Here is a 116,597-nt window from a genome sequence, read left to right on the forward strand (position 1 = left end):
GTAGCAGCTGGGTTTCTGGCATTTTTGTATCTTGTTTTTCATAATTTGCCCCAACTGTGCATGTACACAGTTATTTTTAGTCTCTTTTAGTTTGTATTTTGTCGCTTGAGGAGACATTTGTCCAGGTATAAGCACTGCAACAAAGGGTCTCAGGTCCCTGGTCCCAGCAGTGTGTGTCTGAGGTGTCTCTTCTTCCTCTGGACTTGGGGACTAGAATGGTGGTCTTTGTGAGAATTTCAGAAATACACAGAAGAACTACAAAAAAGATCTTCATGACCCAGATAATCACGATGGTGTGATCACTCACCTAGAGCCAGGCATCCTGAAATGTGAAGTCAAGTGGGCCTTAGGAAGCATCACTACGAACAAAGCTAGTGGAGGTGATGGAATTCCAGTTGAGCTATTCCAAATCCTAAAAGATGATGCTGTGGAAGTGCTGCACTCAATATGTCAGCAAATTTGGAAAACTCATCAGTGACCACAGAACTGGAAAAGGTCAGTTTTCATTTCAATCGCTAAGAAAGGCAATGCCAAAGAATGCTCAAAGTACCTCACAATTGCACTCATCTCACATGCTAGTAAAGTAATCCTCAAAATTCTCCAGCCAGGCCTCAACAATACGTGAACTGTGAGCTTCCAGATGCTCATGCATAAAAAAGGCAGAGGGCCAGAGATCAAATTGCCAACACCTGCTGGATCATTGAAAAAGCAAGAGAGTTCCAGAAAAACATCTGCTTTATTGACTATGCCAAAGCCTTTGACTGTGTGGATCACCACAAACTGTGGAAAATTCTTAAAGAGATGGGAATACCAGACCACCTGACCTGCCTCTTGAGAATTCTGTATGCAGGTCAGGAAGCAACAGTTAGAACTGGATGTGGAAAAACAGGCTGATTCCAAATAGGGAAAGGAGTACGTCAAGGCTGTATATTGTCGCTCTGCTTATTTAACATATGCAGAGTACATCATGAGAAACACTGGGCTGGATGAAGCACAAGCTGGAATCAAGATTGCTGGGAGAAATATCAATAACCTCAGATATGCAGATGACACCACCCTTATGGCAGAAAGTGAAGAAAAACTAAAGAGCCTCTTGATGAAAGTGAAAGAAGAGAGTGAAATAGTTGGCTCAAATCTCAACAGTCAGAAAACTAAGATCATGGCATCTGGTCCCATCACTTCATGGGAAATAGATGGGGAAACAGTGGAAACAGTGACAGACTTTATTTTTTTGGGCTCCAAAATCACTGCAGATGGTGACTGCAGCCATGAAATTATAAGACACTTACTCCTTGGAAGGAAAGTTATGACCAACCTAGACAGCTATTAAAAAGCAGAGACATTACTTTGCCAACAAGGGTCCTTCTAGTCAAAGCTATGGTTTTCCCAATAGTCATGTATGGATGTGAGAGTTGGACTGTAAGGAAAGCTGAGAGCCAAAGAATTGATGCTTTTGAACTGTGGTGTTGAAGAAGACTCTTGAGAGTCCCTTGAACTGCAAGGAGATCCAACCAGTCCACCCTAAAGGAAATCGGTCCTGAATAATCATTGGAAGGACTGATGCTGAAGCTGAAACTCCAATACTTTGGCCACCTGATGTGAAGAACTGACTCATTGGAAAAGACCCTGATGCTGGGAAAGATTGAAGGCACGAGGAGAAGGAGACGACAGAGGATGAGATGGTTGGATGGCATCACTGACTCAATGGACATGAGTTTGAGTAAACTCCAGGAGTTAGTGATGGACAGGTGTCAGGAAGCATTTAACAGGAGGCTTCCTGTGTGCTGTTTTGGATCTGTCAGGAATTCTCTGCTCCTTATTAATTCCTGAAGCCTCTCCCAGGACTGAAGAATCCAGGCATTTCCTTCATTAGCGTTTCTATATGGTGATAAGTACCCTCCTCCTTCTTGTGAACCATACAGTAAAAGTGATTGTTCACAAATCTCTCTCTTTAATATGGATTGCCTATGTTTTGTAAGTCTGGAATTTTAATCTTTATCTTTGACGGTATATATGCCCACACCATGTTGATTAAAAGACCTTTGCTCCATCAGAGCACTGGTCCCTGTGTGTGTGTGTGTGTGTGTGTGTGTGTGTGTGTGTGTCTCTCTCTCTTTCAGGCTGATCCCTGAGTTCACTTTCCTGCCCAGGCTTCTAAGACCCTCTCGAGAAGGCGCTCTATGCCTTCACCCCATCGAAAGGGCGCCTGAGGCCTTCATGAACAGAGCAAGCCCCGTGCCAGGGGCTTTATTGGCTTTCTGCATAAACCAAGGAATATCAGCCTCTTTCTCTCCTTTACTTTCCTATCGTCGACTCCGGACCACCAGGTTCCGGTCCATTAAAGGACCTCAACAGACAGGGAGCCTGGCATGTTGCAATCCATGGGGTCGCAAAAAGTCGGACACAACTGAGCAACGAAACTGCACTGAACTGAACAAGGAGGTAACCACCCCAGCCCAGACACAGGGAATAGCCTGTCTCCAGTTCCTCCCTACACCCCCCAGCCCAGACTCACCCCCCACCTCTGTCTCTGCAAAACTCCAGTGTCCCACAGCACCCCTCCTCCCACCCCTGCGGGAAGATAGGAAGGGCAATGGACCTTAGATCACCAGTCCCAGGGAGAGAGAAGCGGAAGCCATGCCGGCTGGGCTAACATTATGCACCATCATCTCCAGATGTGTCATCTCTGTTCTTCTCATCTCCCCAGCCTCAGAGATCAGGGAAGGGCCCGTCTCCCCACTTCCCAGGTTGCTCTGTACTTCTTGATCAGGGCTTCTTATGGAGAGAAACTGAAACAGGTGATCAGGAGTCCCTGTTTGGGGCCTGGCTTCATCCCCAACTCATTCTGGGACCCTGGTTGCCCTTCTGGAAACCTAAAAAAGTTGATGTTATAACCCTGAAATTCTCTTCAGCAGTTGCATCTTACCTGACTCTTGGGTTCTCATGGCCTGTGACGGCCACTCTCGGCTCTGCACAGTGGGACCCTGACCCCAGGCCAGCTCCAAATCCCTGCCCAGTCTGACCTAGATAGTCACTGACTCCTGGATCTGACAGCACCTGGTCCCCTTAGACCGGGAAAGTGTGGTCCTGAGAGGGAATATGGTGGCAGTGGCTTAGTTGCTAACTTGTGTCAGACTCTTGTGACCCTGTGGACTGTAGCCCATTAGGCTTCTCTGTCTATGGGATTTCCCAGGCAAGAATACTGGAGTGGGTTACCATTTCCTTCTCCAGGGCATCTTTCTGACCCAGGGATCGAACCCACGTCTCTTGCATGGCAGGTAGATTCTTTACCACTGGGCCATGAGGGAAGCCCCATGAGAAGAAATAAAACACACCAGTTTAGTTACAGAGCCCAGGATCAGGGTAAATCTTCCTGCCAGACCACCTCACCCCACCCCACCCTCTCCAAGCCTCTGATGCCACACCCACCATCCCTGCCTCTGAATTCCAAGCAGGATTCCATCTCTCTTGGGAAACCCAGCGCCAACAGCACCATCTCCAGCCCCACCCCCATCTTTCCTCCAGTCACGGAGGGTTTAAGGACATCACTGCATTCATCCATTGTACAGATGGGAAAAATGAGACTCAGAGAGGGGCAGTGGCTGCTCCAGATCACCACTGGGGGTACCAGGAGCCTCCTGATACCAAATCTTGTGGCTCCCCTTCATTTCTCCTCTCATCCTCTTACGTGGGACTCTAAACCCAGTTAAGCATCCAGAGACCCTGGAATCCAAATCCCTCCCTCCAGCACAGGAACTCCGGGGTGGGGGGGGGGGGGAGCAGGGAACACTCTATCTTTGGGAGTGGGGCTGGGACAGAAAGGTAACCCGGGATGGGCTCTGCCTCTTCTTTGCCAAAACTCCTTAGACACCCACCTCCCCACCACCATCCCCGCCCCCACCTCCAGGCTGCAGGAAGAACAGGCAGGAGTGGGGCAGCCAGCCCTGCCAGGCCCAGAGATCCAAGTGTCCACCCTGGCACTCTTTACATCAGCCTCACCAGCCTCCTGGACAACACAAGTACATACCAGGTCCCTTCCTGGCTTCCACCAGTTCAGGTCCCTTTTACTTGTTTCATCTCCTGGACTTCTACCTAAAAATGTGTTTGTGGTGTTCTCTGTTGTAAAATGGCTCTTAAACCACATTGCCTCCTCATGCTATTCAGATGGGGAGACCACTCCAGAAGGCAAGTGGTTTGTCCCAGGTCACAGAGCAGAGGGTGCCTTGTCTGGGACCCCATCTCCTGCCTTCCAGGGCATTCTTTCCTCCCAGGGCTGCCTTTCAGATTTTCCCCTAAGCAGAGTCTGGAAGCGTGTGTGTGTGTGTGTGTTTGGGGAAGCAGGGGTTGGGGGGTGCATAGAGGGCTTCATGACGGCCAAGGGTGGGTGCTGAGTCAACCAACGAACTCTGACAGCAGACCTGTTTTCTGTGGGGGACTATCGGTGCCCTGGAAGAGGACAGAGGGATCAGGGAGGCACAGCGCCTGCCCTCAGCAAGCTCTGCATCTGGGCCTGAATATGGGGAACAGGAGTCTCTCCAAAGCTAACTCTAGACACCTCCCCACTCACACTAAGCTTCTCAGCCCTGCCCAGGAGCCCTCAATCTTACCACTCTGCCTTTTTCCTGAAGTTCCTTTATCTTCCTCCGTCCCACTCCAATCTTTCTAGGCTCTTCTCCTCTCCCTCCCACATCAGCGTTTATCCCACCCTGTTTCACAGCCAGTAGCCTGGGAAAAGGAGCACAGGCCAAACAAGGGAGGAGGTAGGACAGGCAAGTGGCCCAGCAGGACCGGACTGCAACGCCCCCCCTTCCCAGGAGGGGGCGCACTGTCATGCACAGCCACCCATCCCTCCAGGAGCTAGCCCTGCAGGTGCAACCCAGATTCCAGAGCCAGGACCGACATCTTCACAGTCACGCGGCAGGAAGGCAGAGATAAGTGATCCCCAGCTTCCAAATGGAAAGACCCAGGTCCAGAGAAGGGTAAAGATGGCTGGAAACCTGGAGTGACAGAGCAGGTATGAGGCGGAGTCCATGAGCCCTGCTTCAAGTGCCCTGGACTCAAAACTACCTACCTCCTCCCGGTCCTGGCAGATCTACTCCTGCGAGTGGAACTCCATGCTGGGCTGCCTCTGGAGCTCCTGGGTCCAGGGGTACTTTTTCTTGAATTTCTTGAAGGGTACGTATTCTTGAATTCCTTCCAAGACTGACCTTTCTTTTCCCAGGACCCCCCTGTCCTGCTCCCAGCATCCTCTGCCTCAGCTAAACCATGGAGTTTAAAGTGGCTAAATAGTCCTGGGTGCCCCAGCTATACATCAGCCCCCAGGGGGATCTCAGCTCTGCCAGGGGACTCAGGCAGCACCTGTCCCCCAAACACTCGCTTCTCTCAGAAGCCAAAGACAGCCTTGGGGCCTCACTATGTACCAGGCTCTGCTCCAAGACAGTTAGCTCACTGAAACCTCAGGTGAGGCACAGAGAAGGCAAGTGACCTGCCCACATGGCCAGTGAGTGGCAAAGCAGGACTAAAAACTCAGGAAGTCTGATTTCAGAGAAAGACTGTTAACCACTGTGTCAGAGACCTCTGGCCCCCAGATACCCATTCTCTCCTGTTTCTAGACTAACAGGCAGTCCAGAATAACGACCACGTTTCTCAGTCTCGCTTGCACGTGGATGCGTGGCTAACATCTAACCCAGAGAGAGGAGATGGTGTAGCTGTCAGGTCGCACCGTTAATTAGGAGAGGTGTGTCCACTCTGCTTCTCCCCTTCTGTCTGTCTGCCAGCGTGGGTGAGCAGACTGATGGCTGCCACAGCCTCACATGAGTGCCGGAAAACTCCTCCCTTAAGATGAATCAGATCGTCGTGCTGCCCTGCTCCCAAACCTTCAATGGCTTCCCATTCCTTCAGAAGAAAAGCCACTTCCTCCATGATGGGCAAGGCCTTCTCCTGCCTAGCCCTAAGCTGTCCTCCCTTCCCAGATCAATCAGCAGGAAAATCTCACCCTTGTTTAACTCTCCCCATGTCCCCTGCTTTCCCAATTCCTCTCCCCACCCGGATGACTCTGCTGTATTCATCAAGACCCAGCCCAAAGGGTATCATGGGGTATCATCTATGTGAAGCCTCCCCTGGCCCTACTGGCAGAATGAGCGGCTCCCTGCTGTGGTCTCTCATGGTCTGTGTACAGCCCGCAGGAATAGTGACAGTCTTTCTGTATTGTCATAATCTGTAGATGCATCCACCTCTCCCATCTCTCAAGAATGAGAGTTACGTCTGGGATATCTGTTGGTTGTCAGTGACCTGCACAGGCCCAGGCATCATGCCAGTGGCAGTCAAGTTCAATGAGTGCAAGAGAGAAGGATACAGGGTGTGAGTGTGTGTGTGGTGTATGTGGGTGCCCTGAGCTGGCTGAAGGCCCAGGCCAAGGAGACAAAGAGGACGCCTAGAAATAGCCCTATCCTAAGCCCCAGGCCAGGCCTGGTGCCCAGATAGGCTGACCCTGAGTAAGGAGGCAGGGGCCCAGGAGAGGTGGGTGGAGAGGTGTGGCTCCAGTGGGCTGTGGCCCTGCTGTCCTCTAGAGTCTGCAAGCCGAGGCAGATGGGCCCTGCCTGCCTGTTCTCAGGTGTCCTGGCACTTGGATTTCAGTGACCGCCCCTTCAATGACCAGCGAGTATTTCAGGCTGGGGCTAAACATCACCTGCTCCCTTGGCCCCACAACTTGTAGGGCAAAGGGGAATCTACCAGTCCATCCACTAAGGAGGGGCAGAGTTGGGGCAAATGCTGGAAAAGTTTGTCCCTTCATCCCTCTAGCCCCACCTCACCCTCTTCCCCACTTGGAAGTTCCCTTCCTGAACTACTGACTGCCAAAGGTTGAAGGATTAAAGAGATCACCTGGCCCAAGTCCTGCCATGGAGTTGGGGACACTGAAGGGAAAAGCCTAGCCCAAGGCTGCAGAGCGAGACAGGGCAAAGATGGCCACAGGGAAAGGTGATGTGGAATAGCAGTTAAGTCATACAAACTCTGATGCTGAGGCTCCAATACTTTGGCCACCTGATGCGAAGAGCTGACTCACTGGAAAAGACCCTGATGCTGCAAAAGACTGAAGGCAGGAGGAGAAGGGAGCAACAGAGGATGAGATGGTTGGGTTGAATGGTATCAGCAAATCAATGGACATGAGTTTGAGCAAACTCCGAGAGATGGTGAAGGACGGGGAAGCCTGGCGTGCTGCAGTTGATGGGGTCGCAGAGTCGGACACTACCGAGTGACCAAACAACAATATACAAACTCCAAAGAAAGTATGCCTGGGTCCACATCCTCACTCTCAGGTGTAAACGGGTGATGGAGACAATGCACCTACATCCCTGAATCATCGTTAGAGTTGTAAGAGCTGAAAGATAGAAAGTTGTTAAGTCCAGTGCTCAGCACTTAGTAAGGCTGCACTGACTTTAGCGGTCATCTTCTGCACCACAGTTTACAGCATACAAAGCTTCTCAACACCCACAGTCTTATTTGCTCCTTTCGGCAACCCTGAAAGGTAGGTATTACGAGCCCCATCACACAGAGAAGGAATCAGGCACAGACACTGACTGACCAAGTTCACACAGCTGATATGTCTCAACTGCCCACCAGTGGTCTTTCCATACCCAGCCCCCTGCCTCTGGCAGTTCATACACTGGTTCATCAAATAGAGACGGTGACATGGAGAGCCGGCCCTTGGCTCCTGACGCCTCCCTGGGCTCGTCTTACCCCTGCACTGGATGTGCAGGGAAGACTAACGTGCTCATCTGACATCCCTCCTGCCTCTGATCCCAACTTTCTAATTCTTAGTCTTGCCACCACCCGCCCCAGAATGGGAAACCTCTCACTGCGGGCTCTGGTCCTGGTAGTCCCCCAGGCAACCCAGCCCTTCCGACAAAAGGCTCTCTCCTTTTCCTCTCTAGTGTCTCTGTTCACTACAGAGCCCAGGGGTGCTGCCCTTCACTGACCCCCAGCCAACCCCAGGATCCCAGGCCCCTAAAAAAAGGCCCAGCCAGGCTGACAGCCTTGGCTCTGTATCTGCTTCCTGTAACACGCCTGGCCCCAGACTCCCGAGGCCAACAGCAACTCCCTGCCAGGCCCCCTGCCATGGCCTGCCAGATCTCCTCACCTAAGGACGCAATACAGTGGTCACACGTCTGCACCACCCAGGTTCCCTGGGCCTCCTGGAGCTGCTGAAACTTCCCAGAATCTTGGGCAAGCTACTCCTAAATGAAGTGCACTCGAGGGAGTGACCATTGAACCACCTGTTTGGTGCCAGGTCACATGGCACTCGGACATGACCCAGAACTTAGGGTGGTGTGAGGTGCTGTTTTTAAGCACTAGGCTTACCTAATTGTACTTTACTTAATCCAATCTTAATCATCTGTAATTTTTCAGAGGCACATTTTTCATCTGATAGAGGAGTAATCTGGGGAAGGAGCCAGGAGCAGCCCCAAGTCCAGGATCTGGTTTATTTCCTGGGAGCCTCCCTGTCCCCAAAGAGACTCAGGCTACACCTATGTGTCCAAAAGGGCACTTCTCCCCTGAGAAGACTTGGGGCCCTACTCTCCACTGGAAATGGCCCTCAGGAATGGAATGAGAAAAGAAAGAGGAGAGGAGATGGGATACTTTGGCAGGAAGAAAGCTGAGAGCAGTATACGAGGTGGGGGTAGGAGGGGGGCTTTTCAAACAGAGAACACTGACAGGGACAAGTGGCTTTCTTTGCTGGAGAGAGATCGTTTGTCTACTCTATAAAGCCCTGCCCGTCCCTGCACCAGGCCCTGTGGGCACAGTGGGGAGCCTTCACAGGGTTTCTGGCTTAATAGGAAGACAGTGTGTGTGCGTGCTACGTTGCTTCAGTCCTGTCCGACTCGTTGTGACCGTATGAACTGTATCCCGTCAGACTTCTCTGTCCATGGGATTCTCTAGGCAAGAATACTGGAGTGGGTTGCCGTGCCCTCCTCCAAGGGATCTTCCTGATCCAGGGATCGAACCCGAGTCTCTCATGTCTCTGGCATTGGCAGGTGGGTTCTTTACCACTAGCGCCACCTGGAAAGCCCCAAGAGGAAGACAGGTTCTGAAGCAAAAGGATCCCATGAAAGTAGGTTAAGTGCTATGACAGGGAACTTTAGGGCTTTCTAGAGGCAAAGAGAATTAAGCTTAAAAGCGAACAGGAATTAACTAAAAAAGCAGAGCCTGGGACTCCCTTGGTGGCCCAGTGGCTGAGATTCCACACTCCCAATGCAGGGGCCTGGGTTCAATTCCTGGTCAGGGAACTAGATCCTACATGCCGCAACTAAAAAAAAAAAAAGATCCCACAGGCCACAATGAAGACTGAAGATTTTGTAATGCCGCAACTAAGACCGCTGCTAAGTCGCTTCAGTCGTGTCCAACTCTGTGCGACCCCATAGACGGCAGCCCACCAGGCTCCCCCATCCTTGGGATTCTCCAGGCAAGAACACTGGAGTGGGTTGCCATTTCCTTCTCCAATGCATGACTGGGTGCAGCCAAATAAATAAAACTTAGGAAATAAAATAAAAAAGTGCAGGGCCTGGATGGAAGAGTATTCTAGGCAGATAGCAAGAGAGAAACATGGCGCCCCTTCAAGGCACAAAAAGGGCAGACTGGCTGCTGTGTAGGGGCCACAGCATGGGCGCTGTGGGGCCTGCCTCTCCAAGCAGGCTGAGAAGAGAAATAATTAACCTTTGTAATTGCATTCCCAAATCTACCTTATCTTCCCAGAGTCCTTGGGAGGTCAGCTGGGTGGGGCTTGCTTTTTGCAGATGGGGAAAGAGACCCAGAGAGATGGTGATCTGAGGCCACGGTTAGTAGATAAATAACAAGGGCAGGAGAGGAATGCAAGCGAGTCTCACTCCTGAGACCCTAAAGCTGGGGAGGCAAACAGATTCACTCACTCACTCATGCATTCATACGCTCACTCCCTCAGTGTTCAGTAGTCATTCATTCACGCCTACTATTTGCCAGGCATCCCCCCTAGAGCAGCACTTAAGTAATAAATTAGACTTATGAGACAAATGAGATAAGGCTAAAAGAGTTTGGGCTGATTCTACCAGCAACAGGGAGGACGGCCAGTTTCTGAGAAGGAAGAGTGACTGCCCTCCACCAGGAGCTGCAGCCCATCCACCCCACCCCACCCAACCTCCCACAAGAAAACCCATTGTTCTCCTTCCAGGGAGCACTCTGCCACAGGCAGCAGTTTCTCAAAAGCAAAGCAGTGTTGAGTAAATCTCTGTCTTCTGCCATCATTTGTTCTCTCAGACCCACAGTATCTAGAACTCTAGGGGAACGAGGAAGCGATTTCCTAGTGACAGAAAGAACACTCCATTCCTCCCACTGTGGCAGCTGTCCCTCTCACACTGTAAGTTCAGGGAGTGCAGAGCTGTGGCTCTCCTGTTCCCCCTGGGTCCCCACTGAGCCCAGCACAGTGCTGGGCACAGGCAATGATCAATTTATTTAGAGAGAGACAGAAAGGGAGAGATGAGAAAACTCCTCTGCAGCATCTGAAGGCACCCAGTGACACCAGAGAAGAGAAATAGATATATTTGGATCCTCTCCTATGGGTCTCAAAGAGCCTTGGTTTATTCTTGAGCACTGCTGGGTCAACTGCCCTGGGGAGGAGACCCAGAAAGGAGAAGGGGTGAGGGGTCACCATTCATTGTGTGTGAGGCTTACCATCTGTTATTTCTTTCCATCCTCATGACAATTCAGAAAAGTAGATGGCCTCCCTCCATTTGGGAGGAAAGGAGACTCAAGAGGGGGAAGGCACTAGTTCTGGGTCTCTAGCTAGTAAGTGGCAGGCTTGGGATTTAGAAGCCAGGCCTCTTCCCAAAGATACTGCTTCTGAACAGACCATGCACCAAAGGAGGGGTATGAGGGTGTGGAGGGAAAGGTTGTCTAAGACTTGATTTCATGGCAGGCAGAGGCAGAGAACCCCACCACCATAACTAGCCAAAGAGGAAAATTCCCAGTTATTGGGGATGGGCTGAGGGTGGTCAGCATCCACAGACTTAGGCCCTGAAGGGGTAAAGGGAGGGTCTCCATATCCCTGGGTCACTGGAGCCTCCGAGCTCAGCTTCTTTGGCCTCTACCTCTCGCATCTCTCCTGTGCCAGCAGCACATCCCCTAGCGGAGGCGTCCAGATGGCAGGGAGGGCCAGGGAACAGCTGAAGATGCTGAGTAGGCCTCCGTCGCCCGCCTTCCCATGGCCCCACGGATCATCCGGTGCTGCCGGCCCATCTCATTGGCTCTCTCCTGGTTACTCATCTCTCCTCTTCTTCATCTTTCCAGCCTGTGGTTGCTGTGGAAACACAGAACAGTGACATCACTATAGGGCGAGGGCTGGGGTGACGCTGCTCTTGGCAGGGACTGGTTCCTGCTGCCTGCTGGATGTTAAATCCACATCTGGATTTACCAAGGGTGACAAAACGGGGGGACAGGAAGAGGGACAGAGCTCACACATTCCCTCCCCTTGTCCCGCTTTTCCCCGCTTTTCCTGTGTAGTGAGCACAAGAGGGCGGGGAGGATGCAGGTAATCTGAGGGATGAGGAGAAGGCTGCACATACCTAGGAGGGAGGATAAAAGTAAGGAGACAGGGTGTGGCTTGGGAGTCAATTCCAGTGAGCCAGGTCTGAGGGTGGGGCATGGGGCGGGTGAAGATGGGGGTAGAGCTGGAGAATAAACGGGTCTGGGGCTTGTCTAGTTTCTCAAAGCACCGTGCTGCTCAGCTTAGACAGGGCCCACGAAAGGATGCAAAAGACTTCTGAAGATCTCTAGAGCCCCCTCCTCACAGCTACAGCAGTTTTTAATCCTGTCTCATAAATAAGAAAACTGAGGATCAGAGAAGCAAAGCAATCTGCCTTGTGTGGCTCGGCAGGTCAGGAGCAGAGCTGAGAGCAGGTCTCAGAAGTCCAGTTCAGCACTAACCATGGAGATAATCATTATCCTATAATGATAATAACAGCAGCAGCATTGAACACTGATTCAGTCTACCCTGCTTAGCATTTAAGAGCCTCCAACACCTCTGTGTGGTAAACACTGTCATTTCTCCCATTTTTGAGAGGAAGCTGAGACTCAGTGTGGCTTAAGTGAATTGCCCACATCCACACACTTAGCACCCACTGAAATCAGAACTGGAACCCAGATGTATCTGCCAGGAGCTGCTCACCCACCCCAGATCTCCAGCACTGCTTCATAAGGACCATGTAGGGAGAGCGCTCTGGTCCCTGGCTCTCCAGCCACTCTGTTTCTGAGAGAGGAGGTGGCCCTGTGTCTAAAGGTTGTGACCTTTAGTTGGACACCAGCTCAATCCCCTCCTCCTCCTACACCTGCTCCGGCAGTGAGGTCACTGGGGCTCTGTGCCCAGGCCTGAGGCCTGTCCCTGCAGCTTTGGCAGAAATAGGCCTGCTCAGTTCTGGCAAGTGGACCTATCCAACAGAACCAAGAACTTGGGGGAGAAAGGGCTCTTCCTCCCTGGCCTGCTTCCCAGAACGTTAGGGGAAGGGAGGCAGATGTTCTCCACTTCCACATACAGAAGCAGAGGTCCAGGGAGGTGGCCCGCCACATTGTATGTGTGTGGCAGAGTTGGAGGGATCCCAGGGCTCCTGGGCCCCACCCTGCGGATCTCTGCTGGCTCAAGTGCAGTTGGGCACCATTCCCTTCTGTTTTGTGTTTTCCTTCATAAGTGTGTGTCATGTTCCCAGTTGTCTCTCCAGAGCCTAGCCCAGGGCCTGGCACAAAGTAGGTGCTTTAATAACTGTTGGATTTAAAAAAGGAAGGGTTCCTCTAAACCTCAAGTCTGCTCCTCTGTAAAAAGGATAATAATAACACCTACTTCAGGAACTTGGTTTTAAAAGTTCAATCAGACAATGCACTTAAAGCCCCCAGCATGCAATAAACAACAACACAAGGTGGATCTTATCATTACAAGTGCTTTGGAAACTGTAGTGTCGAACAAGGTAGATTAAGGCCAGTCTCTGAAAGTGCAGGCTGCCTGCCGGTGGAAGGTCAGAGAAAGGACGGCAGCTGGGGGCCAGTGGCAGTCAGGCAGAACGGACCTGTCCTTGAGTCTTGAAGAGCCGGCTGAAAGGACGGAATTTCGGAAGGAGAGTGAGGAGGCAACGGCCGACAGGAGCAGAGGCTCGGAGCTGTGCGCAGAGGTCAGAAAAGCCTGGCGCACGGGCAGGGTGGAGGGGGAGCTGGACAGCTGGGCGGAAAGGCGCGCGGTAGACATTCCGCAGGGAGGGGCGAGCACGTGTAGGGCAGACGCGGCGCGTCGGACAGGGTCACGCTTTTGCCGGGGGCGAGCAGAGGGGCACACGCTGCCCCCGGTGCCTCTCCCCGCATCGGGCAGAGTGGGGAGCGGTGGGAGAGCACGGGCTCTGGGACCAGCTAGACCAGGCTCGCCATCTGGACTCTCCACTCACCGTCTCCTTATTTCCTGCGAACTTGTCAGCCCTACGCTGAGTATCGGCTTCCCTCACCTGTAAAATGAAGATCGAGATGATGCTTGCGCGGCCAAGAGTCGGCCAGCGCTTTCCTGGCGTGCCCAAGGGGGAGTTTCCTTTCTCCTCTGGTCTCTCATCTCTGTTCTGACCCCAAGCTCCGGGAGGGACCAGGGTACGGATGTCGGTGGCCTGCGCCCCAGCTCTCGGGCACCGTGCCCCCAACTGCTTCCTTCTCAGATTCCGAAGAGCGCCTTGACGCCAGGGAAGGGAGCAGAGCTTACCAGCCCGGGGCAGGGACTCGGAGCCCGGGACCCGCGCTGACGTAGGCAAACTGGGTGCCACCGGGGCCCCTTCGCCCCTGGGAGCATTGGGGGATGGGCGACCAGCCCCGGGCGAGAAAGGGCCTGCTTGGGGCTTCCTATTTCGGGCGCGGGGGTGTGGGCCACGCCCCGTCACGTGACACAGGGGCCTTTTAAAGCGGCAGCGCGGGCTGGGAGCTGCTGGTCCCAGAGTCCTTGAACGCGTTCTCTGTCGTCTTTTCCAACCTAGCCCAGCTTCACCATGGTGGACGCCTTCGTGGGTACCTGGAAGTTAGTGGACAGCAAGAATTTCGATGACTACATGAAGTCACTCGGTGAGGACGGCTCGGGATGCTGGGCTTGGGATGGATGCTCTGCTGGGGAGGGCTGGCCGCGTGCCCGATCGGAGCAGTTCTCTAGCCCTGGCTAGATCCTGCATGCCTGCTGCATCCCTCCTGGTCAAGGTTGGGGAGCCAGGGGACGCGGAGAAGGTGGCAGCCTGGGCTAGGGCATGCGAGGCCTGCTGGGAGGGGGGCTTTTTTTTTTTTTGCCTCCCCGCGGCGCATGTGGGATCTTGGTTCCCCAACCCAGGATGAACGTTGCCCCGCTGCAGTGGAAGCGCGGAGTCCCAACCACTGGACCGCCAGGGAATGCTGGGAGGGGACTTTAACGATCTGAACTTGGTCAGAGAAATTCGCAGGCAAGGAGGCGCCAGGGGGCAGCTGTGTCGGTTGATGGGGGGGGGGGGGCAGGGAGGCACTTTCGAGGAAGTAGGGCTTATGATCTGGAGGTAGGGGTTGTGGGTAAAAGAGGAGCACTGATTGAAGGTGAGGAGGGAGGGAAAGAAGCATGGGCAGTTTAGGAACTGGAAACTGAACCGTGAAAGGGAATAGAATGGATGGGAAGTGTCCTAAGGTCTAAAGTAGCTAAGTCCCCAGGAGAAAGATGGAAGGGGGAACAGCTGTGAACAAGAGGAGGAGGTAAGATGGGCCTGCAGAATTAGCAAGAACCCCTGCTCCTCTTTGTTGGGTTAGTTAGGGTAAAGGATTGTTGCTGGAGGTTGCCCTTTCTCACCAACCAGCCTAGTGGTAGGGTAGGGCAAGAGGCCCCATCATGAGCAAGGATAACTGCTCATTGGAGAAGTATCTGGTTAGGGGGTGCAGCAAAGAGGCCTGAAACAAAGCCAAGACCTAGTAACAGCAGGGAGGGTCTTTGGCCTAGGAGGGTGTGGTGCCAGGATGGAGGAGAATGAAGATTCAAAGAATCTTGCAGAGTAGGACTCCAGAGATCCCCATGCCTTGGTTCAACAGATGGAGAAGCCAAGATCCAGAAAGAGTAGAAACTTGTCAAATCAGTTCCACAGCAGAGCTGATGTGAATATCTAGATTTCTAAATCCCAACAACTCAGAGCAGTTCCCACTACAGGCCCTGGGGGTGGGAGTAGTAAGAACTGCTTAATTCATCATTGACCTCAGCCCTTCCCCTTCTGCTATGGGCTAGAGGGAGAAGGTCATATCCCTTCTCTGGCATCTCCAACTATGAGATGATCCCAGTTCCCCAAGCTGGGATGGGGAAAACTGGATGGTTGAACTAGGCTCCATGCCTTCCTCCCAGGGGACGGCTGGATTACAGCAGTTAACCAAGGAGGGAGGAGCTGGGGGCTCGACCCCAGGCACTTCCCACCTGTTCCTGACCCCTGAAATAAGGACAAGTGTTGACTTTTGAGGCCAAAGTGCTCAACTGCCCCTCTATGCTAAGCACTATACCCAATGACTCCAGGAAGGCAGTAATTCTTTAGAGAAGTAGGAGGCCCAGGGCAGTTCTTAGGGAAGATGGGATGCCCAGAGCTAGCTCCACACCCCCAATCCCCAAAGTCTCTCCTAGCAGATATTAGAACTGAAGACCTAGGTCCCTGAAGTGAGTTGCACCATCCTTACCACCCTTGCTCCCTTATTTTGCCCCAACTTGGATTAAGTCTAAGAATCCACCCATCCTGTTTGTACAGATGGAAAAAAATGAGAGGCCGAAGGGAAGAAAAGACCCTCCTCAGCTCTCAGTAAATAGCTTCAGCTTCATTTCTAAGTGGAATCTGTCTCTTCCTGGGTCTCCTAATTCTGTAACTTGTTCTTAGCTCAGTCCCTCACTGACTCCACAGTGCCTTCCTTCCTCAAACACTCTACACCTCTGGGTAGGTCCTAAGTAAACAGAGCTCCTTGCACAGTGACAAGGTCCTGCTGTGTGCTGGGGAGTGGGATTAGCCTAACTTACTCTGATAACAGGTGTGTGATCAGTCGTGTCCAACTCTGCGACCCCATGGACTGTAGCCCACCAGACTCCTCTGTCGTTGGGATTTTCCAGGCAAGAATACTGGAGTGGATTGCCATTTCCTTTTCCAGGGGATCTTCCTGACCCGGGGATTGAACCTGCATGTCTTGCATCTTCTGCATTAGCAGGCAAATTGTTTACCATGCGCCACCTGGGAAGCCCCTGATAACAGGGGGCAAGGCCAAATCCCTCAGTGGCCAGGCAGGGTGGGCCAGCAGCAGCACAGCTGCAAAGGGTGCCTGAGCCTCTTTTATGTTAAACCAAAAGTTCTCAGAGGATGAAGAGGCCCAGCCTAGTTAGTGTGTGATCTCAGGCACACTTGGCAGCCTCAGACCTAGATGAAGTGCATGCTGGGAGACAGGATGGCCCAGGAGGAACAGTGAACAGTTTTGGAGCCTAAATTCAAATTTAGATAAACCACTCATCCTTTCACTTTGGACAATACGTCACTCTCAAAGCCTCATTTGTAAATTGGGGATAATAAAGCCAACTGTTCAGAGCTTTTATAAACATTAAGTAAAACCACCCATGTAGCCAGGCATATCCAGGGACTTTCCACCCACCACCTCACCAAAGCCTCTGCCCTTGGAGAACAGCTCAGCAGAGACTGTTCGAAGGGGAAGTTGGAGGCGAAAGGCCAGATATCAGGGAAACCATGACCTGCAGGGCTCTTTGTTCCACGCTCTCTTGCAGCATTGGGGAAGACTTGCTGAGGCCCAGAGGGGAGTCCCCACAGGAGACCTGGACTGGAGGTCTGACTGCCTACCACTTCAGGCCTCTCCTAAAACTGAACGCTGACACCAACACCCCCTCCTGCCTACCTCCTAGATTATGGATAAGAGGTTTTGAAAATGTCTTTGTTATCATTTATGGGGGATGAGCACCAGTGCATCTCAGAGCAAAAACTTTCAGGAGTGGAAAATCCTTGTCCATAGGTTCCAGAAGGCAAAGTCCACATTTCTTTTCTTTCTTCCTCAGCCTGTGCTCGGAAAGCTGCTCAGGTGGCCTGGACGAGAGCCTTGGGCTCCAGCCTTTTTTTAGCTGAGCAGTAAAGTGAGCTCTGCAGTCAAACATTCTGGATTTGAATCCCAGATTTGTGACCCTGGGCTTCACCTCACTCAGTTTTTGCATCTGTAGAGATACTAGCATCAATCCTGCAGGGAGACCGGAAGAACTGAGAGAGACTTAAACGTGTGGTTTTTACCACACAGGAGGCACTTAATAGTAGCTTATTCTACTCTCAGCTCTGCCACTAACTTACTGTGAGGCACACTTGTCCGTTAAGTTTCTCATGTCTCATGGAATCAGTAATGTCTCTTTACTGCACAGAGCTAATGGGAAAAACTGAATTACAAAAAGCCATGAAACGTCTCTGAAGGTTCTCACCCGCCTCTTCTCCCTCCCCCACATTCTGGTCTGAGTTGGTCACTGAGCCCCTTGTACTTCGCCTCTCGCTCCAGCTCATGCTCATACCCTTCCCTCTGCCCTCAGGTGTCGGTTTTGCTACCAGGCAGGTGGGCAATATGACCAAGCCTACCACAATCATCGAAGTGAATGGGGACACAGTCATCATAAAAACACAAAGCACCTTCAAGAACACAGAGATCAGCTTTAAGCTGGGAGTCGAGTTCGATGAGACCACAGCAGATGACAGGAAGGTCAAGGTGAGTTGAGGAAGGGGCCATGAGGGATGGAAGGCCCTGAAGGGGAATAGGGCGTCACCCTATTGTTGCACCTTGAGGGGTGGGCTGTTGTGGGGGATTGAAGCCAGCCTGTGGGGTGCTGGGATGTCCCAAGTGCTAAAGGCATGAGTCCTGTCCTCTTGTTCTCTTCCCTGTCTTCTTGGGAAGCATCTACCTGTTGCCTGTGGGACTGGACTGCACAGAGCCAGGATATTCTGACCTCAGTGTCTACACCAGCTCCAGTTGGGTGACCTTGCACATGGCATGCAACAGCTCTGGCATTCCTTCCCCTTCCATAGATGGCGGGGAAGTTATGTGGACATGGCTGTGACCTCGAGTACTTTAGGAACAATGCCCAGAAGTCAGGGTCCTCAACTGAACAGGTGATCCCGGCCGCCAGGAGCCGAGGAGACAGCTGAAGGACAAGAGGTGGAGACCTACTCAGATGCTTCTTCAGCCTCCACCTCCTGGGTTTGGTCAGTGACCCTGAGAAACCATTTCTAGTGCTGCCAGCCTACAGGGAAGAAAAGTTATCTTCTGGATGGAGCATTGTCTTTGGTGTGTTTGTAGTATCTTTTCGCCAAGCCTCCGCCCCTCTCCTTCCAGGGAGGAAGAGGACATCTGCGTCCAGTCTCAGGACTTCTTGGCAGCTTGTCTGCAGGTGGCTGTCTTGGCTGCTTGCCTCAGGCTTCCTGGCCCGAGCCAGGCATGGGAGAGAGAGAACAAAGGGGTTTTGCCCTCGACAAGGTGTTCCTCTAGCAGCACCTTTCCACTAGACCCTATCTCTTCTTCCTCACAGATGCCCCCGATGACAGGAGAGGGTCTAGTATCCTCCCTGTGGAGGAAGCTGGAGCCCAGCCCAGGATCACACGGGAAGCTGGCAGCATAGAGGGGATGGTACCCCCAAATCACAGCCCACCTTGGAAAGAAGTGCTTACCCTACCATAAACCTTCACCTCCTTGAGCTAGCCTATCTTCTTGAAGGGCAAGAACCCCAATTAAACACAATAGTAGCTCTCTGGGATGCCTCGGCTAAAAATAACTTGCTGAATGGACCAAAAACTAGAGGAATGGGAATGAGGAGGAAGGGGGTGGTAAGGGTGCACACCTACCACCCCGCTAGCCCCAAACACATACACACAACCTCTTTAGATCTGCTGGTCCATCAGGGTCCCCCAGGCTGGCTTAAAGCCCCCAGATTTCTAGAGAGACCTGGGAAGAGTTGCCAGATGAGAGCCAGCTGATGTAGGCTGGCAGCACCCAGAAAGACAAAGTGGACATTTGACCAGGGCTATGGAACACCCCAAGGACACCCAGTCCCAGTACCTGGCAGTTGATGCTCACTTATCAGCTGGAGGGGAGAGGCCATATGATATGGACCAGGGGGCACAGGAATACGGATGAGACAGTCTCATCTTCCAACACCTTGCATCCCCAAGGTTCTTTTAGACACTATATGTGATCACCACCAGGAGTCTCAGGATTATTCCTCCTCACCGGTCTTTCCCAGGGATTAGGCTGATATCCCGCTCCTATATCTTAGAGGGACTGGGGCTGTGGGCATCACCCAGGGTATGGGATAAGTGCCCATCTTGAAGGCTGGTGGCACTTCTCAGAGCCAGGCTGTCTGACTTCACTGTACTGCCTGCTTCTCCCTTCTTGCCCAACAGCTGAAGGCCCCTCTTCCAGCCAAGCAGCAGTGGTGAACTAGATGTCTCATGGGACTAGGTTGGAGGTGGGCTGGCTGAGCTCTGGTTCTCACACCATCAATAGTTTGGGTTAGAAACTAAGTCCTTTGTGGCCCCGGTGACCAGACCTCTTCTTGCCCCTCAATCCTAGCTCAGATCTCAGCTCAGGCCTCTACCCTCTTTCCACAGTCCATCGTTACGCTGGATGGCGGCAAACTTGTCCACGTGCAAAAGTGGAATGGACAAGAGACATCACTTGTGCGGGAGATGGTTGACGGGAAACTCATTCTGGTAAGATGGATTAACTTTGACACCTTACCCAATTGGTTTCTATTGTTCCTTCAGCCAAGCCTATTGTGCAAAGCCAAGGTCATGCCCTGTGACCAACGGAGGGCGGAGGCAGGCCTGGGTGGTATTAGGACTCGTAATACTGTGGCTTTGGGCTTTGTACATGCCTCTGCATAAATCTCAGCTTATAGGGTGCATGATTTTGGACAAGTCACCTTCTCCAACTGTAAAGTGGGTACTAATAATGACAACCTTGTAGGACTGCTGGGAAGTCTGAAGGAGAGAATGGTTGTAGAGCACAAAGCCTTGCTGGTGTGGGAGGACTACAGTAGGCACACTCTACAGCCTTTGTTTCATCCTCCGCATGGGCCCACTGCCTTGCCCAGGGAAAAGTAGAAAGCACAGCCAAATGTGATTCGTGCCCTGTAGGAAAGGCTCCCATCTCCTAACCCTTTGGGCAGGGACAGGCTGGTGATGGGTTGGGCCCTGACAGCACAGTCCTTTCTACTTCATTCCAGGCTCACTCACCTCCTCTCACTGCTTTCCATGCCTGGCCTATTGCAAGTACCTGACTAAGGCCTGGGTTGAAAGCAACAACCAGGCTGTCGGATCTGTCTAAGGACCTCACTCAAAGAATGTAGCCTTGACTGAATACCCCCCAGGGGTAGAGACAGCAGTCACTTGTGGTCTCTGCCTCCTTATTCTGTAGGGTCTTAGGTTTTCACCTCAGCATCTTCATTGCAGACCTTTTTGGGTCAGTGTAACCTGCTCACTGCATTCTTGCACTCACACAGGGCAGGGGTCCCTGCAGTTTAGAATGAGGTACCTGGCTCTGGTGGGAATGTGATATACAGGACTAAATACTTGCTGGGCAATCAGGCTATGGTGAAACCATGGGCCTGGCTGTATGATGCCTGGAAGGATGATGGGGGCTTTGCCCTCTGGCCCTGGCACCACCCTAAGTTAGGGAAAGAATGGAGAATTGGTGGCCTAAGATAGTCCTTTCCCAAGAGTCTCTGGACATTTTTATTCACCTTTTTATCTACTATGTGCCAGGCACCTTCTTAGGCACTAAGGATGGAAAGGAATGGTACAAGGGAAAGAGAAACACTCTGGGATCTTGACTAAGTTGCTTCCTCCCTGAAAGCTCATTTTCCAAAATCTCTGCAAGAGGAATTACAATCCCTAACTTAAAGACTTGGGTGGATTCCCTGGCAGTCCAGTGCTTAGGACTCAGCACTTTCACTGCCGTGGTCCAGGTTCAATCCCTGGTATGGAACTAAGATCCTGCAAGCCACATGGCACAGCCAAAAAAAAAAAAAAAAAAGACTTGGTATAAGCATTAGGAAAAAAAAATCTGTCAAGAACCTGGCACATAGTAGGTAGGCAGTAAATGAAAATTATTATCATGAAGTAGTAGAGGGCTCTCCCCATCAGAATAGAGCATTCCCAATACCTTCCATGCCCACGCCCTTGTCCTAATCTGACTGTCTTTTTTCCAGACACTCACCCATGGCACTGCAGTTTGCACTCGTACTTACGAGAAACAGGCATAACCTGCCCTCTCCTTCCACTGACTGCTCTTCTGCCAGTTGGCTACTCCTGGACTCGGCACCAGATTGCCTCATTTTTCTCCTCTGGCATTTTGTATAAATCCACCTTGACTGGGGAAGTTCTCCTGGAGTCAGGTGGCACCAGCCTGGATCCAGTTCCGTTCTCATTGTGTCTGTTTGTTTTTTTAACTGCATCCAAAGGGTGCTCTGAGGTCAATAAAGCAGAGCCAAGGCCACCCAGTTGCCTTTCTGCCTTTGGTGACATGATTCTGGGATTCTCAGTTTCTGTGTGTGTCAGAGAGTAGGCAGAAAAGACTGCTACTCAGGAAGCAGCACTGGATGAGATTGAAATGGACAGTCTCAGGGACAGTGACAGCTGATCACCTTACATGTACAAAAAATACAGTAGGTGTAGCTGTACCTACACCCTGCCTTCACAGTGCCCCCTCCCTAAGTCCAAATGAGCTAGGCCAACCTGGAATAATCACTCAGTGACAGGACTTCTGAACCATCACCCCTGGCCCACCCTGCACTGAATGCCAGGGGGTCTAGACAGCTGCTCTTCTCTGTGGAATGCTGTGGTCTCTCTTCAGGCTTGTGCCAGTGGTGGTGGGAGAAAATGCCCACTGGCCAAGATGACTGCTGAGCTTCTGCACATGTGCCAGGCCATTACTCATGGTTACAAATTCTTACTGGTTCTCCAGTCAGCCCTGGGGGAGAGGTCATCTGATCATTACAGAAGTGAGGGCTTATAAGTGATCTCCTAAGAAGGCTGTGACCTGCTAGTGCCTCTGGCTCTGTACCTTAGCTGGGCCGCTCTCCAAGGTCTAAAGTGACATATTAAATGTTTTCCTGTCACCTAATGCAGCCTCAATGACTTTTAAGTCTGTAAGTTTACAGGAAGAGCGATTATACTAATAAGGACTCTCAGTAAGTTTAAAACCAGACACACTTCCATTTAGTACCAGGAATTTAAGCAGAAACCTGAAATGGAACCAATTGACTCACACTGTAGTAAATACAAAGTAAAGCAATGATTTCGGCTTGAGCTGTCTGGTTCAGTGGTCTGCTGGGATGTCACAAGCAAGCTAAGTCACTGCAAACAATGTTTTTCTGGCTGTGACCACTGGCTGTCACTTCTAACATAGCAGAATCATGTCGGGGGGATGGAGAAAGTGAGCACCACTTCTTACTGTGTTCTCCCTCATGCTGCCAGTCTCCCTCTGCCTGTGTGCTGGATGTCACAGAGACCATCCACCAGTCAGGCCAGGGTAGGTAGGCCAATAGGCAGGGGCCAATCACTCTGTTCAACTACAGCCAGACTCCCCCGCACAGCAGTTCCTGTGGCTCTAGCCTGGACTCCTGTACAGGAATCTGGCTCTGGCAGTGGCAGCTGGAGAGGGTAATACGACCTCCCGCTGAATGAAGTTGGGTGAATGAATGGGAGAGCTGCAGGGGTCACTTGCAAAGGGCCCAAGAGTGATAAGGGAACAACTCATTCAGGCAGATGCTTTTGATACCTAACTTCCAGACTTGCCTGTGACACAAGGGGACGCCATCTCCCATGGGAGAGAAGAGGGTGGGAGGCCATATTCTTACTACTGAGTCTTTCTAGGAGCCAGGGCTTCAAAGCACAGGCTCCAGATTCCTTCTCTCAACCACCCTCTATGCTCCGTTCTCACTCCTTGTGCTTCTTCTTGTGCTTCTTCTTCTTTTTCTTCTTCTTTGCTGCCTTGCTGTCCTTTGACGTGTGTCTTGCCCTCTTGCCTGTATCACTCTCAGAGTCTGAGCTGTCGGAGTCAGATGACTTCCTGTCTCTATGTTTCTTTTTCTTCTTTTCCTGAAAAAAAAAAAAAAAAAAAAAATTAAGAACTCAACATTATATGTGTGTATTTGCTTTAAAAAAACATGGCATGTAATCATTAGGGGATAACAATAAATTAGAAAACATTCATAATAAAATAAACTACATCTTTAAGTACTAACAAGAAAAAGTGCTCAAAACAAATGGAAAAGGATCAAGTCATAATGCAGTAGGTATTCTAAGTTCCAAGGTATATAACATATATACATACCATATGTAATATACATTTACATATATAAGTTATAATATTTTGCACAGTAAATTATAATACACATATTTAACATACTTGAATATACTTAAAATCACAGAAAACAGTGAAAACGACACAAACAGGCAACAACTGTTAGCTCAGGAATGAACTGAATACAGGGAAGCTGGGGCCCTTCACTGTCCTTTTTCATTTTTTTAAAATAAGCATTTACTACTTTCATTTTTAAAAAGCACAAGATATTAATGCTGAAAGTCAAGTCCTTAGAGATCACCTGGTATCTCAAGAGACAGTACCTCACATGTCCGAGAATAAGAGAATAATAGATTGAGAACTCCTGACTCCCAGGCTGGTTTCTATCAGACCCAGCTGCCTGGGGAAATAACAGCCATCAATTAATAAGGCCCTACCTGCTGTCCTTGAATATTTATCATCTCTAACTTTCACAACCAACCTTACAAGAGTAAACTGATATAGAGCTTTCTCAACACTCCAGACCCACCCCACCGTGCTGCCAAATTAACAGCACAAATGCACACAAAGAATGAGACACAGACCCGTGGGCTTCTGTAGGGTACTCAGAGCAATTTTTAAGCACTGCATAAACCTTTTCCTTGGACTGCAAATGTGTATGTTGCCTTGGTAAGGTTTCTAAGAGATTATGGGAGGAAAAAAGAGAGTAGATGAGGACAAGGCTGCTGCTTCTCCCATAGGCTTCCAGTCAGCATTCTGAGAGCTGTTAAGTCTGCCTGACAGACCAGGTCTTGGGAGCTGGCTGTGAGAAAACAGTGGACCAAACACAGAACCAGGTGTTACACCGAGACTTGAATTCTGGCTTTGCCACTTATATTACTCTCATGTAACCTTGGGCAAGTCATTTTACCTCAGGGTGGCCTAGTCTCCTCAAACGTAAAACAGAGATAAGACCAGCACCTATGTCATACGGCCATAATGAAGATTTAAAGAGACAGCATCTGTGGCTGGAGAAGCTGATCACTTGCCCCTGATCACACAGGTAGGGTTGGGATATGCATATAGATCATTTGACTGGAAATCTGAATTTTTCTCTGTAGCACATGGCCCCTCTTCCTGAACAGTGATGGGAGGCCTCATGGTGAATGGTGGTCAGAACAAGAATTTTGGAACAAGACGGAATTAGGCTCAGATTTCAACTCTGCCACTTACTATGTGACTTAGAACAAGACTTAACTTTTTTGAACTTAAGTTTTCTTTTCAGTAAACTACAAATAATAAATACCCACTTCAAAAGATGCTATGAGGATTAAACATAGTAATAAGAACTGTCATTAACTATAGTGCTAAGTAAGTACTCAGTGATAGCCAGAAGTATCACACTATTAGAGAATTCCCAGGATGTTTGGACAGTCTGGCCAAGTATCTACAGCAGATAAGTCAAAGTTCTAAGAGAAAATTAAACCAAAATTCTTTCTTGGGAGTCTCCAGTGGAGCAGAAAGCGGGGAAGCTTGCCAAGCCCATGTTACCAAGCTGTAGGAACCATGGCGGGGAGAAGCTGAGAATCGACAGATCCATGATTTGGCTTATGGTGTTGCAATCTCCTGGATGGCAAGATCATGGACACCAATCACAGGCTATCTGGGCTTGGCAGCCTTGTCAGTTTTTGCCCCTCAGGTAGGACAGAGTCCTGGAAAAGTAAATAAGCAAGTGCAGAGTCTGGCACCAATTCCCCCAAGCCTGGCCCACCCTTGATAAATAAATGAGAAAGGAGAGTAACAATACTACTTTACAAATGAATAGCACTTTAGTTTTTCTAGCTTTCCACATCTCATATCTAGTAATAGTAATCTGGTAAGGTCAAAATTCAGGAATTATTATTGCCATTTTACAGAGGTGAAAACAACTGAAAGAAGTGCATGAAGCTACACCAAAGACAAGAACAGGGCTTCCCTGGTAACTCAGCTGGTAAAGAATCTGCCTGCAGTGCAGGAGACTCTGGTTCAATTCTGGGTCAGGAAGATCCCCTAGAGAAGGGATAGCCTACTCACTCCAGTATTCTTGGGCTTCCTTGGTGGCTCAGACAGTAAAGAATCTGCCTGCAATGCTGCAGACCTGGGTTTGATCCCTGGGTTGGAAAGATCCCCTAGAGTAGGGCATCGCAACTCACTCCAGTATTCTTGCCTGGAGAATACCCACGGATGGAGGAGTCTGGCAAGCTGCAGTCTATGGGGTCGCAAAGAGTCGGACATGACTGAGCGACTAAGCACAGCACACACAGCAAAGACAAGAACATTAAACTTTCTAATCCAGAGTTTGGCATTATTTGTACTTTGCTCTCTCTCAATGATGAATGCTCAAAAGGAGGACAGAGAAGAACAAATCACTCGAGAACCCTGGCATGATAGAATGTGGCCTCTAGCTAGCAAGCAGGACTCAGGAAAATGGTCTTCTAGACCTCAGTCTTGACATAGAAGCTCTTTTGCACCCTGAACAAAGAAAATCTAGTCCTCCAGTAGGTTGGCACCGTTTTCATTGTGTGTCTATAATCTTGAGCTGGAGAACAAAAATTACTTCATATGTTGTAGTTCAAGAGGAAAGTTGGGAGTTGGGGTAGAGGCGAAGATGGAAAGTCAGAGGTAAAACTAGCTTCTGGTTCCTCAACTGCATTCAATGGGAAAGAGGAGCATAAGGTAAAGGGTAGTGAACCAGGGGTATGAGCTCATGGCAGACAGGCCAGAAGGACAGGGGAAAGAAGCCACTCTTCAAAACCATTCTCTCGGAAAAGCACATATCCTGTGCTACAGCAGTTAGTCCATCCACAGTCTCTATAGTTCTGAAAAAGGATAGCAGTAAACTAGCGTGAGATAAAAACAAAAGCTGAGAAAGGGGAAATAACAGCAGTTAACACTTACTGAGTACCTAGTTTTCTAGATATTGGGCTGGGCACTTAGCGTACATACCTCATGACCTTCACAACAAACCTATTAAGTGGGTATAATCATCTCTATATTTTCAGGAAAGAAAATTATAACTTCAGAAAGGTTTATTGAGATACAGTGCCTTGCCCAAGTGGTAGAACCTGGATTCAACTCAGGCTGTGCCCCAAATCAGATGTTCTTCACATGGGCTTCCCAGATGACTCGGTGGTAAAGAATCTGCCTACCAACGCAGGAGATGTTGGAGACACGGGTTCGATCCCTGGATCGGGAGGATCCCCTGGAGGAGGAAATGGCAACCCACTCCAGTATTGTTACCTGGAGAATCCCATGGACAGAAGAGCCTAGGATGCTACAGACCATGGGGTTGCAGAGTCAGACACAACTGAGCAAATCAGATGTTTTTTATAGCTCCGTGTATATTAAAGGTGGAGAAGGCAATGGCACCCCACTCCAGTACTCTTGCCTGGAAAATCCCATGGATGGAGGAGCCTGGTGGGCTGCCGTCTTTGGGGTCGCACAGAGTCGGACACAACTGAAGTGACTTAGCAGTAGCAGTATATTAAAGGCAGCACCTAAATTAGCATTTTTTAACCCAAAGGCACTGATTGGCCAGAAATCAAGCAAGCAAACATATATTCTTTTTTATTCTTTTCTCTTTTTGGTTGCACTGGGTCTTTGTTTCTGCACCCAGACTTTCTCGAGTTGCAATCAACAGGATCTGCTCTTTGTTGCAGTGTGCATTGTGGTGGCTTCTCCTGTTGCCAGCACAGGCTTGAGTAGTTGCAGCACAGAGCCTTGTTAGTTGTGGTCTGTGGGCCCTAGAGTGTGTGGGCTCCAGTAGCTGCAGCTTGCAGCCTCTAGAGCGAAGGCTCGGTAGTTGTGGCACCTTGGCTTAGCTGCCCACAGCATGTGGAAACTTCTCAGACCAGGGATCAAACCCATGTCCCCTGCACTGGCAGGCAGATTCCTATCCACTGTGTCACCAGGGAAGTCTTTTTCTATTTATTCTTAAGAACCACTCTTGAGAAAGCACTGGTTATTTATTTTCTTATTCTTGAGAAATGATTGATTCTCAAGAGAAAATTTGATTCTCAAACTGATTCTCCAGGGTGAATTTCTGTACAGTAGGATGGAAGGTGATTCCTGGTTAGAATCTGCCTATAAGACCCACTTTATCAAAGCTTGGAAAGGGTAAGACTGGAAGGAAAAGGTTTATTAATCAACTCACAAATATTTACTGAACTTTACTACCTACAAAGCATTTTAGAAAGCCATAGTTACATGAAATGTTGCTTAGGAGATAAGAACACACAGATTTTTAATATAATTCAGACAAACAGAGTACCTACTAAAGCCATAGTAGCAGATGCAAAGTAAACACATTTAGTAGCTCAGTAGTAGTGACTGGCACCATTCCTCCAAACCTAAGCTAACCTCGTCAAACAAGGGAAAGAATGACTCCCTATAACCATACAGTACACTCATTCAACAAATATTTGTTGAGTACCTTCTATAAGCCAGGAATATCTACTAATTTGTCTCTTGTAATACTTGAATGACATTAGAAATAAGGGATCAGAAGCCTTCAAGGTACACACTAATCAAGGAGAAACACTAATTAAGATACTAGGCAGTCCATGGAAGTGATGTAAGAAAAGTACAAGCAACATACCACAGACACATAAGGGAAAGAAATCAATTATATCTGAGGAATTTGGAATGGTCTCATGAAGGATAGGTAATGTGTTGTACTTCTAAAAGATGAATATGGCTTTGGCAGGTGGAGTATGGTGGTAATGCTGATGGAAGAAGGGAAGTGAGGGTCTTCCAGACAGAGGGAAGACAGATAAGGTAAATGCTTGAAAGCTCCCGTGTGGCTTATTTACCGTGTACTGGGTCCCATCACTTCTTTCTTACTCAAAGACATCAGTCCAAGAATTGTCCCCTCTTTTCTGCATCAAATTTTCCTTCTTTAGTGGCTCATTCCCAACAGTAAACAAATGTGCTCTTATAGTTCCCATTAAAGAAAAAAACAAAACCCTCCTAAGCAATTTTAACCAGGTTAAAATTGTTAACCTGGTTAACACCACTATACTGAAACCGGTCTTGTCAAAGTTACCAATGATCTCCACACGGCCAAATTCATAGTTAATCCTTAGGCCTCATTTACTTGGTCGATCAGCTGCATTTGACCCAGTCTATTTTCCGTAAAATACACTCCTCACTTAACGTCCGCCACATTTTCTCACTCTCCACCAACTTCCCTAGCTGTTCTTTTTCAGACTCCCTTGCTCCATAACCTCTAAAAATTGAAACACTCTGGGGCTCAAGTCCTCAAACCTGTTCTCTTCCCTATATTTAGTCTTCAGGCAATCTCATATATGAACTCAAATACCATCTATCTATAGATGGCTCCCAAATTTATATCTCACCTGAGCCTTTCCTTTGACCTCCAAAACTACACATCTAACTGCTCTCTCTACACATCCATGTGTGTACCTGATAGGCTTCTATGCCTCACCCCCTCCCAAACCTACTCTCCTGCCCCTCCAGTTTTCTCTCCCATTTTCATTGATGACAACTCAAACTAAACCCAACTGCTCTCCATTCCCAAACCTACTTCTGCATTCCTTCTCTTAGCTCAGTTAACCCAAAACCTTGCAGTCATATTCAATTGTTCTCTTCCTTATCTTACATCTGATCACTCAACAAATTCTGTCAGCTCTGCCTTCAAAATATATCCACGCTTCAACTCCCTTCTCACCACCTCCACTACTATCATTCTAGTACAAGCCTCCATCATCTCTCATGTGGATTATTAATACTATTAACTAGCTTGCTACTTCCACCTTTGCCTTTTGACCATCTAATTTCCATACAGTAGCCAGAATAATTCACTTAAAAGAGAAGTCAGATCATGTCATGCTGCTGCTGCTAAGTCGCTTCAGTCATGTCCAACTCTGTGCGACCCCAGAGACGGCAGCCCACCAGGCTCCCCCATCCCTGGGATTCTCCAGGCAAGAACACTGGAGTGGGTTGCCATTTCCTTCTCCAATGCATGAAAGTGAAAGTGAAGTCGCTCAGTTGTGTCCAACTCTTAGCGACCCCATGGATTGCAGTGCACCAGGCTCCTCCGTCCATGGGATTTTCCAGGCCAGAGTACTGGAGTGGGGTGCCATTGCCTTCTCCGAGATCATGTCATCCCTCTACTCAAAACCCCTAATGACAACCATCTCATTCTAAGTGAAAGTTGAGGTCCTCATATTCTCATATAAGGCCCTGGTTTCCTTTAACTCATTCACTTCCTATACTGGCCTCCTTGCTGTTCCTTAAAAAGGCCAAGTTCATTCCCAATACCTAGCTAGCGTACCTGTTGAAGGGCTCACTCACCACTTCTCTGAGTAGCTTGCTTTCTCACTTCCTTCAAAGATCAACTCAAATGATGCTTTCTGAGAAAAGCCTGCCCTTACCATCCTGTCTAGAATGGGAAGTCACCTATTCCCTTACCCCATTCTACCATTCCCTACCTCTCATAACCAAATTAATTTTATCCATAGCACCTATCGGGCTTCCGTGGTGGCTCAGACAGCAAAGAACCTGCCTGCAGTGCAAGAGACTCAAGTTTGATCCCTGGGTTGGGAAGATGTCCTGGATAAAGGACTAGCTACCCACTCCAGTATTCTGCCTGGAGAATCCCATGGACAGAGGAGCCTGGCGGGATACAGTCCATGAGGTCGCAAAGAGTCAAACACAACTGAGCAGATTAATGCACAACACACAGGACTTATCAGTACTTGAAATGTTAGTATTTACTTACTAAGTTCATTGTCTGTAACCCTCATTAGAAAGAAAGTGCCATGAATTTTACCTGTTTGGTCACTATTGTGCCTGCAATGACTAGAACAGAGCTTGGCATATAATAGAAATTCTTTTAATGAATGAGGTTGGAGTAGAGTGTGTGACAGAAGGGACTGGTAAAGAGATGATATTGTGATGTTGGACAAATCATGAAAAGTCTTAAAGGAACTCAGACTTTTCCATAGAAAAAGGGGAATCATAGAGGGCTTTTGAGCGGACTACACTGGATGACCCTCTGTGCTCCAGCAGATCGGGCCCAGGACTGGCAACCTCTCTCGAAGGTAGGCACCAGAAATTCTCTGGATAACAGAACAGAGCCAGCACTGCAGCCAAGGGATGGCTTTCTAGTTCTGTTTTCTATATATAGTACAGCAGAGAGTAATTATAGTAGCCGAATCAAAAGATGAAAATTATATTCTGGATCAAATATAGCTAAACTTCACTATAATAAGCAGGCAGCCTAACCCCAAGGTAGATGCCTCCTCATAATACAGCCTGATTTAGAAAGACCCATGACGGCATATGATAAGTGAAAGAGGCTAGCAAAGCACAGACAACAGGTTCATGGAAAGAGTATCCAGGGGTTCACTATAAAAGCCTCTATACCTATTTTACTAGCCTCTTCATGGCCCATTTCTATTTGCAACACAGAGGTTCCTCTTGTTCTAATTACAGCCAAAAAAATGACTTGCAATTTTCAGACACTGGGATGAAAACTGTCATGTAATGAATAGGTATAGCACTGAATTAAACCAATGCATACTAGATTTTTGTACAAGGCTTCCCTGGTGGTCCAGTGGTTAAGACTCAGCACTTTCACTACAGAGGGCACAGGTTTGATTCCCGGTCGGTTAACTAAGATCCCACATGGCATGCAGAGTGCCCCCAGAAAGGAAAAGGAAAAAAAATTAAGATATTTTATAAATTGTAAATACTAAACAAATGTAAGGCATAAAAGATAATGAAGGGATTAACGACAAGGTGTGAAGACAATGGTGCTAGCTGCTTTCTTGGTAGAAACAATGGGCACCAAGGGGGGAGATTTTACCATGTCAATTCCCTTAGAGCACCTTTTAATCAAAGAGGACTCATGAGTCAGAAGTTCATATACACAAAGGTACTTTAAAAAGTAGTAGGTATGATGACTGTTACTGCCACTGTTCATCAGACTATTTCTCTACTAAGTGAAGAGCAACGGAAGGTTGGATAATGGGTTGACTAAGCAGGTCATAAAGAGCCTCATACCTAGCAGATCCTTAATAATTATCTTGGAGAACTAAAACACACATCTCAAAGCAGCTTTAGAAACAAAGCAATAACTAATTGTACCAGCTGTATTAAGCAACACAAAAACACCCAAAGACCCACAGCAGTGAGAAAACCACAGAACCATTTTAGGAATCTGACAAACACCATTCAAATTCTAAAAGGTTAAAAGAGAATGAAAAAAATCCCTGCAACATATAAATAGAATTCAGTTTAAAATCAAGCTCTACTAAAGAAGTAAAATTATCTGTCTATAGATATAATCTTTATGTAAAAAATCTTTAAAGAGTCCACAAAAAACTATTAGAACTAATCGATGAATTCAGAAAAGTTGCAGGATACAAAATCAACATACAAGAATAAGTTTCATTTCTATACACTAACAACTAGCAATCTGAAAAGGAATTAAGAAAACAATTCCATTTATAATAGGATCAAAAAGAATAAAATACTTAGGAATAAACTTAGCTAGGGAGGCAAAAATATTAATAATTCTACAATGAAAACTACAAAGCAATGCAGAAAGAAATTATTCCCTGGCAAATAGAAGGCGAAAAAGTAGCAGTGATAGATTTGATTTTCTTGGGCTCCAAAATCACTATGGACAGTGACTGCAGCCATGAAATTAAAAGATACTTGCTCCTTGGAAAGAAAGCTATGACAAACCTAGAGAGCAGAAATTAAAAAGCAGAGACATCACTTTGCCAACAAAGGTCTGTAGGTCTGCATAGTCAAAGCTATGGTTTTTCCAGTTGTCATGTATGGATGTGAGAGTTGGACCATAAAGAAGGCTGAGTACTGAAGAATTGATGTTTTCGAACTGTGGTGCGGGAGAAAACTCCTGAGAGTCCCTTGGACAGCAAAGAGATCAAACCATTCAATTCTAAAGGAAATCAACCCTGAATATTCGTTTTAAGGACTGACGCTGAAGCTGAAGCTCCAATACTTTGGCTACCTAATGCAAAGAGCCGACTCACTGGAAAAGATCTGGATGCTGGGGAAGACTGAAGGCAAAAGGAGAAGCGGATGATAGAGGATGAGATGAGACGGGGACGACAGAGGATGAGATGACAGATGAGATATAACATCACCAACTCAATGGACATGAATTTGAGCAAAGTCCAAGAGATAATGAAAGACAGGAAAGTCTGGCGTGCTGCAGTCCATGGGGTTGCAAAGAGTTGGACAAGATTTAGCCACTGAACAACAACAGTTACAGAAGAGAAGGGAGAAATACAACAGCCACAGCCTCAGAGCAGTCCACATTCAGAGTTAAAGCAGAGGGCAAAAGAGAGTCAAGCAGTGAGATAAGGGTTTGTTTGTTTGTTTGTTTGTTTCAAAAAAAAATCAGATGTCCAGATCCAGGCCCTGTGAACTTGGTACTCAAGAGGTAGAAGGGAAACATGTATTTTTTAAAAATCTCCATGGGCTGGGACTTCCCTGGTGGTACAGTGGACAAGAATCTTCCTGCCAATGCAGGGGACTCGGGTTCGATTCCTGGTCTGGGAAGATTCTACATGCCGTAGGCAACTAAGGCCCATGCGCCACAAATATTGAGCCTGTGCTCTAGGGCCCACGAGCCACAACTAATGAGCCCCTGTGCCACAACTACTGAAGCCCACACACCTAGAGCCTATGCTCAGCAACAGGAGAAGCCTGCACACTGCAAACCAAGAGTAGCCCCACTCACTGCAACTAGAGAAAACCTGCATGCAGCAAGGAAGACCCAGGGAAACCAAATATTAAAAAAAAAATTTTTTTTAAATCTCCTTGGGCTAGTTCAGTAGTCTGAATATAAGTGAGAGAGGTAAGGAGCAAAAATGCACAGTAGTAGTGGGAGGGGCAGGAAGGAAGAGAATTGAGATATTATAAGGCACCACAGATAGGACTTGGTGACTGACTATGTACAGGATAGAAAGGAGAAAAAAATTAATTGCACATTGTTTCTTTCTTGGAGACTGGAAGGTTACTGCTGTCATTAAAACTAGAAATACAAGAAACAAGGGTTTTGGTGGTTGTGTTTTTATGGGGCTTGGGGTAGAAGTGTGTGTATAGGTAGGAGTGCCAAAGAAGAGCTAATGATAGTCGTGACAGGTAACATTAATTAAAAACGTACTTGTCAGTGCTTTATATCTAATTTGAGGAGCTGGGCATCACTCTGCAAGGAGCACAATTATCAAAGATCCACAACAATCCTACTTTGCCAGTTACTGATGTTAGCAAATAGCACAGAAAGGTCTTATACTGTGTCTGACTGGCTCCAAGCCAGAGTTTGAGGTACCACTGGGATATTACTTAGTGACGTCAAAGTTGTCAGGGCAGCTGAAGTCTTAGAAGGGATGTGATCACCCAGGGAAAGAATATACAGATTGATAAATTATCACCCATATATTGGGCTAATTCTTAATAATGGTACAATGGGCCTTTTTCCTTGTCCAAAAAATGAAGAAAATACTTAAATTTTTAAATAATGCCCACTGAGGGCAAGGACTTTATCAGAGTTTTTATGTTCCTAGGTTTGCAATGCCTGGAACAAAATGACCACTTTAAAAGTTTGCTAAAGCTTTAAAACAAAACAAAACCAAAGAAAACTCCAAAACTTAATAACTGGCCACAACTAAAAAAAACACTACACTATATGAGAACAACTATTTCTGACCTAATTATAGCATAGTTGTTTTTTTTTTTTCCTTCCCATTTCCTCTCTGTGCTGTATGCTACAAATGCACTGGGTTTTTTCCTGCACTACAATAATGTCTGTTTTATGAATTGTATAGATGGAAGATACAACGCAGTGAGACAGGCACTCTTATCCACTGCTGGGTGCAAAATAAGTACTTTTTAGAAAGACAATTTGATAAGATGTATAAAGAGTCTTAAAGCCCTTATTCAGCAATCTTACTTAGGAATTTATCTAAAGAAAGGAATAAGAGACTTGGCCAAAGACTAGGTTGAAGTCTTCAAAAATATCCCACAAAAAATACGATTAAATAAACCATCATTTAGCCATAGGGTAGAGTATCGTATGGTGCTCTTTAATCAAGTTTTTAAGAATACTTAGGGCTTCCCTGGTGGCTCAGATGGTAAAGAACCTGCCTGCAATGCAGGAGACCTGGGTTCGATCCCTAGGTTGGGATGATCCCCTGGAGAAGGGAATGACTACCACTCCAGTATTCTTGCCTGGAGAATCCCATGGACAGAGGAGCCAGGCAGGCTACAGTCCATGGGGTTACAAAAAGTCGGACACAACTGAGCAACTAACACGCGCAAGAACACTTTAGGATACTAGAAAATGCTTTTGATAAATATGAAAAAAGTAGGATACAAACTATACCTAGCAAGATGATGATTGTGCGTTTATGTGTAAACACATATATATATATGTGAAAATCATATATATATACGTGATATGATATACAAATCATATCATATATATACAATTACATAGAACATTATATATTTATCTATGTATATATTTACCTAGAAAAACATAGGAATATTAAGAGTCTCACTGGGTGGAAAGATTACGAGAGATCCTAACATTCTTTACGTTTCTCAGTATTTCTAAAATTTCTGCAAAAAGTATATTTTTATTTTAAAACTCAAAAAAATATGATAAATAAAAGCAAGATAGCACTCACCTTCTTTCTTTTTCTAGAAGAATTTCTAGTGGTGTCAGGCTTTTCAAGCTCTGCTGACTTTGCCTCTTCTTTCTCCTCTTCCTCATCAGGTATCAGAGAATACTTGGTCCCACCTGGTTGCATGAAACAATCCTTTGCAAAGTGGCCTGCAGAAAAAAAGTAGAAAAAGTAGGGAGGGAAGAAGCGATCTCTCCCCTTAGCAGGTGGATCTTTTCTCCAGAAGCTCCTGAAGGGCTGGCTGGTTCAGGAGGTACTACTAAGTTCATTCACAGCAGCTGTTGCATTCAGAGCAGCTTGACGGCATTGCTCACTCAACCAGAGCTAGACAGGCAGCTGGTCCTAGAGCTGTGGGAAACGCTGGCACTGCTTTGGAAATGGCAAAGAATGTGAGGATATAGGCTTGTGCTGCCCTCATTTGCAACTGGGTTGAGTAATTTTTAAAGGTCTTGTTGTTGTTGTTTAGCTGCTAAGTCATGTCTGATTCTTTTGCAACCATAGCTATGGACTGTAGCCCGCCAGGCTCCTCTGTCTGTGGGATTTCCCATATAAGAATACTGGAATCGGTTGCCATTTCCTTCTCCAGGGGATCTTCCCAACCCAGGGATTGAACCCACGTATTCTGCATTGGTTTTAAAGGTCTATCTGGAACTTATTTCTGACAATGAAAGGCTGCTCCAGAGAGCAGAATATTTACCAGAGGGAGCTAAGTGGCAGGCAGAGAAGCCCTAAAGGAAGATAGCTCTTAGGCAGCAGGCAAGAACACAGCACTCAAATTCAAGCGAACACATAGAGAGACAGCAAAGTCACCTAGGGGAAGTCAACATTCACAGTCTGTCAGGTCCAGCAAGGCCTGAGAGAACATCAAATCCAACACTGCATTTGCAGAAGATATGAAGGCCCAGAGTAAAGAAGTACCTCAAGGTCACACAGACAGCAGAACTAAAACTTACCCTGGGTCTCATGTCTCCCTGCCCTGTTCTGTTGCACCCAAACCAACCACCTTTGGCCTGCCTGGGCCAAACTCCATCTTTCATTATTCTTTTCTGCCTCATGTAACACCTGGTGGAAACAAGTTGAAGGTAAGAGAACCTCACTCTCCCTGCGCCTACATTACTATTAAGGGGCCCTTTAACAGATGCTACACAACTGGTTTTATGTGAGCTTTTTGTAGGCCCTGCCTTAGGGGCACAAAGAATTTGATGAGATCATCAAAAAGCTATGTGTAAACTATAAGACTTTGCAACTCAAGAGTCCAGAACCTGAATAGTGCCTGGAAGGAGAATACAGCATAAAGTTTTCCAAATATCTGGAACAATCCCACAATATCTGCAAGGAAGTATTTGTTCTCTCAATTTCATTTTTCCCTTCCTCCCTCTACATTAATGATAAATCAGGACTTAAACCCCACAACCTCAACCAGGACACAAATCTGCTACCACTCGTAGAAAAGTCAAGAGAGCAAGGTAGATGAAAGGCTAGGGAGACCTGGTGACAAATTGAGGTCACTCTGAAAATGAGAAGATGGCAATCCCTCCTATTATAGCTCTAACAAGGGAAGTCAGGCTAAAAGAGCTCTTTAATATTTGAGTAGGACTGGAGGAAACTTGAGGAAACAAAGCTAAAAGGAAGTGACTAGACTATTCTTTACTATGAAAAAAATATTGTATTCAGAACTCAGAAGTTAGAGAAAGGTAAAATAAGCAAGAAAGGATTGACTTGGATCCTTAAGGAATATATTTCCAAGTCACTTAATTTTTGCAACAAAACAATAATGGTCCTTAGAGATGAAATTTATATTGTTAATAATCCAACACTCTTACCCCTCCTGTCATAGTACATGGGGGCCCTGCCCAGGGAGGCATCGCCTGTGAGGGAGGGGAGTAGTGGTGGTAGTGTAGTACCTGGCAGGGCCAGCATTCAGAAAAGGAAACAGAAAAAGCAACAAGTCATGAAGTCTGATGTGAGTCTAGTAGGAACAGCAGATAAGCAGGTGAGGCCAACACTTGGCTAAAACCCAGGGTGATCTAAAGGCACACTAGGTGGCCTCCCTCATCCTGTAAAGGGTTCATCCACAAGGAGAATAAAATTGAAAGGGCAGAGGCTTCACCTTACCTTTACAGCCACACTTCTTGCAGGTGGTGTTCAGGACAGCCTCGAGGGTGATCTTCTGCCCAGTGTAATCCTGGAAGGACCGCCTCCGCCTCTCTTCTTGCCTGTAATGAAATGATACTGACTGTTGGCCCTCTTAAGAGATGTGGCCAGAGATACTACTAGCTAATACTCTATGTTGGTTTTTTGTTTTGTTTTTGGCGGGTAGAAGGGAGAAAGGAAAAGCACTGGGCCTAAGGAGATAGGCAGTGAAAGCAACGACATGAACTAGACAATTTTTTCATTCAGGACAAGGCTCTGAATTAATTACTATGAATAAGACTAGATTTCATCTTACTTGTGCACAGGGGATAAAGATACAATTACTCACCTTGCTAGGTCCCCTACAACCCTTACAAGGTCACTCCTGGTGATCATCAAAGATTTCTTAAAAAATCAAGTCCAAATTTCTTATGCTGGTATTCAAGGCCTCTCATAGCCTGTCTCTAACCTACTTTTCTGGCCTCACCTTCACTTGTACAATATGCTCGAGCCAAACCACACTATTTTACCTTCCCCAGATGGTTCACTGCTTTTGCTTAGGCCCCTCCCTCTTCCTGAAATGCTTTGCTTCCCCTCTTTACTCCCACCTCACCGCCTAACTACACCCAAACATTTCAAGGCTCGGCTCAGTTATTGCTCCTCCTTCTATCAAACTCTCCTCCCTAAGTCCCTCAGCCAGAATTAATCTCTTTGTTCATAGTCCCATAACACTTTTAAAAAATTCTAAATATATGACCAAATAATAAAGTACACACAGAAAAGTACTCACAAGTATACAGCTTGACTGATTTTTCACAATTTGAAATATCCACATAATCATTCCTCAGAGAAACAGAACATCACCAACACCACAGAAGCCCCTCTAGCCACTGTGCCTCCTCCAAGAACAACCACTATTCTAGTTTCTAACAGAATAGATTAGTTTTACATATTTTTCTAAGTTATATCAAGAGAATCAGAGTATGGACCCTTCTGTATCTGGCTCCTTTCACTGCTTTGTGAGATCCATCTGTGTTGTGTGTGGCTGTGGATCATTCATTCTCATTGCTGTAAAGCATTTTTCTGTTGACGAATATTTGAGTAATTTCTACTATGAGAGTGCTTCTGTGAACTTTCTAGCACATGTCTTTTGGTGAACTTGTATACGTACATGTGTTTCTTTTGTGAAATGCTTAATTCCAGGTAGGATTGTAACTACTGAGTTACAGGGCATCTGTCTCAGTAGACACTGCCATACAGTGTGTTTACCAATGGCAGCTACCAGCAGAGCCGAAGTGCCCCAGCTGTCTCAGCTTTTACTACACCTTTACTATAATACACAGCACCTACACAGAGTATTCTTAGACAATGTTTAATTGAAGAGTATCACCCCTGATCACTCTTCCTTTCAGACTCAAACTGCATCCTATATACACTTCAATCCTAGCACATATCACACCACATAGTTATTTCTTTCTAGATCCGGGCCTGTTTAAAAATATCTTACTTGTCTTTGTTTCCCTGGCACCTCAGCCCAAGGCTTGGCAAGCAACACATCAATGGATGCTTGCTGAAATTTCTTTGTTCTTTATCCAAAATATTTTTCTTTACCTGAATGTCTTTAACTTTGAACTCTGACTTCACCTAGGCTTTTCCAACTGTTCACTAGCGGGTCTCTCCAGAGTCCAGCAAAAGTAGAGAAATATTGTGCTAAAAGAGCCACATTACCCAAAGCAATGCAGGTTAATCAAAGCAGAACAAAGCTACTCACTTCACAGATTCTAGTCAAGTTTTATGGGCTATGTGGGCTCAAGACAGGAAACAAAGAGGATCAAGATACTCCATATTCTGTCCCATTCATTCTTCAAAGTTCAGCTCAAATATTGCATCTTCTATAAAATGCTCCCTGTTACCACAGGCAAAGTTAATACTCACTTTATTTTACTAATTTGTTTATATTTTGCCTCACCCTTTATTCCACACCTGATGCAAAAAGCCAACTCATGGGAAAAGACCCTGATGCTGGGAAAGATGGAAGGCAAAAGAAGGGAGCTGCAGAGGATGAGATGGTTAGATAGCATCACCAACTCAATGGACATGAATTTGAGCAAACTCCGGGAGATAGCGAAGGACAGGGAAGCCTAGACTGCTGTAGCCCACGGGGTCACAAAGAGTTGGACACAACTTAGCACCTAAACAACAACTTTATCACAACCAGGACTTGAAAAGTAAAGTCTATGTTAAATTCTTTTCTATATCTGAGCAGACAGCACACCATCTAGCATACTGTTGTCAAAAAAAAAAAAGCAAAGATGTAAAGTTCTATAATATGTCTGTACTGCTGACTACGTCTGACTGTGTGTCTATGGCTAATGAGCACTTCAAATGTGGTTTGTGATTGAGGAATTAGATGGTAAACTTTATTTACTTTCAAATAATTCACATTTAAATCGCCTATGTGACTAGTGGCTTCCCAGCTGGGACAGACCACACAAGCATATGGTTTAAGTTCTAAAGTCTGTTAATATCCCTAGCTTGTGCCCTAGAAGAATCTTACTCAAATGATAGAAGGTCAGCTATCTGGTATGGGTCACAGGAGAGGGTCCATTCAAAGAGTGAAGCTTGAGGAACAAACACCAAGGTGAGGAGCGTGAAGAAGTAAATAGTGAGTTACTTACCTAGGGCATAAAGTTTCAACTAAGGAAGGTGAGTAAGTTCTAGCGATCTAATGCACAGCACTGTACCTATAGTCAACAATACTGTATTATACACTTCAATATTTGTTAAGAGGGTAGATCTCATGTTAAATGTTCTCGCTGCTATAAAATTAAATTTAAGAAAACAAGGCAGGTTCTTGGGGACATAACTTGAACAGTCACAAAAACTCCATTGCTTTCAGATGTCATTTGTAGAGCTCAGTTTCAAGTGGCTATGAGTTGCAGCCTAAGCAAACCCTCATTATAATCAATTCCAATCCTCTGTGGATTCAAACACACCATAAGCCAAATCATACCTCCCACCTAACACTCAAGTCAACAAATATGGCACTCACTCCCTTTCTGTCCTTATTGCCATCAAGCTAGTTTAGGCTTCAGTACATTTCACTTAAACAGTAATAATTCATTTACTGGTCTCCAGCACACACAGTTAGATTAATCTTTCATTTTTAAGTTTAACTAATAAGAAGCAAACACTAGTACTAATGATGTGAGGAGTATAGTAAAGTGATAGGACATGGTAGAAAGAGATATATAAATGGATAATTACAGCGTGGTCATACATAAACGCTCTTTCTAAAGACTATACTATGCTGGTTAAACCCAACTGGAAACTGTATTTAGCCCTTTTCCGTTTGCAGATTCACTTATTAGATGACCTTGTTAATATTCAATACTTTGGGGCCTGAGGGAATGAAATATAAGACCACTAGATTTTGATGGAGAATGAAAGGTAGTTGTCAAGCTGTGGGCAGCTGGAGACAACATGAAGATATTGAGCCTAACAGGGTGAAGCCAGAGAATGGGGTACCTGGAGAGTCTCTCCCACTCAAAGGCTTTAAAAACATTCATATTCTTTGACTGATATGCAAAGCTGCCCACAATCTGACTCCAAACTATCTTTCAAGCCCTACATTCTTGTACCTAAGCATACCCTCTTCTTTCCTTAAACAAGACTCTTGAATGTGCCACATGCTTTCCTGCCTCATGCCTTTCCTCAAACTGTTCCTTCTGCCCGGAATACTATTCTTTCCCCTACTGCCTGACAAAATCTTACCTATTCTTCAATACTTAGCTCAACTGTCCCCTCTTCTTTGACCATCAAGGCCTGATATCAACTCTTCCTCTTCAAGATATTTCCTAGAATCCTTCCTTTAAACCACTCTTTTAATATTTATTACATGTTGCCTTGTATCAAAGTTATTTGCATAATTACTTCATTACACTAGGCAGTAAGGTCCTTAGACAGAAACCTTGGTATTGCCATTGTACTTCAAATAGAATAGGAGCCCAATAAATATTTGTCAAATAATAAGTAAATGGATACACTAACTAAACAACTACTAAACATCAGGCATTATGTGAGATAAGAAAGATAAGATGTGGCCTCTGCCTCATGGCTTTTATATATTTTTCAAAAGAAAGAGTGTGGGGGACTTTCCAGGTAGTCCAGCGGTTAAGACTCCATGCTTTCACGGCACAAGGCATGAGTTCCATTCCTGGTCAGGGAACTAAGATCCCTGCATGGCATGCAGAATGGCCAAAAAATAAAAAACAAAAGAAAAGGTATGATAATCTCAGATACTAGAGGAAAAATTAAGAAATATTTTAAAACAACAACTACAAGTAGTTGTTATATGTTAAATTTCTACTATAGATTAGACAATAAGCTGAAAGTGAAAGTCTCTCACTCATATCCGACTCTTTGTGACCCCATGGACTATATAGTCCATGGAATTCTCCAGGCCAGAATATTAGAGTGGGCAGCCTTTCCGTTCCCTTCTAAGCTAAGGTTCTTTCTAAACAAGATTTAATTTAAACCATACCATCATTTCTATTACACCAAGATGTAGGTGCCAGTCACTTGGTACAGTGAAGATATACCTTCACTGAGGTTCAGAGAGGCTAGGTAATCTCTTCAGGGTCATACACTAGCTTGGGGCAGAACTAGGGCTCTTCCTGATTCGAGTCTAACTCTAAAACCTGTCATCATTCCACTACACCATGCTTCTTTCTTAGATGCAATCTATAAATAGTTTACAACAAAAGTTACTGTTCAGCCACTTGGTCATTACTAGAAATAGCCCATACATAGAAACATGTACAACATAAAACCAAGGGGTCCCTTCCTTCCGATTTTCTTCCCTCATTGTAAGAAACAGATGCAGCTCTTTTATCTTGTTTTGTATTTTTACCCTTATAAGAGTGGCTTTAGGAAATTTCACTGCTTTTTAACGTGTCTGTATAGACAGGATTCTTTGGAGCAGAAGTAATCTATTACAGTGCAATCACACATAACGTTTCTGGGCTCAGAATTATAAAAAATTTCAAATGTAAAGTATGTGTCAATAATTAGCCCTACCAAAAAATAAAAAATCAGCCCTACAAACCTGTCAACATTTAGAGACTAAACTACAATAATATGAAAAACTCTGTAAGTCACATGCAACACCTGGAAGCATCATGTGGGGGAAACAATATTAGTTTTAACATCAGAGAGACCTGGATTCAACCCACCGTAACTTGTTACACCATCACCGGCAAGTTATCACCAAGTATCAAGCTAGAAACTAAGAAAATAAAGTAAAATGGAAATAACACCCACTTTGCAGGTTGTTGTAAGAATTAGACACATTAATGTGTGTGAATCACCTTACGTAAGTCTGACATATAGTATGTATTCAATAAATATTACTTCCCTTCCTTCATATTCAAAATTATTTTTTTTCAGAAGGTCTTCCAAACACTGCATTGCCAAGACCCCACTCAAACAACACTTTTTTTTCTTATTTAAAAAAATTAAATAACATGATGGCCACTAAGAGCACCCAATTAGCATGAAATAAACAATGTGATATTTTATGTAAGAAGCAACAAAATAATGTCATGGTTAACCTGAGGATAAACATATGATTTTAGTTGGCTTTCTGAAACACTGAAAACAGTTCATAAACCCCTCAGCCTCCTTCAAGGGATATTAAGGATCTAGGAACCCCTAATTAGAAACCACTTGTGAAGTGAAAGTCCCTCAGTCGTGTCCAACTCTTTGCGACCCCATAGGCTATATAGTCCACGGAATTCTCCAGGCCAGAATACTGGAGTGGGTAGCCTTTCCCTTCTCCAAGGGATCTTCCCAATCCAGGGATCAAACCCAGGTCTCCCACACTGCAGGCGGACTCTTTTATTAGCTGAGCCACAAGGGAAGCCCAAGAATAGTGGAGTGGGTAGCTTATCCCTTTTCCAGCAGATCTTCCCGACCCAGGAATCGAACTGGGGTCTCCTGCATTGCAGGCGGACTCTTTACCAATTGAGCTATCAGGGAAGCCCTAGAAATCACTGCTGCTGCTGCTGCTAAATCACTTCAGTCGTGTCCGACTCTGTGCGACCCCATAGATGGCAGCCCACCAGGCTTCCCCGTCCCTGGGATTCTCCAGGCAAGAACACTGGAGTGGGTTGCCATTTCCTTCTCCAATGCATGAAGTAAAAAGTGAAAGTGAAGTCGCTCAGTTGTGTCCAACTCTTAGTGACCCCATGGACTGCAGTGCACCAGGCTCCTCCATCCATGGGATTTTCCAGGCAAGAGTACTGGAGTGGGGTGCCATTGCCTTCTCTGGCACACCCTAATTTTACTGAGCTTCACAGATCCTGTGTTTTCTACAATTTGAAGGCAACCCTGAATTGAGAAAGTCTGTTGGCATTATTTTTCCAACTGTATTTGCTCACTTTATGTCTCAGTATCAAATGAGGTAATTTGGCAGTATTTCAAACTTTTTCATCATCATTATTATTTCATTCGTTATAGTGATCTCTGATGCTACTATTGTCATCATTTCAGCACTTTTTAGTAATAAAGTATTTTTTAATTAAGGTATATATATTGCTGTTTAGACACTGTGATATTGCACACTTAATAGACTACAGTATACTTTTGTATGCACTGGGAAATAAAAAAATTCATGTGACTCACTTTATTAAAGCATTTGCTTTATGTGGCGGTCTGGAACTGAAACCACAGGATCTCAGAGCTAAGCTTGTATTCAAGAAAGATTCTGAGACAGCAAATTCTGTGTATCACTGGACAGTATCCTACACAGAAAATCTTCTATTCATAAATGAAAAGTCAGAAGAGCTAGTGAAAGTAAGGTGTTGTGTTCAGGACACAGCACATCCCAAGATGCAGGAGTCTAAAACCCCACTGGAGTTGTCCCTCGTACATGGTCTCTGCCTTTTTTCAGTCCCAGAGCTAGGGGAAAGGCAATTAACAAGTACCTCATGATGAATGCTTTTTGGCTAACTGGTTAAAGGGCAGAAGCAGAAAAAGAATAAGGGGAAGGAAACTAAATCATTGACAGAGCACTTCTATGCTAGGAGCTGCATGTTTGCATTTCATCTTAGTGTTCGCTACAACACTTCCTGGGCTTCCTTGGTGGCTCAGATGGTAAAGAAGTTGCCATCAATGCAGGAGACCTGGGTTCGATCCCTGGGTCAGGAAGATACCCTGGAGAAGGGAATGGCTACCCAACCCCAGTATTCTTGCCTGGAAAATCCCATGGACAGAGAAGCCTGGTGGGCTATAGTCCATGGGGTCACAAGGAGTCGGACACGACTGAATAACTAAGCACACACACACACACACATAACACTTTCTACCTCCAAAAACCAAAGAGCACATAATTTACCAATATCACAGTCTACAAACAGTGGCGTTTAAAGCTGGGCCTGATTCACTACATCATTCTGTGGTTTGAAAAGTTATTTTAACCTTTCTAAACCTTTTACCTACTCAATGATAACGTTGTTGGGATCAAGGTCCTTTCCAGTCCCTTGGTTGACAACCTTCATGGAGAGGGATACTTTTATTCTATCATTTTTCATCTGAAAAACACAAAAGGAAAATTGGCAAAAGCTCAAACTACATCATTTGGACTGCTGGTCTAAAATTATCTAAGAATTGGAAGTTTTTATCATGTATTTAACACTGAATTCCTCTAATGGTCAAGGTCCTGTGCTAGGAACTTTTGGGTACTAACAAGCATAACAGGCAAATTCTATGGCAAGGCATTTCAGGAAATGGTTTTCTTATCATTCTTGACCCTCCTTAGGGGAAAGACAAAAATGATTGCTCAGAAATCCGGGGCCTGTGGAAGTAACCAGGCAAAAAATTAAAGCTATTTTTTTTAATATAGTTCAGTGTAATAATCGGTTCAGAGATCCATGAGCATAGAATGGATTTCAGAACAATCCAGTGGACTAGATCTCCTTTTGGACTTTGTCTAAAAGCTTCTTAAACATGAAGTCAACTAACAGTGTCTTTAAATGTGAAGACAGTTGTTAGCCACATTGGTCTAATTTTGCTTCTGTCAGCACTTGAAGGCCTCTACAATTTGGGGTCTTTATCAGCTACTCTCTTTGCCTGCAATATGCTTTTCTCAACTTTTCACATGACTGGCTCCTTTTCCTTTGGGTCTCAGATCATACACAACCACCACCCCCCCCAAAAGTCTGTTTCTGACCATTTTATCCAAATCAACCTCCACATCGTTTGACCCTACTATATAGCACTTACTGTAACCTGTAGTTATTTTTAATTATTTTAGTTTGCTTACTTCTTATTTATCTCCTCTTGTATATATTCTACACAAGAATATATATATATATTCTACACAAGTTCCATCACCACTGAAGTCAGTTATATCAGATTTACTAACTCTTGCATCCCTCAGACCTAGTATATATTAGGCACTCAAACATTGTTGAATGTCTCTTTCAGGACTGTCTCCTCTGCCATCCTCTGGAAGAAGAGCAGGTCTCAGTGTGCATGCACATCACTCCGGTGGTCTGAACAGAACCCCAGACCCTCAAGCGAGCTGCTGTTAACAGGGTCCTCCAGCATTTTCTCACTCTTCCTCACATAGTAGCATGGTGTCAGGTATTACGAAAAATGACTGTAAACTCTATGTTCTTTTTTGTTTTGGTCCAAATTGAAATGTATTTGGAAGTTTTCTACTAAAGACAGGCTCATAGATTTAAGTTTTCTTCTCTCTTTTTGGTTCTTTTTTTTTTTTCCTCCACATCCATCATTTGGATGAACTACAGGGAGGGAAGTCTTATAAACAAGTAATTATTGGACCACACTAATTACAGTTCACACTGTCCTTCTGAGTTTGCATGACAGACAGATGGCCAAAAGGTTTAAATTCAGGTCAGATTATCAGCCATAGTTAACAACATATACACACTCGTGAAATATCACCATGAAAAACTGAGAAAATCCCGGCTTTACTTAATAGTTTCTAACCAGCTAAAGTTGCACAGAACTTTACCTCTCGGCCAATAAGCTTCACCCACACTTTGTCTCCAACATCTACTATCTCAGAGGGCTTATCCACGCGACAGGATGACATGTGAGTTCGATGGACCAGACCTGGGCACAAGAAGAAAAAACGCACTGGGCATACTCATACGCATACTCTAAATAACACAGTAAAGAGACAGTGGGAGTTGGGGATTCACTGAAAAAGTTTTCATTAATTTAAAACTGAAAATTAGACGGACTCTCTCTCCCGCGTGCATGTGCTCGCATGCGCGCGCGCTCTCTCTCTCTCTCTCTCTCTCTCTCTCTCTCTCTCTCTCTCTCTCTCTCTCTCCTGCTATCTTCTAAACAAAATAGAGCTGTAACACTGATTTGCCTAAGAGCTATAACACGGTTTGTCCAGCTGTGATGCGCTGAGGGCTTTAATGTCCGTCACTCCAAATCTTTGTTGTGATGAGACAAAGAACCGAGGAACCTACACTCGCGTGACATCTATGGTGCCGTGACTCGGGTTTAACCTGGCTGAAACAACCTCCGCGTGGAAGAGGCCAAGCACAGCAAGAGCCCAACTCAGCAAAGCTCCTGCGCTAGAAGCGGAAGGTGAAGAAACCCAACGCAGGGGAAGGCTCATCATGCTGGAAACTGGGACAGCGAAAAATGAACTCAGCAGAAAGTTCAGGCGGCCCAGTCCCAGATTCCAGAAAACCTCCAGTTAAGGTCAACCAGCTACAACAGGCAGTGCCAGTTCAACAAAGATATAAAACTACAGCCAACCATGGAAAATATCACACACCCTTGGATACCGCTATAAGGACTCTGAGGATTGAGACTAGCAAGAGGGGGAGGCGCAATACCCCTCACCATCCCAGTTCAGCAAGAAGTAGCCAGAAAGACCTCTATGCCCCTATTCCCAAAGAATTGGGCCTCCCATCTCTTGAGGTGGGAATGTTAGGTAGGTAAATAGGAAAAAGGAGTCCAAAATGGCAGTGGCTAAAAGACAAGGAAGGTCAAAGGAAGGTCAGAAGACCAGAGTGAAGACTTCAGGCAGAACAAACAGCACTCCTGGCTAACCCCAATTTGCATAGGGCAGGCCCAGGTGGAGGAAAACTTATAAAAGGAGGAGCCAAAGTGCTTTCTCACGGACTCTCTCTCTCCCGCGTGCGTGCGCTCTTTCTCTCTCTCTCTCACTCTCTCTCTCTCTCCTGCTATCTTCTAAATAAAATAGAGCTGTAACACTGAAAAAAAAAAAAAAAAAAAAAAAAAAAAAAATAAAACTGAAAATTAAAACAATTGAGATGACTTTTTATATGTAATCAACTAACAAATATTCTTTAAAATAATGCTTAATTATAGAGTAGAGATGTGATACAACAGCTATATTTATATAATACTGGTAAAAATACAAGTTGGTACAATTCTTTGAAAACAAAAGGCATTAAGATGTTTATACCTTTGATGCAAAAAACACCACTTGAATTTTTCCAAAAGAAAAATTCAACAGAGGCAAAAATTTATGGCATATAAAAATACCTGCAGTATTATTATTTACAAAGGTTAAAAATAAAAATTATTACAAAATGTAAATGACCATACTTGGAAAACAGCTTGATAAATTATGATAAATCTTTCGTAAAAGAGTAAGCAGCCATTTAAATTAGTTATAAAAAATAATTATGATAAGTGAAAAAAGTAAAAATAAACAAGTTTACCATTTTTAATCTATTAAATTAGCAAAATATTTAGAAGAGAATAATACCCGGTATTGATATAAATATAGTAAAATAAGAAATACTGCTGAAGCTAACATAAATTTTTAGAAATCACTTAGCAATGGCTATCAAGAGTGATAGAAATATTTAATAAAATTAATAGACATCCTTTTCCTTGTCTATCCAAGGTCATTTTCTGGGAGAACCACCTTCCTTACATTCTAAAAAAATCTGGTCAGTCCTTGTAGTTTGGTTGGAGCTGATCTAACCCCCAACTGTGGGGATATGACACAGGCATAGTCAATCAAGGTACTTCATTCCCCAGGCCACAGCAACTGACTGGTTCAGGGACAGACACAAGATACTAGCTAAATCAAATCTTTCTCAAGACTTTTGTCAGGATTATAAACTACAAGAAGTTACCAATGCCCATCTTTACCACCAGGTGGCAAGAGTCAGCCAGACGGAAGCAAAGAAGAGCCTGCATAAACAAGAGACAAAGCCCTGAAGGCATAAACTAAGCACTGGATCCAGCCCTGGTGGAAGCTAGATTTATTAATATCTTACACTGCCCAGGGAAATTAGCCAGAAATTTGCAAAATGTTTCTCCTGCATTTCTGTCCCTAGGAACTTGACCCATAATCACTTCTGAGACTAAGAAAAAAATCTTATACTTAGAAAAATCTATATGTACCTAGAAAAGTGATTTACATCAAAAATATTCAATTTTTAAGACAGAAAAAAATAGAAACAACCAAACATCCAGCAATAGGGTAATGGCTAAGTCAACTACGGTACGGCTACTTGACAGCCCATTAAAAACAATGTTCAAAAGATTATGTAAAAATATATCAATAATTCATTCTTTTGCAAATATTTGAGTGCCTACTATGTGCCATGCACTGTAGGAAACAGCATTTCTCATTTAAATAATGAAAATGCTTAAAACAGATTCCAAAAATTAGAAAGGAATAATCCAAAATGCTATAGCAATGGTTAGACCAGGGTATAGGATTGCAGGTTAATTTTTTTTTATTTTCAAATGTTCTAATAATAGAGAAGACTCTATTCTGAGGGAAATTAATATAATAAACACTTATTCTGAATGAAAATAAACCTGGAATCTAAAGAAAAAGTAATAAGTCAAAGATTTCTGTCCAAAAAACTTGCACTCCCTGAAGTTTCCTGAGAGAATTACTAACCTTTATTCTCAATCTCTCTCACACACAGGCATACACAAGGTTGTCAGAACATGCCTGTAACAAAGTATCTGCCATCTGTGTCTGGAGCTCCTGTTGGAAGCCACTCCTTTCTCTGCTCGTGGTTATTGGGTCTCTCAGACCTACTTCAGCTGATTCTGGAGGCTGACAGATTCCAATACTGCCAGAACTAAAATGCTTTATATATATTATATAACCCATGTGTTAAATTTTAGACCATCATATAATCTTAAAATTGGATAAAATTCATGGATCTGGGCTCTCTTCTTTTTCCTAATCAAGTAATGAGCAGAGTAACCTAATTAGAAAACCCAGAGGAAATTCAGATGCCCTAAAGGAAAGAGAAACATTTCATTTTGACATCTTTTTGGCTCCAAATGTCCTCTAATTCTAAACTTCACTTTTTTCCTGAACTGCAAATGGAAGTTGTGAAGGAAATTAATGTTGAACCTAATATACTTGAGAGAACATTTTTTTCCTGAAACAGGTCTATTTATTGGAGTACCACAAAGAAAGAATGAGTTAACCATTTGTTCTCCTATGTGATTCCAAAGTAGGATATATTTTGGCCCTAGCATCTCTTAAATATGGCATTTTGCAGAGCATTAATAATGAAAAATTATAAACAACTTAAAATGATTATGTGATACATGTGAATGATAAACTAATGCCATTTAAATGTTTACAAAAAGTATTTTAAAAGACAAAAAAATGTTTAACATTCATTAAGTGTAAAAGCTACAAAATGTATACACAGGATATAATCTTAATTTCCGTATGTTCATTTCTGTGTACATATGTGACTATAAAGAAATACACTGAAATGTTAACAGCACCTATCTCTGTGTGGTAGTAATGATCATTTGCTTTGGTAGGTTCTCTCTTATTATTCCATAAGCATGAATATTTTTAACTATAAAACATGTTAACTATAAAAACCAAATATATATATATATTTATAAACAAAATCTAAACATGATATGTACACTATGATTGAAATTATGTAAAACTATGTCTCATGGACACAGATGAAAAGGGAACACAAAAATTGTTATACTGGTGTGTAGGATTTTTATAGTTGAAACTTAATGGCTTATCTCCTTTGCTTACTGGGTGAATGAAACAAGAGAAATGGTCGAGCCCATAGTCTTGAATGTAAACGTCAGGTAGGCAGTTGGATATCTAAGTCCATAGATCAGAGGAGGGGTATGAATTGAAAACACAGTGTAGGAGTCTTCAGCGTGCAGATGCTTATATACCAAAATACATTAATCAATTTAGTGATTGGTTCAGAGATACACACAATTCACCAAGTTATTAACTTACAATGGAAGATATACTTTTCTTACACCTGGAAGGTTCCAAGTCCTTACCTGGGAAAACTACTCACTGACCCCAGTATCATATGCCTAAAAATCAGATTAATGGTTGGAAATTGCTTCAACACAGAATAAGAACAAAAGGGAAACAAACGTTTTGAGAGGTGTTTCCTGTTCATGAAGGTTTGATGGACTTCCTCATAAGAGAATCCATCTCTCTAGTTCCTATCATCAGATTCATTTCTTCCTTAATAAGGTAAGATAAACACTGCCAACTTCAGGCTCTCAGGCTTTCTTTTACTATGTTCCAGAGATTGATATCTACTCATATAATCTCTTCCTAGTAGAAAGATACAATCAGATTTCAGTCTACTAAACTGCAATTTCATTCCAACTCTTTTTCCCTGGAATTAAACTCAGATTACCTTGTTGAAGTCTTGAGTGTTCCCATCTCTTCAGTCAAAGATTTACAGGCAATTACCTGGTATATTTCTATCTGTGGCTAATCCTATATTCTGTATGGGGGATTCATCATTAGTTTCATTCTCAGCCTGAATTCTTGGGAAGTATTTCACTGTTAACCACACACACCACCAATAGTTGGATTAAGTATATATGGTAGAAAACCAAAATAAAACATGAGGCTCCCTCAGTTCGTACTGGATACCTCACTAGATACAGTATGTCCACGCATCCATTTAATCCTTCCTTACATTAGCCCTTTGACATAGACTCACATGAGGAAATAGTCTAGAAGTAAATTGTCCAAAGTGACAGAGCTGATAAAGAAATGCAATTCAAATGTCTTTGACATCATATTGATACTTCTCCATTATTTTCTATATTATCAATCTGTTATCTTTTCAATTAAAAAGAGAAAGACGATCCGCAACAGTAGAAACACATCTAATTCTTTTCTAGCAAAGGCTCTAAAACAGAAATCAACACAAATGCTTTGCTCATTGTGTTACATGGAGGAAGCAGTCTGTATCTGGATCTCTGACATTAAGTCATAAATGCCCAAAGGGCATATCAAGTCCATCACCATATTCAATAAACCCAATATGATACTTAAACAGAATGACTCCCAACTGAGTGTCTGCTGGTAAAAGAAGAAAAATTCTGACAACTTGGAAAGAGCTAGAATCTTAACTGCCATATGAAAAAAACAGAATTAGCCTATTACAGTTCCCTTAAAAATATTCCCCCAACTGTTTTAGGTTCACCATTAATTTTACAAACTTCACTGACAATAAAGGAAAAACGTAAAAATTACAAACAATTAGAGGTCAGCTGCAGCCAAAAAACATCAAAATAAGGTCTCCTTTACCTCTGGGACATAGGAATTTCCTCTCTAGACTTTTCAAGTTAAATTACTGAGCTGGTCAAAAAGTTCATTTGGGTTTTGTTACGGAAAAACCCAGAATGAACTTTTTTGGCTAACTGAGTATCTTCAATCAGCGATTTACAACAATAATGTAGGCACATAAATTAAAGTGCTTGCACATCCTATATCTTGTGGTATTAGGGATTCATTCAGACATTTATATCTCAGGCACTGTAGCAGGCCCTGACTCATCCCAGTAGCCTAACTATTACACAGCTCAGTGGATTAACTGAAACTTCACTCATTTTATTACACTACATTGTAATTTGTTTACACGTCTAGACTGTGAACAATCTGAGAGCAGCAGGGACTATGTTTTCTTATCTCTGTTCCCACGTGACACAGTGACCAAAACACAGAACTCAGTAATCATTTGTTAAACCTGAATTCACTGCTAAAAATATTTGCACTTCTACCACAAGCAAGGCACTTTAAAAGTGCAACAGTGAATAATCTCTACTCTCAAAATTTTGTAGTTCAGTGCTGGTGGGAAGAGGATAGTAGAGAAAGAAAGAACTTCATAAACATATAGGGCTGCACTGTCCACTACAATAGTCACTAGCTACAGATGTTTAAAGTTTGAATTTAATCAAAACAAACAAAATTTAAAAGTCAGTAGGCTACTGTATTAAACAACAGATGTGGTACAATATAAAAATATATTTGGTTTTTGTCCCTGCTCCCTACACAGAACAGGGAATTTCCCTAGTGATAGTGGTGTCTTTGTAATTCATAAGCCTCTTTTGATCATACTAGAGTTTATGCTAATGAGGGGACTTTGTTGTGGGGACCCTTGATAATTCCTGGATGGAGCTGTCACCAGAAAGACCAAGTGATGAAAGGATTGGAACTTTCAGTTCCACTGACCTCCAGGAAAGAGAGAGAGGGGCTGGAGACTGAGCCCTATAAAAACCCTTAAAGCATGACAGCCAGAGAGTTTACGGGTTGTTGAACACATCAACTTGTTGGAGGGCGGTATGCCAGAGGACATGGAAGCTCTGTGTACTCCCCACTCCTGTATCTTGCCCTGTGCATCTCTTCCGTTTGGCTGTTCCTACTTGCATCTTTTATAATACACTGGCAAACAAAAGGAAAGTGTTTTCCTGAGATCTGTGAGCCATTTTAGCAAATTATCAAACTCACAGAGGGGAGGTCGAGAGAACTCCTGATTCATAGCAAAGTATTGACTGGAGACATATTTAATATGTTTTTTGTTACCCAAACATTATTGACCAGAAACGTTTCAATTCTCCAACCAGTTGGTGCCTGGAGAACTGGCTGGTGTTACACAGCACATCAGATAAAGAACATTTCCATCATTGTGGAAAGTTCTATCAGACAATACTATAAGAGGGGAAAGAAAATCTAGTTTAGATCTGAATACTAGGAACCAGTCTTTAGTACTGATTTAAAAATTCTGAAAACAGAAATCTGAGAAAAATAACTCAAATTAGAGTCTACCTTCCTGACAGATGTTAAAATCTAGAGATCATTTATTTCATAACTCAGCCCTCTCAGGACTAGACTTAATAATCTTCTTCCATTTAAGGGCAGAGAAGCTAAAGTACACTGTGGAAAAGTCAACTGCTCAAGTTAACCAATAAACCTACAGAAGTGCCCAGGATTAGAACTCGTGGAGTTTCCATCTAACAATTTGGCTCCCTGAGCTCTCCCTTCAAGCTTATCTCAGCACAGTTGTTAGACTGACAGATTCACTTGTAAACTGGCAGCCACGATCAGAGGCATCATCTGACAGGGTATGGATATAAGTGAGTTGAGGACTAACTGCTGGAAGCTGGCAGGCTTTTAACCCTCACACAGTCACCAAAGTGTCACATAAATGCTCAAGTAAGGATGGGACTTTCAGGTACTGGTGGCTATGGCAAGTACACTGACAAGAAAATCTGTCTTCAGATCTAAAGAGGTGCATACCATACAGGGATAAGGATTAGTTTCATGTCATTAAATCTTAGCCAACATGAAAGGAGAAATTTTATTACAGATTGCAGATTGCTAGCTTGGAAACTGGAGAAGGCAATGGCAACCCACTCCAGTACTCTGATGGAGGAGCCTGGTAGGCTGCAGTCCATGGGGTCGTGAAGAGTTGGACACGACTGAGCGACTTCACTTTCCCTTTTCACTTTCATGCATAGGAGAAGGAAATGGCAACCCACTCCTGTTCTTGCCTGGAGAATCCCAGGGACGGATTGGTGAGCCTGGTGGGCTGCCATCTATGGGGTCACACAAAGTCAGACACGACTGAAGCGACTTAGCAGCAGCAGCTTGGAAACTACCAGTAAGCTATTTCTAATTAGCTAAGATGCAATTTGCAGCAGAGTAGTCTCCAAAGCTAAAGGCAAGATCAGCTCTTGTAAAACAACAAAAAAATTTTTTTTAATTACAAATAGCAAAAGTTCCTTTAAAAAAAATAATTTTATAGTATAGTTGATTTACAAAGTTGTGTTTAATTTCTGCTGTACACAAACTGTGAAAGCTCTCTTTCCATCTCTCCTTTAGCAAACCAAGCTCCCCAGTGGTGACCATGGCTAATTTGTTGACTATTCTTTCAGACTTTCTTCTAAATATACACAATGACATTTAAAATACATAAGTATATGTTGTTGGTGGTAAGTCACTAAGTTGTGTCCGACTCTTTTGTGATCCCATGGACCTTAGTCCAGCAGGCTCCTCTGTGCATGGGATTCTCCAGGCAAGAATACTGGAGTGGGTTGACATTTCCTCCTCCAGGGGATCTTCCTGACCCAGGGATGGAACACAGTGCTTGCATTAGCAGGTGGATTCTTTACCACTGAGTTACCTCAGAAGCCATAGGCATATGTGAACATGCCTTAAAAGGGGGAGAGGGAGATAAGCAATTTGGAGTGATTGATAATAGGTTATTGTCACATAAGCATGCTGATGCTCAGTCGTGTCCAACTCTTTGCAACCCCATGAACTGTAGCCCACCAGGCTCCTCTGTCTATGAGATTTCCCAGGCAAGACTACTGGAGTGGGTTGACATTTTCTCCTTCAGGGGATCTTCCCAACCCAAAGATTGAACCTGGGTCTCCTGCATTGCAGGCAGATTCCTTACCACTGTACCACCTGGGAAGCCCAAAATAGGTACCGAGTTTCTTTTGTATGACAAATATGGTATCAAACTAGATTGTAGTGATGGTTGCAAAATTCTGTGACTATACTAAAAACTACTCAACTGTGCGCTCTGAATGAAATGTACATCTGTGAATTATATCTTAATAAAGCTGTTAAAAATGTTATATAAATGGAACCATAATACAGGTCATCTTTCGGGATTAGTTTTTTTCACTCAGTATAATTCTCTGGAAATGAATCTAGATTATTGTGTATTTTGATACTTGATTCTCATTCCTTTGTATTGCAGAGCAGTATTCCATTGAATGGATGTATCACAGTTATATTTTTAATCACTATCGAGAATGAGCATCTTCTAAGATATTTATTGTTCAACTGCTGTTTTTTCTCCTATGAATTATCCTTTCATATCCTTGGCCCCATTCCTACTTTCCTCTTTTCTATTAGTCCTGTGTCATATGGACTGCAAATTCTTTTTTCTCATTTAACTTTGCTTATGATGATGTTTGCAATTATGTTTTTTACTTTTATATAGTCAAATATACTTCTAGATTGACTTTTATGTAGTCAAATACTCTTCTATATTTTCTCTTAATAATATATCTATGTACATCTTTTACATTAAGATCTTTAATACATCTGCATCAGGAGGCCTGGGTTCTAGTCCTGACCATGCTATAACCTAGCTCAAACATTCTGAGCAGGTCACCAGTCTATGGAATCTACTTAACACAATTATTTGGAGAAACAAATAAGACTATAGATACAAAAAGGATTCTCTAAAAGTGTTCAATAGATCTATCAATTATGAAGAAAATTTAAAGCATTTTATGTATATAAATTTGTACTGGTTACAATACTATTTCCTTTCCCTATGCCACATACTAGAAAACTCACAATGTTGGTCTTAGAGAATAAGTAGCTTGCTCTCCCCCAAATCCTAAGTCCAAAGAGGTCAAGTGACTCAACCAGGATCACAGGAGAAATTCAGGGAAGAGTCACTTCTAGAAGTGAACACAAATGGTTATGCCCCCTACCCTCCCCAGAAGTCAGAAAAACACCATTCTTCAGAGTTAAGGCTTCCTAAAAGTGAACTTTAATCAATTGTCTGTATTTGTATCTTTACACTAGAAACAAAAACAAACTACTATCTGAAAAAATTAGAGCTTATAATTAGAGGTGAAAGTAGACAGAGCCAAATGAGAGTGCTGAATTTCAAGTTATTGGTTCCCACCTTGCTTCCGACAGCCTGGGATTTTGATAAAGGCTCCATAGTCCGTGACCATAGCAACCTATAAAAACACAAAAAAAGAATCTTTGTCACACAAATGAGCTCTCTCCTATAGAATTTAACCTCATCTCTTTGCATTTCCACTTGGTACTGACTGCCTGTGTCTGTTGCAAAACTGCCTAAAAGTGATATTCTGTCTTTGAGATTTAAACTGACAGATATGTATGATTCTAATAAAAACACTGGTGAGACTGGAGTTATGTCAGATGGTATGATGGTACTTGTTGTTCAGTCACTAAGTCATGTCCAACTCTTTGCGAGGCTTCTCTGTCCTTCACTATCTCCCTGAGTTTGCTCAAATTCATGTCCATTGAGTTTGTGATACCATCCAACCATCCCATCCTCTATCGTCCCCTTTTCTTCCTGCCCTCAATCTTCCCCAGCATCAGGGTCTTTTCCAGTGAGTCGGTTCATTGCATCAGTATTGAAGCTTCAGCTTCAAAATCAGTCCTTCCAGTGAAGGTTCATGGTTGATTTCCTTTAGGATTGACTGGTTTGATCTCCTTGCTTTCCAACAGACTCTCAGGAGTCTTCTCCAACACCACAATTTGAAAGCATCAATTCTTTGACTCTCAGCCTTCTTTATGGTCCAAATCTCACATCCGTATAAAGTTATAGTTTATATTCTCTGGAACAGAGGTCCCCGATCCAAATAGAGAAGTTTAATAATTTGGGATGGATTGTGTGAGGCATCTCTTTTTCCTAAACTTTGAACCAGTAAGACCATATAGCTTGCTCTGCTGCTGCTAAGTCACTTCAGTCGTGTCCAAGTCTGTGCTCTATTTCACTCCAAACTGGGGTCTTGGGTTTTATCAAGACAATTAAAGAAAAAGTCATTACACAAACAACATCTGACAGAACTTGAAAAGATATAATCAGAGAAAGAGTTGTCATTTGCAGAGTTGACCTAAAATGGAGAAGAGGCTTGATGTTAGTCACTCAGTCATGTTCCACTCTTTGCGACTCCATGGTCTATCACCAAAATTGATGCTTTCAAACTGTGGTGCTGGAGAAGACTCGTGAGAGTCCCTTAGACAGCAGGGAGATCAAACCAGTCAATCCTAAAGGAAATCAACCCTGATTACTCATTGGAAGGACTGATGCTGAAGCTAAACAGCCAACTCATTAGCAAAGACCCTGATGCTAGGAAACACTGGGGGCAAGAGGAGAAGGGGGCGACAGAGAATGAGATGGTTGGATGGCATCACTCACCCAGTGGACATGAGTTTGAGCAAACTCAGGGAGATAGTGAAGGACAGGGAAATCTGGTGCGTGGTGCAGTTCATGGGGTAGCAAAGAGTCAGACACAACTTAGCAATTGAATAACAACAACAAAAGAGGCTTGATGGATCTATGTAATATGCAGGCCATAGGTAACAGAAACATTAGGCCCAAAAGCCTTGTCAAATAAATCATCATCTCAGACTCTACCTCTACTGCTCTCCTCCCCTCTATCCTCTAACCCCCTGCTTCCAATTGTGGATTGGGATTAAAGTTGCCACTATATACTGTATTTATCACTAATTCATTATTATGTATAAAATATTCAATACAATGTTACATAAACATTGTTCTTTCCAGTGACTTTAAACTTGGTTGTTTCATCTTGGGCAATCACTGTTTACGCTTAAACATAACTAAAACAAGGGGAAGGAAGAAGGGAAAGGGGAAGATGATTTTTGCTGCACCTCTATTCACTAACACATACTAAATACTCACTACATGCAAAACACTATTCAAAGTGCTTTACATAATTCTCATGACACCATATAATGTTGGATGGACTATTATTACTCTCATTTGATGGATGACAAAACTGATGCATGGAGAGACCAAGTGTTCAAATATACAATGTTCAAAGCTAATAAGTAGCAGAGCTGTAATTTGAATCCAGGGAGTTCTTAATGACACTACAGCTGCTCATGGGTTCCCTTTAACTATAAAACTGTTAACAGCCAAAAGCAATGTGACATTCGTTATCTTATCTGCTCCTGGAACAATCTTAGGAGTATATATAGTGGGCCCCCATGTTCCAGATGAGGCAAAACAGTTTAGATATAGGAAGAGCCCAGGCTTTGAAATGAAAGATGTAGCTTCTAATCCCAGCTCTGCCACTTCTTACTTGTGGAATCTTGAACACAACTTGCTTTCCCATTTGCACTCACTTTGCTGCTGCAAATAACAAATCAGGTACTAGTACCCGGCATCCAAAGTACATTCAATAAATTGTAGCTTTCTATTAATTTAAAGTCCAAAACACTGAAGCACAAAAATGTGAGTGACTACTGGAACCGCAAAACAATTACCTTAGATACAGTAGGTACAGAACCTAGATCCTTTGACTCATAATCCAGTGCCTCATAGTTCACCAAATATTATCACTACTCACTTCAATGTTAGGATAGAAATAGATGAAAACTTCCACTCTCCTCATTCTTAAATGGGCACTTAAACTAACTCTCCAAGATAAAGCATTAAGAATGGGTTAAGAACCAACATTTCTAAACTCCTGTTTTAAAATGACAAATATACTATGTTGGGGTAGAGACCAGGTATTCCCAAAGAAACAGGTCAATGAGGCAGATACTGTACTTAAAATCAAGGCAAGGTGGACCTTAGAGATTAGCTGATCCAATCCTGCCATTTTTCAAATGAATAAAGTGAAGACCAGAGACATGAAGTACTTATCCAAGTTCACAAAGCAAGTTGTTCTCTGTAAAAAGGGCTGCATGGATAAAGAAGATAAAACTTAATATTTGTAGCTATGATAAAAGAAAATCCCTTCTTCTTTCTGGACCAACAAAAGGCACCCGGGCTTTTGCTCCAGGGTTCTAGATAGAGGGCTGAAATGATTCATATTGTGCAACATCATTATTTAAGGGCATAATTATCTAAACAACTTAAAAGCAGCATCTGGAAAATGAAGCCCAAATCACCTTACTGCTGTAAAAACAGTATCACCTTTCAGTCCTGAAACTTCACTGTCACATTATGATCTTTTGTGGAAATATCATAACAGATCTTAATTTGGCCTATCCCAAAAGAGAAGGTTAATGTGCTCCAGAATGGATGCACTCAACTGTTTACTTAGGAAAACACATTCCTGCCCATTTCTAACACCAGGTGTTTCCATCACTGTGTCTCTTAGGGTGCACTCAGACTTGAAATTAACAGAATGACACCTGCCTTAGATGATTACACAGTCTGCCTGGTGTCCCAAGAACAATTAATCAAACAGCTCAGGGGAGAAAATTCAGTAATTATCTCAACTGAACTCAGGGCTTGGGTAAAATGAATTTACCATCTTCAGATTAGATGTTGCATCAGCCTTAAAAGTAGTTATCCCCATAATGTGAACGAGGACCCTGAGGCTCAGAGACATAAGTTATCTGTCTAAAGTAACAAAGTTAGAAAGTATCAGGACCAGGTACAGAAGTTTTCTGATTTCTAGTCCAATGTTATTTTCAATTTACCAACACCAATCTCGCTTCAGCATTTCTTTGGCTATGGCTGGGTTCAGCCAAATCCCAAATCTCTTTCCTATGCTTGTACCCACTACCATGCTTAATGGACTCTGGCAGCAAGATGCCTCTCAGAGGACAAGAGAAGGATGAATATTAGCTTGTCAGCAATCTTGTCACTGGGTCCCCCAACTATGCTGAGCCTGCAAAGAGAACTGCTAGAATATGGGGCACACCACCAGTTTCTTCAAAGGGAACTGACCCTAAAATGCTTAGATTCAAATTTAACTCAAAAATTTATTTACCAAGCACTTGTATGCAAGATACAACATCAGGCACTATGAAATAAAAACAACATAAAAAATAGAGATGCTCAGCCTATTTTTAAAAAAATTTGAATTAGTTACCAAGATACACGAGATAAACATAGCCTCTGCTCTCCAGTAACACACATTCTTGTGGAGAAGACAGACATATACACAAGAAACCATAGTACAAGATAGACTATAAATGTGATGATAGAGGTGCAAACAAATGATGGTAGAACAACTAAGTTTACCATCCACCTTCCTCCTATACCACCCAATTCAGTCAAGAGTTCTCTTATGGACCTTTTGGTTCCACCACACATTGATGAACAACTGAACAAACCCAGCTGCAGACTTAGAGAACTTGATTTAGAACTTGCCATTTATTAACCATCAGGGCAATTATTTAATTTCTAAGAAGTTTCATTATCCATAAAATGGGATTAACAATTTCTAAGAAGAAAGTCAATGACACATAATGTGTGAAAGTGCTGACATACATTGGGTTTACAAAATTTTTTTGAATTTTAATGTAAATACTTCTTTATAAATATTAGGCACTCAACTAAATGTTTGCTGGATGAATATTCTGAAGTTTCTTCTTTTTAATTTATCATGAAATTGCTCTTTCTCTAATTCCAGTCACTTTTAGGCATTTTTCAAAATGTGTTCCTGAAATACTAGAACTATAGTTCTAGAATTACAACTATAAAGTTTTTTCTGAACACTACTCTAGCCCATCCATCCTTGACCAATAAAATATAAAACCTACACTAATTCAAGCCTCGTCTCATATAAAAAGATAAAGGTTAGAAGCCACTTTATTACAAATCTGAGTCAGTTTGTAGAAAGAGCTCTTCTCCCTTTTGTGCAATACCTCACAAGTGAGGCCTTCATGATCAGAAAAATCAGTTTTATCTCCTGAGCTACAATTTCTTCTTTTTGAGCTCTAGTATCTCACTGACCTCTGGGGATACCATAGGCCCTAAAGAAAGAGGACAGAGATTCTGAAGAGCAGTTGCTTGCTATTTATCAGAATGTTATCATCCTTTCTGCCTTGACTTGTACATTGCAAGTTGGAATCCACTTAATAGAAGTCTAGAACCACATTTATCTATAATCAACCAATAGTCACAAAGTCTGTCTTCAAAGGCCTCACATTATTAGGTGGTAAAACTTTTGTCAACTATCATAAAGAAAGTATGAATGCCATAAGAACGCCATAGTTAAAATAGGTACTCATAAGACACTGAAAACAATCTCGTTTGCTTTAAAAAAAGGGAGATAACATTAATGAATTGCTGTATCTCAGGCATTGTGTTTTCATACATGATAGTTTATTTAACCATCATCACAATCCTATGAAAGTTGTTTTTATCTCCATCTAACAAATGAGAAAACTGAGGCCCAAAGAAATTAAGTGACAACCTTAAAGATTACATAGTAAGTAAAAGAGCTAGGACTGGAATCCAGGTTTTGTATGGTTCTAAAGCCTCTGCTCTCTAAACAAATACAATGCCTTCTCCCTCAAAGGCTGATCATTCATTCAGTCATCAAGGTGTATTGAGCACCTTCCATTTTCTACTCACCTACCTGAGACTACACAACAGTGAACAGAACAAGCAGGGCCCTGACTTCATGGAGCTTAGCATCCTCTAAGGAATGTGAAGTCAAGTGGGCCTTAGAAAGCATCACTACGAACAAAGCTAGTGGAGGTGATGGAATTCCAGTTGAGCTATTTCAAATCCTGAAAGATGATGCTGTGAAAGTGCTGCACTCAATATGCCAGCAAATTTGGAAAACTCAGCAGCGGCCACAGGACTGGAAAAGGTCAGTTTTTATTCCAATCCCAAAGAAAGGCAATGCCAAAGAATGCTCAAACTACTGCACAATTGCACTCATCTCACACGCTAGGAAAGTAATGCTAAAAATTCTCCAAGCCAGGCTTCAGCAATACGTGAACCGTGAACTTCCATATGTTCAAGCTGGTTTTAGAAAAGGCAGAGGAACCAGAGATCAAATTGCCAACATGCGCTGGATCATGGAAAAAGCAAGAGAGTTCCAGAAAAACATTTATTTCTGCTTTATTGACTATGCGAAAGCCTTTGACTGTGTAGATCACAATAAACTGTGGAAAATTCTTAAAGAGATGGAAATACCAGACCACCTGACCTGACCTGCCTCTTGAGAAATCTGTATGCAGGTCAGGAAGCAACAGTTAGAACTGGACATGGAACAACAGACTGGTTCCAAATAGGAAAAGGAGTACATCACGGCTGTATATTGTCACCCTGTTTATTTAACTTATATGCAGAGTACATCATGAGAAACGCTGGGCTGGAAGAAGCATAAGCTGGAATCAAGATTGCCAGGAGAAATATCAATAACCTCAGATATGCAGATGACACCACCCTTATGGCAGAAAATGAAGAGGAACTAAAAAGCCTCTTGATGAAAGTGAAAGAGGACAGTGAAAAAGTTGGCTTAAAGCTCAACATTCAGAAAACTAAGATCATGGCATCTGGTCCCATCACTTAATGGGAAATAGATGGGGCAACAGTGGAAACCGTGTCAGACTTTATTTTTGGGGGGAGCTCCAAAATCACTGCAGATGGTGACTGCAGCCATGTAACCCTAACCCTAACCCTAAAAGATGCTTACTCCTTGGAAGGAAAGTTATGACCAACCTAGACAGCATGTTAAAAAGCAGAGACATTACTTTGCCAACAAAGGTCCGTCTAGTCAAGGCTATGGTTTTTCCAGTGGTCCTGTATGGATGTGAGAGTTGGACTGTGAAGAAAGCTGAGCACTGAAGAATTGATGCTTTTGAACTGTGGTGTTGGCAAAGACTCTTGAGAGTCCCTTGGACTACAAGGAGGTCCAACCAGTCCATCCTCAAGGAGATCAGTCCTGGGTGTTCATTGGAAGGACTGATGCTAAAGCTGAAACTCCAATAATTTGGCCACCTCATGCAAAGAGTTGACTCACTGGAAAAGACCCTGATGCTGGGAGGGATTGGGGGCAGGAGGAGAAGGGGACAACAGAAGATGAGATGGCTGGATGGCATCACGGACTCAATGGACACGAGTTTGAATAGACTCCGGGAGTTGTGATGGACAGGGAGACCTGGCGTGCTGCGATTCACGGGGTCGCAAAGAGTCGGACATGACTGAGCAACTGAACTGAACTGGATGAAGACAGACTTTACACAAGTACAAAATAAATATAAGGCTAGCCATTTATTTATGGTGGGAAAAAGATCTCTGAAGAGATGACATTTGGGCTGAGGCCTAAAAAATGAGGAGTTGGTGAGAAAGCAGGATGGTTAGAGACAACTGCATGTACAAAAGTCCTGAGAAGGAAGCAGGCTTTAAGAATATTTGAAGCTATAAGGAGACCAGAGTGACTAGACAAAGAGTTGTTGTTGTTTTAGTCACGAATTTATGTCTTGACTCTTTTGCAACCCATGGACTATAGCCAGCCAGGCTCCTCTGTCCATGGGATTTCCCAGGCAAGAATACTGGAGTGGGTTGCCATTTCCTTCTCCAGGGTATCTTCCCAACCCAGGGACTGAATCCGAGTTTCAAATCCCATGGACAGAAGAGCCTAGGGGACTACAGTCCATGGGGTCACAAAAATGTTGGATACAACTTAGTGATTAAACAACAACAAAAACAAGACAATGAATAGAGTAGAACAAAACGACACCGCCAGAGTAAGCAGAAGCCAAGTTGGCTAAGGGTCATAAAAACAAATTTGGATATATTCAACTGTAATGAGAAACCGAGAAGAGCTTCAAGAAAGCAGCTTCGTCCAATCTGTTTTTAAAATGACATTCTGGGCAATTTCCTGGTGGTCCAGTGGTTAGGACTCGAGGCTTTCACTCCCAAGGGCTCAGGTTCAATCCCTTGTCGGGGAATTATGATCCTGTAAGCTGTGCATTGTGGCCAAATAAATAAATAAAACGTTATTCTGGTTACAATGTGGAAAAACAGATTGGAAGGGAAGTACAAAAGAAGTAGAGAACCCAGGAAGGGCTAGGAAGAGATGGAAAACTTAAACTAATGGGGTGCCATAAGATGTCCGTATAGACACCAGAGACATATTTGGGAGGTAGAAAGATAGGACTTGCTAATAGACTGGAGAGAGAGGGAAAAAAAGATCAAATCAAGTGAAGAAATCAAGGATGTTGCCTGGATTTCTAGCATGGGTACCTGAATGAATAATGGGTGTTTTTGCTGAGATGGGAAAAATGAAAGAACAGATTTCTTGAGAAAATAAAAAATTCAGTTTAAAACATAAATTAGAGGGAGTTCCCGGTAGTCTAGTGGTTAGCATTCCAGGCTTTCACTGCAGTGGCCCAGGTTCAATCCCTAGTTGAGGAACGGAGATTCTACAAGCCATGAAGCATGATCAAAAAAAAAAAAAAAGTTCCCTTAAATTAGAGATGCTATGAGGTATCCAAATGAAGATGTGTCAAGTCTGCAGTTAGAAGTCTGGAGCTTAGAGGAGGTACATGTGGGAGTCAGATGTTCTACTGGCACTCCCCATTTAAACTGTAACATTCAAGGCATTCTCAAGTATTCAGGAGCTCCAAACCCCGCAGCTTTTCACCCTTAATTTATGCTTAATGTAAATGGTAGGATTTCAAAGACAAAAGAATATACCTCTCCTTGGAAAATAGTATAGAGAGCAGGCAAGTTCTCCATGGTCTCGGGTCTTCCTGAATTCATCCTTAATGCTCTATGGTTCCTCCATTTCTCTTCTGCTAAAGCTAATTGAAGTGTTCTGTCACAAAGAAATAAAACAAGAAACAATTAGAGACATATCCGTATAAACAAAAAAGTGTTGCTGATCTACATGTTCTCCCTACAGAATAATATCATTAGAGTTAACACCATGTACTTTTATTCAAACCTCTTTTGTCCACTGTAATTATGAGGAGTTTTGGAAACCTTGATCTTACTCCTTTTCAATTTGATACTTACCCAAGGTAATTAGCCTATTGTTTTTTGTTTTTTAATTGTTATTACTGCTATTCTTTTGCCAAGCGAAGGCTTTTGGTGGGGGAGGGAATTAATGAATGGACCTGTAAAAAAAAAGGAATAATAATAGTAATAAGAGCTAACATTTATCAAGCACTTACTATGTTCAGGCTCTGTGCACATCCAATATCTCATTTAATCCTCAAAATTTTCAAGATGTAGGTTCAATTAATTATCATATACATGAATGAGATAACCAAGGCTTCCAGAGGTCAACTTAATAGGTCTATGTCAAAAACCCAGAAAATGGTGGAGTTAAATTTTGGCTGACATCACAGTCCATGCTTTTAACAATGATGCTGTGCTGTGCTCAGTCATTCAGTTGTGTCCGACTCTTTGTGATCTCATGGGCTGTAGCCCACCAGGCTCCTTGCCCATGGAATTTTCCAGGCAAGAATACTGGAGCAGGTTGCCATTTCTTACTCCAAGGGATCTTCTCGACCCAGGGATCAAACCTGTGTCTCTTGCATTGACAGGCAGATTCCTTACCACAGTACCACCTGGAGAGCCCTTTTAAAAATGACACTAGGCACTGAAATGACTTCAAAAAGAGAGTATAGCTTACTTTTTTTCCCTAATGAAATTAAAAACATGCATGCTCATTTTTAAAGTATTAATAATGAAGAAAAGAAAATCATCTTTAATTCAGCCTGATTTATATCCTTTCAGACTTTTTATATCTACAAGTGGGTTTTTTAATGGAATCATGAAACCATTAATTAATCTTAATTAGTAGCCATTTTCTTCTATATTTTAATAATTCATACACAAATACACACATCTTTTTAAAATGACTATATAATAATCCCATTGCTGGATGCACTGAACTTATTTAATTATTTATGAATCATGTTAAAACGCAGATTGCAATTCAGTAGGTCTAAGGTGGTGCCCAAGAAAGGGCATTTCTAACGAGCTCCCGGGTGATACTGATGCTGCCAGAGTATCAAGTCTCAGAACTCTGAAGTTGGAAGAGACCTTAGAGGTACTCTTGCTCAGCTTTCTGGTTTCAAACAGAGAAGAAACCAGCAACCTAGTGGCTCTTAACCATGGCTCTTTCAGGATAAATCGCTGCTGTGCCGTGTGCTGTGCTAAGTTGCTTCAGTGGTAAGTCGGACTCTCTGAGACCCCATGGACTATAGCCCACCAGGCTCCTCTGTCGATAGGATTCTCCAGGCAAGAATACTAGAATGGACTGCCATGTCCTCCTCCTGGGGATATTCCCAACCCAGGGATTGAACGCACGTCTCTTATGTTTCCTGCATTGGCAAGGAGGTTCTTCACCACTCGCACCATCTAAGAAGCCCACAATACAGTATGATCAGTGCTTTAAAAAAAAACAAAGTGATTAGGTTCAAAGTATTAAGAAAACAAAGAGGCCACAAAGACTTGGACACGACTGAGTAATTTCACTCACTCATTAAGAAAACAAAGAGAAGAGAGCCTGGGGGAAACAAGGACATTTACAAGTTTAAAAGGTGACAAATGAGTAGAACTTTAAGAATAAATGGAAGTCCTCTAGCAGAGAATACTGTTTGTTGGCCTCATAAGAGTGTTTGACTCTTTGTAACCCCCTATACATTAAGATTGCCGGGAGAAATATCAATAACCTCAGATATGCAGATGACACCACCCTTATGGCAGAAAGCGAAGAAGAACTAAAGAGCCTCTTGATGAAAGTGAAAGAGGAGAGTGAAAAAGTTGGCTTAAAGCTCAACATTGAGAGAACTAAGATCATGGCATCCAGTCCCATCACTTCATGGGAAATAGATGAGTAAACAGTGGAAACAGTGGCTGACTTTATTTTTCTGGGCTCCAAAATCACTACAGATGGTGATTGTAGCCATGAAATTAAAAGACACTTACTCCTTGCAAGGAAAGTTATGATCAACCTAGACAGCATATTAAAAAGCAGAGCCATTACTTTGTCAACAAAGGTCCGTCTAGTCAAGGCTATGGTTTTTCCAGTGATCATGTATGGATGTGAGAGTTGGACTATAAAGAAAGCTGAGCGCCAAAGAATTGATGCTTTAGAACTGTGGTGTTGGAGAAGACTCCTGAGAGTCCCTTGGACTGCAAGGAGATCCAACCAGTCCATCCTAAAGGAGATCAGTCCTGGGTGTTCATTGGTAGGACTGATGTTAAAGCTGAAACTCCAATACTTTGGCCACCTGATGCGAAGAGCTGACTCATCTGAAAAGACCCTGATGCTGGGAAAGATTGAGGGCAGGAGAAGGGGACGACGGAGGATGGGATGGTTGGATGGCATCACTGACTCGATGGACATGGGTTTAGGTGGACTCCAGGAGTTGGTGATGGACAGAGAGGCCTGGCATGCTGCGGTTCATGGGGTCGCAAAGAGTTGGACACGACTGAGCGACTGAACCAGAGAAGGCAATGGCAAGCCACTCCAGTACTCTTGCCTAGAAAATCCCATGGATGGAGGAGCCTGGTGGGCTGCATTCCATGGGGTCGCTACGAGTCAGTCGCGACTGAGCAACTTCACTTTCACTTTCACGCAATGGAGAAGGAAATGGCAACCCACTCCAGTGTTCTTGCCTGGAGAATCCCAGGGACGGCAGAGCCTGGTGGGCTGCCGTCTATGGGGTCACACAGAGTCGGACACGACTGAAGCGACTTAGCAGTAGCAGCAGCAGAGCAACTGAACTGATACATTAAGACCTGAAACTCTATTTTCCTTGAGTTTTCATAAGCAAATACTTCATCTTCTCCTGAACCCTGAGCACACCCCCATACTTTCAGATGATTACTTCAGGTCCTTGTTTTGGAAACTCTTCCTGATTTACAATGACCATCCATTAACTGAACGGTCTCACTTAAAAATGAAAGAATATTCTGTCAGCCTTCTAAACCCTAGTTCTAAAACATTCCAATACCCAGGAACATGCCTGTCCTTGAGTTCCATAAGACAACTCATATCCTTTATAATAAACTTGCCCTTTTTTGTTTAGGTCAGCCAGAGGTGAGTTTTATTACTGATTTGTCAGTTCCTGAGAAATGGCTGATAAACAGCTTAAATTTAAGCATCACAGCCTGATTGGATCCTGCCTCTTCCAATTTCCAAGCTATGCAGTCTCATCTCTAGTCCTTCCCTTCCCTCTGCCCAGCTTCCTCACCTCATACCCTAAAACAAAAGTTATTAACCTGAGGCCAATGACTCTATGAAGACACCTCAATTATCCCTTCAACTCTTGGGGCAGTACTGAGGTACAGACTCCATACAGGCATCAGCAGCTAGGACATCTAAATTAAATTCAAACAACCTACTCTATCAACTGTTCTTCTCTAAACAAAAGTCACAGAAAGAGCTATACAATCTTAAGTTATTTTTGACAGATTTTTGCTGTGATAAGAGTATGAACAGCTAAGTTTAAAGCTCTCCTATTTGCTCCTTTTTTAGAACAGTAGCTTGAGAAACCCTATGAAATTCTTCAAGCAGGAAACTGGGATGCATTTTTGAGAGAAATCTTATTATACAACAGTAACAGGCTTACAATTTCAAGACTGTAAAGGGTTGCCATTTTTTAAAATGGCATTTAGATTTTTTTCAAATTATATTCTGCAGAAACCTAGGGTTTTATAATGGTTATTCAAAAGGAATCCAAACTGGAAAAGAAGTAGACCTGTCGCTGTTTGCAGATGACATGATACTATACATAGAAAATCCTGAAAACACTACCAGAAAACTTACTAGAGCTCATCAATGAATCTGGTAAAGTTGAAGGATACAAAATTAATATAAATACAAAGTAATATACAGAAATCTGTTGTATGTCTATACACTAACAATGAACGATCGGAAAGAGAAATTAAGGGAACAATTCCCTTTACAATCGCATCAAAAATAATAAAATACCTAGGGAAAAATCTACCTAAGGAGGCATGGTAGTTACCGAGAAGCTTCTCAATAACTCAAGTTCATTTTTAAAAAGTCTGTTCTGAGATATCTAAGGGCCTCAAAAAAGTAGGGCCTAGGCCAACCAACCAAAAGAGAGTCTCCATACTAAAGATGAGGGAGCACAAGCAAAAAAAAAATCAGAGTTAGGAGAGGTTCCACCCCAGCAGTTGGGAAGCAAGGAGCCTCGTCCCAGTAACTAAGTAGATGTTGATCATCTTTTTTTAAAAAACAAAAAAATGTTTTATTTATTTAATTTATGACTGGGTCATCCCTGCTGGGCCCGAGCTTTCTTTAGCTGTGGCACAGGCTTCTCGCTGTGGTGGCTTTTCTATTGTGGAAGACCAGCTCTAGGGTGCTAGGCTTAGTTGCCCCACAGCATTTGGGAATTTAAGTTCCCAGACCAGGGATAGAACCCATGTCCCCTGCATCAACAGGCAAATTCTTTATCAGTGGACTACCAGGGAAGTCCTAAACACTCGATTATTGCTGATTCCTATTGCCCTCCCAGCTTTGGGATGTGTTACGGGGGTGGGGGGCGGTTTATAGGATGGGGACTACTTTTAACAGTATATTCTGCTTTGATCTGGTTTACCTATCAAGCTTTTACGTAACATTTCATTTGGAAAAAAACAGTTCTGTTGCTTTTAAACAGTTTATAAAACATTGAGATAGATATAGTCTAGTTCAATAAGACCAAATCTGTGGACTTAAAAGAGCTAGTAAATTGACAAGGATTGAGGTATACCATTTGGAGTTGCCTTGCAATAGTTCTAAAGACAGAAAATCTCCCTTAATTGTTTCATTGACTGCTTTAAACAACTATAATAAATAGGGAAGCAAGAGGGACCCAGTTATTTGCCACCTCCTTCCCAAAACAAAGGGCAGCAAGAAAAATACAGTGTGGGAATGGAAATGGGAATGGAAGGTGTAGCAGGGGAATGGTAGCCCAGAGTGAAGTTAGAGCCTATGCTGGGTGAAGAGGAAATTTGCAAAGAAGAGCAACCCAGTGCAGGGAGAAGCAGGATGATGAGTATGTCTGCACATTGGGGTAATCCAATGGGGAGTCAGTGCCCAAGGATGGAAGAGCAGGGCGTGAGGGTTAGAGGTAGTTACGTAAGGCGAATTTTCTGATTTTAGAAGTTGTTATAGTTATACAATAGAATGTCCTTGTCTGTAAGAAAACTAATTCATGGGTGATGGGGCAACAGTCAGCAACTTAACTTGCAAGTGTTTCATTAAAAAGTGTTTTTTCACATGAAAAGATGCTCAACATCACTCATTATCAGAGAAATGCAAATCAAAACCACTCTGAGGTACCATTTCATGCCAGTCAGAATGGCTGCGATCCAAAAGTCTACAATCAATAAATGCTGGAGAGGGTGTGGAGAAAAGGGAACCCTCTTACACTGTTGGTAGGAATGCAAACTAGTACAGCCACTATGGAGAACAGTGTGGAGATTCCTTAAAAAACTGGAAATAGAACTGCCTTATGATCCAGCAATCCCACTGCTGGGCATACACACTGAGGAAACCAGAAGGGAAAGAGACACTTGTACCCCAATGTTCATCGCAGCACTGTTTATAATAGCCAGGACATGGAAGCAACCTAGATGTCCATCAGCAGATGAATGGATAAGAAAGCTGTGGTACATATACGCAATGGAGTATTACTCAGCCATTAAAAAGAATACATTTGAATCAGTTCTAATGAGGTGGATGAAACTGGAGCCAATTATACAGAGTGAAGTAAGCCAGAAAGAAAAACACCAATACAGTATACTAACGCATATACATGGAATTTAGAAAGATGGTAACAATAACCCTGTGTACGAGACAGCAAAAGAGACACTGATGTATAGAACAGTCTTATGGACTCTGTGGGAGAGGGAGAGGGTGGGAAGATTTGGGAGAATGGCACTGAAACATGTATAATATCATGTATGAAACGAGTTGCCAGTCCAGGTTCGATGCACGATACTGGATGCATGGGGCTGGTGCACTGGGATGGCCCAGAGGGATGGTATGGGGAGGGAGGAGGGAGGAGGGTTCAGGATGGGGAACACATGTATACCTGTGGCGGATTCATTTTGATATTTGGCAAAACTAATACAATATTGTAAAGTTTAAAAATAAAATAAAATTTAAAAAAATAAAAATAAAAAGTGTTTTTTGTACTGTACCTCCATAATTTTGTTAACTTTTCAGGCTTTTTTTCCATGTGCCTGCAATTGGGGAAAAAAATTACCACATCCTCTTCTCCTATCTCTCAAGCAATAAGAAGTTCATAGAATATTAAATTGGAAAGATACTATATAGCCACTTTGGAACTTCATTTCATGTGTCGCCTTACTGATCTGGCTCAAGATTACAAAACCGTGACTGATGGAGATAGGATTCAAATCCTATTTACTAATTTTTTTTTTCTTTTTTTTTTTTCTAGATTGTGAAATTCTTCTAAGCATGCCCTTGTCTTGCACATCATCATATCCTTCAAATCGTCAGTGCTTACCACAGTATGGAGCACATAGAAAGGCTTAACTGTCAACTGAATTACTGAAGTACTTAATTTTACTTGATTTTAAATTGTTAGTTAATTTATCAATTCAGCACCTTCATTGATGTTTATATGTCAGGCTCTGTGTTAGGCACTTCATAAACCTCCTTTCAATCCTTATAACAATTCTACAAAGTAGGTATCTCTGTTTTAAAGGAATGAAGTAACTTGTCCAAAATTCATAGCTAGCGTTAGTCACTCAGTCCTATCTGACTCTTTGTGACCCCTGTAAACTGTAGCCTGCCAGGGTTCTCTGTCAATGCATTCTCCATGCAAGAATACTGGAGAGGGTTGCCATTTCCTTCTTTAGGGAATCTTCCCGACCCAGGGATCTAACCTAGGTCTCCTGCATTGCAGGTGGATTCTTTACCACCTGAACCACCAGGGAAGCCCCCAAATTCATAGCTTGAAAGAGACAAACCTTAGGCCATGCCAAGAGACACACATACTTGCTACTAAACCATCCTTTTCATCACCATCTCTGTCCTCAGAAACTTCCTAGTCATGTAAGGATAATGGTGACAATTACAATGCAGTATGATCAGTGCTTCAAAAAAGTGATTAGGTTCAAATTATTAAGAAAACAAGAAAGAGAAGAAGGGCCTGGGGGAAACAAGGAAGTTTAAAAGTTGAAATGGTGACAACTGAGTAGACCTTTAGTGATAAATGGAAGTCCTCTAGCAGAGAATACTGTTTGTTGACCTCATAAGCATGCATGCCTGCTTACTCAGTTGTGTTCAACTCTCTGCAACCCCAAGGACTACAGCCCACCAGGTTTCTCTTTCCATGGGATTATCCCAGTAAGAATACTGAAAGTCACTCAGTTGTGTCTGACTCTTCGCAACTCCATGGACTATATAGTCCAAAGTGGGTTGCCATTTCCTCCTTCAAGGGGATCTTCCCAATCCAGGGATGGAACCTCCATCTCCTACATTGGCAGGCAGAATCTTTATTGCTAAGCCACTTAGGAAGCCAACCTCCTAACCTCTATTTTCTTCCAATCTATCAGCCTTTTCCTTTTTCTTCAGTCCTCCTTATCCAGCTTAGATTCTATAGTCCATCATTCAAACAACAGCCTAACTTCCCTTTAATTCTGTCTTTATAACTCACCTAACCAGCAGCAGCACCTCTACCCTGATGGAGTGCAGCAGATATCAGAACCCATTCTAACTAGGTTAAGCAGAAAGGGATTTACTGCCAGGTATTATGTGACCTACAAAATCACTGGACGGGGTTTAAGAAGTATTGGTAGAACTTCCCAGGAACAACTCCTAACCCAAAAAACAACAGTTTTTACAATGATAAGAAAGTTATGGCTCTCACTACAGAAACTCACAAAACCAAAAAGCCTCTACTTTATTTACCAGCAAAACAGGACACCTTTCACCCTCCTCCTCTCACTTCTAAGTTCAATTTTCATCTTAGGTGCAAAGGAGTCCAGGAAATCTCTGGCTCTCAGTTCCACCAATACCCCAGTCTTCACTGCCAGCAACTCTCAACAAAGTGCTCTTTCTGCATCTATTCATACTACTAAACCTGAGGCATCAAGCTGCCTTCCCCAAGCCACCACTCCCTCCACCCAGCAAAACACACACACACACACACCCCTGCGATTGCCCATTAATCTTAAAGTAAAAGCTACAAAGTCTGGCCTCTACCCGCCTCCAGCTTCATCTTGTACCACACTCCCCTTCACTCTCTGTGCTGGCCACAATGGCCTCTTTGTGCCTTTTACTCATTTTCCTCGCATTTGCCACAGGACTTCTGCACATGCTGTTCTAGATGGAACATTCTGCCTTCCTCCCTTCACCCAACTAATTATAATTCTTCCCCGGGGCTATCAGTTCAGGCATATTTTCCTCAGAGAAGCGTTCCTGTTTATTCAGGCACCCATAACACCACGTACCTCTCCTAGGTAGCACGCACTTCCGTACTTCCCATTTCCTAGTGAGATCACTGGTGAGCATCTATTTCCCCCCAACCCCAGACTTAAAGCTCTGAAGTCAGGGACCATGTTTGGTTCACAATGTCTCCCCAGTGCTCTGTATTATAAATATTAGTTGGACGACTGAGAAGAAGGCCTAGTTCACAGGTCTGAGTCCGAATTTCTCAACAAAATTGTACTCTGGAGGCCAAGAGTCGGACATTTCCTTCATCTCTATCTTTATGAGGGACACTGAGGAGGCGCTAGTAAAGGCTGCGGAATCATGGCAGTGACAAGTCCGCCTCTTCAGTCAGAGAGGACCCTGATGGAGGCCAGGAGATGGGCCTTTTCTCCCTGGGATCCGCCTGGGCCAGGGCTCTGCACGGAAGGCACTGTTGAAGAAGTCAGCCATTGAGGGCCCCAGGCTGGTGCAGAGGCTTCCAAAACTCTGCTCCAGGCTAGAAAGGGAACCCAGGCTATGTGCTAAGTCGCTTCAGTCGTGTCTGACTCTGCGACGCCGTGGACTGTAGCCCGCCAGACTCCTCTGTCCGTGGGACTCTCCAGGCAAAAAACACTGGAGTGGGTTGCCATGCACTTCCGCAGAGGATCTTCCCCACCCAGGGATCGAACCCGCGTCTCTTAGGCTTGGAACCCAGGCTACTACACACCAGAGCTAGGAACACGGGGCCCCCCTTTGCCCCTTGCAATCAAACCTGCGGCTGAGAAGAGCCAGCCTCAGCCCACACAACGGAGGCGCCGCCTCCAGATCCCACAGCCACCCGCCCCCCGACCTTCCTTACACTTACTCGTTGTCAGCTTCTGGTCTTCCCCTCGCAGCATTGCGCGAAAACACCAAAACCCAGTCAGTGAGCTTCCACCCACAAGACACAGCGCGCCTAGGCGGGACTCCAGCTCCATCCACCAATCCTGAATTCGTACTCCAGTGATGTCAGAAAGAACTGGCCAATAACAGGAAAGTTCTCAGGGGGCGGTGCTGAGAGGTATATTGGAAGTCGATTGGGTTCTATCGGCCGGAAGTTCTACGGGAAAGACTAAGTCCGAGCCAATCGTGAGGTACTTGAGGGGGTCGGCGCGGTCAGTGGCGGCCTGAGGAGAGTGGCTGCCGCCATGATAGAACAGCAGAAGCGTAAGGGCCCAGAGTTGCCACTGGTCCCAGTCAAGCGGCAGCGACATGAACTACTGTTGGGAGCGGCAGGGTCGGGCCCTGGAGCCGGGCAGCAGCAGGCGGCGCCGGGAGCTTTGCTGCAAGCGGTGAGTATAAGGAGCAGGCGGCCTTCGGCCCTCAGCTCATCTTCCTCTCTCCTCAGCGCTTGCACCTGGTGATCCTGCGCGGCCCTTATCCCGCACTCCCGGGCGGAGCGGGACTCTCTCTCCTTGGAGTTAAAGCAGAAAAACACAGTAAAAGCGGCGTACACCCGGCGATTCTCCCTGCGTTTCTCCATTTGACGCTCGTTTTCAGCGTCTTGACCGCCCTGTGAGAAGGTGTTAGAATTAAGAATTAAGGGTCTTGAGCTAAAAACCGGGACCAGGGTTTTGACTTCTTAAATGTTCCAGGGATCCAGTGTGGAATAAACGATAAACGTTCAGAAAACTTGGAAGATTGGATGGATGAATGAATGAATGAACGAGGGAAGGGGGGAAATGAATGCCGCTGGCTCGTTTTGGGGACTTGGGAAACTTGCTTTTCGCTGTGTTTCTCTGCACTGGTATTAATAATAACCAAAGAATAGTTACCATCCATTGAGCCCTTGTGCTGTGTAAATGAAAACTCTATTAATCTCGGTAACTTCCTAAGAGTTAGGAAATATTATTATCCTATTTTGTAGACGACTCATAGCTCAGTTGGTAAAGAGTCTCCCTGCAATGCAGGAGACCTGGGTTTGATTCCTGTGTCAGGAAGATCCCTGGAGAAGGAAATGGCAACCCACTCCAGTATTTTTGCCTGGAGAATCCCATGGACAGAGGAGGCTGGTAGTCTACAGTCAATGGGGTCGCAAGAGTCAGACATGACTTAGTGACTAAACCGCCAGGAACAGCTTTTAAACTCAGAATCCATGCCCTTAACTACATTTCCTGTAAAATTGAGGTGGTGATCACACCTCTGCCTCTATCCTGTTAGGCTCAGCTAAGGAAATATATGTCTTCCTGCCCCTCACAACTCCTCAACCAGCTGGTCAGCAAATGTTGGCACCACCCTCAAACTATATCCAGACTTGCTACCACTTCTTCCACCTCCCAGCTTCCATGGTGGCTCAGACAGTAAAGAGTCTGTCTGCAGTAGGGGAGACCCAGGTTCAGTCCCTGGGTTGGGAAGATACCCTGGAGAAGGAAATGGCAACCCACTCCTTTTTTCTTGCCTGGGAAATCTCATAGACAGTGGAGCCTGGCGGGCGACAGTTCATGGGGTCACAAAGAGCTGGACATGACTGAGTGAGTGACGAACACTTTCTACCACTTCCATCACTAGCTCCTGATTTAAGACATTAGGGCTTCCCTGGTGGCTCAGAGGTTAAAGCGCCTGCCTCCAATGTGGGAGACTCGGGTTCTATCCCTGGGTCGGGAAGATCCCCTGGAGAAGGAAATGGTAACCCACTCCAGTATTCTTGCTTGGAGAATCCCATGGACAGAGAAGCCTGGTAGGATACAGTCCACAGGGTCGCAAAGAGTCGGATATGACTGAGCAACTTCACTTTCACTGTCACTTCACTTGTCTCATCTGGCATTATTGCTGTAGGATCCTAATGGTATTCCTGTTTCTGTTTATGGACGCTCAGTCTATTCTCAATCCAGTAGCCAGAGGAATCCTTCTAAACATAAGATCATATTACCCCCTACTGAAAACTTTCCATGGTTTTTCATGTCAGTCAGAGTAAAACTGAAATCTTGACAATCTTTTGCCCTCTTTCACTTGACGTCTCTGATCTACCAGTTTTCCATTGCTCGCCTTTCTCCAGTCACAGTGGCTTCCACGCTCCTCCTACAAAGTCTTTGCATTTGCTGTGCTCTCTACTGAAATGCTCTTCTTCCAAGTGTCCACATGGTTTACACACTCAGCTCTTCCCAATCTCTGCTCAGATAACACTTTTCCACTTTCCTGACCAGCCCATTTTAAATTGCCATACCCTGTGCTCACCTACATTGCTGCTTTGTTTTTCTCCATAACACATGCCACCGTCTATATGTTTTACTTGTTTCTGCTCACCCTCCCTCTTTTCTGTCCTTCCCACTAGAACACAAGCTTCATTTTTTATCTCATTCAATACTGTTTCCTAAGTGCCTGGGACAGTACCTGACACAGTATTTCTTGAGTAAATGAGTAAGCTGGAAACTGCTAAGGAGATTTGCGGATTATTAATAGTGTACTTCTGTCTGACGAGAATATCAGCCCGGGTTTCTTTGAATTGCCCACTACTGAGACTGGTCTTAATGTCCAAGACCATAATCAAAACTACTTTCTTCAATAACCTGTACCCTGCAGGGTTGTTGGAAACATTAGTTCAATCATTCATTCATTAAACGAACTAGAGACTGGGAAAACAGTGTAATGTTACACTGATAAGGTTCCTGCACTACAGAGCCTTTCTCATGGCAGAGCAGGGGAGACAAACTAAACAAATACATAAGAAACATTATTTCAGATAGTGATAAGTTATTTGAGGGAAAACAGTAGTGTTGATCAAATGCAAAAGAGAGGTAGGGTGCTGCTTGGACTTGAGTGTTCCAGGAAAAATGAGAGAAAGCACTGGAACCACACACACAAAGATCTCAGGGAAGAAGCCTCCTGTCAGGGGCAACAAAAGATCCTGAGGCAGAAATAAGTTTAACATGTTTGAGCGATTAAAATTTGGCTATGGGAGAGCAAGTGAAGGAAGAGAGTTAGTGTAACAGACACTGGAAACTTCAGCAACAGAGTATCAAATTGGAGGCATAAGTTATATGAGAAGAGTTGCTATTCTCTAAATCAGGAGAAATACACTCCATCATTGTTTCCATTGTCTTTTCCCTGTACTCCCGGTTCCCCAACTTTTCAGTCTCCTTTGTATGTAATGACTACACTGTACTTCTCATTTTTTCAGGGTCCTCCAAGATGTTCCTCCCTTCAAGCCCCAATCATGCTTCTCTCAGGACATGAAGGGGAAGTGTACTGCTGCAAGTTTCACCCCAATGGATCCACCTTAGCATCTGCAGGATTTGACCGACTGATATGTAAGGCATAATTTTTGAATCTGGAGTAATTGCTGTCTGCCAAATACTGATTATTTTTTAAAACTTTCAGTGCTATAAAAGGTATCAATCTAAATTGGTCACATAACAAACTGTGTAGCTAATAAGCTAAAATAGAGTCATGAAAATACTGAATGATTTTGAATGTAGAACTTAGGGTCCATGTGGTAAATACAGTAGGAGTTATATCACCTGCTGAAAAGTGAGTTGCTCTAGTTTGGGAATTTCCTCTTCATGGAGGCAAATCTCAAGCCGATTTAGCAAGCCTAAACTTTAAGATCTACACTTTAAGGCTAATGAGAGTAATGAGGAGAGAGAACTTTTTCCCCAAAGATATGAGGCTCTCTTGATACATAGCCTCAGAATCTTAGCATTCAGGAAGGAGGAAATCCTAACATGGCAACTCACTTGGATAATGTATTTGTCTCTTATTTGGATCTGCTATCAGATTCTCAGCTTCCAGTCAGGAACACCCATTTGGGGAAAATAAGTAGAAATCATATTGAAGAAGTCATGAGAAAAAGCAAAAGAGAAGATAACAGAAGCATCTGATGCTTCCTCTGGCATCATTTGCCACATTGTGAAATGAAATGGGTCCTTTGACTCCGTTCTTTTAACTGTGCCTCAGGGTGAATGACGGAGAAGGCAATGGCAACCCACTCCAGTGCTCTTGCCTGGGAAGTCCCATGGACAGAGGAGCCTGGTAGGCTACAGTCCATGGGGTCGCGAAGAGTCGGACACGACTGAGTGAATTCACTTGCATTTTTCACTTTCATGCATTGGAGAAGGAAATGGCAACCAACTCCAGTATTCTTGCCTGGAGAATCCCAGGGACGGGAGCCTGGTGGGCTGCCGTCTATGGGGTCACACAGAGTCGGACACAACTGATGTGACTTAGCAGCAGCAGCAGGGTGAATGATGTCTGTTTTGATTTCAGTTTCTAGTTCTGTGTTCCTTAAACTTACTGGTGGCCAAGTCTCTAGAAGGCTTAGGGATCTTAGCTGAACATACTTTAACTGCTGATATACTTAATTTCATCAAACAAACTAGAAGCAGTTTTATCAGCAGGAAAATAACTCTTAAGTAGCTTATTATGTATATAGTGTTCCTTAATAATACTTATCAAACTTCACTCTGTGTTGGACCAAGCCCCCTAAGAATTGGAACTGTCTCTATTCATTTACCTTATTTTACCCCAGCACTTGGAATAGGTATTTAGTACATGTACACTAAGTAAATGTAGTATAAAGTCATTGCCGTGTGACCTTCAAGTCAATTGCAGCTTCCAAAGTTTCCCATAAGTACCATCATTTTGCAGTCTGCTTCTACTCATAGGAGACAACTAGCTGTGAGTGCCAACTTTTTAAAAGTATGGAAGAAAACTTAAGATTTAAAAAATTATATCCATTATCTAAAATGTTTTTATTTTATGAAATGTGAAAATGCTGCATTATTTTTGTTCTAATGTAAAGAAGATATTGTTGATAGAATTAATGGTGTTTCAAAGGAGTGTAATTTCAGAACTGTTGTTCTAGTGAATTCTTAAGTACCCTTTCCATGGCCAGTAATAGTTTTCTTTTGCCTAGTAATGTTCACAGAGCCCCTGTCTCCCTAACAGTGTTGTGGAATGTCTATGGAGACTGTGATAACTACGCTACATTGAAGGGACACAGTGGAGCAGTGATGGAGCTTCATTATAACACAGACGGCAGGTGAGTATTCTGCATTGTGGATGACGGCTGCTGCTTATATTAATTCTTCTTGGCATCCTTTCATATTTCATCCCTGAGTTTTCTCTTAGAAGATCGTGCTATCAAAAATTACTGCATTTTGAACAACCACCTTATCATCCTATCACTGTCACCCCAAGTAAGATATTTATTGCTCCATATGAAAGTCACTCAGTCACATCCACAACCACATGGTCTATACAGTCCATGGAATTCTCCAAGCCAGAATACTGGAGTGGGTAGCTATTCCCTTCTCTAGGGGATTTTCCCAACCCAGAGATCAAACCCAGGTCTCCCGCATTGCAGATGGATTCTTTACTGTCTGAGCCACCAGGGAAGCCCATTGTTCCATGTATGTATTTATAATGTCTAACATTTCAACAGCCAGAAAATTTTTTCGTTTTTAAGACATAAAATGTAATTTCCTTCTGTAGAAATTAATTATTTTTTATTATGAAAGTAGTGAAACAATTTGTTTCAAGAAAACTAAAAAAAAAAAAAAAAAAAGGCAGGAAAATGACAAAATACACTACAGCCACCAGGGAAGCCCATTGTTCCATGTATGTATTTATAATATCTATCTAACATTTCAACGGCCAGAAAATTTTTTCTTTCTTAAGACATAAAATATAATTTCCTTCTGTAGAAATTAATTATTTTTTATTATAAAAGTAATGAAACAATCTGTTTCAAGAAAACTAAAAAAAAAAGCAGGAAAATGACAAAATCCACTACATTTTTATCATTCCAAAGATAATCACTGTTAATATTATGGTATATTTTTCTCAAGATTTTTTCCTATTCAAAACAGTTTGATTTTTATGTATGTATTAGAACTACTTGTGTAAGTTCCCTGGCAGTCCAGTGTTCAGGACTCAGCGCTTTCACTGCCATGGCCCAGGTTCAGTCCTGGTTGGGGAACTAAGGTCCTGTAAGCCACATAGTCAAAAAAAAAAAAAAAAAATGTAATTCTACAAAGTTAATTAATCCCATTCAGTATTTCAGTAAACATTTATTGTCTTACAGCTCTTACCTCTAAAAATTTTAGGGTTCCTTGAATAACTAGGTACATAGCCTTGTGTGGTTTTCCTGTTTGAGTAAAGAAATCATTATAAAATCAATCATAACTTAGAAGTCATTCTCAGAGGCAAATAAAAGCTTTGATTTTTAGAGAAAGAGTTAGATTTACTGAGCCAGGAATTGCTACTATCTGTCTTACTTCTGCAGCAGGGAATGATTATACATTTTCAAGTGGAAGGATGTGTGAAGTGTAGTATATCACAGAGGAGGAAAAGATTGAGAAGACTGCCGTATTAGATGTACAACATGTCATGGGGACTGACAAAGGGAAAATTTTTTTTACATTTATTAGAGTAGACCTTATAATTGGGTCTAGACTACTATTAGGATTTTGGTACATTGAGTGAGACATTCCCGAAGCAGGTGCCAAACTGTCAGAGCACAGCATGTTAGTGATCTTGAAGACTTGGGTGCATTTTGACAAGTAAGGAAGACAGATTGCTATTCCTTGTCTTCACTTTTTTTTTTCTTCCTCTTGCTTTCTAGTATGCTCTTCTCAGCATCCACAGATAAAACTGTGGCGGTGTGGGATAGTGAAACAGGCGAGAGGGTTAAAAGACTGAAGGGGCATACTTCGTTTGTGAACTCCTGTTACCCAGCCAGGAGGGGCCCCCAGCTTGTTTGCACTGGCAGTGACGACGGTACAGTCAAGGTGGGTGTTGTCTGTCTCTGTGTTGAGGGTTTCTGAGGCGACAAAATGTGAAACTTACCTTGTCTTCCCACCTATGCTATACCCTTCTCTCCACAACTTTGTTTCATCACACATTTCCCAAAACAGACTCTCTTTAAAATACATGTCAGATAATAAGCAGTTGAGGTTTTTTTCTTTTTTTATGAATCCTACAGACTGTTACAACTATGTAGAACCGTTGTCACTTGGAATAAAGTAGATCACCATCCAAGAATAATTAGATTCTTGACTTAGTGTTTACTTAATTATGTGACTTTAGGTCACTTTTCTGATCTTCAGTTTCTCCGTCTTAAAAGTGACAGTCATATACATGTCTTACAAGGATGTTTTGAAATTTCAGTCAGTGTATTAAAAGGCCAGTGCATGTTGTTTTCAAAGCTGTTGCTGAGTGAGGATGGAGCCAGGGTAAGTTAGTTCAAGCGCTAGAAAGCCCTCTCACTAGGACCCAGCTGGTTTTCATCCTCATGAGTATTTACCTGGTTGCTGTAAACTGTAGTTTCTAGAGTTCTGATGCAGTTGATTCTGACAGAGTTTTGCCAGTTTTCTGCTTTTGTAGAGGGACAATCTTTGGGCACTCAGTACTCTGCCATTTTCACTGATGTAACCTCCTCTCCATATGTATGTATATATATATTTTTTTAATGTAAGTTGTAGCTGAATAATGAATTAAGATCTACAATTTCAAAACACTGGTATAATATCCTTTGTGTAGAACAAATGAACTAATAAACATGGTGAAGATGTCCACTCTAAGGGCATTTAATTAACCACATGTATTCAGACTTTTAACAAAGAAGTCTGAAAATATAACCAAAGTGATTTATTCTACCAGCGTTCAGATATATTGGCAAAATTATAGTCAGTTCTCACCATGTTGATGGGATAATCAGACAAATTTCTGAACAGGGTCCCTTTACTGATGTTTTCACTTCCACAGTCCTTAGATTTATGGGTGTACTGTGCAGTTGTTTCTTAGAGTGATGTTATTGTAGACTCTCTTGTCCTCTTTTTCAGCTTTGGGATATCCGCAAGAAAGCGGCCATCCAGACATTTCAGAACACCTACCAAGTTTTAGCTGTGACTTTCAATGATACAAGTGATCAGATTATTTCTGGTGGAATAGACAATGATATCAAGGTATTTTAGATGTTTATGTTATATTTACTTTTCACCTGTTTCCATTTACAGAGGTAAGTCTTTCCAACTTATTAACTTTGCACTTTATACCACCTAAGTGAAAGATAAACTAGAACTTGTTTTCTTTCTGTCTTGTCTTTATTGACTTCTGTGTCAGGGTTGCATTACAACTTATATGGTCCCTGTCCATCAGGGACCAGGCAGTTTATAAGAAGTGAGAAGTCCCTGTGTGGGAACTCTGAAAAATGAAGAGTGTATTCCCTGAGTAACAGCATTTGAAACTTTTTTTTTTAACCTGTATTGCCTTCATTGAGATAGCAATAAATCAGTTTGTGATTCTGTACCCTAATCTTTCAGTGTGTTTTTGTTTTTGAAACTGTAGAAAGGAAGTTTTGGGGGATCCATAGCTGAGAATGAGAAGGTAGTGATGTTGACAAAAAGAGACAATAGACTTCTTGATAGTATAATATAGCTCAAGCTTTCAAGTAATTGACTTGGGGTCTAATCTCAGTTCTACTGTTCTCTAATTTTTTGTGACTTCACACTAGTTCTTTAACTTCTTTCAACTTCTGTTTTATGTGTGTAGTAGGGGTTAACAATATCTATCGCGTAGAGTTGTCTTGGGCATTAATGAGCCAAATGCAGTAGAGCAGTAGAGTAGAGTTTCTGGACATAGCAGGTGCCAGTAAGTATGAAATGTGGAGGGGGAGGGGGCGGCGACTCAGTTTGTCTTTGCTTTTACTTATTGGCTTCCTTAGGTATTTCAAAGACTTTGACTTACCTTATGCTTTATCATGAGAGTAGTAATTATTGGGTAAATACTCAACTTCTTATGTTGTTTCTACCTAGAAATTGTACTGTACTCCCATCTCTCCTTGCCTCGTTTGCTGTTACTATGGATGGAATGTCTTTTTATCTACAGGGAGTCCCTTAAATGGAAAGATTTCAACCTTTCTTTCCTGTCTCTGGGACCTTATGCTGTCAGTTTTCCCAAATCCTATTCTTTTAACCAACTGTATTGCTTCTTATTAGCATTTCATCATGCTCAGGTCTTCTCTTGTTGGGGAAAGAGTCTGCCTTCAGTTCCACATTGTCTTGTTATTGCCCTTTCAGTCTTCCCCTTTACAGCCAAACTTCTTTAAAGATGGTGATAGTGGTTACAATAATAATACTGTTATCATCATCCTCTAACACTTAAGTGTGTTAGGCACTGTTCTCAATGCTTGCTGTGCGTGTTTGTCCGTAAGTCGGGTCCAACTCTTTTGCAGACCCTGCCAGGCTCCTCGTCCTTGGAATTTTCCAGGCAAGAATGCTGGAGTGGGTTGCCATTTCCTACTCCAGGGGATCTTCCTGAGATCAAACCCACATCTCATGCATCTCCTACATCAGCAGGTGAATTGCTTACCATTGTGCCACCTGTTGTTCTTAGAGCTTTACATTATAATTCTTTTAAGCCTCACAACGGACCTATGAAATAAGTGCTGTTAATGGGCTTCCCAGGGTCGCAAAGAGTCGGATAGGAGTGAGCAACTGAGCACACACACAATACCATTTTACCAATGATTCAAAACCCAGAGTTTGGGCCCAGAATCTTGCTCTTATTACCTGTGAGAAATCCCCTGAATATTTTCTACACTCACTGTCTTAATGCCTTATCTCCCTTTCATTTCTCAATTCCATGTCTCCTGACCACTGCTCATCAGTCTGGCTCTGCCTCTGTTGTTTTATTAACACTGTTCTCTTCAAGGTCACCAGTGATCTCCCTGTTACTAAATCTAGTAGATCCTTTTAGTCTTTGTTTTTTTTTAAACTTGCTCTGACAGTATACTTTCCTACCCTTTTCATCAGGCATAGCCATCAGATACCTCTGCAAGCTATTCTGTCTATGCATTTTTTAAATGTTGTTATTCCCCAAGGTTCTTTCCTCAGTGCTCTTATTATATTCCTTTCCCTGGGCAATTCCCATCTAATTCTGTGACTCTAATTGTCATGTCTATGCAGATAACTCGATGTTCTCAACCCACATCTTCAGATCCAGACCCATATATACAGCCAGCTACTCAGCATCCCCATTTGGAGTACCTAAAAATTCACCATTTCCAAAATTCAACTTCACGTCCCTTTTCCACCCTATGACTCTTTGGAGACTACAGTCAGAACATGGGTGCTTAATTAGATCACCTTAACAGCAAATGCATTATTTCCCTGAGTGAAGTTTGGGAACCCACTATTATTAGAATCACTAGACAGCTTCTAATACATTGGAGGTGGACTAGTGTCATCTAGCCATGGTAATTTTCATACTTTTAAGTTATTATTATTATAAAAATGTACATACTGTGAAATTAGATGCTCCCCGGTAGTCTAGTGGTTAGGATTTGGTGCACTCCCTGCTGTAGCCAGGGTTCAATTCCCAGTCAGGGCAGCCTTTCCCCTGGGTTTCCCAGGTGGCACAGTGGTAAAGAATCCTCCTGCCAGTGCAGCAGACTCAAGAGACACAGGTTCAATCCCTGGGTCAGGAAGATCTCCTCGAGTAGGAAATGATAACCCGCTCCAGTATTCTTGCCTGGGAAATTCCATGGACAGAGGAGCCTGGCAGGCTACAGTCCATGGAGTTGCAAAGGGTTGGACACAACTGAGCAACTGGGAACACATATGATATTAACCTCTTTTTAGTATATGGTTTTATGGATTTTAATGCTTATGCAGATTCATGTAACTACCAAAGACAGGACAGAACAATTTCCATCACCCAAAAAAATTTTATAGTACTGTTCTGCATCAAACCCTCTACTCATTCCTAATCCCTACAAACCGTTGATCTCTTTCTTGTCCTATAGTTTCTATTCCAGAATATCATATGAATACAATCATACAATGTATGACCATCTGAGACTGACTTTTTAAACTATGAGAATTTGATCTTTTCATAACTGTGGGGATAGACAAGCCTAAGAATAATAATCTTGTGCTAGTAAGTCCTTCTTAAATAGTGTGGCTTATTCTGGGCTCTTTGTCTAAACTGTTTTGGGACCTTCTATAAACAAGTATGCTTCCCTGGTGGCTCAAACAGTAAAGAATCTGCCTGCAGTGGAGGAGATCTGGTTTCAGTCCCTGGGTCAAGAAGGTCCCCTGGAGAAGGGAATGGCTACCCACTCCAGTATTCTTGCCTGGACAAGAATTCCATGGACAGAGGAGCCTGGCGGGCTACAGTCCATTGGGTCACAAAGAGTTGAACACAACTGAGTAATTAGCACTTTTAACTTTCATAAACAAATATATTCAGTTGTACTTTAGTTCTGAAGGGACTGAGTTTCTTTTTAGGTTTTGAAGGTTTTCCATGTCTTCTCAGATACATATATGTTACCTTCTCTTGGATCAGTTTTTTCCTCACATAGCTAATCTCAGTCTTTGTTGATATATACCAATTTTGTTCTGAAATCCAAATTTATCTCAAATATGAGAAATATATAAATAGAGTCCTATGAGTACAGCACTTAATGACTCTTCATCATAGCCTTGTAGGCTTTTTTTTTTTTGGCTAAAGTATAATTGATTTACAATGTTGTGCTAGTTTCTGGTATAAAATAGAGTGTTCAGTTATACATATATATTCTTTCTCATATTCTTTCCCATTATGTTATATTACAAGATATTGAATATAGTTCTCTGTGCTATACAGTAAGACCTCATTGTTTATCTGTTTTCTATATAATGTGTGTGTTAGTCACTCTGTCATATCCAACTTAGTGCAATCCCATGGACTGTAGCCCACCAGGCTCCTCTGTCCATGGAGTTCTCTAGGCAGGAATATTGAAGTGGGTTTCCATTTCCTTCTCCAGGGGATCTTTCTGACCCAGAATTGAACCCGAGTCTCCCACATTGCAGATTCTTTACCGTCTGAACCACTAGGGAAGCCTTTGGGTTGCCATGCCCTCCTCCAGGGGATCTTCCCAACCCAGGGTTCAAACCCAGGTCTCCCGCATTGCAGGTGGATTCTTTACCAACTGAGCCACCAGGAAAGCCCAAGAGTACTGGAGTGGATAGCCTAGTGGGTTGCCATGCCCTTCTTCTGGGAATCTTCCGATCCAGGAATCGAATCAGGGTCTCCTGCATTAAAGGTGGATTCTTTACCAGCTGAGCTACCAGGGAAGCATATAATAGCTTATATCTGCTAATCCCAAACCCCTAATTTATACCTTCCCCATTCCCTTTCTTCTTTGGTAACCATGAGTTTGTTTTCTATCTCTGTGAGCCTGTTTTGTAAATAAGGTTATTTGTGGCATAGTTTAGATTTCACACATACGGGATATATACACACACACATATATATGGCTAGTCCTTTGCCTAGAATCCCGAACATTGGATATTGCCATGACTGGCTTAGTGTTTTCTTTAAATATGAGCTCAGACATATCTTTTTAATTTTTTTCCAGCTGTCCTGGGTCTTTGTTGCTGTGCTCGGGTTTTCTCTAATTGTGGCGAACAGGGCTACTGTTTGTTGTGGTGCCCAGGTTTCTCATTGCAGTGGCTTCTCTGGTTGTGGAGCACAGGCTCTAGAGCGCATGGGCTTCAGGTGTTGTGGCCCACAGGCATAGTTTCTCCATGGTATATGGAATCTTCCTGGACCAGGGATCCATCCTGTGTCCCCTGCATGGGCAGGCGATGTATTTAGTATTTTTGGCTGTCCTGGATCTTCGTTGCTGCACAGGCTTTTCATATGTATCACTATCACAAATGATGCTGCTGTATGCAGTATATCCAATATATCTGCGTGTGAAGCTTTCCATATTTAATTACTTCTTAGAATAGATTTCTAGATGAAAATCAGTGTGTTAGCAAATATAAGGATAGTTCATGTTTTGGATACAGTTGTCAGATTGTTTTTTGATGATAGCAGTTAATAAAGATGGTATTTGAAATTAGGTTGCTTTAGTTATTTTATTTTGCTCCTGTATAACTAAGGGGTATGCTAGAGGAATGTGAAACCATCCATAGAATTTCAGTCTTCTCCCTATTTAACAGCATCCTGTTCTGACATGCTTAGGGATGAGTAACTGTTCTTGGACCCAGAAAGACTCTGAATAGTACGCAGGCCCTCATAAGTTTCTTTTTAAAATGCAAAAGGGAGGCTCCTTTTCCATCAGAAATAGACTCAGAAAATGTCAAACCTGAAAGGGACTTTAGACATCTCATCATCTCTCTAATTGTACAGGTGACTAAAGCAAAGCCCTAAAAGGTTAAGTGATTTGGCCAAGATCAAATAGTCTGTGGTAGAGCCAGGACTCTCCAGAGGGCCAGTAGTCTTACAACTCTATCATATTGCTTCTACTCAGTTAACAAGTATCCTTTAAGCAGACAGGGGCTTACCACTCTTGAGCTTGCTTGACAAATCCCTGCACTGCCTTACTACGTTAGGAAGTACTCCTGAAGAGCCTGGTTTTTGTTTGCTTCTCAGTCTCTCAGAGAGCACTGCCTATTCTGGGACAGGAGGAACAAATAGGGAATGGAAGGCCCTCTTAAAATCTGGAGTGAGCAAATTCTGATTATATTTGTGAACAAACACACAGTTCCTGTTAGGCTCTTGAGATTTTCTTCCTGGGTATAGGATTGTGGAGTCAGAGGAAAATGAATAAAAGAAGAAAATGTGCTTCTGCTTGGTGGCTTGAAGATCTGGTTGGCATTTCTTGTAATCTTGAGCTCTAGTCAGAATGGGAGGTCAGCTGGTGATTTTTTTAATTTATTTTTTTAACATAGTCCCATCTGTGTTCTCATCCTTTCCAATTATTTGGACCAGAAGGCTCTTTCTAGAATCTGATCAACTCATTCCACTACTCCACTTCTGTGGCTCCCCAGTGAGGGAGGTAAAGTCCAAGCCAGTCATTCAAAACCTTTCATGAGCTGGCCTTTGCCTGCCCATCACTCAGGAATTGTCTGCTTCCTCTCTGCCCATTTCCCTACAACCCAGCAATTTTTTCCTGCCCCTCTGCTTTTATGCATCATCTTTGCCTGGGAATAACCTTCTACTTTGTCTAAATAAAGAAGTACTTCTTGGGAATTCCCTGGCAGCCCACTGGTTAGGATTCCCTGCTCTCACTGCCAAGGACCTGGGTTCAGTCCTTGATCAGGGAACTAAGATTCCACAAACTGCGTGTCATGGGAATAAATCAGTAAATTATTTTTCCATGCCCTGCTCAAGTGCTTTATTCTTTGTGAAACCTTCCCTTTCTCACTCCCATCTGTGTACCATGGCAACATTAATCCCTCTGCCCTCTTGGCTGTTGCCCCTTGTGCAGGCCTCTCGTCACTTGTTTAGCTCCTTGAGAACAGAACAACATTTCTTTTATCTCCAACAGTGCCTGCCACAATCACTGAACAGCTGATTAGGACATCTGCAAAATATTTTGCTTAAATTACTGCCCTACTCACTCTTCCTCTGGCAAATCCCGGATACATTTTGGGTATACAAAACAACGTGTGCAGGCCCCAAAGTGGAAAGTCTGGAAATAGCTCCCAAGTGCTGTGAAGGATGATGAATTTCATTCTCCTAAAAAGCTAAAGGTTTCAACAATGCCTTCTCTGAAGAGAAGGAACAATGGCTTGAACAAAAAATGTCAGCCACTTCAAGCTTTCCTGATTATTGAGGCAGCAAACATCCTGACACAAAAATGATTGTGTATAAAGTGTGCTGGGTTCCACACATGAATGAGTTATTGATGGGGAAAGTGGAGTTGTCTGCCGTATGTATTGCTTTGACAAACTCATTTCTAGATGAGGAAAGTGCCTTAAAGGGACAGCGGGAAATTTAAGTTAGAAAAACTGTGGCAATATTAAATCAAATTTGGATGAAATTTTGTATAACAACAGTGACCTTAACAGAACTGCTGTTCTTTTTCCACATGACATTCCAGACCATTTCTGTTGCCTTTAATGTATTTCTTTTATGTAATTATAAATAACTTTTATATTTTTCTTATTTGCTTAATAATAGTTTGTTTATAAACATTTTTACATTTGATCTTCAGAGTGTTTTTAGGATTTGCTTAATAATAGCAACCAATTAGAGGGCCTGCTGTGTACCAGGCATTCTATCTGTAATCCTCACAAAAGCCCTAAAAAGTCAATGTTATCCCCATCTTACAGGCCAGAAACAGGCTCAGAAGGGTTAGTGGCCCAGTGATACAATACATAACTCATTAAGTTGCAGTGACTGATTCAGTCTGGCCCTAAACCCTCACGCATTCCACTTTGGTCTTCAAAGTCTAGCATAAGCGCCTGTAGTGTTACAGTGTGTTTATGAGCCATAACTTAATAAACCATTTATTTTTTTCTGTTTGACATTAGGTTATTTTCAGCCGAACTGTTTCTCTTACCTTTCCTAACCAGAAAACTGTGAACTTAAAATTTATTTTTCTTTTAATAAATATGCTTTTCCATCGTATGTGTGTATATGTATTATGACATTAAATGAACATTTTTAAACCTCTGTTTTTGCATATTACTGTGTTATGTACATTTTACATGCAATCAAAATGCCTTTTTCAAATGAAGTCATTTAACTTTTTATATAGTTGTTTGTAATAGTTTGTTTCTAGTTACAAAGAATCATAGATTGTGTTTTAAAAGCTACTTTGTTTTTTTAATTCCTAATACATTTTGTTATGAATTGAAAATAACCTCTTTAAATCCTCTTATTTTTTGTTAATATTTTGACATTCATTAGTTTATATTTTTCTAGCCAAACTTAGTAACTTTAACTCTGTTTTTAGAAAGACAGGAGTTTTTCCTTCTTTGATAGAAATTCTATATTTTGTGGTAAAGTAGTGCTTGGCCCAGAGACAGATTAAGAAGGGATACCAGTTTTCCTAGGTTGACTCTTTAATAACTGTTTCTTTGCTGTTCACAGTTTGATTTCTGGGAGTGTCACCTTGTTTTGTTCTGTAGGTCTGGGACCTGCGCCAAAATAAGCTGACCTACACGATGAGAGGTCATGCAGATTCAGTGACTGGCCTGAGTTTAAGTTCTGAAGGCTCTTATCTCTTGTCCAATGCAATGGACAATACAGGTAACTTTGGAAAGGAAAGCTCTCCATGTCAGTTGCTGTAGACCCTAAATAAAATGGGCGTTAGGTGCTGGAAATATGTGCTGGGGTAAAAGAGAGTCCAAGGAAAGAGCCCAGGATGGCTTGCAGGTGTCCACCAGGGCATTTAGGAAAACAGGTTGTAATAGAAAAAACTTTAGAAGAGATGGTCAAGAAGCCAGGATGATTGTCCCAAATCTTCCATCTAATTCCTGAACATCTTTACACATAGCATTTGTTCTTTCTGGGCATCAGTTTCTATACTGATAATGTAGAGAGTACCAAGCTCAGATGATCAACAGACCTATTGATATCTCACTTGTACTCTTTCTGCCAGTATATCTTCCCTCCCTACTCCAAAAGCATTGATGTGACGAGAGGTCCTCATTAAAACACCTCGATTTCTCGATTTACACTAACACACTTGTCCTTTCTTCACTTGTTTTTGAGTTGTTGGGTGGGAAGATGTGTTTTCCATAGCAGAAAAGGAAGATGACATCTTGGATTATATGCTTAATACTGGAAGAGTTTGGAAATGCCCCTCTGGTATACTAAAATGTTTTCACTAACATTTTGTAATGAAAACTGTGCCTAACCCTCAAGGTGAAGTGAAAGTCGCTCAGTCGTGTCCAACTCTGCAACCCCATGTACTGTACAGGCCATGGTCCATGGAATTCTCTGGGCCAGAATGCTTGAGAGGGTAGCCTTTCCCTTCTCCAAGGAATCTTCCCAACCCAGGGATTGAACCAAGGTGTCCCACACTGCAGGCAGATTCTTTACCAGCTGAGCCACAAGGGAAGCCCAGTAATACTGGAGTGGGTAGCCTATCCCTTCTGCACGGGATCTTCCCAACCCAGGAATCAAACCAGGATCTCCTGCTTTGCAGGCAGATTCTTTTCCAACTGAGCTATCAGGGAAGCCTAGCACTCAAAGGGTGCTCAATAAATACTTGCTGAATGAATGAACATCCTTGCCTTCTGGCTGTATTCTCAGCTGAATAGCAAACTTTCATGTGTAGTTTCACCTTTTTATGCCTGTTTAACTTCAAGGATTGTTGGCTTTTTTCCCATACTCAAGTAAAATTACAGCACTCAAATTTCACTGTACATTTAGCTTTAGTTAACAATGGCTGTGGCCACTGCTTACTGTGGGTATTTATATCCTATTTCAGTAGATTTTTGATTGTCTAATTCTAGCATTGTTTGTTAAAAGGAAAGGTAAAAAAAGAAAAAAAGTGAAGTCGCTCAGTCGTGTCTGACTCTTTGTGACCCTATGGACTGTAGCCTACCAGGCTCCTCCATCCTTGGGATTTTCCAGGCAAGAATACTGGAGTGGGTTACCATTTCCTTCTCCAGGGGATCTTCCCAACCCAGGGATCGAACCTGGGTCTCCCTCATTGTAGGCAGACGCTTTACCGTCTGAGCCACCAGGGAAGTCACTATAAGGAAGGGTGAGATTCCCTAAATGGTTTTTAAAATAGAAATAAGAATTTCTCATTATAGGTATATAATAAAAATTACAAATTCATTTTATTGTTTATCGCTGCCAATCTTAAAGCCCTTTTATGTATCATCTTATTTGACCTTTAAAATATTTTTTAAAAAAAGGTCAAGTGGCATTCTCATTTTACAAAGGCACCCAAAGCACAGAGAATCTCACTATTTTCCTGATTTCCCCATATATATAGCAGAGCTAGAACTGGATTCAAAGTTCACTTTTTCTATATTGGCCTTGTTTACAATTAAACTGTCAGATTTTCCTGTGAGCATAATTGGAAGAGCTTAGTCCCGAGTTTGATTTTTATAGACTGATTGTCACAGTAGTCAGTGGTGTTTAGATTGTCGTGTTGAACGCTGCTAGATGGCACTCAGGATTGGCAGAGGAATCATTGGCAAAATGTTTTGTTGAAATCAGTATCGCACTCAACTACTTTCTGTTGCAAATACCAGCAGTGTGTTTGACATTTTCCCTTCCTACCTTCTCAGTTTTCCTCTGTGTCTTTAGTCCCTGTTAAGGAACTTGAATGCATTTCATTCCTGTTAGTAAAAGAAAAAAGGCTTATTAAATAGCATTGTACCACGTTGGTCTTTCTCCAACCACTAAATAGCATCTGTCATTGACATGATACTGATTTCAGCTGGGTTCTCAGGAAACTGCTGTCTGATAACTGTTTTGTTTTCTTTGTTTGAATTTGCAGTGCGGGTCTGGGATGTCCGGCCATTTGCTCCCAAAGAGCGGTGTGTGAAGATATTTCAAGGAAATGTGCACAACTTTGAAAAGGTGAGTTCTGCATGGCAGAGGAATTTTACTGTCCATTTGATTCAAAGACATTTAAGATGATGCTAAGGATATAGAGATTAATAGCTCTACTTAGAAGGAGCAGCATTCCAGTAACACTTTTGTCCAGCAAAACTGCTCTTGCCAGAAATAAAACTGACAGCAGCATAGGCAAGGAGACACTCATAGGCAGATGGTGATGGAGTCCTCAAATTTAGGACTTCCCACTTCAACAAGATGCTTCTGTTTTCTTAATTCTTTGGGAACTTTGAGTCTCACAGGTCAGTGTTCCATATGGGACTCAGACTCCCGTGGCTGCTACCCAGATGACCTCCCTCACCCTCCCAGTGACCAGCTCTTAGAGTCCTCAGATACATCCCTTCCCTCAGTAAGAACCACAGGCCAAGCTCTGAGAGACTGAAATTTTGCCGAAACTCTCAGATGAGCTCTTCAAAACAGCTTTTCCTCCAGACAGTTTGTTAATATAGACTAATATTTTCCTTTTGAGAACCCATTAAGGTTCAGTTTCACTGAATCTTTTATTTGATTTCAAAATCAAAGAATTTTATTTAAACATAAATCAAATTTTATCTTTTTTTTTTTTTTTTTTCAAATTTTATCTTTTGTTAGAATTGATTTTATTTTTATTTTCTTCAAGATAAAAATTTTAATGAGGATCCAGATAAATGAGCAAAAGAAGCCCCCATTAGTAGGCAGAACAAAATTTTACAGCCAGGTCCACTGTTAATTTACTGTAAATTAAGCAGTTTTGGTTTGAAATATATCAAAATAGGCTGTCTTGAGCCACAGAATATTAGACAATTGTTGATTATATGTTGCAGAGAATACTTAAAACTCTGCTCAAGAGGGCGATTTCTCTAGCAGTCCAGTGGTTAAGACTCCACACTTCCACTGAGGGGAGCACAGGTTCATGCCCTGGTCAAGGAACTAAGATCCTGCAGGCCATGCAGCACAGCCCAAAAAAAAAACAGAAAACAAAAAACTGTACTTAAGCATTTAAAATCTCTTAGTGATGCTATAGTCTAATAAAGAGGGGTACATACATTTGGTACATTACTGTATTCATTGGATTCCTGCCTATTCATCATTATAGAATCTTCTGAGATGTTCTTGGTCACCTGATGGAAGCAAGATAGCAGCTGGCTCAGCTGACAGGTAAGGATTACTGGACATGAGGTAAAGAATGATGTAGCTATGCAGGTATCTTCTCTTGTTTAATACATGAAGTGCCAGTACTGAGCCAGAGCAAACATTGAGTTATAGCTGTACTCAGAGATGAAGCTGTATGTAGTGCAGTCTGAAGGGTTTAAAGATCGTGTGGACAAATACATCGTTTCTACCCTCTTTGGATACATTTTAAACCTGGAAGGTAAACCGTTTTTTTGGTTGTTAGATTGCCTTTGCCAGTGAAATAAAATTCAGACTCCTAATCTGGCTCCAGTTCTCTTCATGAGATTTTTCTGCCATGCTTCAGTTCATTCACATACATGTTGTTTTATTACATATTCCTCCCCCACCGTCAATCACCACAGTGCTTCACTCACATGGAACTTTTCCTGGTCTTACATTCCTTCCGCCGCCTCCATTATCCAAACTCCTGTATCTCCCTAGTAATCTACCTATATTGTATCTATACACTTACCTGGCCCTCTCTCTCCCTTACCTATTGGGCATTACTAATTGCTCTTTTTCTGGGTTGTAATCACATTATATACACCTAATCTTTATTAGCAGTCATTGCATCTTCAGTTCAGTTCAGTCGCTCAGTCGTGTCCGACTCTTTGCAACCCCATGAATCGCAGCACACCGGGCCTCCCTGTCCATCACCAGCTCCCGGAGTTCACTGAGACTCACATCCATCGAGTCAGTGATGCCATCCAGCCGTCTCATCCTCTGTCATCCCCTTCTCCTCCTGCCCCCAATCCCTCCCAGCATCAGAGTCTTTTCCAATGAGTCAACTCTTTGCATGAGGTGGCCAAAGTACTGGAGTTTCAGTTTTGGAATCATTCCTTCCAAAGAACACCCAGGGCTGATCTCCTTTAGAATGGACTGGTTGGATCTCCTTGCAGACCAAGGGATTCTCAAGAGTCTTCTCCAACACCACAGTTCAGAAGCATCAATTCTTCGGTGCTCAGCTTTCTTCACAGTCCAACTCTTGCATCCATACATGACCACTGGAAAAACCATAGCCTTGACTAGACAGACCTTTGTTGGCAAAGTAATGTCTCTGCTTTTGAATATGCTATCTAGGTTGGTCATAACTTTTCTTCCAAGACGCTTGTCTTTTAATTTCATGGCTGCAGTCACCATCTGCAGTGATTTTGGAACCCAAAAAGATAAAGTCTGACACTGTTTCCACTGTTTCCCCATCTATTTCCCATGAAGTGATGGGACCGGATGCCATGATCTTTGTTTTCTGAATGTTGAGCTTTAAGCCAACTTTTTCACTCTCCACTTTCACTTTCATCAAGAGGCTTTTTAGTTCCTCTTCACTTTCTGCCATAAGGGTGGTGTCATCTGCATACCTGAGGTTATTGATATTTCTCCTGGCAGTCTTGATTCCAGCTTATGCTTCTTCCAGCCCAGCGTTTCTCATGATTGCATCTTATAGTAAGACAAATATAGTGGGGCAACCCCTACTAAATTATTTGCTCCTAGAGATCAGGGAATGAATCTTACTCATCTCTGAATCCAGGGCAGTGCTTGACCAATTCTAAGCAATATTGCATGAATGAATTCCTAGCTCAAGGATGGTCAGATTTTGTCCTGCGTATCAGCTCAGCTATTAATAATACCTGACTGTGTTGGGAATGATTCAGAGCTGGATCTGAGTTCAGTGAGAAAAGTGTCAAGATAACTTGGTGAGGATGTGGCAGAATGCGAGCTAGATATTTTTCAACCCGGAGCTGAATCAGTTTAAACTGCCTGAGGAATTAAGTGATGAATGAGAAACAGAGAAGGTAGAGAATTCTTCAGTGAGATGCTTTTATTTGGTATGCCTACGGTGACCTTATTTGGGAGGGAGTCATGTTGAATAGGGATGTTCAAGTGCCCAGGCTTTTGGGCCACAGTGTGAGATGGTAAATAATGGCGAGGCCCTGGGGACTTACCTGGAGGCTCAGTGGCTAAGACTCTGCTCCCAATGCAGGAGGCCGGGATTCGATCCCTGGTTGGGGAACTGGACCCCACATGCCACAACTAAAGATCCCTCATGTCACAACTGAGACCTGGCCCAGCCAAACAAATAAAAATAACTATTTTATTTTAAAAAAAAAAAAAAGAATGACGAGGCACTCAGATGGTAGACTCTGGGTTTAGCTCCCACTGGGAAACGTTGTTAGCCCTCTTCTGCTTAACCCCATCTTTCTCCCAACTTAGAGATTTTCCTGCTACTCAATGAAAACAGGCATCATCTTATAAGCAGTAAGCCTTTCCCAGGCTAGCTTGGGCTTTCAGCACACTTTGATCTGTCGCACACCTTTCTGACCTGTGAACAATTCTTAATAGAAGATTCCAGAATCCATTTTTTTTTCCTTGGCATGTTTAACGCCAGGGGAAAATGGGTGAATATTTGAGTATTTTATGGCAGGGGAAAGGACCCAGGTAAAACTGTGCCACATTGCTGGTTTGAGTCCTGGTGGTTTAGCAGGTTACCTTGGAGAGGGAATCTAAAGGATTTCAGTTGCCAGGTTTCTAAAGAAGACCGTGAAAAACAGGTCCACGGTTCAGATGTCTTACATTCTGACAGAGTAAGAACCTTTCTAAGTATTTGTACATGATTTTCAGTAGAGCTGTATCTTTCCTGTGTGATTAAGCTTTTAAATAATGTCTACCTAGCTATTCTGAGCAGTTTGTTTCTGACACTGGCTCTTTTCTAGCTTTCGGTGTCCTCTCTTCCCTCTTTCCCTCCCCACTGTTCCTTTAAACCTTGCATGTGGAAGCATGGCTCTGGTCTAGGGAAAAGCCTGTCTGTCTACCTGCTGAGGGTTGGCCACATTTCACAGGCCACCTCACCAATTAGCCTCAAGTCAACAGCGCTGTGTTACATAAGGAGCCTGATTCCTGCCGAATGTTGCCATCCCAGAATAAGGAGAGGATAAGGCCCCTCTAAATTTAGCATCTAATTGGCAGCCATGGAAAGTGAGGCCTTAAAGTAAACCCTTGGAGATCTGGACTTCTGCTGGCTTTTATATGCCTGGATAATGTATCCTTCTCAGAAAACTGCTTTTCAGCTTGGCCTGAATTTGGCAAATTTCTCTTCCCTACTTGCAATTCACCTAGCTACTCCTGTTCAGATTTGAAACATTTCAAGAGTTCCTATCAAGGACTATGAAATGACTGGTCAGTCTCTGCTGTGAGTGATTTATTTAGCATATTGATTTCATGTGATTCTGTTTTGATAACAATTTATTTATTCATCATAACAATAGTGAAAGTGAAGTCGCTCAGTCGTGTCCGACTCTTTGCGACCCCATGGACTGTAGCCTACCAGGCTCCTCTGTCCATGGGATTTTCCAGACAAGAGTGCTGGAGTGGATTGCCATTTCCTTCTCCAGGGGATCTTCCCGACCCAGGGATCCAACCCAGGTCTCCCGCATTGCAGACAGGCGCTTTATCATCATAACAATAGCTATCATAAATTCTGCGTGATGGGCACTTTGCATACATTATTTCATTATTTCATTTCTCTCAACCAAGCTGTGAGATCAGCATTGTCTCCATCATTACTCCATCATAAGGCCCTCAGAGAAGTTAGGTAAATGTCTAAAGGCTACTTAGCTATTAAATAGTTGAATTGAGACTTGAACCCAGAACTTAACACACTTTTTCACTATGCCACATAGCCTTAGCTGGATTATTGAGGACAGTTACTGTGTGTGACAAGACACTGGGGAAAACCTGAGCATTAGAGCCAAGGAGTCTACAGACGGAGTTCCCTCTCTTCTACCTTGCATGGAGTTTTTATTTAGTTCCTATGAGCTTCCTTGGTGGCTCAGAGGTTAAAGTGTCTGCCTCCAATTCGGGAGACCTGGGTTCGATCCCTGTGTCGGGAAGACCCCCTGGAGAAGGAAATGATAACCCACTCCAGTGTTCTTGCCTGGAGAATCCCATAGACAGAGGAGCCTGGTAGGCTACAGTCCATGGAGTCGCAAAGAGTCGGACATGAAACTGAGCAACTTCACTTTCACTTTCACTTTATGGAGCCTAAACCTTGTGAGCTACACTGTAATTAAGAAGTTCTTTTTTTTTTTATCTTCATTTTAAACTAAAAATGTAATGTTCAGAACTAGGCATTTTATAATCATGTACTGTTGAGTATACCCTTTAGGTGTTGATTGAACAAAACAAATATGTGAATAATTGGTATAACCTATTTGAAAATCATCAGCCTTTTAAATGTACCAGCATATTTTCTTTGCATGGTCATGTGAAGATAATATCTATTTATTTTACTTTCAGCTTAAAATGACCCAAACAAGGCTGAAGGTCAAAGAAACTTCTTTTGGCAGGGGTAGAGGGAGTGAGAGGTGGCAAGGGACGCAAGGCATTTGAAGGTAGTAAGAGAAAGGAGAATACTGGAATATATATTAAGAATTTTAATTTTAATTCTGCCACTGATGAACTGTGTAACCATGGAGAAGTCACTATACCTTAGTTTTCTTTTCTGTAGAATAAGTTTAGCTAATATCTGTTGGCCCCTTCCCATGCTAGAATTAAGTATTTTTCTGCCCATGAATTCAGTGCAAGATCTGGATCGAGTGTATATTTGGGTTTAAGACATTCCTAGGTATATAAGAAGTTAACTACACCCTAATTATATTGGGTGCTCTTTTTTATTAACAATATTTATTTATTTATGTCTGCATCGGGTCTTAGTTGCGGCCCTCAGGATCTTTCACTGTGGCATGTGGGCTCCTTTCTAGTGGTGGCGCTCAGGCTCAGTAGCAGCAACATATGGGATCTTAGCTGCCTGACCAGGAATTGAACCCATGGTCCCGGCATTGGATGGTGGATTCTTAACCACTGGACCACCAGGGAAGTCCCTGGGTGCTCTTTAAAGATTTCTGTGTGGGAGCTATAGGAAGAACCATTTGTCTGTCTTCTCTGTGATCTTTCCTACTTCAGAAGCTTGTATTAGAAAATACCAATAATTTAGCTATTCCTGTTTCTCCACTCAGTTGCTCATGGGCAGGATCCATGCCTTATTTGTAATCTATATTCCTAGTTTCTAAACATCAGAGCACAGTTCAGTAAGTATGGAGTCACTAAATAAAAGGTTGCTTCCACTTCCCTTAAAAAGCCATACTCCTTCCTTACCCTTAGTTCCAGAAGTTCCATCTTCATGATGTTTGCAGGTTCGTCTACGTCTGGGATACCACAAGCAGGAGGATTTTGTATAAGCTACCGGGCCACGCTGGCTCCATCAATGAAGTGGCTTTCCACCCCGATGAACCCATCAGTAAGTCTGTCCTGACTGGGAGTTTACTTGCTTCAGGTCTATGATTCAGTGATATAGTTGGATAAAAGAATGATGTTTCTTAATGTTCAGATATAAACCGGAACTTAACTTACCTTTTATTGGCTAGCTCAGCTAAATAATGGGACTTGAATTTCTGAGAAAATATAACTTTTTCCAGGGCTAAGAATAATAAGCAGAAGCACATTTACAAAATGACTAGCATAGACATTGATTCTTCTCTCCTAGAATGACTGAGATCTTTTTCTTAAGGCTTGACTGACAAGGAAAATCAAGATTTAGACCTTGATAATGTATTTCCCATAGCATGGTCCACCCTCATAGTTTTGAAAGAATTCTGATTGAAAAGCCAAGCTAGTTTCCTGTGAATGGTGATTAGGAGGAGGGGAATGTAAGCTAAATCCAGTTGCTCTTTTATACCAAAATTGCCTGTTGACATAAGAGCCCTTGAACACCAAGTCTTCTTGAGCCTTCATTACTTCCAGTTACCTTCTCTGTTCTCTTCACCTCAGTTCTCTCAGCATCCAGTGACAAGAGACTATATATGGGGGAGATTCAGTGAAGATATGGAATGGAAGACTCCACAAGACTGCTTGACCCTGAGACCTCAGACAGCATAAGTGGCATCAAATGATGTCCAAGCCAGCATCCTCCCTTCAGATGAAGATTGTTAGTAGCAAGAAATGAGGAGGAGGTAGCCATGTTCCAAACCACCAGTGTCCCAGGTCACCACAATGACTAAGGCAAGCTTCCAGTGGCCTCTAAAACCACCTGCCAGATTTTAGGGATTGTTTTATTTTTTTCCTCCTTTTTTTTTCTTTTTTTTTTTTAAATAAGGTTTCTTCAAAAGGACAGACATTGGTTGGTTCATCATTTCCTATTTCCTAATCTAGGCTGAAGACAGGGAATGTGACTGAAATATATTTATCAGGTTTTTGTTTTTGTTTAGTTCAATAACTTGTATATTTTCTTTCTTTGTTTCTCTGACTCATTTTGTATTAAAAGCCAACTAGATGCCTTTTTACAGGAGCCATGTGGATTGAATTTATTGCTGTCTTTTCTCTGAAGCTTGATCACTATAAATCTGAGAGCATGGTGTGACCAGGGGATACATACAATCCACTTAAACTTCAGAGAATCTGAACATGGTCTGTGTCTACACTGCCAAAAGCACTTTTCTGAGCAGCAGTCCCTACCCTCAGGTTTCCTAAAGTGGGCAGATTTGCAGCATTCTCAGCTGGTAGCAATAGCATGGGCTGGAATGGCTCAATTCAAAAGGAATATGAGAGGACCTCCCTGGTGATCCAGTGGTTAAGAATTTGTCTTGCAATGCAGGGGATACTGATTCCATCCCTGGTCTGGGAGGATCCCACTTGCCACGGAGTAGCTAAGCCCATGCACCACAACTACTGAAGCCCACACTCTTAGAGCCCGTTCTCCACAACAAGAGAAGCCACCACAGTGAGAAGCCAGTGCACAACCAGAGAGTAGCGTCCGCTCTCTGCAACTAGAGAAAGCCTGCATGGAGCAACCAGACCCAGTGCAGCCAAAAACAAATAAATCTTTTTTAAAAATTTGTGCTACTGAGCCATGACATTGTCTAAGACTTAGTTACCTTCTACCCCCACTGCAGGTTACTGCTGTCTCTGGATTGCAGGGTGACTATGCCCAGCATACAAAAACCAGCACTAATGAAGCCCATCTGGCACTGGGGACTGGAGTCTTCTTTTCTGAATCTCCTGTCTCAATATAGAGGTCTTCACACCTCCAGGCTGTTCTGAACATGTTTGGTATTACACTTTTAGCTCACAAACTGAATCATCTATTAAAGTTAGAAAGAGGATGGGGGTTTTTTGGGATCTTAGTTCCCCAACCAGGGGTTGAACTCATGCCCCCCCACAGTGGTAGTACAGTGTCTTAACCACTGAACCACCAGGCAAGTCCAAGAAAGAGGATAGTATCCTCTTTCTTGGATAGTTTTAATTGAGTTCAAGATTTAATCGTTAATGAAGCAACCAGCAGGGTGATAAACCTGTCAAACCAATTATTTCTAATACAAAGAATAAAGTACACTGGAAACAGAAACCACTTTATTGTTTCTGAGAATTAAGGGGATTTCACAGATTATATGATTATGCTTAGGTTGGGACTTAGAGACTGAGTAGTAGGACTTTGCCAGGTGGGCATAAAACATGTACATTCTAAGAAACAGCAGGCATAAGTTTGAAAGATTGGTGTGTTTTATGAACCAAAAGAACTTCAGTATGGTTAGCGGTGGATAGTTGCAAAATTAAGTAGGAGCCACATCCTGGAGAGCTTGTACTTCATGTAATTGATCTTACAGGTTGGGGTTTCCTTAAGTGTATTCCACAGAACACTGTTTCCCAGGTATGTTAGAAACATTGGGGCATAAAGATGCCATGCTCAAATGACTTCACGAACACTTGGTTAAATAAACTGAAACAGGTTTCTTTACTTCAGGAATGCTTAGAACGTTTATTAAGTATAGAGGGATTGTCAAAAGGAACGGTGACTCAGATTTCAGATGTAAGCAATAATCATATGTATGGTTATTACATATGATAATAATATCATATCTCTTCTGCCTTTTGCCAGAAGAGATGTGGCCAAAGATGGTTTACAAGCTACTTCTCACACCTCTATCACAATCACAGGTTATTCCCTAATCCCTTATAAATACATAGTCTACATACCTCAGAATTAGTTCCCTCAACCCACCTTCATCTTTCTTGGCTTGGGATAAAACTTGAACCTTGACAGTGCTCTTTTAAAAACCTACCAATCCCTTGAGAAGTTGGCAGTGATTGGGAAAGACCAAGGCTGTGGAGACTTCAAGGGCTTTCCTCTAACCTTAGCCTCTTCACTCCTCCCAAGAGCCTTCTTCAAAGGCTGGATAGAAGCCATTAGCAGGAAACAGCAGCACCAGTTACAATTTGTGGGGAATAGGCCCTAGCCTGGGGAATAAAGTTTTGAGTGTAAAACATCCCTAGAGGGTGCAAATTGTATTCTCACTTTGGGAGAGATAGATTGCTCCCAAATGAGTAATGGCATCTCTGGTTTTCAGTTAATTTCCCTTTATGACTTCCACAGTCTCTGGCACTTAATACCATTGGCACTTAAGGAGCCAAATCTATTTTTCACTGGATGGTTAAATTTTGTGAGCTGAATTGTCCGGGAGGTGGATTTGGACAGGTTAGGACTCTTAACAGAGTTACTTCTTCCCAACAAAACTAGAGAGTTATTTGTTTCTCCTGATAGACCTAAAATCTGCTGCTTGTTAATAATCTTAAGGTGTGTGGATAGGAAAGTGAGATAAGAGAGAGCCCTGAGCACTTTAGGGCTGCAGGCAGTTGAATCCTAGGGACAGGCCATTTGAATTAGGACAGTATTGGGCCTTAGAAGAGATTTTAGCTGCATCCCAGGACAGAAGGTGCCAGACTTAAAAGATAGCCCCTATTCCGTGGGACCAGATGAGCCTACCCTCTGCCCTCTGGTCAATCGTCTCTAAATTGCAGACCCTTAATGATCCTTCTTCAAAAAAATAGCCCTGGATGGGCATCCAGCCTCTCCACACCAACCCTGAGCTATCTCAAACTCCTCCTTTCTTCTAGGCTTCAACTTCTTTTCTTCACTTGCCTCCGTAAGTCACCTACACTCTTAGATTCTTCTCTAATTTATATCCTCTAGAGCAGTAGTTCTCAACTCTGCACAATTTTGCTACCCAAGGGACATTTTCAGTGTCTTGGGACATTTTCAACCATCACACCTTGCCGGGGTCCAGCCCCGGTGGATCTAGGGAATTTGAAGTGGGGACGGTGTTGGCAAGGATCAGGAAACAATTGTTTAATTAAATGTTAATTAAGGATATAAAGAGTAATAGAATAAGGATAGCTCAGTGAGGAAATTTAGTGGAGAAAAGAGGCTGAATAATTCATCCAGAAGGTGAGAGAATGAATGACATGGGGAGATCAAGTTTCGGTGAACAAGGCCCACACTTTATTTTCTAAAGTAGTTTTTATACCTTAAGTTATGCACAGAGGATAATGGGGGAAGGGGTAGAGTCATGCAGTAAGCCAGGCTTTCTTCCTGTAAACTTATCATATGCAAAAGTTTAGGTGATTTGCATCATCTTCTGGCCCGCAGGCCTGTTAACACTTTAAGACCCTTTCTCCAGAAAACTTATTTTTCTCTAAAGGTAATTAGTCAGGCGCCACCCTCCAAAAGCATTAGATAAAGTTGCATTCCTATAGGGCAAAGGTGTGGTGGGCTATAACAAGAAAAAGAATTAACTCAAGGGTCCAAGGTTACAAACATTAAAGCTACTATTTACACCAATTATATTAATCAATACACTGCCAGGGACACAGTAGGTAAGGGATATGGAGACTTAGCAGCAAACATTGGCCCAACAAGTGAAAAACCCTTCACCAATACAATTTATAATCAATCTTTTAACTGCTCAAAGGAATCTGTATTTAGACAGTTTAGAACATCTCATGCCTCTCACAGTTGGGAGGCTCTGAACAATCACATGTGGCCGGAAAAACCTATTCAGGCAGGCTAGAGGACTTCCAAAGGAGTTTGTAGGTTGAAACACTATCACACCCAGGAATTATTAACTGGAGCTGTAAGTTAACTCTTTTTTCAGAGAGAGGTAGTGGGGGACAGCCCCCCATAAAGTCAGAGGTGTAGGTGAGAGCACAAAGCAGAAAGTAGGCAGACTCTGGTTTTGGGGGTAGACATTCGAGAATTTCCAGGGGGATTCCTGAGGCTTGATCCCGCCTTTGTGTATGCCTAGCCTCCTTCCTCATGACCTTTGCCACAGGCGGAGCTCCTCACGCTGGCTCCCGGCAACACCTGGAGGGACACTATGCACATCTAGTGAGTAGAGGCCAGAGATGCTCAAAGAAGTAGGTGCCTGGGACTTCCCTGGTGGTCCACTGGTTAAGAGCCCGTCTGCCAAAGCAGGGAACACGGGTTTGATACTGGGTCAGGGAAGATTCTACAGGCTGCAGGGTAACAAACCTGTGTACCACAACTACTGAGCCCTTGCGCCTAGAGCCCAAGTTCCACAAGAAGAGAAGCCACTGCAATGAGAAGCCTGGGCAAAGAAGAGTAGCCCTGACTTGCTGAAACTAGAGAAGGTCCAAGGAAGACCCAGCACAGCCATAAATAAATATGTAAGTATATAAATAAGTAAATGTTTTTTATTTTTTTTAAAAAAGAAGTGAAGGTGAAGTTGCTCAGTCGTGTCCAACTCTTTGTGACCCCGTGAACTGTAGCCTACCAGGCTTCTCCGTCCATGGGATTCTCCAGGAAAAAATACTGGAGTGGGTTACCATTTCCTTCTCCAGGGGATCTTCCTGACCCAGGGATCGAAACCAGGTCTCCCGCATTGGAGGCAGACACTTTAACCTCTGAGCCACCAGGGAAGCCCAAAAAAAGAAGTAGGTGCTCCAAAATGTTATTAGTGATGCTGTTGAGAAACCCTGCTCCAGAGCCGTGATTCTCAAACTATGGTCTCAAACATTAACATCAGCATCTCCTAAGAATGTACTAGAAATGCAAACTCAAGAGCTGTGCCTCAGACTACAGAATCAGAACCTTCAGGGTAAGAAGGTGTTCAGCAATCTGATTTAGCAAGTCCTCCAGGTGACTTCCCTGGTGGTTCAGATGGTAAAGCGTCTGCCCTTCAATGTGGGAGACCCAGGTTCAGTCCCTGGGTTGGGAATATCCTCTGGAGAAGGAAATGGCAACCCATTCCAGTACTCTTGCCTAGAAAATCCTGTGGATGGAGGAGCCTGGTGGGCTACAGTGCATGGGGTCACAAAGAGTCGGACATGACTGAGTGACTTCACTTTCACTTTCCAGGTGAGTCTCTAGTGGTAAAGAACCTTCCTGCCAATGTAGAAGACATAAAAGACAAGAGTTCTGTCCCTGGGTCAGGAAGATCCCCTGAAGGAGGGCATGGCAACCCGCTCCAGTATTCTTGTCTGAGGAATGCCCATGGACAGAGGAGCTTGGCGGGCTACACTCCATAAGATTGCAAAGAGCAGGACACGACTGAAGTGACTTAGCGTGCACACACTCGTTGACTCTGATGCAAGTCTGAGAACCACTGCTGTAGTCTCAGAAAGTTTTCATCTTTCCTGGGAGAGCCATCAAGACTTCTGTTCACTTAGTGATAGTTGTCTTTGACTATGTCACTGTTCTCTTTGGCTTACGTGGTTTATCTCACTTGTTACATCTGGGACAAAACTTTCAAAGAGGAGGAGTAACAACTAAGACCAACCAGCTGATAAGTGGCAAAGCCAAGACATAAATCCAACTGGAAATCTTACCTTATCACCACAGTGTAGGGCTTGGTGACTTTTAACCTTGAATGCACATTAGAAGCAACTGTTGTTCAGTTGCTCAGTCATGTCTGACTCTTTGCAACCCCATGGACTGCAGCACACCAGGCTTCCCTGTCCTTCACCATCTCCTGGAGTTTGCTCAAACTCATATCCGTTGAGTCGGTGATGCCATCCAACCATCTCATCCTCTGTCGTCCCCTTCTCCTGCCTTCAATCTTTCCCAGCATCAGGGTCTTTTCCAATGAGTCAGCTCTTCACATCAGGTAGCCAAAGTAGTGGAGAGTCAGCTTCAGCATCAATCCTTCCAATGAATATTCAGAGTTGATTTCCTTTAGGGTTGACGGGTTTGATCTTGCTGTCCAAGGGACTCTCAAGAGACTTCTCCAGCACCACAGTTCAAAGGCATCAATTCTTTGACGCTCAGCCTTTCTTATTGTCCAGCTCTCACATCTATACACAACTACTGGAAAAAGCATAGCTGTGATTGTACAGACCTTTGTCGGCAAAGTAATGTCTCTGCTTTTTAATACACTGTCTAGGTTTGTCATTGCTTTTCTTCCAAGGAACAAGCGTCTTTTAGTTTCATGGCTGCAGTCACCATCTGCAGTGATTTTGGAGCCCAGAAAAAGTAAGTCTGTCACTGTTTCCATTGTTTCCCCATCTACTTGCCATGAAGTGATGGGACTGGATGCCATGATCTTGGTTTTTTGAATGTTGAATTTTAAGCCAGCTTGTTCACTCTCCACCTTCATCAAGAAGCTCTTTAATTCCTCTTTGCTTTCTGTCATAAGGGGTGGGGAATGAGTGAATTTAGTTCAGATGACCATTATATCTAACTGGACAAGAATCCCTTAGAAGAAAAGGAGTAGCCCTCATAGTCAACAAGAGTCCAAAATGTACTTGGGTGCAATCTCAAAAACAACAGAATGATCTTCATTCATTTCCAAGGCAAAACACTTGATACCACAGTAATCCAAATCTATGCCCCAACCACTAATGCCAGAGAAGCTGAAGCTGAACTGTTCTATGAGGACCTAAAAGACCTTCTAGAACTAACACCAAAAAGAGATGTCCCTTTCATTAGAGGGGACTGGAATGTGAAAGTAAGAACTCAAGAGATACCTGGAGTAACAGGCAAATTTGGCCTTGGAGTACAAAATGAAGCAGTGGTGGTGTTGATTTAGTCACTAAGTTGTCTAACTCTTGCGACCCCATGGACTGTAGCCTGCCAGGCTCCTCTGTCCATGGGATTCTCCAGGCATTAATACTGGAGTGGGTTGCCATTTCCTTCTCCAGGGATCTTCCTGACCCAGGAATCAAACCCAGGTCTCCTGCATTGCAGGCAGACTATCAAGTGAGCTATGAGGTAAGCCAAAAATGAAGCAGGGTGAAGGCTAACAGAGTTTTCCCAAGAGAAGGTGCTGGTCATAGCAAACACCCTCTTCCAAAAGTACAAGAGACAGCCCTACACGTGGACATCACCAGATCAGATCAGTCGCTCAGTCGTGTCCAACTCTTTGCGACCCCATGAATCGTAGCACGCCAGGCCTCCCTGTCCATCACCAACTCCCGGAGTTCACCCAGACTCACGTCCATCGAGTCAGTGATGCCATCCAGCCGTCTCATCCTCTGTCGTCCCCTTCTCCTCTTGCCCCCAATCCCTCCCAGCATCAGAGTCTTTTCCAATGAGTCAACTCTTCGCATGAGGTGGCCAAAGTACTGGAGTTTCAGCTTTAGCATCATTCCTTCCAAAGAAATCCCAGGGCTGATCTTCAGAATGGACTGGTTGGATCTCCTTGTAGTCCAAGGGACTCTCAAGAGTCTTCTCCAACACCACAGTTCAAAAGCATCAATTCTTCAGCGCTCAGCCTTCTTCACAGTCCAACTCTCACATCCATACATGACCACAGGAAAAACCATAGCCTTGACTAGACAAACCTTTGTTGGCAAAGTAATGTCTCTGCTTTTGAATATGCTATCTAGGTTGGTCATAACTTTCCTTCCAAGGAGTAAGCGTCTTTTAATTTCATGGCTGCACTCACCATCTGCAGTGATTTTGGAGCCCAGAAAAACAAAGTCTGACACTGTTTCCACTGTTTCCCCATCTATTTCCCATGAAGTGATGGGACCAGATGCCATGATCTTCGTTTTCTGAATGTTGAGCTTTAAGCCAACTTTTTCACTCTCCACTTTCACTTTCATCAAGAGGCTTTTGAGTTCCTCTTCACTTTCTGCCATAAGGGTGGTGTCATCTGCATATCTGAGGTTATTGATATTTCTCCCGGCAATCTTGATTCCAGCTTGTGTTTTTTCCAGTCCGGCATTTCTCATGATGTACTCTGCATATAAGTTAAATTAACAGGGTGACAATATACAGCCTTGACGAACTCCTTTTCCTATTTGGAACCCAGATGGTCAATACCAAAATCAGATTGATTATATTCTTTGTAGCCAAAGATGGAGAAGCTCTCTACAGTCAGCAAAAACAAGACTGGGATAATGAACTCATTATTGCAAAATTCAGACTTAAATTGAAGACAGTAGGGAAAACCAGTAGGCCATTCAGGTATGACCTAAATCACATCCCTTATGATTATACAATGAAAGTGACAGATTCAAGGGATTAGATAGAGTGCCTGAAGAACTATGGATGGAGGCAATTTGTATGGCAATGATCAGTGATCAAATTTTAACACTGTACAGGATGTGGTGATCAAAATCATCCACAAAAAAGAAATGCAAAAAGGCAAAATGGTTGTCTGAGGAGGCCTTACAAATAGCTGAGAAAAGAAGAGAAGCTAAAGACAAAGGACAAAAGGAAATATATACCCATCTGAACGCAGAGTTCCGTAGAAGAGCAAGGAGAGATAAGAAAGTCTTCCTCAGTGATCAGTGCAAAGAAATAAAGGAAAACAATAGAATGGGAGACTAGAGATCTCTTCAAGGAAATTGGAGATACCAAGGGAACATTTCATGCAAAGATGGGCTTGATAAAGGACAGAAACAATACGGACCTAATAGAGGCAGACAATATTAAGAAGAGGTGGCAAGAATACAAAAAAAGGTCTTACTGTTCCGGATAATTACTGTGTGATCACTCACCTAGAGCCGAACATCCTGGAGTGTGAAGTAAAGTGGGCCTTAGGAAACATCACTAGAATAAAACCTAGTGTAGGTGATGGAATTTCAATACTGAGCTTTTTCAAATCCTAAAAGATGATGCTGTGAAAGTGTTGCACTCAATATGCCAGCAAATTTGGAAAACTCAGCAGTGGCCACAGGACTGGAAAAGGTCAGTTTTCATCCCAGTCCCAAAAAAGGGCAATGCCAAAGAATGTTCAAACTACTGCACAATTGCACTAATTTCACATGCTAGCAAAGTAATGCTCAAAATCTTCAAGCTAGACTTGAATAGTATACAAACCTAGAACTTCCAGATATTCAAGCTGGATTTAGAAAAGGCAGAGGAACCAGAGACCAAGTAAGCTGAAACTTACAAGTTTGGCCAGGAAGCAGAAGTTGATCCACTGTGGTCATCTGTGTCTAATTGACTATTGGGCAGAAACAGTCCATTAGAAATTGGCTTTGTGCAGAAAAATGACCTGTGACTTTCCTTCAAAGTATAGCATCCAAAAGTACTAGAGCCAGAAAGGACCTTACGGGTACTTAGGTCATCTAATCCAACCTCATTTGCAGAAGGAGAAACTGAAAATATATCCTTTACACAAGGTCACATGCAAATTAAATTAGAGGTTTTGCTCATTCAGGAAACATTAATTCAACAGGCCTCTGTGGTGGGCCCTGTGCTGCGCCTGGAGAATACAGAAATGACCGAGTCATAACCTCATCTTTGAAGACTCACAGGGCAGAACAGTGGGGAGAGAAACAAAAATCATGCTTCTCAAACTTATCCACATAAATGCCTTAATGGCAGAGGAGAATGAACTGGAGCAGGAATGAAGAACTCCTAAAATTAATAACTTTGAAATTTCACCTTGAAACTACAAAAATGTATGATTTTCCCCCTCAACTTTTAAAAATGTTCTGAACATAAAAATTGAAATATTAACATAGTATTATATATATATATAATATATATATATTATATATCTATATCTATATCTATATATGTTCCACCTAGATTCAATCCTCTCTTCTGGTAGCTATGAAATATATATACTGCCATGTGTAAAATAGATGGCTAGTGGGAAGTTGCTGAATAACACAGGGAGCTCAGCTTGGTGCTCTGTGACAACCTGGAGAGGTAGAATAGGGAAGGCGTGGCTCAAGAGGGGATATATGTATACTTATGACTGCTTCATGCTGTTGTACCACAGAAACCAAAACATTGTAAAGCAATTATCCTCCAATTAAACAAACAAAAAAAACTTTCAATGACTATTGAAAATAAGATACAGTCATCATAATTCTTTATTCCCAAATATCCCTAAATACTCCAGTAGGTATCTCCTGAAAACATTCTCTTTCATAGCCACAATACAATTACCACATCTAAGAAAATTAACAGCAATTCCATAATATCATCTAATGATCATATTAAAATTTCTCCATTAAAGTATCTTTTATAGCTAAGTTTTCAATCTAGAATCAATCAAGTTTTATGCTTTGGGGTATTCTCTCTCTCCAGTGTCTCTTAATCTAGAACAGTCCCCCATATTTTTCCCCCAGTGAAACTGACTACTTAAATGCATATGATTTTGTATGTGCTTCGTAATATAGCTGTGCTGGTTTTACAATAATGAACGTTAAACGAGGAAGCGAGTAAAACCGGCGCCCCAGGAAGATGAGCCACGTTTATGTCTGCTTTGTGTCTTCTCATGTTCTGGTTTTAGAGACAAATAAGAAATTCAAATTCAGTCTAATACATACTGTCAGAGGTATGCCTGCAAACTAGGAGGCAGTGGCTATGGAGAATTTAGGCAAGGTTTTACTGAGGAAATGATGCTTTAAGTGAATCTTAAAGGAAGATGGGAGATTGAGGGGGAGAGATCTGAGAGGGGGATTAAGTACTGTCCGGGCAGCAGACAACAAACTGATGTGATCAAAAATGACACACAGCGCGTGGTGATGGTAACAGCTTATTTGGGGAGTGACAGATGAGTAGAAACCTTGAGAAGTGTTGGAGTCAGATTGCAAAGAGTCTAAAAAGCAGGTGGTCAGCTTTGGGCTTCATTTTATGGGAAGGAAACCAGCAAAGGTCTCTTGGTACTCTCAGCATAGGAGGTCAGCCACTCCTGAGGTTGCCTCAAAATGCAGAGCCAAGACAAGTGGATTATAAGAATGCAGATTTACACTCAACAAAGAAAGCAGCTGATTCAGACCCGTCCACACACAGAACGGTGGAGAGGTCCTCTGCTCTGGAGTATATAAGTAGAAGCTGGGTGACCATTTGATAGGAATATCTGTGTTGTACTGATTGAGATAGTTAGAGCTGCTCATCAGAATCCCTGGGGAATATATTCTGAAAATACCTGTAACCAGGTCCTACCTGCAGAGATTTGGTTGGAGTTGAGCTGGTGTGGGGCCCTGATCTAGGTGCAGGTGGTCTGCACACTAGCATTTGGAAGCCGCTCGATCAGAGGACCACTGTGGTCCTTTCCAACTCCACTGTTCTATAATTTTACATGCTGTTTACCTAAGATGGTAATTTTAGAATTCAGTGAATTGTTTGCTGTGAAAGGTTGTCTAGTTGAAGGCTTATGGAAAATGATGAGGAAATGAGAATCCCATCGGAGCATTTGGGACCTGCAGGAGGGGCCAGGCCTGAGCTGACCCCGTCTGTTTCCCTATCCCCAGTTGGCCCTTGGGCAAACCAAGCACAGTGTAATAAAGGCCCAGGGAATTATGGGGCCTACTGGAGAGAGCCTCCTGCCATCTCTCAATGTCCCCAGCTCAGCTGGCCTGAGGGCAGATTTTAACTGAAAGCCCATGTGGCCTCTAAGGGCTAGTGAAAAGGGAGATTAGTCTTGGCTGTTGGCAGATTCTGTGCTAGGATTCTGGGCCCAGACAAGGAAAGTCAACTTTCTATAAGCTTTACTGCCATCAGAGCTGTTTAGGGTTTCCTGACCTAGACCCTGCCCGTTCATATACACCCTGTTCTTCCTCTTCCTTTCTTTTCAACCATTCTTTCTTATCAGAGAAGGAGTGGTGATAGGAAGGAGGCAACAGGCAGTAAAAAGTATGTGTAGAAATCAAAGAGAAGGGATCATATCTCCTAAACACAACTTGCTGTTGAACACTTCTGTGCTGGGACTTCTATTTTGTCTAGCAGCCCACATTTCAGGGATCAGCTTTTCTCGAAGTTTTCCATCACTGCCTGTACCCAAGCAGAGTTCGTCATTTTTTCCACTATTAATTTTCTGTACTTCATTGGCACTTTGCTATTCTGTGTATCGCTCATAACAATCTTTATTTGTCTGCCTCACTCACAGGCCCAAGAGTCACAAACTCAGATGCCATCAGGGCCCAGAGGAAAGGCAAATGGGTGAAGCTGCTGGGTTTAGGGAAATAAGTATTGTACGATGTCGTGCTGTAGGCCAGTGTGCTAACCCTCCAGACTTTAGCCCAAGGATTATCAGGGCTACCTGATTCATCTTTGATTCCACAGTTCCTAGCTCAGTGCCTGACACTGTAACGGCAATGACCTGGAGTTTTTGAGATCCAACTCTCCCCTAATGTGCTGTGTGACATAAAAAAACTCACTCAACCTCTCTGCCCTTCTGTCTTTCAGGTTCTCTGTTTCTTTCTTTTTTTTTTTTTTTTTTTTTTTTGCCAGCCATATGGCTATGCAGGATCTTAGTTTCCTGACCAGGGCTTAAACCTGGGCCTAGGCAGTGAAAGCGCAGGGTCCTAACCTCTGGACTGTGAGGGAATTCCAGGGATCTCCGTTTCTTTATGTCTTACCTCTTCAGAAAAGGCATTTTGCAGATCATCTCAGCCAGTGGATTTTTCACTTGGTTCCTGACAGACTTTGGCTCGAGGTGATGATCTGCGGCCTTCACAAGATGAGAGAGCAAACTGAGACAGCAAGCTGCCAGTCCTCTTTCTCCATACAACCAGAGGGCTCCCACATTCTTTTTTTTCTTTTTTTTTAGTTTTAGAAATGTATGATTTCTTTTGAAGAGAAGAGTCTGCTGCTAAAAAGTTTGAAAACCAAAAGGAATGCAGTAGGTTCTACCTGGATTCAAATCCTGATTCTTCCACTTTCTTGTTATATCATGCAAGTGATCTAACCTCTCTGAGCCTCAGTTCCCTCTCCTAGAAACTGCAGGTGGTGATAACAGTACCCATTTCAAAGGGCTCCTGTGAGGTTTAATGAGTTAATTCATGGAAGTGGCTCTGAACAGTGCCTGCGCAGAATGCTTAAGAGGTGTTAGTTACTGTGTCATATTAAGGTCTTCATCCCTAGTCCTGGCACAAAACTTCTAAAACTCTTGCAGTGCCTGCTGTGATAGGGAGTGTCTCTTCTTATTCACAAGTCCCTTTTGATCACACCTGAGTTTATTCTAATGAGGTGGCTTAGGATGAGACCCATAGACAGACCAGAAAGACCAAGTGACTAAAGACTGAAATTTTAGCCCCTCCTACTGAGCTCCAGGGCTTCCCTGGTGGCTCGGATGGTAAAGTGTCTGCCCACAGTGTGAGAGACCTGGGTTCGATCCCTAGGTCAGGAAGATCCCCTGGAGCAGGAAATGACAATCCGCTCCAGAACTCTTGCCTGGAAAATTCCATGGACGGAGGAGCCTGGTAGGCTACAGTCCATGGGGTTGCAAAGAGTCGGAGACAACTGAGCGACTTCATTTTCTTTTCTTACTGAGCTCCAGGAAGGAGAGGCAGTAGTCAGTAACCAAGCTTGATAACAACTCTTGAACACTGAGATCCTGAGAAGTTTCCAAGTTGGTGAATCATCTGAGAAGGTTGTGCACTCCAGCTCCACAAAGACAGAAGTGCCCAGGACCCTTCTGGACTTCACACTATACACCTCTTCATCTGGCCGTTCATTAGGATCCTTTATAATAAACCAGTAAAAGTAAGCAAAGTGCCTTTCTGAACTCTATGCACTGTTCATAGGCAAATTATCCAACCTGAGAAGGAAGTCCTGGGGGGACCACCCTATAGTTGGTTGGTCAAAAGTAAGTGAGGCTAGAGATTTGCAACTAGCGTCTGAAGGAGAGGCAGTCTTGGAGGACTGAACCTTGATGCTGTAGGTCTGTGCCAACCTGGGTAGTTAGTGTCAGGATTAAATTGTTGGACCATCAGCTGGTGTTGGAGAATTGGTTGGTGTCAGAAAACATCCCAGAAACTGTAATTGGTGAGCATGTTCAGTCCTCTAACTTGGAGGGAAAAATTAATAACATTTCCTCTATCATGTGAGTGAACTTTCTCAGAAACCTTCAGTGTTTCAACCCACAGAGGGACTAATGGTGGAAGATTCAGACACAGCATCTACGCTTGTTTTAGGTCAAGGGAAGAATGTAACACCTCAGAAATTTCCTCACATTAGCTGCTCCTGATTCATCTCTCTCTGAGGCTGACCATGGTCCTGCCTTCTCACTTCTGAAGCGTGGGTATATTCTGAATCATCTCTGTCCTTTATTTCTAAATCCTGCTTCATTTCCTCCACATTCTTTCCCTAGTCCAAGGGTTAGTCATCTTTTGTGTCAACTACTCCAAGCCTCTCCTGACATCATCCTCAGCTCCTAACACCCTCAACTTCTTGCCAAAGATGTTTCTGTCTCTACAATTAGATTGCCTTCCCCCTTAACATCCTGGACTTCCAGGTGGTAAAGAGCATGGATATGCTACAGCCCGAGGCAGAAATATTCTTTCACCATGTATTTGCTGACTCCTGACACGATCCAAGCTCTGTGGGATATAGAGATAATTTATGACATAGTCATGGTTCCAAATAATAGCAAGGAGAGATAATAAAGCCCTCCTCGGTGATCAGTGCAAAGAAATAGAGGAAAATAATAGAATGGGAAAGACCAGAGATCTCTTCAAGGAAATTAGAGATACCAATGGAACATTTCAAGCAAAGATGGGCTCAAGAAAGGACAGAAGTGGTATGGACCTAACAGAAGCAGTAGATATTAAGAAGAGGTGGCAAGAATAAACAGAAGAACTGTACAAAACAGATCTTCATGACCCAGATAATCACAATGGTGTGATCACTCACCTAGAGCCAGACATCCTGGAATGTGAAGTCAAGTGGGCCTTAGGAAGCATCACTACTAACAAAGCTTGGAGGTGATGGAATTCCAGTTGAGCTATTTCAAATCCTGAAAGATGATGCTGTGAGAGTGCTGCACTCAATATGCCACCACATTTGGAAAACTCAGCAGTGGCCACAGAACTGGAAAAGGTCAGTTTTCATTCCAATCCCAAAGAAAGGCAATGCCAAAGAATGCTCAAACTACTGCACAACTGCACTCATCTCACACGCTAGTAAAGTAATGCTCAAAATTCTCCAAGCCAGGCTTCAGCAATACGTGAACCATGAACTTCCAGATGTTCCAGCTGGTTTTAGAAAAGGCAGAGGAACCAGAGATCAAATTGCCAACATGCGCTGGATCATGGAAAAAGCAAGAGAATTCCAGAAAAACATATATTTCTGCTTTATTGACTATACCAAAACTTTTGACTGTGTGGATCACAATAAACTGTGGAAAATTCTGAGAGATGGAAATACCAGACCACCTGACCTGCCTCTTGAGAAACCTGTATGCAAGTCAGGAAGCAACAGTTAGAACTAGACATGGAACAACAGACTGGTTCCAAATCAGGAAAGGAATACGTCAAGGCTGTATATTGTCACCCTGCTTATTTAACTTCTATGCAGAGTATATCATGAGAAACGCTGGGCTGGAAGAAGCACAAGCTGGAATCAAGATTGCTGGGAGAAATATCAATAACCTCAGATATGCAGATAACACCACCCTTATGGCAGAAAGTGAAGAGGAACTAAAGAGCCTCTTGATGAAAGTGAAAGAGGAGAGTGAAAAAGTTGGCTTAAAGCTCAACATTCAGAAAACTAAGATCATGGCATCTGGTCCCATCACTTCATGGCAAATAGATGGAGCAACAGTGGAAACAGTGACAGACTTTATTTTTTGGGCTCCAAAATCACTGCAGATGGTGACTGCAGCCATGAAATTAAAAGACACTTACTCCTTGGAAGGAAAGTTATGACCAACCTAGACAGCATATTAAAAAACAGAGCCATTACTTTGTCAACAAAGGTCCGTCTAATCAAGGTTATGGTTTTTCCAGTAGTCATGTATGGATGTGAGAGTTGAACTATAAAGAAAGCTGTGCGCCGAAGAATTGATGCTTTTGAACTGTGGTGTTGGAGAAGACTCTTGAGAATCCCTTGGACTGCAAGGAGATCCTACCAGTCCCTCCTAAAGGAGATCAGTCCTGGGTGTTCATTGGAAGGACTGATGTTGAAGCTGAAACTCAACCTGATGTGAAGAGCTGACTCATTGGAAAAGACCCTGATGCTGGCGGGAGGAGAAGGGGACGACAGAGGATGAGACTGTTGGATGGACAATGGACATGAGTTTGGGTAAACTCCAGGGGCTGATGATGGACAGGGAGGCCTGGCGTGCTGTGGTACAGGGTTCACAAAGAGTTGGACACGACTGAGGGACTGAACTGAACTGAACTGAACATGGTCCTCATAGAGCTCACGGTCTATGGGGGGAAACAAAATCAAACAAGGACAGAAAATCCCAGTAAAAACTCTAATGGAGATAACACTGGTCATCCCAAAGGAGGGTGCTTCCTTGAGGCCGTATTGTTAAGGAAGGTCTAGGTTGGGTGGGGGGAGTAACAGGTGAGCTGAAATTTGAATAGGACGCCTCCTGCCTGAGCATTCAGATGGGAGATGCATTCAGATGGGAAATGCATTCTAGACAGAACAACACACGCAAAACATGGAAGTAAGTGATGGCGTGGTATGTGCTTGGTGTGGGCAAGACTTTGTCT

The 116,597-nt window shown here is 43.1% G+C and overlaps 3 protein-coding genes across 9 annotated transcripts; 2 read left to right on the plus strand and 1 right to left on the minus strand.

Moving 5' to 3' along the window:
• Positions 1 to 12,999: 12,999 nt before the first annotated feature.
• Positions 13,000 to 21,547, plus strand: FABP3 (fatty acid binding protein 3). 2 transcript variants are annotated; one of them, XM_055573869.1, is made up of 5 exons: positions 13,000 to 13,184; positions 14,022 to 14,106; positions 17,588 to 17,760; positions 19,656 to 19,757; positions 21,257 to 21,547. In XM_055573869.1, exons 2-5 carry the CDS (start codon positions 14,034 to 14,036, stop codon positions 21,308 to 21,310), a joined length of 402 nt encoding a protein of 133 aa, XP_055429844.1. In that variant the 5' UTR covers positions 13,000 to 13,184; positions 14,022 to 14,033; the 3' UTR covers positions 21,311 to 21,547. The 2 variants fall into 2 exon arrangements, with proteins under 2 accessions (XP_055429844.1, XP_055429843.1); XM_055573868.1 differs by lacking the exons at positions 13,000 to 13,184; positions 14,022 to 14,106 and adding exons at positions 14,407 to 14,471; positions 16,790 to 16,938.
• Positions 21,548 to 22,263: 716 nt separating this feature from the next.
• ZCCHC17 (zinc finger CCHC-type containing 17) lies at positions 22,264 to 74,415 on the minus strand. 3 transcript variants are annotated; one of them, XM_055573864.1, is made up of 8 exons: positions 74,278 to 74,415; positions 64,697 to 64,817; positions 56,204 to 56,261; positions 46,231 to 46,331; positions 44,691 to 44,782; positions 37,173 to 37,273; positions 35,061 to 35,206; positions 22,264 to 23,147 (listed from the first exon to the last, which is right to left on the minus strand). In XM_055573864.1, exons 2-8 carry the CDS (start codon positions 64,760 to 64,762, stop codon positions 22,986 to 22,988), a joined length of 726 nt encoding a protein of 241 aa, XP_055429839.1. In that variant the 5' UTR covers positions 64,763 to 64,817; positions 74,278 to 74,415; the 3' UTR covers positions 22,264 to 22,985. The 3 variants fall into 3 exon arrangements, with proteins under 3 accessions (XP_055429839.1, XP_055429842.1, XP_055429840.1); XM_055573867.1 differs by having other exon boundaries at positions 74,272 to 74,348; XM_055573865.1 differs by lacking the exon at positions 74,278 to 74,415 and adding an exon at positions 65,018 to 65,118.
• Positions 74,416 to 74,526: 111 nt separating this feature from the next.
• SNRNP40 (small nuclear ribonucleoprotein U5 subunit 40) lies at positions 74,527 to 100,239 on the plus strand. 4 transcript variants are annotated; one of them, XM_055573860.1, is made up of 10 exons: positions 74,527 to 74,743; positions 77,569 to 77,698; positions 79,335 to 79,428; positions 81,013 to 81,178; positions 82,232 to 82,354; positions 83,623 to 83,746; positions 92,632 to 92,714; positions 93,826 to 93,887; positions 99,057 to 99,192; positions 99,723 to 100,239. In XM_055573860.1, the coding sequence occupies exons 1-10, from the start codon at positions 74,600 to 74,602 to the stop codon at positions 99,828 to 99,830; spliced, it is 1,170 nt and encodes a 389-aa protein (XP_055429835.1). In that variant the 5' UTR covers positions 74,527 to 74,599; the 3' UTR covers positions 99,831 to 100,239. The 4 variants fall into 4 exon arrangements, with proteins under 4 accessions (XP_055429835.1, XP_055429837.1, XP_055429836.1 ...); XM_055573862.1 differs by having other exon boundaries at positions 74,530 to 74,743; positions 99,089 to 99,192; XM_055573861.1 differs by lacking the exon at positions 83,623 to 83,746 and adding an exon at positions 90,299 to 90,419 and having other exon boundaries at positions 74,531 to 74,743.
• The last annotated feature ends 16,358 nt before the right edge of the window (positions 100,240 to 116,597 follow it).

The sequence above is a fragment of the Bubalus kerabau genome, chromosome 3 (assembly GCF_029407905.1).
Source record: "Bubalus kerabau isolate K-KA32 ecotype Philippines breed swamp buffalo chromosome 3, PCC_UOA_SB_1v2, whole genome shotgun sequence".
Lineage (NCBI taxonomy): Eukaryota > Metazoa > Chordata > Mammalia > Artiodactyla > Bovidae > Bubalus > Bubalus kerabau.

Coding starts and splice junctions, on each gene's coding strand:
- ZCCHC17 (XM_055573864.1), bottom strand. CDS start 64,762: ATGAATTCAGGAAGACCCGAGACCATGGAGAACTTGCCTGCTCTCTAT. Junction 35,207..37,172: donor CAAGAAGTGTGGCTGTAAAG/GTAAGGTGAAGC, acceptor TTTTTTCTGCAG/GCCACTTTGCAAAGGATTGT. Junction 23,148..35,060: donor CTTCTAGAAAAAGAAAGAAG/GTGAGTGCTATC, acceptor TTTTTTTTTCAG/GAAAAGAAGAAAAAGAAACA.
- SNRNP40 (XM_055573860.1), top strand. CDS start 74,600: ATGATAGAACAGCAGAAGCGTAAGGGCCCAGAGTTGCCACTGGTCCCA. Junction 74,744..77,568: donor CGGGAGCTTTGCTGCAAGCG/GTGAGTATAAGG, acceptor TCATTTTTTCAG/GGTCCTCCAAGATGTTCCTC. Junction 92,715..93,825: donor ATGTGCACAACTTTGAAAAG/GTGAGTTCTGCA, acceptor TCATCATTATAG/AATCTTCTGAGATGTTCTTG.
- FABP3 (XM_055573868.1), top strand. CDS start 14,422: ATGCTGGGAGGGGACTTTAACGATCTGAACTTGGTCAGAGAAATTCGC. Junction 17,761..19,655: donor CAGATGACAGGAAGGTCAAG/GTGAGTTGAGGA, acceptor CTCTTTCCACAG/TCCATCGTTACGCTGGATGG. Junction 19,758..21,256: donor TTGACGGGAAACTCATTCTG/GTAAGATGGATT, acceptor TCTTTTTTCCAG/ACACTCACCCATGGCACTGC.